General features: G+C 40.3%; 5 protein-coding genes and 2 long non-coding RNA genes across 12 annotated transcripts; 4 read left to right on the forward strand and 3 right to left on the reverse strand.

Annotated features, from left to right (window-relative positions):
* Positions 1–5,581: 5,581 nt before the first annotated feature.
* On the reverse strand, positions 5,582–100,499 carry celsr1a (cadherin EGF LAG seven-pass G-type receptor 1a). Of its 4 annotated transcripts, none has more exons than XM_044342720.1 (36): positions 96,719–100,499; positions 61,052–61,407; positions 60,674–60,962; positions 56,741–56,963; positions 54,592–54,707; positions 52,543–52,631; positions 34,228–34,385; positions 30,807–30,970; positions 30,270–30,395; positions 27,054–27,220; positions 26,676–26,861; positions 26,463–26,576; positions 26,068–26,242; positions 25,841–25,982; positions 24,326–24,446; positions 23,897–24,080; positions 22,232–22,333; positions 20,454–20,548; positions 19,710–19,919; positions 19,260–19,443; positions 19,009–19,152; positions 18,694–18,874; positions 17,741–17,908; positions 17,505–17,631; positions 17,219–17,419; positions 13,863–14,037; positions 13,013–13,125; positions 12,669–12,748; positions 12,353–12,479; positions 12,099–12,224; positions 11,691–11,827; positions 9,200–9,300; positions 8,906–9,049; positions 8,351–8,626; positions 7,893–8,271; positions 5,582–7,315 (listed from the first exon to the last, which is right to left on the reverse strand). In XM_044342720.1, exons 1-36 carry the CDS (start codon positions 100,278–100,280, stop codon positions 7,288–7,290), a joined length of 9,270 nt encoding a protein of 3,089 aa, XP_044198655.1. In that variant the 5' UTR covers positions 100,281–100,499; the 3' UTR covers positions 5,582–7,287. The 4 variants fall into 4 exon arrangements, with proteins under 4 accessions (XP_044198655.1, XP_044198658.1, XP_044198654.1 ...); XM_044342723.1 differs by having other exon boundaries at positions 11,733–11,827; positions 26,463–26,579; XM_044342719.1 differs by having other exon boundaries at positions 26,463–26,579.
* On the forward strand, positions 56,196–73,045 carry LOC122974786. Its single transcript, XR_006400441.1, has 6 exons — positions 56,196–56,302; positions 58,801–58,905; positions 58,982–59,084; positions 64,068–64,196; positions 71,618–71,687; positions 72,374–73,045. It is a non-coding gene; the product is annotated as an uncharacterized LOC122974786 (long non-coding RNA).
* LOC122974787 lies at positions 90,879–104,159 on the forward strand. The gene is made up of 3 exons (XR_006400442.1): positions 90,879–90,953; positions 91,267–91,319; positions 104,076–104,159. It is a non-coding gene; the product is annotated as an uncharacterized LOC122974787 (long non-coding RNA).
* On the reverse strand, positions 103,038–106,801 carry trmu (tRNA 5-methylaminomethyl-2-thiouridylate methyltransferase). The gene is made up of 11 exons (XM_044342724.1): positions 106,607–106,801; positions 106,242–106,407; positions 106,043–106,149; positions 105,575–105,697; positions 105,289–105,461; positions 105,053–105,106; positions 104,832–104,898; positions 104,484–104,584; positions 104,100–104,244; positions 103,933–104,015; positions 103,038–103,788 (listed from the first exon to the last, which is right to left on the reverse strand). The coding sequence occupies exons 1-11, from the start codon at positions 106,686–106,688 to the stop codon at positions 103,639–103,641; spliced, it is 1,251 nt and encodes a 416-aa protein (XP_044198659.1). The 5' UTR covers positions 106,689–106,801; the 3' UTR covers positions 103,038–103,638.
* Positions 106,802–106,859: 58 nt separating this feature from the next.
* Positions 106,860–109,951, forward strand: srr (serine racemase). Of its 3 annotated transcripts, none has more exons than XM_044342725.1 (8): positions 106,860–106,957; positions 107,146–107,176; positions 107,326–107,505; positions 107,601–107,782; positions 108,288–108,418; positions 108,535–108,683; positions 108,768–108,857; positions 109,370–109,951. In XM_044342725.1, exons 3-8 carry the CDS (start codon positions 107,328–107,330, stop codon positions 109,609–109,611), a joined length of 972 nt encoding a protein of 323 aa, XP_044198660.1. In that variant the 5' UTR covers positions 106,860–106,957; positions 107,146–107,176; positions 107,326–107,327; the 3' UTR covers positions 109,612–109,951. The 3 variants fall into 3 exon arrangements, with proteins under 3 accessions (XP_044198660.1, XP_044198662.1, XP_044198661.1); XM_044342727.1 differs by having other exon boundaries at positions 107,146–107,170; positions 107,328–107,505; XM_044342726.1 differs by lacking the exon at positions 107,146–107,176 and having other exon boundaries at positions 106,866–106,957; positions 107,328–107,505.
* Positions 109,952–110,532: 581 nt separating this feature from the next.
* Positions 110,533–112,224, reverse strand: tprkb (Tp53rk binding protein). The gene is made up of 4 exons (XM_044343861.1): positions 111,981–112,224; positions 111,680–111,802; positions 111,145–111,321; positions 110,533–110,783 (listed from the first exon to the last, which is right to left on the reverse strand). The coding sequence occupies exons 1-4, from the start codon at positions 112,119–112,121 to the stop codon at positions 110,697–110,699; spliced, it is 528 nt and encodes a 175-aa protein (XP_044199796.1). The 5' UTR covers positions 112,122–112,224; the 3' UTR covers positions 110,533–110,696.
* Positions 112,225–112,301: 77 nt separating this feature from the next.
* Positions 112,302–116,317, forward strand: alg10 (ALG10 alpha-1,2-mannosyltransferase). The gene is made up of 3 exons (XM_044343860.1): positions 112,302–112,784; positions 113,678–113,875; positions 113,963–116,317. The coding sequence occupies exons 1-3, from the start codon at positions 112,620–112,622 to the stop codon at positions 115,022–115,024; spliced, it is 1,425 nt and encodes a 474-aa protein (XP_044199795.1). The 5' UTR covers positions 112,302–112,619; the 3' UTR covers positions 115,025–116,317.
* The last annotated feature ends 21,154 nt before the right edge of the window (positions 116,318–137,471 follow it).

The following is a 137,471-nucleotide window of genomic DNA, read 5'->3' on the forward strand; positions in this document are numbered from 1 at the left end:
AGTACTGCTCACAGAATGTTTATGCTGCCCTCAAGTGGCCAAAAAATGTTTTTGAAGGTGTACGGCTCAGTTAGTTCAGAGTCAGGACATTGGGATTTAGCAATTTTTATTAGATACGTGTACAATTATATGCAAGTTATTACAATAGTCATGCAATAAGCTTATATTCCATTTTTGCTGATATAGTGTCATTGAGTTGTTGATTCAACTCCACAGTACTTTTTCAGACCATACATAGTCATGATGTTGTAGTGAACTGCATAATGTTGAATGGTGTCTCTAATCTTTAGCATACTGTACACAAGGAATATAGGAATAATATTATAAAATATTTGAAATATCTCTCAAATTCAGTGATGGCAATTGTCATGCTATCATGGGTGTGTGTACGAGGCAACAGGTGGAAGACCCAAATGCAGACACAGAGGACAGGCTTACAAATCCAGAGGGGAGAAGCAGGCAGGCTGGTCATAAACACATTAAGCAGATCATCAAGAACAGTGGAGCAGGTTCAGGTACACATTAACAGGATGGCTGGACCACAAAGGCACATGGCAACATAGACAGAGCACCTGTATATAAGCCACTGGGGTTGATGAGGTAATGAGCAGCAGGTGAGGATAATTGGAGAGTGGCTACAGGTGAGCAGGTGGGTGTGGGAACCAGGCACGAAGGTCCAGGGGCATCTGGTGGACAAGTAGAGAATGGTAAAACCAAGAGAAGAGAGGGCAGAATGGGAAAAGGAAACTAAATAAACAGGAGCAAGGCAGGAATCATGACATATGCATAAATCTTAGTCTGTTTACACAAACAATGCAAATATTGCCAACAAAATACCTGTTGACACTGGGTGATTGACCACAATAAGCAGAATATTGTGTTCCTCCTGCTAATGCTAATAAAAAAAATACAGATTCTTCAAGGATGTAAGTTCATGTTGCTGAGTTTTGATCAATTTCTCATGAAAATATCTGATCCAGTGGGGAATCAATGAGGGATTTCTTATTAATCTCAATTACATAATCAGTCTGGAGGTAAAAATCTACAAACAAAATTGAAATACGCAGGTTATTTCAACAGCAGGTGCTGAAAACGTGATGTGTAATGCAGTATGCTCCAGCAGGATACCACTCAGGGTGTGTTAAGTCATTAGAGATTGTGCAGCAAACAAGGGGACTAATGCTCAGGATACCCCTTAGTCATGCTTAATGCATACACACATTTACATTATGCACACACACACAATGGGTTTCTGGCCTGTGATCCTCTTCGGATGTCTTCTAGTAAAAGTACTGCTGTTGAGATTTCCCAAATCCTCCCTCTGCGCCCATTTAGAAACCCTGTAATAAACCTCTTAATCCCAAACCAGCATTTTCTAGAGGGTTGCACAACCACGCGTGTCTTATGCAACTGGCAGAGCATTCAGAGTCAATTATAGAACAGTTGGGAGGAAGGGGCGGATGGATGACGAGGTTGGTGATGCAAAACACATTCAGATGAGATGGTTGGTTTACATGTCTGCATTTCGGTTTCATTTCGAACAAATGATACAATGTGTTCTCAGTGTCTAAACATTTTAATTAAAATACAGTAACCCTAACTATCTGTATTATGATGATTAGATGAAGCTTATTTTTGTCATCTTGAGACATTCCATCAATCCCTAATTTCATTTTTAACCTAAATTCAAACCTTTACACTCTCTGGGTCATTACAATATATATGAAGTACTGAAGTCAGTGCTGCCTGTTCCTTAAAGTTAATTGTAAGTATAACTTTAACCCCAATCTAAACCTCCATAAAGGTTTGCCTTTATCCTTACCAAAACCCAAGGCAAATTGTAATCTTAAAAGATGCACACCCATCATTTGTTTTTAATAATTTGAGGTGCCAATAGTGTTCTTATGCAGGTGATACTTTGCAAGTCAAAATACCTGCCTCAGCATCACTGACTGAGGTGCAACCAGATGTAAAACACTGCTGTCCACCCTTAAAAAAAGCAGTCAGTGAGCTAGTTCAAGCAAATTTAAAAAAAAAAAAGATTTATATCATATAAATAAGTGCTTTTTTACCACACAAAACAACATTTGCAACCATTTTTAGAGCTACAAAAAGCAGTATTTTGCACTGATATTTCCATTTAAACTTAATTTCTGACCCTAAAGTAGCTTCTAAACAAACAGCTAATGGATAAATAAAGGAGTTATTTTAAAGCAATACTATGTAACTTTTGATGAACAGTGTCACTGACAATTGCAAGATAATGGTGAATGCTAAATGTACTGTTATAGTAGCACAAGAAAAGAGTCAGTAAATGCACCCAGTAATGTCAATCACAACAATGTCTACCTAAAGTTAGCTAACATTACCAGAAGCTAAGGCTGTAGCAGCAAGACCCTGAGGTGTATTGAATTAAGTTAAGTTGATTTGTATTGCTTTTGAATTACTATTTGTCGACAATTATTTGTTTATAAGAAGAAGAATGTTGTCTTTCTGCCTTTAAAAGTTTAAGGGATTTCTCACATCCCTTAATTCTTTCTATAACTGTCCTCAGGAGTACATAAGTCTAAGATCACACACTAGCACACACTTTATGTCTACATGTGGTTTTCCTTTTTTCCACCAGTAGATGGCACACCTGCATCAGTCATCCTCCCTCCTCCTGCTTTGTCCTGTTGTGCACAGTAGTTAATTCAGGATGCCAACTGTGCCTCCCAGGAGTCTGAATTATTTAGTTTGCCTGGCTGTGATGGAACAGAGATAAAGTAGAGGGCAAAGGGTCACTCTAATAGAGGTACATGTGCCTCTCGGCTCCTCGAGTTTCCAGTTGTTTTTTTCCAAACTAAAAATCAGCCACCTGACGAACTGATACTTGAAGAGTTGTTACTAGCATGGAAGTTGATGTAAAACTAAAAACATGGGTGACTGTTAAAGTTGCAAATCAGTATGGTTGTGTTTAAGATGATATAATAACTTTTATCTCGGATATACTGGTTGATTCATCTGATAAACTAGTTTAGATTCTCTCTATATCAACATTAGTTTGAATAGTGGTGAGAAAGGGAGGGAATAGAGAAGATGTTCATATTTTTAAATGCGACTTCTGTTTCTTAATTCGTCGTTATGTCACCTGAGGGGAGGACTGGCGTCAGTTGCCACAACAACTAACCTCCCAATAGGCTTGTGAAACCTGACTCTGCCATCTAACCTTTCACTCGCCCTGCTCACAGTCATTTACTTGGCAATACCCAGTGGCAGCAGGCTGTATGTGTACATTTTTGTGTGATGGACTTGGCACAGTTGCAATCTCTGACATGGCATACCCATCCAAAGAACTCCACCTACCTTATCTATACCAACACATGGAGACATCAGAGAGAGATTCCATGCCTTGTGATGATATTATTCACTTACATTTACCCCAGTTTGAGCAAGCTCAGCTCTTTGATCCTTACATATGGTTCAAGACAAATTCTTAGAGACAATCATTAAAGTGAGGGGCTGTGAACACTGTAGCCGGCTTACCTTGGAATGCTAGAGCAAAGTGCCGGGTCTTAAAGTGGACTGAGCTGTGGAAAAAATGTAAATCATGCAGGGGCTTTGCAGTGAACAGTCAATTAAGAACAAAGTAGCTATGGAAGATTTGTGTAGCACAATGTGGAAATTATATTCATTTAATGCTTCTTTTTGTAATAGTACATTAGTTCAAGCAAATTTAGGTTCCTTCAGTAATTATTTGAGATTTTTTCCTATGCAACATTAAAGCAGCAGTTTTACATTTTGGGAAATATATTCATATCTTGCCGAGAGCTAGATGAGAGATTGATATTACTTTTATTTATAAGCTTATACTAAGCTAAGCTAACTACAGTCAGTTTGCTTAGCTTAGTATAGTATAAAGACTGGAAACAGTTAGCTTGGCCATGATAACTAAATCTGCCTACCAGAACTTCTAAAGCTTAACACGTCATATCTTGTGTGTGTACAAAAAACAAAGTGTAAAAATGACAATTTGTCATGTTCTGGGGGTTCATATGTGATATTTTTTGACCAGGAGCAATAACTTCCTGGAGTCTCCACTGGTTTCCCACTTTTTCTGTCTTAATGCTAAGCTAAGCTAAGCTAGGGGCTGCTGGCTGTAGCTAAATTCTTACTGTACAAATATGAGAGTGGTATTGCTCCTCTCGTCTAACTCAAAATTCCCCAAATGGCCAACTATTAAGTTAAAAATTAATGTCAGAAAACGTAATATATTTTCATTTTTATGGGAATATCTTTACAGTTGAGTTAATATTGAATTGTCAAATTTTCTACGTGAAGAGGTAGTCATGGTTTGATTTAAATGGTCTTTACATATAACATAGTTATACAAATACACACATAGTATACTTCATGAAATAAATGACTGTGAAATTAAATCTAATCTCATATTGCTTTGGAGCTAAGGGCAACTGGCTGTGCACAAAACCAACTTTGAGAATAATAGATAGTATGACCTAGCTTCCTTTAGTGAATAATTTTGTTAGTAGAGGAGTTCAATCTTGTGCTTAACAAAAATGAAACCTTCATTTTATGTGATCCTCAACTATTGCGTGTAAATGTGTGCTTGTGATCCCAGCAACACTTCAAAGTGAGGTGACTAATTAAGACTGACAGCCAGCATTGTTCTATGAGCATTACCAGTCACTCAGACAGATACACCCATACCTCAAACCACCTATCCACGATGATATTTACATACAGATTTCTTCTATGTTTTAGTTTCAACCCCATCACAAGGCAGTCAACCTTTCCTGTCACATACCAACAATATACTGACATTTACTGCGGGGTTATACTCAATGGTCTAATCTGCCCCACACCGATAGTCATTCAACCATCGCTGGTCACAACAGATTGAGACAGTAAGACTGCCCTCCTCATACATTACCTTGTATGGACAACACTTCCATACCATACACAGCCCTTCAGAGGGTACCCTTTTTGAAATCAGTCGTCTGTGTTGGATTCATTCCAGTCTTCTGTCTATTTATTTACCCCTGCACCCGTCTTTCTTATCACCAGTATTATTCTTTCCCTTCTGTAAAAATACAATTACTTTATCTTGTAAAATATACAATATTAGACTGTTTTTTTTTTCATTAAAATGACTGTTCTACATTACATTTTCTTCATGTTCATAAGGATGACAAAGTCCTAATTTCTGTGCATTTTTATAAATCCAAACTTTTTAAAAAGTACTTAAAGTGACTGTATTAGAAGTGGAGCAGGCGATAAATCCTTCCAGTCAGGTCAATTGGAGCATTTAGATTGGAAAGCTGGTATCTTTGGCCAATAAGGATACAGCATTTTGACTGATTCTCAATAAAAAGGAAAGAGCAGAAATTTATGTTGATGTTAACTGGAAAGCATTGGGTCGCAAGCATTTTAAAAGTCAAAAATACATAAAAAATAATAACATATTTAGAATATATCTTAGATCGCTGGTGTGTGGTCTATTGAGGTTGTATAATCAGGACAGTTTCCATTCAACTAGCCATACTTCCTTCCAACCAACAGAAAAATAGGCTGCACAAGACAGTTAAAAATTCATCATGTCATCTTTAATTTTACAGTCACAATCATCTTTTCTTTCCAGTGTCTGAAAACCATAAAAAATAAATATACATTATGTTACAAAACATTTCCAGTGTCTCAGATCATAAAAAAACAAGGACATTTATCAACAGCATTGATTACATGAAGGCAAAAACACTGGGGATGTAGAGTATGTATGGTACAACGGCATTCAGTGACTGGTAAACGTGACTTTAAGTTGCCTTATAGTAGCTGCAAAATGCATTAGAGTTGGCATCATTTTCACTTTGAACTCAGATGATTCAGAAATTCAGCAATGGAGACTTTTTACTCATACTAAAGGGTTAATCTATACAAAGTTTGGATTAAAAAAATGATAAAATATGAAACCCATCAGTGAATATTTGAAAAGCATGCATTATGCTACCAAAGAGGTTTTTTCTCAAACTATTTTGGACTAAAACTAAGTTAAAAGTGAATTGACTCCAACCCTAATCTGCACATTTATTTCATGACTTTGGTAACCACGTGTTGCACTGGACAAACAGGCAGGTTGGACACTGGAAAAGAAGGCTTCAGGTTCATAGTGCTCTAACAGACTGAGTTGAGTTCAACAGAGGGGGAATTCCTCTCCATTTCACATAATTAATGTTCATTTCGGCCCACTGTGTGCATGCGCTCGGGACAATGCAGCAGTGTTGGTATTTGTGTGCGCGCGTTTGTGTGTGTTTGTAAGGCCTCGATCCAGGATGAAGGCACACGTTAGCTCACAGAATTGTTCTCAGTCGATTAAACCAGCATGTCAAGGGATTTTCACAATTGGAAAGCGCTCCCAACTTAACACGGGCAAATGATTTTTTAGTTTAGAAACTTGTCCTCGCTACAGCTGAAATACAAAATAGATCATTTCTTCTTCACCTTTAACAATATCTACACATTAATTACACTCTAAATGCACTGCATTGAGAGGCTGTGAGAGCCTTTCTCTGAGTTAAAGAAAAAAGAAAAATAGAAAAGAGCACTTGGTGTGTGATAGCGCCGTCCAGTATCGACGATGTGTCCCAAAGTCAGTGAGAACAGGTTTGTGGATTTTTTCCTTCCACAGACTTGTCAATGCTTTGAGGGACTTGTAGTCCTTGAAATCCTTTTGGACTACAAATGAGACTGTACCAGCATGTATGGGTTCATGCACAGTGATTATATGTCTGCCTTCCTCCGCGAGAAAGAAACTGTCTGAAATTATTAGTCAAGCTTTTGTTACCCCTCGATAGGGGAAGTAACATAATGACCCTCACAGACCCCACCATAGAGGAACATCATTTTGGGGGCTCGCAATGCATTCTGGGAGAATTGTTCATCCTCTGACCCTCCGTACTCCGTTTCCTTTAGTGGTTTTGGCACACATGGCTCCATTTCATCTTCTCTTGCTACAGTCCAACACAGCATTCCCTTTATCATTTCTCACATCTTTTCATTTTTCTTTGCTCATTTTCTTTTTCTCATCTTAAAAGTCTGCGATTAATACTGCTCTCCAGAGAGAGGGAACAACACAGGAGGGATGCATGGACAGATCAGGCGCGGAGAACACTCTTTTCTCCCCGTCACCTAATCTTAAGCACCCCTCAATCTTCACTTTTCTTTCATCTTATTCCCCTCCTCTTGGCTCTCATTTTCTCCTCTCCTCCCCCAGCGGGTTCTTCGCTCCTCCTCTCACAAGGGCAGGCTGGTTTGAGTTTTCCTAACAGGTCAGATCGAAGTCTCGTTACTGCCACTGTTAACGGGGAGAAAGGGGAAGGAGGGAAAGAGGAGGGACAAGGGAGATGCAGGGGGTGAGGGTGCAAAGAGTAGTAGAGGATAAAAGGAAGACAAGAACATGCGGGGTAAAAATGAATGCAGGGATGCAGGATGTCATCATGCAGCATTTAAGCAGGATGGTAATACTACTTATACTATAGTGAAAGGAATAGTTTGACATTTTGGGAAAATTGCTTTCTTTTTGAGAGTTAGACGAGAAGACTGATACAACTCTCCTACAAATGTGTGGAATCAATCTTCTCGGCTAACTCATCAAGATAGGGAAAAAGCAAACTGTCGAACTATTCCCTCAATTATGATGATACATGCACTGTGGCATCAGTTGACATTATGGTCAACTAATGCCTGTTATTTAGCTCTGTGATTACTAAAATCACTGTCCAGATTAATTTTGTATCTGTGATTCAGATTACAGGATTAAATAATAAGGCATTCATTTGTTTGTTCTATACATTTAATGTTTGTAATTACATGCCAAAGCTCTCTAGAAGCCTACTCACTCTGAGTCAGACTCGTTGCCTCCGTTGACCGTGCCTGACTTCAAGTGCATCGCCACTCCTCCATTGGTCTCCCGGTAGATGCCTGCTGGCGGTGGTCCGGCAGGAATCTGCGGCCGCGGGGCAATGGGCGGCTTGATGAGGGAGCTGCTGTCATGGTTCCCGGGACGACCTCCATCGTTGGAGGCCAGCGAAGGCGGCCGGGACGAAGGGGTCATGATGTTGACGGAGGAAGGAGGCGGGGAGGTGGCGGTGTTGTTGTTGTTGGGAGGAGGGGAGGTGATGGTGGGGGGGTTGTAGTCGCTCAGCTTCTCCCTCAGACGGTTCTTCATGTTCTTGTCGGTTAGCGGGGGCGGGTAGCTGATCTTGTTCTTTAGGATACCTGAGACAGACAGGAAGTTAATTTCAGTGCTGTTCAGATAAGATCAATTCATTAACTCATTCATTAACTATTCTCTTACCTTTTCTCTGCTCTGGCTGGTGGTTGCTGTTGGTGTTGCTGTTGGGTTGACCGGAGGGTGTTGCGTCTTTAGCGTTACTGGGTGTTTGTTTGTCTCTCTCCAGAGGTGAATCCCTGTCTCTTTCACCAATATGGTTGAGCTTATTCTCTGGGTGCAGCTCTACGTTCACCTTGGTCTCCACCCTCAGCCTTTCCGCCCCGCCGGGATCCTCGCTGTCACTGGCTGTGGTGGCCTCCGTTGGCCAGTAAGGCTTCACATGATTGGACACTGAATCCACTGGTAGTTGGTAAAGAGACAAAGTGGAATTGGCAACATTAAAACAAAATTCCACTCAGATTTCTTTCACAATTTTTTTACAAAATTTTCCCTAAACTGCCTGACCAAGTATGTTTTAGTTGCAGATTTCCTCATTTCCTTGACACACTTAAACATCTTTATTTTACAATTGTGTATATGTGACATTTGGTGGACATTTTATTGGGACCTGAACCTCTAAACCTGGTAAAGTCTGTGCTTTACACCTTCTGTTTAGGCTCGATAGGCCCACACATTTACCTTTAGGTGTGCTGTGAATGGGCTGCCTCTCGTTATTCCACTTTGGCTTGACATCAATGTCATCGTCCTCGCTGTCAGAGGAGTGGGAGGAGGCGTAGGAGGAACTGTGTTCATCCACTGACAGCTCACTGTCTGAATCAGAGTCTGATAGGGACAGGGAGAAAATGACGGGGACATAGATAGATGAACCTTTATTAATAAAAAAACACAGCGATATGCATTTGTGTGTGCCTGCAAGCGGTCGAGGGGCCTTTATTTAATTCTTTAACTAAACAGTGATGTATGAAAACTCACCGTCTCCCTTGGTGCCGTTTCTATGAAACAGAGGCCCGTCAAGATCAGTGTGTCCTTTAGCTGTTCCTGAAGAGACACTGGGCTTCTGACCCGACTCCTCCCTATATATTGATAAGGCCAGATGGAGAAGGAAGGAAGGGGAAAGGGCAGGAAACGTGGTAAGTGGGGAAGAATGGGAGAGATGGGAGTGAAAAAGTAGGGGTAGAGATTAAGAGGAGACAGAAAGGGGAAGTACAGCGTTGCTAAAGTTTAATTCAAGTCCAAACTTGTGGTTTGAGACAACTAACGTACAACCATAGTGTACAACAGCTGAAACACTAGACATCTTTCATTACACAGCCTCTGTTGATAGCTTCAACCAAGACTTACCGTATACAAATAATACAGTGTGGTTAGGTGCGCTTTCATCAGGTTTAAGTCAATAAACCTGTGCGTTAAATGGAAAATTGAGGGTAATTCAAGACTTATTGTTAATCCAAGCACAATTACCCATTTTAATCTATTCATGGTATAATTTTCTTCAGCAACTACAAACCTTTGAGCTTCAATCCAACATATAAAAAGCTACTAGCAAGCAAATTTTGCAATTTAAATTCAGCTCTCATTCCCTCCTTTCCTCTCCTCTCCACCTGTAGCCGTTTATTCCAAGTCGGATTGAGACATTGGCTGGAAGGCAAGAACGCTACTGGAGACTCTGTGTGATGGCTGATCTAAGAGAAACTTCTGGGAGCAGCTGAAGACGTGCCAACAGCTGCGGGGAAGAGGCATGTGTGTCTGTAATATATTCCCACTTCAACAGGTATGGTCCCATCTCTCTTCTTTCCTACATGGCCCTCCTCCCTTCTCGTCCTGTTTCTATCCTTTTCTCCTACCTTACCTTTCCCTCTTCGTTCAGACAGCACGCCACATCTCTTCCCCTCCTGGCGTTTTTACTCTCATTAACCCTAGTGTCAGCTCCTATTACTCAGATGACAGCTTTATGAGCAGAGGCGTACAGTCAGACCTAACCTTGATTCTGTAAAACTCTTTAAAACACCAGATATATGTAACACAACTCCACGGCGATGAAAACATGTCTGTGATACACATAAAAACACAGTTGTACATGACACAGGTGAGATGTAAAAAAAAAAAAAAAAAAAAGTTTATGAACCATGCAAAAGTAAAAAAGCAAGATAGACATGTACAGTAGATTTACAAATGCTAAAAAACCATGTCTAACATCATAACATACACACATAACATCATATTTCCTTACAAACTATTCCAAACAGTACTAGAAACACAAGCTATACCATATTTCATGATAAACTATATAAATTTTGTATGTAGCACTGTCACATTCAGCTGCATAACATTTAATATTTTGTCATATTGTATAACTGCTATGTTTTCTAATATCTGAGGTATTGCTAGTCACGCACATGGTGTATGCTGAAGAGCTAGCATGGAGCAGTGGACACATAAAAGATGTTAGCGCCCATCGTATGTTACCTTAACCTCGTAAACTCTGATAATCCTCTTAAATGTCCCTATAATTTATTAAAAAGTTATAAAAAACATTTTTTCATCACTGCAAGACAGATAAATTCACTCAGTTGCCAGTTTATTAGGTGCAATTGGCTAAAACTGCATTAGCTAAAACAACGCTTAGCTTAAACTACACCTAGCAAAAACTAATTCTGTTTAATACAACTGCTCTACAATAAATCCTACCTTCATGAAAGCTATAATGTTCAGTTTTCTATAGAAATTGTTTAGTGTATCTGTCTGTTCCAGTGCTTTGTTGCTTATCACATAAAAATGTACATTATTAAAATTCATGAAACATTTTTCATTGGGCTCTTAAAGTTTGATGTAATGCTGTTTTAACATTTTACCATTCTTGTGCATTTTTTCCCACCCTCATATCTTTAAACCTCTAAAATTTTACATAAACAAAGTTAGTAATTCAACTTGTCAATACATACAACACAGAACAATACAACAGTATGGATGGATAATGTGGATGGATCTACAGTCAGTGGTGTGTTCTTTTGCCTTGGTGGGTATCTGTGAGATTATGTGTTTCCGTGTAGCTCAGCGAAGAATTTTGCAACAAGGCTGTGCGCCATGCAATGGCAAATTTCTGCGCGGTCATGCGAGCAATTACTGTACAATGCATGTGCCATTCTGTGGCAGCATGCATGTGTGGAAGAAAAGAAAGAAAACACCCTCCAAATGTAGAGAAACTCAGCAACTAAACATATCCTCGTTCGGATAAGGCAGAAGATACGGGCAGGATGACAAGGTGTGTGTATACCAACTGGGGGCTTGCAGTGTGTTAGTAGGTGTGAGAAGTTTGATGCACAAGCAGACATGCAGGGGGGATGACAAAAAAAAAGAAAATAAGAAAAAGTCCAAAGAAACTGAAGTGGACAAACAGACACACATATACACGTCATGCAGCAGTGTAGTAGAAGCAGCCATGCAGTCAGTGAGCGTGTTGTACCTGAGTGTGTAAGCCAGGTAGCTGCTGCGGCTCTTGGCTGACCTGAGCGTGCTGTCCAGGGAGACGGTGGACTCGCCGATGCCTGAGCGGTACAGAGGGCCGTCTTCTGTGTACGTGTTGTTACAGTTGAGGGAGCGCTAAAGATAGAGGAAGGGCAACAAAAGACAAGAGTGTAAGGAAGGACAGAAAACAAAAAAAAAAAATGTGACTTTGTTTTCTCTGAATCTTCAAGGCGTTTCCAACAATCAGTGACACTAAAAATGCAATGACAATGAAAGGTTACACATTCAATTTTACATTAAAAACAACTTCAGTATCTTATATCTTAAAAAATGCAACAAACAAATAAAACACCATTGTGTAATATGATGAAATAATGCAGAAATGTCAGTGTGTGTGTCCACTCACTGTAAGCAAAGAGGCCCTTGTGGTGCTGGACTCGTCTGGTACGCTCTTCTTTCCTGTGAAGACGTTCTTGAGGTTTTTGCGCACCTCTTTGTTGAAGACCACATGGAAGAAGAAGATGAAGACTCCCTTTGAAGAAAGCAAAAGAGATGATTTCAATAACTGTTGATGATGATTACCAAATAAACCTTATCGGAGAAGTCTTTAGGGTCTGAGGATTATCTATTGAAAGGTTTCAAGCATGAACGCCGTGTTACCTGCAAACAGCTGAAGACAGCAAACAGGTAGTGGAAGGTCATTACGTTGCTGTTGACCGCCATCAGACCGAGTAGCCAGGTGGCGCTGATGAGTAGCAGGAGGAGGAAGGCCATGCGTAGTGCGGGACTGGGGAGGGAAACATGCACACATAGATGATCAGATTCCCTTGGTGCCTTGAGATACACTTAATATATCAATACCAATTTATATGTAACATTTTATTGTTCTTTTCAATGGAAACGGAAATACCAAAGTTATATTAACGTTTGGATGAGTAATGAGTTGTGAAATAGTTAAAATGAAAGAGAAACTTACATAGCTCCGGACTTCTCAACAGCCTTCTGCCTGCGACCACAGGAAGCCTTCGCAGCCAATATAAAGATCACTATGTTCACCTTTAGAGAAATGGAGACAAAGGGAGGAAGATTACATCATTTTAGCTACTTGTGATTAGATATTTCACAAAATGTTTGTATGAGTAACCCTACATGACATGTGGTTGAATCAACAACAGTTTATGCAGTTTGTTTTAGTGTGTTTTAGCTGCAAATGTCTGCTTGTAGGGTTAACCTACAACTCATATGAATGGTGTGAATTCATTAAACGTTGAAATAGACAGAAAAAAACTCTCTTTGGACTAATTTAATGTACAAACATACCAGGACAACTACAAAGATGGGTCCTGCGAAGCTCCAGATGAGCGTGTCGTGGACGGACAGCCAACAGAAATCAGGGTTCCCATAACCCTGAGGATCAAGGCCCACTGCTAAGCCTACACACAAACACACACAAGAAAAAAAAAGACACACAATGAAAATATATGTAAACAGTATTACTTTTTTTTTAACCTTTCTTTCTCCATCTCCTCCTTCGTTCTGCTTTTCTTGTTCGCATCACTTCATCCTCCTTTACAGTTTTTGAGGGAGTGCTCTTTCTCAAACTACTGTCTCAATCCAGATTCCAATCAATAAGCTTTGCAGGAGTCCATTACTGCCAAAGCATGTCAGTACATAGCAAAACATTTAATACATTACATATATCATAAGCTTATAAAAGTGAAAAAAGCAGTAAATGACTAATGCTAATGCTAATTGGAGATATTAGATAATTGAACTTTTACAGGTATCTAGAGAAGCTATAGAAAGGTTCAAATAAAACAAATAAATAAACTAATTATTTATAAATTTATGGTATGTCAAGACACTCTTCTCCACCAGAACTGGATTTTTTTTTTTTTAAATATAAAATGTATGCGTCTGTTGTCTTATTTTGACACATTGTGGACATCCAAATGAACCCTGGATGTTTCTTTCTCGTATTTCTGTGTGATTTCCCCCATCTGTCTTCAGTTCAATAACTCTCCCACGAGGATCACATCCTCTTCAGAAAAGACGAGTTACAGCATGAATGCACCCTGACAATCTGCCATCTTCCACTGCTCTGTTTCTGTGTGTGTGTGTGTGTGTGTGTGTGTGTGTGTGTGTGTGTGTGTGTGTGTGTGTGTCTCACCAGTGATAATAGCCGGTATGCCCCAGCCCATGGCGTAGTAGAACCTCATGTGGCCATGGTTGATGTTGCGCAGCTCAGTCAGCATGCGGTAGATGTGCAGCCCCTCCACGAACATCCAGGCAAAGGTGCACATGTAGAAGTAGTGGAGGAGGATGGCTATCACTGTGCATACAAACTGGGAGGAAGTAAGAGGAAGGGAAATGGAAGAGTAAGAGATAAGAGAAGAGTGGAAAAAGGGAGAGTGATCTGTAAGTATGGGTTGACATTTTGTTTTTCCACTACTTTTGTCTTTTTTTGTCAACCCTGCTTTCACTCTGCTGTGCTTTTCTCTTTCTATAATATTGATAATCTGCTGGTTCCAAGTCTCTCAAATGTTAAGATTTGTTGCTTTTCTCATTTTAAACTGAATATCTTTGATATTATAATGTTAGTCAGACAAAACAAACAATTTGAAGACACACTTTGGGCTGTGGGAAATTGTGATGAACATTTTTCACAACATTCTGGCGTTTTACAGACTAAAAAATTCATCAATTTGTCAAAAAAGTAACCGACGAATTAATCAGCATGAAAAATAATAGTTATTTCCAGCTCTTATGTTAATATACTTCAACAACTTTCATGACAAACTTCAATCTATGTAATGTGGTAATAATTCAACCTATCCCCACATTCCTTCATCTCCTTCCCCCTCTCTTTCCATCTCTCTCTCTCTGCTGCTGCTGCTCTAATAGAGGAATGCAGTGTGTCAGGGAACATCCCAGCAGTTGAGATACTATATTTTACTAATGTTGTGTATTGCTGTGGAGATCAGAGAGAAAGAGAGGCTACTTTGACAGGGTTATAAATCATCCTGCAGATGGCCCTGGGCACACACTGACAGCATTCCACAGTTCTAACACACACACACACACACAACTAAACACTAGATAGAGGACATGCACGCACACATAGATGCATTGATGAAGCCAGAGAAATGAAAAAATAAACACAGAAAAGCAACCTGAAGACAGATCCAACGCTATCGCTTTCTTTCTAAAATCACCATGCACACTTGGCTTCTACCCTCAACTGAGATTCATACATGCTCAGATAACGCAGCTTGCGGTTAGTCATTGCACGAGTCCCCCACATCCCAGTCAAAACACTGTGAGTCAGAACATTTCTTAAAGAAAAGTAGTCAAGAATTCCACAATTTATCTGGAGCCTGAGCTTCTAATCTCTATCATTTTCACTTATCTTTATGACTGGTAGAGCTGACTCAACAATTAATGGTGAATTCCAAAACTCAAGCTGATTCTGATCGGTACAGTACCGGTGAAAATCTGTTGCTGTAGTGGCCTGTAAAGCCCACTGAGCTGATGTATGTGAAATAGAGCTGTACAAAAAGCTTGAAACTTGAATCACTGACAGGGAACTTTCCAAATCAATGGTCACAGCCAAAATGTACATCTTGTTGGCGGCTGGGGGTTGATAGTCAAGAATTGAAGTTCTTATGATGTCCTTGTGTAGATATCCAGTTTAGACTAGTCAGAGCTGAGACATTCACTTTCAACCTGTATTAACAGATTTTTTGGCCACTTGTGGCCAGCAGAAACTAGTTGTAAATTCAACACTGACCTAATGTAACCTTTGAAGTTGATATGGCAAATCTGTTGTTCATTTACACATCCAGGAGTTAACATTATCATTCATTTGGAGTCATGTTTCTGTACACCTGGTAAATGTAAGTCCAATATTCACTCTCTTTTAGCTCTGTTTTTGGTCTCACCCAACTCCTGAGGGAAATATCTGGCTCTTTAGCAGCTAAATGTTCCACTATGTTCACCAGCGTTGAAAGTGACCCAAAACAGCAAAGTTGCAGTCGCACAGCTAAACAATTAACTGAAACTCGAGGAGAGTCAGGTGATATTTCTCTGTAGGTTCATCACTATAAGCGACAACTGTGACAGTACACGTTTTCATTTGATACATTGTTACTATCAAAAATAATGATTATAGCTGCTTTAAACATTTCATGTTGAAGACTTGAACCTGGACAAATATCTACGGAAGGCTAATGGCTATAATTTTTTGTTTTATAAGCTAATGTAGCATCCACACATCACTATCAGTTTCGTTTTTACACTTCACCTTTTGTACGTATTAAACAAGATATGATGTGTTAGTTAGTGAGCTTTAAAGGTGCTGGTAGGTAGATTTTGATACCTTTGGACAGAGCCAGGAAAGCTCTGTTTTCCTTGTTTCCAGTCTTTATGCTAAGCTAAGCTTATTAGCTGCTGACTCCGACTACATATTTACTTTACAGATGTGATAGTGGCATTGATCTTCTCATCTAACTCTTTGCAAGAAAGCAAGCAAGTGTATTTCTGTAAAATGGGAACTATCCCTTTAAATCTGTCCTCATGCCTCCCCCTGATCTACCAAGTGTCTCAGCTTTCCAAACTTCACTTTTTCTTTAAAACAGGATTATCTGACAATTAACAGATTAATAATGTTTTCTGTACCACAGACATGCAAAGGTTTATCAAGTGAAAACTAAGAAGCTGTTTTGGGAAACCTTTGCCAGGGCTTACCACCCTGAGGCCTGCTTCTGGAGACAGGTACCAGTCACAGCACGTCTCCACTACTGGCCCAGGGATGTGTGTGTGTGTGTGCGTGTGTGTGCATGTGTGTATGTGTGTGTGTGTGTGTGAGTCCGAATGTCTGTGTCAGCAGACTTCAAAGAATTCCCCCACCTTTTTGATCCTACTGTATGACTATGTGTGTGCACATGTGTGTTTCTGGCGGTTACTGTGACCGACCCAACTCCAAATCAGATTATGAACTTAACATAATTAGCTCATTCGATTTCTGACTTCAGACTCTACACTATCTCAGCCTATATCCTACACCTTTTTAATTGTAGAGGTTAACAGTAACAAAGTTACATCCAGCCAGTCAGTAAAATCAACTTATAGAAGCTATATTTGGAGAGGGCTTTGGCAACCCGCACATTCCTAACTATTAGAGTCATTAGCCAAGCATCAAAACACATAATCTGTCAAATAAAGACAGACTCTCAGGTAGGCCTTGGCGCATTAAGCCTGGTAAAGCCCCTGTCAACACAGTGTTAGATGACTTCCTGCGGCCAAATAAATATGCCTGGCAGTTTCTAATACAGTAAACACTGGAGCGAGGCGTCTTTATCCGGCATCAAGTTCTATCACGTCACAAGTGTTTCTGTATCATATGCATGTGCAGCCAAGCTTGATAAGACTAATACCTTTGACTTCTGTAAACCCCCCTAAGAGATACTGTTGCAAATGATGAACTACTGTGTACTGTATGTTCAGTGGACTCGCTCAATCTCTCACCGGGTTATCAGTCTGATTGATGCCGAGCAGGAAGACGAGTTCAGAGAAGAACAACGCCGCTACCAGGTTCCTGTGGATCGCGTGGAGGTTGGAGCGGAGCCGGCGCAAGAGGCATAACAGGATGAAGGTGAGGAGGAGGAGGAACAAGGAGACGGACACGGTGGTGTAGGTGACGATCTTCAGGGGCAGGACGTCACCGTGCTGCGGAGAGAGATTAGGACATCGAGTCAGAACAGATAAATACAGGAAATAGCGAGCTTAAATGAAAAAAATGTTTCAGCAGTACCTCTCTCTTGGAGATATCCATGAGCACGGCATAACTGGTCATGTGGTTACACTGACAGCTAATGTGGCTGTTGTTCCTGTTGAGCACCTCGCAGCCTTTAGAGGACCAGCCGCCTGTCCCTCCGATCCTAAACACACCATACGCACACATATAAACACATACAAGACAGCGGTGAAGCAGAAATTCACAGCAGAACACTAACAAAATATTATTGAATGTATTTTTATCCGACTCACGCAATGGAGTGGTTCCAGAAGACGCAGACAGGCTTGGTCCTCTCCTCCGTTTCCAGCAGGGTGTACTCCACAGTGATCGGGGGGTCGAGGATGTGAGGGAGAGGCGGACCCTCGCTGTGCACCGTGGCGCTCACTATGGCTGTGTTGATCACCGGACGGTTGGGGAGCCTGGAAACATGTGCAAAGCTTCAACATGAGTATTTCCAAAAATGCTGTTAGTGTTTTAAGTCGCCAGTTGCCCTTTATGAGTCAAACTGCAGACTCCTACTGAAGTAAAAAAGACACACACACACATTTTTTATCATCATGTGCAGTAGACCAAACTATAACAGACACAAAGGATGTTTATATTTGGTCACAATCCTTTTCATCCTTCTGTAAAACCTTAATCTTATCTTGGAAACATTTTTTTAAGAAGAATACTGTACACTCCTTGACTCTATGCTCAGTTTTTCCGAATAACTAAATAGAATAATATAAGCCTATGCAGGCACTGATAAGGTGTTTTCTTTTTTCACCAAACACACCTATAATAAATATTATGACATGTATTAACATTAAAGAATAAATAATTCCACGTAACGTAGGGTTTCTTCAAAAGTTTACAGAATATATTGAATTATATACACACTGGTAAGTACAGCGGAGAGTTTTTAGAGTTCAGATAGAGTGCACACTCCCTTTTTTCCCACTGTTATCATCATTCTTCATTCTTTAAGGCCGTGCTTGCAACTGTTTGACTGGATTACACTTCATAATTTAATCCTAGCAAAGTACGTGAGAAAGTTGGTCAGCACTCCCCTGTTCTCAATGTCAGAGAAAAGCATGTAGGTCTATAATAAATTCACTTTTTTTTCCTTTCTACGCCTGAAATTAAGGATAGTTACGTTAGATCACTTTGTATCAGTGGTTTCAGTGTTTTTCTTTTTTACAGCTGTCAATAGTCTTCGTACCTCAGACTTCTGCGGTCAGGGTCGTATCTTTCTGGGAGTAGCTTCCCCAGTGATTTGTACACTATCACCACAGCGACTGGCAGAGGGACAGCTGGCTCGAGGTGGCGGCGTCTCCTATCAGACACTGTGTGCTCCTCCTCAAGGGGTGGATCCGTCTGAGCTGCAGGAGCGGGAGTGGGCTCTGAAAAGAAGATGGTGAAGTAAATATGGAGAGAAACAGAACAGCAGTAGATAAAGTACATTTACTGACTAAGAGCGTGATTTTAACAAAGATTAAGAAGAGCCGGTATGGTCTGATTCTACCGGTGTTCTTACCTCTGTGGCCCTGAGTGCGGGTGTTGAACTGGGGGAAGTGGACGGAGGAACCAAGCTCTTTGGGATAGTCCTCTTGGATGTCCTGGAACCGAGGAAGCGTCGCCCTCTCTGGGTCCAACACATCCAGGTAGTCCACGGTTAAAACTGGAGAGGAGGAGGAGGATGAAACAGAGGCAAAGAGGAAAAGGATGAGGTCATGTGTGATCATGTGTACAGGCTACACACAATGAAATTACAGCTGCTTCACTTACTCATGTTATCTGTGACGATGGTGAAGGGTTTCAGGTAGGTTTTCCTGACGTTCTGTGCCAGCGTGTTGGCATAGTCCTCGAAATTGCGGAGCAGGTGCGCCGTGCCGCCCTCTGTCCTCTGGATCTGCTCCCAGTGCTCCTTAGTGTCAGGATCCAGAATGGCGCTGCCCGCTCGTACCAAGTTCTAAAATATCCAAAATTAATTGATTTAATGGGATATTACTGTAAATTACTGAGTATGTTCATCACATAATTGTCAAAGAGACTAGATGACATGGTAGAAGCCTTAGATAACTAGAGTAATAAATCCCAACAAGGATCAACCAGTGGATGGCAGTGTTCCACCAGTGCTCCCAGTGTTACAGAATGGGTTTCACTGAAGAATAGCTTTAAGATCTTTTACAATCATTTATTTAAGTTGTAATGTAGGTTGCTGCTTTTCTTGTCTACCTCATTGAACTCTGCATCCCTCATGGCGGTGAGGTCGAATCCCGCCTGCCGGCTCTCGTACTGCAGCACATGATTCAGAAGCTGGGCGGCCGTCTTCACGTCGTTGCCAAAGTAATGCGGAGTGTTGTTGGTGGCACTGTGAAGCATACGCACGATGGTCTTGGATCGCTCGCTGTCCATCCTTGAACCGTTGCGGCGCAGGTCCTCGTTCTGAAAGGATGAGGGGAGGAAAAGAGCAGGAGTAGGTCAAGGTTAAAGAAAGCTGCGTGGGTGTGATGAATGGAAATTGGTCAATACCAGGATTAGTGGGACTTTGAGAAGTTCAAGCTTCAGGTATAAGGTTCAGGTTCAAACACAATAGGGGAAACACTTTGTGTAAATCTCCCATAGACTGCCTATCAAATTACGCTTACTCCTTACAATGTATTATGACTAGCTGTAGTTAATATGGATAATATTTAAAAAGAACCAATGTGGAATTCTTTGAATTACAGAGGCAACTCTGGTGGGATGAAAAAGTGTTACTAGTTGGAAATTTAAAAAAAAAAAAAGTTTGTTTTTGTAAATGAAAACTTGTGAGAAAAAGTGGTTTTGGAAGTGTTTCACCGATTGCACAAGCCTCTCAACACACAAAAGACCATGTAGTCCTTCAATTTAGGTTACTCCATTAAAACTGTCAAGAATTCGTGGGAGATGTTCAGCTGAAAATCACAGTATAAATGTAATATTGTGTCTCATAATCACCAGTTTCTTCAGATGGGTGAAGGTGACGGTGGTGCAGTTAAAGAGCTCAGGCAACAACCAGCCTTTCTCATCACTACAGTGACGGATGGCGGTACCTAAAATACACAAAACACACAGGAAAGGGAAATCACATCAATTTGCATGCAAATATTTCATGTAAAATGATATCAAGGCACATTAAAACAACATATGAACACAACTTTGTAAACTGTTTTGAACTGGTATCAGAGAGATATTTAGGTCTTGATTTGATGTTTTTAGCAACTTCAATTCTTGGTCAAAAAGTTTGTTGTGTTTGTCAGACGTTAGTAAAGCAGCTGAGCTTAGTTTGAGCCTGTTATGCTTTTCCTAATTGCTATGTGTGAACATCAACCTGCCTCTGAGAATACCATCATTCTTATCATTCCGGAGCAAAGGGGATACTAAAAATTTGCCTCAGTAGCAGGGTATTGTCTCCATTTTTGAGGTAGAGTCTTCTATAGAAAGGAAACGTGTTGCATAGTGGTAATTACGGTGGTTTAAATACATGAAACCACACAGAGCTGTTCCAGTCTGATTCAGTTTCAGAAAACACTTCATCCAAATGCAAAGTCTCTTCAAATGCTTTTGTTACAAAGGAATGAATGGCTGAACTTGCCAGTTGGAGCTAAAAAAAAAAAAAAAAAGGGCGACGAGCAATGTTAGCAAATAAATTCCCTAACGGGTCTGGAGAGACAACAAAGAGGTCGCCATGGTGACGGCAGTTACTAAGGGGTAACCAGGAAAGTGACAGTACTGTGAACAGGTCAGAGAGTTTTGAGCTTACCTCGGCTCTCTCTCGCTAACACACACACACACACACACAGCTGGAGGAGTGAGGAGGAGGGGTATTACTGTCAGCTCTTAATGTACCTGGTATTTTTCCAAGAGTCTCTACAGATTAAACCTCTACGCGATTGGCTGATGCGAAATCTCTGTTGGATTAACGGGCCAATCAGAAACTCCTACTACTGTGCTTTCTTTAAGTCTGTTTATATGCCTTACAATACACTGACTCGCAAAAACACAGCCACCCATGCAGCTTAATCCAACTGCTGCTACACCATAATGTAAATATTTTAACATAGAGATTGCCGTGTTCTCTTTTTAAAGCAAGACTATGTGACGTTTGAAAGAAGAAATAACACAATCTTCGTCTTTGAAATGAAAAGTTGAATACACTCAGGAGATTTGCTGCTACAGCGTTACTGGTCTGGTATGACCTGTACATTATGGTTGCTAATGTGAGCAAACTTTAGATATATATTGCTAGGTCACTACTGAGTCACTTAACTGACTTTATGAATCTTTTCTAGAGCTGAATGTAACAAAATCCATGTAAGTGCACCTCTAAGTCTCATTAATTAACACAGCATATGTTGTTAATTTCATCTGTACCAAAACCGCAGTGTAAAATATGATAATTTGCTGTTTTATGGGGGGTGAGGGGGGAGGGATGAGGGGGGGCGACAGGAGCAGTTGCCAGGCAACCAGCAGGGAATTCAAAAGAGTTACTGGCAGTCTAATTCGTAGCTTCCTCTTTAACAGGCAGATATGAGAGTGGTATTGAACTTCTTATCTTATTCTCTCGACATCAAAGCAAATTTTACATGAATTTCCCTGGAATGGTAAAACTACCTCCTGACCATGATATAAACTTCCCTATCAGTGGCCTGTAACTGTTCTTACAGTTTGGACTCCATCCAGAGCTAAATAATTACTCTACATGTCAGAGGTCAGAGGAATTGAACGGTACTCACCAATGGATCCTTTGGGACAGTTCGTGGCAGCCGGACGTCCAAATTTGGTCTTGGGCCACCAAATGCCTGCATCAAACGCCTTGGGGCAGCCCTCATACACCACTGTGGAGGAGAAGGCAAAGACAACATAGAAGGTTTAGCTCCTCACTTATAGCTTCTACCACCCAGATTTATCAGAGAGATGCTGAAAGCTAAGTACTGGTTTTAGAGCGTTACAACATACTTAAATGTGTCTTAAAAGAAGTGCTTCATAAACTTTTACCACATAATAAATATCGTAAGGTAAATGCTTGCTCTGGTTATACCTCAGGATGCTACCGAGCCAATCCGCTCCATATTATGAAACAGCCTGGCAGACCAGCAGCACAGTGACATTCAACCAAATTAATCCTGCAGGGCTATTTCACAAGCTGTGATACATAATTCATTTCAGTATATTTGGGTTAATAAATCTCAACGACAAGCCAGGTTGGGACCTGCAGACTTGTTCCTCTGAGTTGCACAGTCATGTGTTACAAGACCTGTAAAGCCACTGTTTCATTAACTCTTTGGAGCTACATCACTACTGCTTTGACATGTAACTTCTCCTTCCTGAGATGATTTGGTGTCCTACTGTAACAACACAGAAACAAACCTGCAAAACTTTCACTTTCAATAAAATAAACAATTAATTTTACTTTTCCTTTTTCAGATCATGCAAAGTAGAAGCATGTTCCGGAAAATGGAAAAGTGAAAATAATTTGAGGTTTATTACTACAAAACCATAAGATGTATGATCCCATAAATAAAAAAAAAAGTGAATGAACAAGCAAGATTTTGGGCATCTGAACCATACTACACTGAGGAAATTTCAAGATTTACATCCATTGAAAGTCTGAGCACGTTCTGAGGAGCTTCATATCGGGTCAAACAGTAACACATTGACATTCATTTTCTGTTGGGGACTTTGTGGTTTTGTCTTCTATTCATGGCTACTGTATTGTGCTTGCACAGTCCCACTGCCAAGTTAGGCCACTAGCCAGACTCGCCTCTTCTGCTTGACTGGATGGCAACAAAGACGTGAAGTTAGCTCAAGTGCAGCACCAGCAGATGTGAGCGACACCATTTGTCTCCTTTTGACACTTCATCGATTCATCCGGGCCCACTTTGTGAACCGGAACATTTAAAGGAATAATACATCCAATTTTGCAAATGATTTTTTTATTACTGTCCTTGTTAAGAATGCCTAAAATCCTTTATTCATTTAGACAAAAGTATACAAACTTCATGGATTTCACTTTTCATTAACAGTACATTATCATTGTGCTTTGACACCATTTTGGAATAGCTATGCATGTTGTATGTATGTTTTACTTTAATGTATGTATGTTTTACATTATTTTCAATTAAAATAGGTGAATCACTGTTAGCAGTTTATTTCTTCAAATGTGGGTGAATTAACCTATTTCATACAGGGTGAAAAGAAGAAATTAGCTTATTTACAGGACTGATTGGTACATTTGTCAATATTGTTTACTGTTTACTGTTTTAATCATCCAGTTTATGGTTTAGGGCTAATTAATTTTATTTTACAAAATTTTACCTTAAGTTTGTGGTCTATAATTGATTTAAAAGATGTTCAAATTACATGCAATTGCATATCTAATTGCAGATGAATTCACATACCTTCACATCCACTGGCAGTGACTTCAGCGAAGGGGTTGTCACAGCGGTTACACTGACGACCTATGACTCCTCCCTTGCAGGGGCACTGCCCGGTGATGGGGTCGCAAGTTCGAGACTCAGAGCCAGTAGAGAAGCACTCACAAGGGTAGCAAGTGTCCTCTCCTTCTGGACGATAATGGTTTTCCTGCAGGGGAAGCGAGGAAACGGATGACTGATATAATATATTTAGTTCATCAAAAGCGAGCTAAGAGGAAATTTAGATATTTGGGGATGGTATCAGATCCTAACAAAAATGTTGGTAAGTGTGTCTTTGAAGTTTGCGCAGAAAACAATAGTTATTTTTTAAGTGTTCTCCTGTCCTGAAAAACATAAACACAAATAATCTGGTGAATCACAAAAAGAGACACTTCAAGTTGTGTATGTTTTTACCTTGCAGCGGCACTCTCCAGTGGTCTTGTTGCAGTCTTTATGAAATCCTCTACCAGTGTCACAGTTGCAGGGTCCACACATGGGAGTGCCCCACCAACCCTGAGGACACGGCTTCTCAACTCTGTCAATCAAAGACGGCACAATACATTTAATGGGATTAAGCACACCCACGTTGTAAAATAAACATTTTAAAATGTACTTTTTCACAATGTAAGTGAAAAAAACGGCTGACCTGCAATTTTCAAAAGACCAAATACGAGCACATAACTGAATTTAGGCACAAAAATATTTTTCTTCAAATTTTTCTTCAAATTACAAAAAACACTGAGTTGTTTAACTAGCAGAAACATTTTTTCTTCTCCATATCATCTCGCAGCTCTCTTGAAACTGTTACAACAAATAAGAAGGTAACAGTCTTTAGTATTCTATAGTGCACCAGTTGTAATTCCACTCATTTTTGATAAAATAAAATAAAAACGTCACACAAAGCAAGGTGATGGTTGATCAGCTTTGACATGTTACTGACTCCATATCAGCTTCAACTAATCTGATAGTTGACTATCTGTTATGTTTATCTCCAGTTAAACGCTCCCTGTCGCACTGAATCTAAAATAAACTTCCTCAACTCTTTTTAAGTGAGTGAATCAAGTGTGACTCATTCATGCAAACACATACAGACTTTCTTTCTCTCAAGAGATCCCTAACTATGAGATGTGATCTGATAAGGAAAGAGCGGCTGTATGTGGGCAGCAGAGACGAAACACCTATGGAAGATCAGTCAGGCTTGGAGGGGGAATCCCACGTCCTGCCTCAGATAGGAAGTGATGCATATCATGGGGGTCAGGGTTCAAGGGGGAAATGATCAGGGCTGGCTAATTCATGTGCGCTCTTAGACAATGCTGACTGCGCAAACCTACACACTGCTTTCTGCTCGTATAGATGAATTCCTCAGTTTCACCTGATAGTTTATTTCTTTTGGATCTTTCCCCTCTCTCTCTCTCTCCTGCACACACACAGGCAAACAAACACTATCGAGCTCAGATTACTGACTAATAAAGCTGCTCTGAAGGACTCAGAACATTGGCAACATTACAAAAAGAGCAAGAGCCTAACATAACTAAAGAAGATTAATGTGCTTTGTCTCTGTGGGAGACAAAGTCCATTTTAAGTCTGCTTCATTTTTAACATCTGGATATAAAGGACTGTCTGCAAGCAAGTCAAATCCTACTATCATTCTTCTAATATTCAGACTCTAAGCAAGAATGTTTGACTATAAAAGCTAAAAATAAAGTTTTGCTTCAAATTTCCAATATTTGAGGGATAGCTCTACTTGCAAGATGATTGACAGCATGAAAAAACAAACCAACAATTGATTTAGGTGACTGTCCAAGTGTAAGAAAACCAACGTGAAGCATAGTAAGCATAGTCAAGTGCAAAAATATTGTAAAAGGAGTATACTGAGTACTACTAATAAAAAAACTTGCTCTCAAACACACACAAAGGAAGGGATCTTACTTGTTTTCACAGTACTGGCCATAGTAGTTCTGTCCGCATTCACAAGTGTAGCCGTGGGAGGAACTTGGTTTGCGAACGCAGGTGGAAACGTGTTCACAAGGGTTGAGCTGACAAGCGTCCACACACTCCTTACCAAAATAACCTGAAAGTCAGAGAAAAAAGGGATGAAAAACTATACCCAAACCTAACAGAGCAATATTTAGCGTTTAGAAGGGCACTTGGGGTACCTGGGTCACAGACACAAGTGTGAGTGCTCCAGTCGTCGCTGCAGTGGCTGTTCTCAGGGCAGATGTTGGAGTCGCATGGGTCGGCCAGGTCGCAGCCCTCCTCCACGCGGATCTTCAGGCCCTGAGCCATGTTCACATTGGCCACGTTGGTGGATGTCTCGCCCATACGCACACCCTGATGGAGAACACACATTGATGGTGAAGAAGCAGAAGAGACAGGACAGGAAGAAAGGGAAGAAAAAGCAGGAGAAAAAAAAGTCAGAGAGAATGTGAGGAAGTGGGAGAAGAAAGGGGAAAACTTCAGTTATGTTTCCTTTTTAAGTTTTCTGTGCCATAGTTTCAGAGACAGTGTTTTGGCAGACAAATGAAACACACTCACACACACATGCACTGACCTGTATGCAGCCAACAAATCCTTTGTTGACATGGTTGCCCTTGCCAGGCAAACCTCCTACATGGAAAGTTTGCAGCTTCAAACCCGGGAGGTCGTTACCGATCTCTACTGACTTCTGCTTAAAAACACAGAATTCAAAATGAGAACACTTTTTCCAAGAAAACTTGAATATTATGTCCTACTTTTACTACTTATGAAGTAATTTTCCCTGTACCTTGTACATGCCGTAGTCCAGGGACACAGCAGCCATGTATTTGATGTCCTTGCCATCTTTAACGCTTCTCAGTTCTACCAGCAAGTGGTGCCATTCCCCGTCGTTGACCCGAACTTGGGGGAAGCCCAGCGACGCCACCAGCTGCTGTCTCAGCAATACCTCCATACGGACCTGTTGCTCACTCACCTGGGCAGATGGAGAAATGTAATGACAGTTTTAACATTCTTTAACTTTACTTTCCTATGTTGGCTGCAAAGAAATTAAATCTAAAATGCTAATTGCCTTGTGATGATCTGTATCTGACTACTCGGCAGTAAAAAAGTTAGCACCATATGCTGATGATGATGACACTTATGTCGACAATGTACTGTATCTCACCATGAGGTTGATGGTGGAAGAGGGACCGGCATTGGCCTGCATCAGGGTGCCAGCAGGCTGCCGGGTGCGGAACATGAGGCCCATGTACCAGGGAACACCAACGGTGACGTCCGGCTCGCTCCAGGAAACCAACGCCTGGCCATCAAAGAACTGAGGAGACGGCATTACTGGACAGAGACGAGACAGGAGGAAGAATAAGAATTAGGTTGTGGACATTGAGAATGTTTAAAGGTGCAGTGAGAAGCATTTTTTATGATAATTTTTGGCTTTATTTGATTGTTGAAATATAGAGACAGGAAACATGGTTAGAGAGATGGGTATGACTGAACTGAATCGTGTACGTTGCAGTTATGTGGCATGTGTCTTAACTTGTAGGCTACTAAAGCGCCCCATGACTAGCTTTATCAGTGCCATATTTATACTGAAACATATTGAAACAACAGAGTGTAATTCCAATAAAATATCAAAATATTCATGGGAAATTTGCTGGATTCCTGTACGGCACAACAGTAAGCAAAAGCTTTTAGAGTTTCAGGTGTTAGCTAACAGCCAATTGAACACAGTTAAATGATGAGGAAAGACAACAAGTAGCAACCATGGCTCTTGTGATATGAAACAAGAAGGTTCATTGGAAATGTAGTCTTCATTTCTAGGAACACAAGCAGTAGGAAACCCACTTTTATGAGACAGAGGCTACCAGTTTTCTACACCATTGTCTGATTTCTTTACAACAATTATACAAAAGCATCACAGATAACAAATACTGCTTTCAAATAAAAGCAGTAGAACTTCAAGGTATTGAATTGCTTCTATATATGTGCTGAAATGGTAAGATCCTTCAGTCGCAGTTTGAATGTTTTGTCTTCATGTGATATAATTACTACTTTATGTCTACAGATTTCTACAAAGTAATTCTCAGGCACACATCCAATATCTAGATACATTCTGAAAATCCACAGAATTACACACAATGTAAGCTCCTGTACATGTTGAGAGAGAGATCAAGAGACACACATGCGAGGGTCAATCTTTCAGCACAACATACAGTTAGTGTTTCCTCTTGTATAATCTATAACATAAACTCTGTGCGTTCTTGGGTCCCCAGGGCACACATTTCAACTGAAGCGTTCACAAACACATACACACACACACACACACACACACACACACACACACACACACACACACACACTGTAATTATCACACAAAACACATATTTGTTCCTGGTAGTAGTTAGCTACGGTGGTTTTAGTCTGGCTTCTTTGCTGAAGCTTAATCTGCCGTAAAACCTGTCACTCTTCAGCTCATCAGCAGCAAGCTAAAATTTGGGAAAAAACACAGGGCTATGACTTGGTAAGAGTATGCCAATTCCTTATTTAGCTATTCTAAATCTCATGTCTTTTTTGTTCTTAATGTCTATATTCAGACACTGAGCAAGAATCTGGTAAACAGTGATATGTTTTTCTTCTTTCATACCTTAACAACTTTCTCATTTTCTTTTGTGAACATCCCTCAAAAATGTTAACTTATTATCCAGGTATGTTGATTATAAACACATCCTTAGCTTGTTTGACACCAGTCCAGAGATTCAAACTTGAGATTGACTTATAATGACCAGCTACAGCCACACATGAGCATGTAGGAGTGTTTTGCATGCTTACAATTAGCCTACCCACTTCATAGGGTGAAAAAACTCAATCCATGTCTTTAAAAATAGTCTATACCACTGGAATGAAAAACAAAACAGTTGACCAGGTGGGATGGATTTCAAAGATGACTTTGGCAGCATAAAAGACACAATAACAAATCTGTTTCTCGTGTTGCATCTAGGTGTGTAAAGCCTCAAACCAAACGTGTCAACAAGCGGCCAAAACCTCTTCCCAGCTTGCTGTGATCCCGGGCCCAGCTTAGATACTGGATCTGGGGCCTGGCGCTTGCTAGGCGGCTACCTCATAGATAAGAGGGCGAGGAGAGGTATTCACACCTTCACACATTGTTTGAAAGATCGCCCTGCAGGAGGAAATCAAAGTTCTCTGCTTACCATAGGAGAACATGAGATGGATTATGCTCAGAGTGGAGTATAAATAACACAGATAGATTTAAACATAGATTTAAACGTGCATGTAGGGAATGATTATTTGAGCCAAATGAAAGAAAGATTTAGAAATGTATTTGGGTGTATTTATGTAGGTATGTGTGTAAATATGTGTGTGCGTACGATATGTATGTAAGTATGTGTGTGCATACGGTATGTATGTAGGTATGTATGCTCGAAGGACACTTGGGTGTCTGTGTATATGTATATACGTATATGGATGTAAATAGGTGTGAATGTGTGTAGGTATGTATATAATGATGCACGTATGTATAAGGTTATGTATAAGGATTTATTGTTTTTATTGTAGCCTATGTGATGGTACAGGGTACCTTAGTCATCTGTGACTTGTTTTGCCAACTTTGTCGGCCTCGAAATGAGGACCACAATGGATCTTTTAACTATATCTCGACATCTTAAATGAATATGTATTTGTCACAGTGTATGACATTTTATATATCATTTTTTGATATGGCAAATAAATAAAATCAAATCAAAGAATAGTTGATGTGGAGGCGCTTTAATGTACCTTTGCTAACAAAGAAACACTGACAAATGTATAACCCCCCACTATCTGTCCGTATGTCTGTAGGTACTGTATGTACTGTACAATAGGTCTGCACTTCAGTAACATGAGATGTGTGTCACGTGTGTGAGGTGTGAGGTGAGACACTCAGGTAGCTATGGGGTCAGTACAGTGTGTATATGTCTTTTGTTTCATCCTTTGATTCTGAGTCAGTCAGAGTTTGGTTGCCGTCCTAAAACTCCAAACCTGAGGCCATGTTCTGCTTCTCTGCAGCAGCAAGCAGAGGCTTCACTGTGACTTTCCATTGTGACTGCTGAATGAGTCATACTGAGTCAGGGGAGGTGCTCCTTATCCTATTTGATCTCCCAAACACACACTGTTTCCTGGAAGTCCTCAAGACACACACACACTTACACACACACTTACTGTAGGTAAACACACACAGACACATGCGCACACAGACGAACAAGCAGATGCATGCACGATTGGCCAGAGACGCACCTGAATGCACTTATAAAAACACAAACGTTTTGACTGTCTTGGAAGATAATTCAGTTTCATTTCGAGAAATTAAAGTCACACACACACGTCTCACCTTGTTCACAGTTCTTGCCACCGTAACCAGTTGGGCAGTCGCAGCTGTAGGTGTTCCACTTGCTGACACACACTCCTCCGTTCTGACACACGTCGTTGCTGCAAAAGTTTTTCTTTGCTGGACAACCTGAACATTAAACACATTTAGATTCATTTAAATGGGAAAAATGCTGGCTAATACAATATGTATATGTGCTATGTATTTGTGGGCTGCAGAAACACAGAAAAATGACAAATTAGTCAACATATTTACAGCAGTACCATACAGAATTGCTAGCTGCTCGTAGTATGCATTTAAAAAAAAAAAACAAGTCACACTTTTCCTCTTTGAAATCCTGTTTTTTTAAGAGACAGGTTGTTTCATGGCCTTTGGATGCTTAAAAACCCTGATAAGTTATTGGATAACCTTAGAAAACACTCATTCTGTCTGTTTCTCCTGACAATTGAAATTCCCAAGCGATGTAGTAATGAGTGATATCTCAGCCCCCCTACAGTTTAAGCCTATTGGATTGAGCATAACTTCGGTTGAATGTCTAACCTGCTGTGGTGCCGTTGTTGGCGATGTAACTGGCCATGTCGATGGGTCTGCTGTCGATGCTCAGGTTTCTCATGCAGCCCACAAAGTCTCTGTTCCTGACGGGGAAATCCTCTGGCAGGTTGGGAACACCGCCAAGCAACAGTGGTCCTGTCAAATCTAGTGACCTGAAGATGATACAAACAAAAAAACAAAAAACAGATCAGGATAAGACCCTAAAATAGAAACATAAAATACTTAATTTGCCTAAGACTGCAGTGAGAGAAACCTCAAAGTTAACTGTCAGATATGGACAAGGAACAAACCTCTAGTTTGACTATATAATACACAAAATGTAAGGGATTGATTATATTATGGACTATACTGTAACCAAAATAAGAAAATTATATTTAAAACTGTTTTTTTACCACTGCATACCTGTCAATGCCCTGAGTTGACCCCAGAAAGGGCCTCTGACTCACTAACACTTACCACGAGAGACTTTTCTGAAACGCTGTTATTGTGTCCCAGGTTTTAAGCTGTCACAAGGATAACTGCTAGCATCACCATGAGTCAGAGTCAGATTCCACATACTGGGTCATACAGGAAGCTGCTTACACCCCGAGCCCCTAAAAACTCAACATCAAACGCCAAAGGGCTTTGAGAGACTTAATGTGATGCAATGCTGCACAAAAACAACCTAAACCCCTGAATGTATGAGTTGTATGCATACACAGTAGGAACAGCATTGCTTGGCCTGGGAGCATGTGGAGCTTATTCAAAGAGTGTTTAAGAAATTCAATGAGGGAAATCCTGAAATAAATCAAATGCAGCTGCATCTTGGAACCAATTTTAGAGCCGTAAATTGCAACGGATTTTCATGGCAAGGCAAGGCAAGTTTAAAGCATTATGACAAAGTGCAAAAGAAACACATTATATAAGGGCATTTAAATACAATTAAAATACTTATAAAGAGCTAAGAGAACAGACAATGAAAATAAGCTAAAACAGACTAAGACAGATAAAGTGCAAGAATAAAATTACAGTGCAGTGCAAGAAATGAATCAAACGCCTCAAATTTGGTTTAATCAAAGGCAGCAGCAAACAGAAAAGTCTTCAGCATTGATTTAAAAGAACTAAGAGTTGCAGCAGACCTGCAGTTTTCTGGGAGTTTGATCCAAATATGTGGAGCATAAAAACTGAACGCTGCCTCTCCATATTGAGTTTTTACTCTGGGGACAGAAAGCAGACCTGTCCCAGATGACCTGAGAGGTCTGGATGGTTCGTAGCAGCAGATCAGATATGTGTTTTGGCCCTAAACCATTCAGTGCTTTATAAACCAACAGTAGTATTTTAAAATCAAGTCTTTGATAGACAGGAAGCCAGTGTAAAGATCTGAGAACTGGAGTGATATGATCCACTTTCTTGGTCTTAGTGAGGACTTGTGCAACAGCGTTCTGAATCAGCTGCGGCTGTCTGATTGATTTCTAAGGGAGACATGTAAAGACACCGTCGAGTTTTTCCAAATCCCGCTGAAACATAACTTCTTTAATCCTTGATCTATTCTTAAGGTGATAGTAGGCTGACTTTGTAATTAATTCTTAAGGTGGCTGTCGAAATTCAGGTCTGAATCCATGACTACACCAAGATTTATGGTTTGGTTTGTGGTTTTTAACATTACTGATTAAAGCTGAGCGCTGACTTTTAATCATCATCAGACATACAGCGGTATATCTTTATTTAGTCAATACACACAGATACTTCTGTATTGCTTCAGGATAATGATTCATCATGGATTAGCATGTATGCTTATTAATAATCCAACCTGATGGATGAATACTACTAACACTGAGCTCTGGAAGTTTTAGGTTGAAGCCTTCAACTTCCAGTTATCAATTTATGAAAGAGAAAGCTCAGTTTCTGCAGAGAGAAGTATAGAATTTAAGTGAAACTATAAATTTGGAAAATTATAAAAAAAAACTCCGTAGCTGGTTTATGAATGGTTTGTCACCATAAGACTATCTGGGGACACAATACATTCAGAAATACAATGTTATTAGGAACTAATCCTGAACTAAATCAATATTCTGTTTACTTTCCAAATGCAATATTTACAGCAATGTGTCATTAGGACATTTGTACAAACACACAGTGCAGTATGTTGCCTCCAGAGTTATAATGTAAAGATACAGTGTAAACGTACAGTGCAATTGTGCTTGGGATATCTGATACAATAAAGGAATAGTTTGATATTTTGGCTTTTTGGTGGAGAGTTAGATGAGAAAACTGATACCGCTATCACATCTGTCCGCTAAATATAAGTCTGCAGCCAGCAGCTGGTTAGCTTAGCTTAGCATAAAGACTGGAAACAAGGGGAAAACAGCTAGCCTGGCTCTGTCCAAAGGTAACAAATCCACAAAATCCAACAAAATCCGTGGGGTTATGTACCGCAATAATTTCTTGGCTGGGACCAGTAACTTCCTGGAGTCTCCACTGGTTGGCTGGTAGCTTCTCCGAGATGGATTAAACAAACGACATAAAACCTGCTAATTGGTGAGCTTTAGAGGTGCTGGTGTATTTTGCAAAATGTCAAACTATTCCTTTAAACTGATTTCATGCTTAAAACAGTTCTTACAGACTTGTAAGCAACTTGCAGTACCTAATGTTTGGACAAGTGGCTGGTACAATAATGTGCATGCAGGCTTATAACACAGAGTTTTTCTTGTAATGTTTTTTTAAAAAAAAAAAAAAAAAAAGCTTAAAATAAAGTCACTGCCAAACTTAAAGCCAGGTAGTTCCCATTCTGTGACTCTGGATCATGTCATGACATTTCCCAAAGCCAAACTAAACAGACATTTGCTTGTTTGCACTACTTCCCACACCAGTGTAATGTATACATGTATATTCATCTTTGTATATCGCACTGTTAAAGTAAATGCCTCTCAGCTTCCGTGAGCTGCGCAACAAGTTCCTGAAGCAATGTAACTTCTTTAACTCCTTTTTGAAGCTCCCTCTCTCTTTGTCCCCCCACCTTCTGCACACTAAATGTGTCTCAGCATGCTGGCTCTCCAACAGACTCATGAAAAGTAAACACTTGTTATAAAAATAAAAATTAATTGGTCTGTGGTAAATGCACGGTAAGTCGGTTAAAGCCTTGTTGAGATGAGCTTTTGCTTGTCTAAGACCTGGTCTGACAGTAGAAAGGCCACGAGGATGAACTCAGATTAAAAGACAAAAAGTAGATGAGGTCGGCAGAATGAGAATTGTGTAATCTGTTGTAATGAAGGCAATTTTAAGCCCCCAAGGTACAACTTATGAGTCTGACTAGTCTGTGTGTGGTGTGTGTGTGTGTGTGGGTGGATGGATTGAAGTGAATGAGTGTAAAGACCCAAAGAGAGAAAAGAGAAAGATGAGTAAGAGAAGAAGAGAGAGATTTCATTATTACTTCTTCTGTCCGGTCTGGGTGCCCTGAGCGGCGCAGGAGTAGTTGCCGATCTGCTTCCCAAAACGGATCGCCATGGAGATGTCACAGTCGTCCACGGCAACCACAGCCACCTTTTCTCCAGAGGGTCCATGGGGGGTACCAAGACGCCCAATGTTAGGCTGAAAAGTAGAATAAAATAAAGGTTAAATCTCAGTTATTCATCAAAATTTACACAAATAATAGAGTAAAAATTGCAAAGGATCTGAGGATGCTCTATGTTAGAAAGAAGAAATTAAACCACAAAGTGAGTCACATGTATTGTGTCCTTTTGCTTGCCTGAGTACTACAGTAATATTTTTTGCAGCGTATTGTTATGGTAAATTAACTCAACTGATTGAATTTAATTAAAATATTTCATGCTTGATTTCTTTCTTTGTTTCTTTTCATCCAATCTGAGAAGCTTGGCTGGGGCAGCACTTGATTGGTGTGGGTCAGCGCTACGCAACAATGTCGAGCTGACTTTACCATACTCGGAGTAGAAGTACACAGGCCTTCTCTTGGCTTAAGATGACAAATAGCCCATTGTGCGTGAGCTCGCACCTAATGATTACAAAGTAGGCTAATTCCTCCATAAAGGCTTGTGGTCGGCAAATGTTGATCTGAGAAAATGTGGATCAGCTTAGAAATCAGGCCACCAAATCGCTTCAGTTTTCTTTTTGTAATATCTAACCTGAGACCGAAGTTCAATGGAGCGTTTCCTTAACAATAGTGGCCGTGGAACAGGAAGCAGACAGAATTTAATTAAAAAAGAAAATGTTCCCACCACCATTGCTGGCATGAAAGTAAAGGATTTTGTTAAAGATATGAAGCCATTTTAATGCAATATTTTCCAATAGACACGTGCTAACATTTTAAAATTACAACATAGCATTTACATCTCCTTGCAGTGAGGGGCTTACAATAGATCAAAAAGATTAGTTACTTTTCTCTGCTATCTCTCTAGGGAGAGTGATAAATTTCTTGACTACAAAAACACTCAACAATGGGACTACAGATCCCAGATCTGATCACAGTACAGTGTTTACATAAGGCACCTACGCCGTTAAAATGTTGACAGTTTGAGCGATAGCCAGAGAGACTTTCAAACCACCGAGGTTGTGAATGCAAGAATGAACTGTTGAATGAACTGTTTACGACAGCTATATTTGGACAGTTTGTTGCATTGTCTTGTCTCATATGAATTTAAGAAAAAAAAGAGACAAAAGCATGACAGAGGCGGAGAGAGAGAAAAAGACACGGACAGAGAAGACACAATGTGTGTGCATGTGTTTGTCTCCTGCATAAATAGGATTAGAGTAATGAGATACTGGTGGGGCACAGACACAGCAAACAAAGGAAGAGGGAAAAAAAAGAGGGCAAAAAATAGAAAAGAAGGACAAATATAGGGAGGTGGACTGACCAGAAATGAGAGACTGAAAGAGAAAGACAAAAGAGAAGCTGGCAGACAAACACAACGTGAGCGACAGAATTGCAGCGTCTTCTATTTTGGCTCAGGTGGGGTCTGGTCCGGGCATAGTTTCCAATCCACAGGGGGTTGTATTGTAGCTTATCGCTGCCCCTCCCTTCATCATGCCCTCTTTCCACTGCTTCCTCTGAAAACAATTTCACACTTTCCACAAAGACAAACAGAAAGGCCAGCTGTACAGTGCTGTTTTCTTTCTCTTTCACTCCTAATCTCATTCTGTCTTTTTGTCTCTCTTTTTTTTTTTTTCCTCACAAGCTAATTCTTGTCATACACAATCATGCACACACACACATCGACAGGTGATGGAGAGAGAAAGTATTCCTCTTTCCTTGAGGAAGTGGGACAATAGACTGCACGGCCTGCATAAGTGACATGAGGCATTGTTGAGGAGCAAGGCATCATGGGTTAACTGTATCATGTTTCCTATAAACATAGAACATAGCATCTGTGGTCTGTGATCTGAGAAACAGCAATAAAAATGCATCTCTGGAAGGCGTACAATTAATGTAATCCAAGATGCAGCCATGTCGTCATTTTACACAATGTAGGCTACTGGGTTTTTGTTTTTTTTTAACTCAGGACTTCAAAATAATAACTGGTAAAATTATACATTTATAAAAATAAGAAATTATATATATTTTTAAATATTTTTGTTTCTTTAACTATGATAAATTCCATTATACATTAATCATTAATCAAAATAGTTGCCAGATAATCTATGAATGGACTAATTGCTGCAGCGTTGGTTATTTCAACTCCTACTTTTAAAAGTTTGATTAAATAGGGTTCATTGTGTTTGGGTACATGCTTCTCTGTATTATCTAAATGTCATATTTAGCCTTTCGCAGACTGTACTGCATGTATCTTTGTGTGTTAGTAACCTGCAATCATCTTGTATGTGGAGCATGTATAGCAATCATATTGGCAGGAAACCACACCCCTTGTCCCTGGCAACCAGCCAATTAGCCCTCTGTACAGGTACCTGCAGGTGCCAGCGTGTGTTAAACCCACCCAGCCGCCCCCACCTTCTTACATCTGCATAGGAACTGCAGAGATCCGTCTTTCCAGTCAGCCCATGCATGAATCACTAAACTCTTAAAGGACCAGTGTGTTGCCACCAGCTGAATACCCTTCCACTCACCCTCCACTTCCAAGTATGTAGGAGAACCTATGGTGGCGGCGAAACTCAAAAAATCGCAAAAGGTCCTCTCTAGAGCCAGAGTTTGGTTTGTCTGTTCTGGGCTACTGTAGAAACATGGCGGTGCAACATGGCTCCCTCTGCAGATATAAAGGGCTCATTCTAAGGTAACGAAAACACAACAATTCTTATTTTCAGGTGATTATACACTAATTAAAATATACTTATGAATATTCTATTTCTGCTAAGTCCTTTCCTCAAGATGCCACTAAGTTCTACACGCGGCACCATAATTCAAATCAGAAACAGAGGATGGGCCCTCACTGAAAATATTTGAGTGACATAATTTAACTACTGCTTCCTGCGCTGACATGACAGCCCCCCGTGGCGAGATGCTGCATTTAAGAAAATGTGTGTCACACTACTGTAGCTGTAGCAGGTAAGGCAGTGCACCAGAGCAGAGTTACAACACACACCTTGTGCATTTCACTGGGTTTTGTTCAGAAAGCAGCAAAGCCTGTGGCCTAAAGAAGTACAAAATATTGGCACCATTCAGCCTGCAGCAGGAGAAAAATGAAGACCTCCAACATAAACAACCTGAATGTTCGAATAAGTGGTAAAAGAAAGTAAACTAGAGGAGCTACATTTCAAGCAGAAAGATAAAAGTTAAAAATTCATAGTGGTGCAATTTGCTTATGCTATGAATTACATCGTAGTTGATTAAAAGTTCTCCCAGGATGGAAAAAATTCCTCTAAAAATGTCATTTATGGGTAAAAAAAAGTTGTTGAATGTTGAAATCAAAACAATAATAAAAAAAAAAAAACTTTTCAAACCAGCGGTACAAAGAAAATGAGAGGGAGAGTGTGATAAATGTGAAAAGATTTTCAAAAAAAGCCACAAAAGATAATTTGTCTGACAAAGGAAACCACTGAGTGAGTACAGTCTGCTAACAGAGAAATCTGTAGTCACGCTGATTAGGATCTTATCAGCCCTTTCGAGTTCAGTCGAGCGAGGAAGGGTTGAGATAAAGACGGAGGAAGACAGGAAGCAAAACATCGGGGAGACACCCAGATGCCGCACATAATGGACCCGCAACTCAGCATCACGGGTGGGGGGGGGTGGGGGGGTGCAGCTGTTATATTATATGTGTTGATAATTCATAGACTGACAAGAACACGCATACTCCATCTAGGGTATGTGTGTAATGTGTATGTAATATGTAGGGGATATAGGAGCATTAACGCAGCTGTTAGTTTATAAGTGTTCCCACGCAAGAGGACTTTCGCACACACACATTCACATACCCTCACTGTATGTATGAACCAAACACCTCCTGTATTTATTGACAAAGAGTAGAATGTCACTGAGAGTGAAGAGGAAAACTAAATATAGATTCATTCCATACTACAGACTGAATGTAAACAGGTTTTGAGTATGTTGTCTAGTTCATATTGGAAAAGTGATGAAATTTTGCCCCAGAAAGTAAAAAAATTAATAACAAAAGATTGGAAAAACATTTTTAATGTCTATTTGTTGAGTTTAATTGGCTGTGACATGTTCAACAGTCACAGTTTTTTCTTTAACAAACTGCTTCTCTTATTAGAATAAAATGGTTAAGTGCAAAAACAGTATACTGAGATAATTAGTATTCTGTATTTCTTTCTTTCTTTCTTTCTTTTTACTTTTTGCCTCCGATTGCATTAATTCCACTCAAACTCATATGAAAAACAAACTGGTGACTGACTGGGTTATAACGGGATGCGTGTCTGAAATGTGTGAAATGTGGACAAAATGAGGAAAACATTTGCTGAGCCTCTCTTGGTAGAGCTTTAAAAACTTTTTGATTGTTTTGTGAATAAAAAAACAAAACAAAACAAACAAACAAAACAAAAAACTGACCATCTCAGCATTTTTGAAAACCTTCGTTGGACAAACATGGAAACAGATATTATGATGATTTAAAAAATTATACTGGATACTGGATTTCCAAAATTATAAATGCACATCATTTTCACATAATGCTTTTCTATCCACTTGATTTATTTCAACATGATCTTTGCTTTTCATTTTGTCTACTCAGAGTACAGTCCTGCACAGTAACATCCTGCTTTATTGTAAGTCTCCCAAGTGAGAATCAGAATGCTACTGGCATTATAATGTTTCTTAAATACTTGGGGATTTGTTTTTAAGCTTACAAAACAGAGAGAGCATTTATACTTATATCCTCCAGCTACAGGTCACTTAAAACAAACTTAAACTCAAAAATCAAAAGGGACATTTAAGAAAAAAACTTACAAGAAAACAATAAATTCACATGTACAGGACTTTTGGCAATGGATTGCGTGTCCTAAATTGAGCATTTGGTGTTCAGTTAGCTGTGTGTGTGTGTGCATGTGTGTGTGTGTGTTTGTTAGGTGTGTAACTGCGGCCGGTAGAACTGTATATAGTTTCAGGCTTCTTTCTGACCCTTGGTTTTAAAGTGCACTTGGCCCTCATTTTGAGGGGCCCCATGAGAGTCTCTTATTTACCCTCTACCCGACTCCGGGCTGTTGAAGATTCCCTCTCTCTAAGGTGTCGTCTCCAGGGGCGATAGGCTTGTTGCAGCCATGGCAACGCACTTGATCCCCACAGCTAGCCACAAAGACAAGGAGGGCATGAGGACACGAGCGGACTGAATGGACACACACAGATGGGCGCACCGAAGCTTCAGCGTACACCAAAACACGGCGAAAACTGCCACATACAATCAAAACACACACACACTCTCTCCCTCCCACAGACACACATACACACACATACCATCGGGCGGCCTGTCAAAGCTGACATGCTAACTCAACCAGCCCTGCAGCTGGGATAAAGAACCTTGCTGCACTGATTGAGTTACATGCACAACAAAGTTTGACAGCTTAGTCGAAAAAACACCTTAAACACTGTCAGAATGAGCGACAAATGACCAGGAAATGTGTGTGTGGTGTGTGTGTGTGTGTGTGTGTGTGTGTGTGTGTGTGTATGAGAGAGAGTGTGTGTGTGGTGGGTGGGATAGTGGGAATACTTGTTGGTGATTATGTGTATGTGTGTGTGTTTGGGGAGTACGGGAAGGATGTCTGCAGAATGTGTTTGAGCGTGTGTTGAGGGACTGAGTGAACAAGTGTGTGTGTGTGTGTGTGTGTGTGAGGCAGGAAGCAGCGAGCGGAGTTACAGACGGCTGCGCGGTTCATTTTGATAATAAAGGAAAGAGGCCGCACAGTCTTTTATTTTATCTGGGCTAGACTGAGGAAATTCCATTGTTTCTCTGACTCTTGGATGAAAATTACACTTGATGGATATTCTCCTGATGCTACAATGTGTTTGTGTGCATCTGTGTGTGTGTGTGTGCATATGTATGTGCGCGTGCGTGTGTTTTCCAAAGCTAAATTAAAGTAACCACAAGAAAAGACCAAACATATTTTTATTATCATAAAGTATCCATAAAAGAACTGTTTCAGTGCTGCAACTCAAACTGGAGCCAAAATCAAGATGGGCACTGAATCAAAACCAATATCTCTTTTAGACACCGCAGTCATCAGCACACAATAACTGTGTGTGTGTGTGTATGTGTGTGCGTGCATGTAAAGTTGGTTTTTTGGCCCTGTCATGCATAGGCTAGTGTGTCCCATCCTCCCTTTGGCAGCAACAGACTCTGTCATGTCCACATTACCTCACCTGCCCTCTGGCTATGTAAACCTAGAAGTGTGAATTATTCAAATACACACACACAAACACACACACACAGACACACACACAGAGGCTTTACAAAAGGCTACAATGTCCCATGTTCAAGCCTATATGTTACTACTGTCTTCATCGGCTCATCACACCTCTATCAGTGTAACAGATGGACAGTGTCCATTGTTGGCTTGAAGCTTTCAAGCAGTAAAACAAATGTGTGGACGGCACAAAACCTGAGGTAAGAGTAACTGTATCCTGTTTGGAACAGCCTTCTACAACTCTACAAACATGGCCATCTGCCTGTAGACTGACATCAGTGCGATAACTATCTGATTGATGTTCTTAAACAACTTCTTAAAGGATATTTTACAAGCAGCTTTTGTGTCTTTTACCAATTTTGCATGATTAATTCTTAGCTGCTTTTCCTGCCTTTTAGATGAGGCACCATAGATAGTTTAGTCTGGAGAAAATCTGTTGTTGCATGTTTGTTGCATTTTAAACAAGATTTTTGACAATGCTGGTAATCAGACAGAATTTTGCTACCATTTTTTTTAAACATAGTATGGGAGGTGAATCACAGGAATCATGGTAGAATCATGACTTTCTTCAGACTTTATTTAAAAGGTGATTAGACAGTTTGACACTGCTTTGTTGCACCACAATTTGTTGTAAATGCTCATATCCTGGAATACAGTTGTAATGACATACTTCAGTGTCATTATGAAAAAAATGCAAAAAGGACAAAAAATAGATTTTTTTCTTGCAAAATTCATAAATAGTGAAAGTTTCTTCACTTTCTTTCTTGCTGCAAGTTAGATGAGAAAAACGATACCACTGCCATTTTTGTCCATTAAATATGAAGCTAAACCCAGCTGCCAGTTAATTTAGCGTAGCATAAAGACTGGTGAAAACAGCTAGCTTTGTCCAAAGGTAAAACAAGCTTTGCCTCTAAAGCTCACTAAGTAACATGTTACATCTCATTTCATTTAATCTGTACAAAAATCAAGTGTAAAAACGACACATTGCGGTTTTACTTCCAGTCCTTGTGCTAAGCTAAGCTAAGCTAAGCTAACTGGCTACACCTTCATATTTAGCGTACATGAGAGTGGTATCAATCTTCTTATCTAACTCTCAGCAAGAAAAATAATGAGCTTATTTCCCCAAATGTCAAACTATTCCTTTAACACAGCAAGCAATAATATTTTTTAAAAAAAAGTTATTATGAATTATGGACCTGACAGTCCAAAAAAAAAATCCTTGGAGAAAAATCTTACACATCTAACCATTATCCCAACAGCCTTTTAGAGAGCATACAGTAACATAAAACAATTAAAGATAAGGACTGCATCTAATGCTTGGCTGTAAAAGTGGTGGCACAATAAAACCAGACTTGCTAGGGATCATATAAGAGATAAGAGATAAGTGGAAAGAAGTAGGAGAGAAAGAATTGGAGACGAGAGACGAAGAGGAGGGAATCGCATTAGCACATTTCGGTTTAACTCACTGAGTCTGCCAACTTCATTTCTCCACTTCCACAGCATTTTTATCCTTCATCTTCTCTTCCTCCCAAATTCCACTGTCTGTCTCTCTTAATGTTAATAAGAGGTTTAGGTCATGCTAGGTGAGGTGTGTGAAATCTCCTCCTTTCAGTGACACACACACACACACATACCCTCCCTCACATCACAGGAGAGCGAGGAAAGAATGCAAAAAAAGAGAGAAAAGGTGAAGAGAAGTAGACGGATGTGAGAGAGAGGTGTAGTGAAGTAGGCAGTCATGTATGAAGGCGGACTGAAGTGACAGCTTTATCAGATTTATCTTCATTCCTCGGTGACACAATACTGTACACATCTGCTTCCTACTGACTGACAACTCACTCATCTAAGCACACACACACACACAAATGTCTGCATGTAAAAGTACAACCGACGTGAGTGTTTTAAGACTCATAACTTCCATAGGGCTTGTTTCACTATCTCACAATAGGATACGTCCCTTCCCGTATTCACAGAAGCACTTATTCTATTGTGCCCATCTTGAGTTTCTGGACGTTGTAACATCTGGCTCAAGACCCTCCGCCTCTTTAGATCCGGGAATCCAGGTTGTAGGTGGAAGTAGAGAAGCCACTATTACTATGTTGGCACATGTAAACCTGAATACCATAATGTATGTAAAAAGGATCTAACTATTACAGTGCTTTTGCCAAAAATCTGTACAGAGGATCCCATAAAAGTGGTTATATGTTGAAAATATAGTCATCATATACAATAAAAAATGAATGTTATAGTCTAAAAACAAAATTTGGTCCCATTTTAACAGAGCTAGATGTCTTTTCTGGTTGCTCCAGCAGAAATTAAAAGCCACAAGCTCCATGAAATATTTTTAAATTTCGTAAATCTCCATTAAATGCTAATGTTTCCATTGCATCCTTAACTGCATGTCGACCAGGAAGCACTAAAGACCGAGCGATCTGCCTACAGATAGTGAAACGCCATCCTGCGTATCTGTTGCTGGCTTGATACTATGAAATTCCACTTTTACACTATCATGTGTTTCTGATTTGATTTTAAATGATGCGTTTCTTCTGATTACAATGCAAGAAATCATTTAGTTTGATGATTTTAAATCAAAAGCTGGAAAGTAATTCCTGCTCAGCAGTTCCTGCGTCAGCCATATATAAAGGCGGGGTCTCCATGCAGACATCTTGACAGCCAGCGCTCGGGGCCGGCTTAATGGAGTTAGTGCTTCTGTGAAGACACGAGGGAGATAACTATCTCATGCTACTCACATTTTGTGGCACACATAACTTGCCAAACATTGAAAGGCGATCAGAGTGGCTTTAAAGTTTATGCTTATAGAAAAAGGTGGTCAAAAGTCAAAAGTGCAGCAGCCTAAATCTGCATGTAGACATTTGCTTTATTAAATCATTAACCCACTTTCATTTAGTTAATACCCCAACAAGTGCCTGACATGTATTGATCTTAGATGGATCTTAGTATAACAAGAGAAGATTACAGATACAGTCTAAAATTAAATCTCATCAAACTAAATTACAGTCTAAACAGAAGCATGTGATCCGAGAGACACATGCTGTCCATACTCATTACAAGAGCCATCTCCGACGATTTCTGAGCATCGTTAATCCTCCCTGACAGAATAGGTGCTATGGCCTGACACTCTTCTGCCAAGGAAAACACAGTCAATGCTCGTCGGGTGTCTACCTACCTGTCTGCCTGCCTGCCTGCCAGCCTAAGCTCAGACATGTTTATTTCACCTGAACAAACCTCAATGGAGGAAATCAATGAGAGCTGACAGCTGAGCAGAAAAGTTTTTACTGTGTCATTTTGGCTTTACAGCACTTGTCCATTTTTGTATATGAGCCGTTTCTCCAGCGAGATAAAGAAGAAGAAGAGAAGAATGATATATACATCTATATATATATATGTATATATAGATGAAAAGAATGTATGCGTACATGCACTACTAAATGAGAGCTAGAAAGAAGCGGCAGTGATGGAATGAAGCTATTCCTCAATGAAAGAGAGCTGCTCTGCAACTGGAAGAGCACTCGTTACTGTCCCCATCTGCTTCACAAGTACAGAATGTGACCTCTGACCCCTCGACAGCTCAAGCTTGGATATGTTAAAGGGGCCATATTATGCACATGTCCAGGTCTATATTTATATCATGGGGCTCTACTGGAGTATCTTTGCATGATTTACATTTCAAAAAACTCTATTCATCTTATACTGAGCCTTTATTCAGCCCCTCAGTTCAGCCTCTGTCTGAAACAGGCCGTTTTAGCTCCTGTCTCTTTAAGGCTAACCACCCGAAGAGCCCACTCTGCTCTGATTGGTTAGCTTCCTGAAGCTGCGTCATGGTTGACTTCTGGCTGATCGGGAGGCTTCATCAACAAACTATGAAACAAACTATAGTAGTAAGATATTAGAGCCAAAATCCGATCCAAAACATGAGAGTGGACAATGCAAACAACACATGGAAAACCTTAGCAACAACCTTAGCAACCTAGCACAACCATAAAAAAACGTTGCAATTGAAGCATTCAGAGCATGTTGAAGCCCTGGCTTTTACTTGCAGGTAGAATTTCTATATACATTAACCTCAAGTTTTGGAACTTTGAACATGTTAAGCATAAATATCCGACATTATATATATATAACAGAAATTCACAAAAAGCATAATATGGTCCCTTAAGTTGAGAGTTGTCATGAAAAAAACGTGACAGGGCCAGTATTATCTCAAACTGCAGGGCACCAGCAACAAAAACCTTTATTCACACACACTAGAGATTTGTATGTGTGAAAAACCAAAGTCCTTGAATTCAAAACTTTCACTTTAGCCACTGTTTGTGCCAAAAGCAAAAAGTGAGAGTATCTGAACATGCAACACCAGGCTGAGGCAGAATGAGAAAGTCCAGCTTTTGTGAATGTATTATCTAGTGAAACATTCATGATGTGCTGTGAAGCTTTTGGGGACCAAGGTGAAAAGTGGCACATTGCATCCAAACTTCACCACAAAGTCAAAAACAGGATAGACAGAAGAAAGCCAGTTGACATCATACTAATAATACAAAGTCAACACACCAGCTTCGGCAAAAACCAAAACCAGAAAACCACACCAAAAACTACAACAGCCTCTTCTATAGTCCAGACCAGACCAGAGCCAAAGAGGCCATGTTACCTCTGTACATCTGATGTAAGCACATAGAGTCACTCCAGCAGACTGTACTAGAAGCAGAGCAGGGACTAAGAGACACTGAGAGAAAAAAAGACCACCAGTGGGGACTAGGCTAGAGGTCAGAGGTTACCTCTTTCTGATTGAGCTCCAGCCAGGCAGTATAGAGCGGGAGCCGCAGAGCCCCACTGGAGTCCACCAGACTCCCCCCGTCCTGGGAGAGAGATACCGTGAGAGAGAGACACACACACACACACACCGCGTTAGACCTGCAGCCCACAACCAAGCCAAGAAAGTCTCATCACAGACTCATGTTTTCGCTTCATTTGCCTTCAGAAAATGTTCTAAAACTAAATGTACAACCTGCTCTAATTAAACACGTAAAATGTATTTATTTACAGTATGTCCTTAAGTGTACATAAGGGTGCTTTGTGTGTTATTTGCAGCCGTTACTTTACAACAAAAGAAGTATTACTTCAAATATTGTTGCCCGCATGTACGGTATGTGTATACAGAAGCATGCATGCTGCAAGTGTCTGAGGCTGAATTTGCTACCAGCCAATTTGCCAACAATAACGACATTCAAAGCACAACATAATTCCTCTGTGGCCACTTCAAAAACACCTCTCCCACCACCTCACACAATAGGCTACAACTCATGCACTGCCGCCTTTGGACAAAGGTGTTTCTGGCAGATTTATATCATGCTGCGAAATGCTATGCTATGTGAGGAGAAGGTGAAATTTACAGCAGGAAAAACAGAGAATATTCACTTTGGCTCAAGCCTGTGAAAGCCCCGAAACCAGCATCCACATGTCAAGAAAGAGTTGTGACACAAAACAAGGGTTTAGGAGCGTGTTTTCATGCAGCAGTATTAGATTATAGTGTGTTACAATAATGTCTGAGTGATTAAAAGCACTGAAGAATCTATGTATTTTGTTCTAATAGCCACCTTTACAATGCACCCCTAATTAGGACTAAATGTGTGTGTGTGTTTGTGTGTGTGTGTGATGATAACCTTAACTGTTTGAGGTCTGGGGAAACTTACGTCAAGAAGAACGAAGGATAACATGGCCTCTTCCTCTCAAAACACACCCTGCTGGGGAATGCACAGACTGGGGCTTCACCTCAAAAGTAACTACTTAACCTTTCTTAAAAGCACTTAGCAGACAAAATACACAAACCCAAATCTGTGTAGAAACACAAATACACACACTTGGTTGAGGGGTACGATGTTCCTGTACCTCATCATAAGCTGAAAAAGTGTGTGTGCGTGTGTCACCAATGACACAGTCCAACACCTAATAAGGTATGCGTCTGTCTGTCCAGTCATTACAGCCACCCAGGAAACCACATGTGGCCCCGACTAGTAGCTATAAAACTACAACACAGAGATGGATGACAACTCAAAACCACTTAGTGGCTCTCAGCAGTGTATTTTAAGTGCGCTTGTACACTCTGGGCATGTGTTTAAGACTGTGTGTTTGTGTGTGTGTGTGTGTGTATTTGTTGCGTATGAGCTTGTCCTGGAAACTCAATAAATCCTGAACCATCAACAAAGAGACAGAGAGAGAAAAGGAGACAGAGAGAAATACAAAGAGGAGGGTGGCAGGTATTTACTGTATACACACTGAGAAAACTGTTCAAAGCAATTCTCCTGATGAAGAACAGTGATAAAAAAACAGAAAAAATGTGGAGTATATTGATTTTCATGAGAGATAAAAGCATTTAATGTTTATAATAAGTGTCAATTTTTTGAACTGGTTTGGTTTTGACTGGATTTTACTGTATATTTACAAAGACTTTATACAGACGGGTCCACTCTGGCTCAGTTGTTAGCTTTTACCTGCTGCTCAATCCACAACAAATGCCATTTAATATTATTTAGATATTATATAATGACTCCTTTTTAACATTTTACCAACAATTGTTCAGCCTATGTGATACTAGCGCTATGTGAACTTTCAGGGACTTCTAGTCATGTGTAAAGTTCAGTGTAAGATATGTATTTCCGCATTATACTCTTCTTTTTGGTTATGTTCAAAAAGAACGCTCTACGTCAAAATGATCCAGGGACAAAGCACGTCAGAGTATGAAAGTGAAACCTCGGCATCTTAGTTTCAAAGTCAGTGACATCAGGTCTATGTCAGTCCTGCAGAAGTGGAATGCAAAAATATACACACACAGTATATTTAAAGTACTTAGTACTATGCTGTGAAGTAATTTGCACATATGTTCTGATGATTAAAGCCCTGCCATGTAAACAGCACCAGAGTGAGATCGAGGCAAGAACAGCAGAAGCAGAAAGACTGAACTTTTGGTACTCGTCGGTGATAAGAGCCAGCTAAGCCTGTCTGGGAATGCTGCCTACACACCCTTGCTGTAAATATCACAGCGCACATTAGCCAGTGTAACACTATTAACGTGTGTAACATCACGCCTGCATGCAGCGCAAAGTGACATTACAAAAATACTGCAAACACACAGGCATGTCACTTCTCAGTCATGCTCTGCTTCGCTGAAGTTGAAACCATGTGGATGGATCACATGGAAGTTAATTAGTGTTTATTCATAGCTGTGGGTTACAGTTAATTGGCGTTTCACTCATAAGCATTTTTCCATACTTTATTCTTGTTAAAAGTTAGCTGGTGAAACGTGGGCGCAAATATGATTAAGATTCCTGCAGATTCCTTCTTGTTTATCATTTTCATGCTTTCCATGTGAAATCACACTGACTGATAATATCTAGAAAATTCTGCCTTGAACTGCAGGCTTACTGGAATGGATCATATGGGTGGTAGTCACATTTTCCGTCACCACCCTGAACAAAACTAAATTAAAGTCACTCATTCAGTCACTCATTCAGCTATAAGTCCACAAGGAAAAGTAATTAAAACATATATGATGGACAGATGGCTGGCATGATGGATTAGCACTCACAGAGACCATCAAATCACTGAAAATGAAAAGATTTAGAGCTGCACCAGAGACAGTATAATCACTGTATGCGGGTCAGGATTACAGTGTATGCTAAATATTGAAAATGAGGTATTAGTACACTTATTTGGAGTTTCACAGTGTCTACTTACTAGCTTTTTCCTGAGCTTTAGTCTCATCAGTGGATGGAGTTTGTTGTTTGTTTGAAGGCTCAAGAATAAGATAATAAGTGAGAACTGAATTGATTTTTTTTTTTTGGAAAACTACTATTTCCAAAGTTAAGACTGAACTTTCACTTTAATTTATAGGCTTTCTTCTAAGGCATACCTCCCTTATGTAATAATCAATTTTGAAATTGATCTATAATGTAAGATTATGGTTACAGTTATGGTAAAATTAGGTAACTCAAGCATTCCTGGTCTATTCAGCACCTATTTTATCTTGATGTAATCCACACAGGTGGTCTGGCAGATATAATCATGATACAACTTACATCCTGCCTGGTGTCCAGCTAAATAACATCATTTCCTGCAACAAGTGACATCATTTCCTGTAGTGACTAAACATCAAAACCTAAGACAAAACCTCCTGCTGACCCAAGAATACCCGTTTACTTGCTCTATGTGTGTTTGTGTGTTTCCTGTTTAGATCTGCCTTGCTCACGTAGTCAACTGTCCTTGAGACTTGGAATTTCAAAAATGTCTTTATCCTGCCACCTCTTTTGTGCAACATTTCTAATAGCAGTATGGACACACACATACACACTCGCAGTAGCTCTCTATTTGTCTGCCCCCCACAGATGCAAACACACACACGCACACAGTTCTCCAACTGACCCAGATCATTGCAACAATGGCAAGTCCATGTCTGCTGCCATGCCAACCCTCCCCCCGACCTCTGACCTGTGTTTTTTAGCAGGGGCACCCTGGTTCTTCTGAGGAGAGCAGCAGTGGATTTAAAAAGGGGGCACCCACACACCCCTGCACAGTCTCAACTGCCTCATCTTCTGACCCAGTAAATCACCTTCTGTGCGTGTGTGTATTGCGTGACTGTGCCGTTAGGACCGTTAAATGTGATTGGGAACAACAACTCTCGACTGGGTTACACCAGCTTTTAGTAAATCTATTTGTAAGTTTGTGTGTTAAGCTTTTTCCTAATTTCTTAGTGCCTACTAGTTAACAAGTGATTTATAAAATAAACAATGAAATTAACCTTATTTAATAGAATAAATTAGGTTGCACCATTAAAACTTAGGAAATGACTTAGCCAGTAAAAACTAGTGCCCTCATAACAAAGTGGGAAATATCCCATTATGCTAACGACACTATTCAGTCATTTAGGCTAACGTTATTTGCATTTGTATGTGATTTTAGGTATATTTTCTTTGTTTTTGTTAAATGCAATTGAAAATCTTCTTGTTTACATCATTATTAAAGAGAATTTTGATCAAGTCAAATATGTTGACCATGTTCCATATCATCTCTTTTACTCTTCAGTCTAAACGGACACATGTATATTAGCAAGCTAATGTTAGTTTTGTTAGTTAATACAGTTAGCTATACAATGGTTCCACATGGTGGTTACTGGGTGTAAATTTTAAGTAACAACTAGTCTCGACATAAGAAGTAGTTTTTGTGGTGCAACCTGTTTTCATTTAGAGATTGGTAAATCTTCATTTAGTAAACACTTTCTTTATAACTTAGCTACATATTAACTTACAAGGAGCTGGTGCATCCTTTGATCTCTAAACAATATATCAATCACCAGTAGCCATCTTGACCAAAATCTCTCCATTTATGGTAGCTAAAACCCTTAAAAGCTCCCACAAAGATAACATATGGACAGAGTAAGAATGTTATTTATGTGTGTGTGTTTGCATGACATGAATCTGGATTACATCATATCTTGAGAATTGGGCTCAGATCTTCTCTCGACTCCTCAAGCTATGCAAGCAATGCTAGGTACAGACAAGTGTGCGTGTGTGTGTGTGTGTGAATCTAAGAGTGAGTACTCCTTCATGCACGTTAAAAACGAGTGTGCCTTCATTCACATCCATACATTCACATGTCAACATGTCTAATCTATTGTGAGAACATTACTTCTTTCTGCCATATACATTTCCTCTAATCCCTCCGGCAACTGATCTAGGATTAAATTACCATCAGTCAGTCTGACTTCTGATCATTCAACACATGAAGAAAAGCTGACCCTGTGTCAGTGCTACAGTCAGCTTCGGGCTAATTTAACGGAATGTGTCACCAGCTCTACAAATCATTGGTCTGTATTAAGACTGACACTGGTGGAACGCACCCACCCCCTGCACTACACGCTAATCATACTGGTGTAATACTGGTGTATGTGCATGGGAATGTGTCTGAGTGCATTTTGTATGATGTATCTTGTTGTCCAGTTGGTAATTTTTGAACCTCAGGTTGTTGAATCAGCTACGACAGTATCTATGGGTGTGTTTGTGCATACTTGTGTCTACATGTCACAGCAGCAAAAAAGAAGCCTATAGGATCAGTAACGCTAAATAAAAAAAGAAAAGTAAATGCCTCAGAACAGAAAAGTAGAACGGAAATCTGTTAGGACATGGAAATTAATCTCCTGTTTCCATGGCGACATCTCTACAAATACTTGACAACCTCATAGACAAACAAAACAAAGCATGTCTTCAGTGCCAACAGATTGTACCCTGCAAATAATACCTGTGGTAGTCAGGGGCCTCGCAGCAACATTAACAAAGCACTACAAGGTTTATGCCATTGTCTCTGGCATCATTATCCCACAAGAGGGGGACATGCAGCCTAAATACACCTCAAACAATAGGTACATATGTGACCCTGTGGCTAACACGGAACACTATGGTAGCCTGATTCATCACATGTGATGAATGCATCCCTGTCAAGGCCACCAAGTAAGCTATGAGCTCTAAAGGCAGAAGGCACAAGCAAGAGGCGAACAACCTGTGAAATGTGAGAGGGTTTACATTGTAGGCTAGTGTTAGGGCCAAGAAACACGGTACTCTCTTTAACAAGTTATGAAACACAGGTGGCTGCTGAAATATGATGCTAGATGCCTTGGATCCAGCACCTGATGCTACAGCATTCAGCTTCAGATACATGGCAGCAAAGCTAGACATAAATGAGGGGAGACAAGTGAAAGAAAGTGGATAAAAACAGGGATCGATGTCTCTTGTGAGAGCACTGCGTACCAGTTAGCATATTAGCTTTGAAAGGCTATGAGCTAGCACATGGTGTCTCACATATCCACAAGGCTTGAATTGATTGGTTTTATTTAGGGGAACAAGGCTAATTAACTGGTATATCAACTTTATCGGGACAAATTTACCGAAATCTAACACAAAATGATTACCGTTGATCTCAATGCAGGTAAGAATGACAGTAACTGTCCTAGCAATGCCAGGATAATTCAGATGTCACATATAATATTGCCATTTTCATTACTGTAGACCACTGACTAGCACGTTTTACAATTCATTCAGGCAGTAAATCCCACATGGAGCTGACAGACCTACAATTTTAAGCTCCATTTAATTATATGATTATACACAACCAGATAACCAACTAAAGCATGTACACGTTCAGACGGCCAGTGTTATCTTATTTCCTGTCTTGTTTAATGTCATCAGAACAATGCCTGTAGGCTCTGGAAGTTTGCTGGAAAATAACACCAGCAATTGACTGCAATGTAAGCCCTTCTAATATAATATTACAACTGAAGTGGATATATGAGCTTGGTTTTGAAATAATTGCTGTCTCTTTTCTGAGATTGGACTCAGTAAAGAGGCAAGAAAACCGTCGTGGGAACGTCTCGAAAACTAATTTAAACACTATGATTAAGGTTAGATTCATTACCATCATGAAAGTAACCTTTGGGTCCATATATAGACAATTAGCCTGTCCACAAGAAAGGGGTTGGACAACATCCAACTCCTAAACTCAGAGACAAAAATGAACTTTTCTGATAAACTGATGAACTTTTGACCACTGAAGCTGAAGCCAGACTGCTTTGCCTCTTTCAGAAAAAGTATACCATTAGTCAGTGCTGACGCCAAAAGCAGAGGAGTGAACCTGTGTCAGAGTTAACGTCACTACCAAAACCTGCACTGTGAAGATAATCCCCCAAATCAGCAGTCAAGGTTGAGTGCTTTGGTAGCCTCAAAGAAAATCACTTTTCGTACATTTCACTCCCACAGTATAAATCCTGAACTTGCTAACCCTCAACACTGGCTGTGTGTTGAAAAAGACAACTCAAAAAAGTTTAATGCAGGAGGACAGCAGCGGCCGGTTGGTTGATTAAGTTCCTTACCTTGTTGTAGTAATGGAGCTGGACAGAGTGCCACTGGCCGTCACTGACCCCGCCTGGGAGGAAGGGAGACACGGTGGTCTTCGTCTCACCTGGATGACAAGGGAAGAAGAGAAGAAAGAAGAGGAGGGATGTGAGGTCGGACATCGGGATGGTAGGAAGAGGCAAAGGAATAAAAAGAGGAAGGATGAAGCAGTAGAAGAGAGGAAGTGAAGAGGGGAAGGAGAAGACAAAGCAGGGGAAAAGATGAGGTCGATGGAGGTGAATGGACAGTGAGAGAAAAGAGGAAGAGAGAAAAGAAGAAAGTGATTTATGAGCATAATGTGATTTAAATGGTTAAGTACAGCTGCTGTTTACGTTTGCGGCATAGTTTCAAATGCCAATTGTTAAGGCAATAACATCTTGACATTATTGATTTAGAGACAGACTATGTAACTTTTTCTGAACAGCGGCCATTGTTGTGAGTGGAAGCAGGAAACAACGAACATGTTTCCCAGTGAGGTACTAATGTTTATTTATGGTTTTCAACCATTGAAATGTTTAGCTGTGACATTAAATATGGTGTAAAATGTAGGTAGGGCAAGTTCTTTAACAACTGAATGAGAGGAGGAATACTTACAGGACCTTTTACTCCACACACACACACACACACACACACACACATCATGATCATAAATCAACTGTTGGGAAAGCCCGCGTTAGCCTGCAGTATCATTGGCTCTCAGTGAGAAGACTGTGGAGCACAATGGCACCAGATTTACTGAGGGTTTACTCTGTTTGTCAAAGGCAGGAGCAGCCTAGGCAAGAATCCACTGCTCCGCTAATCAGCAAACAGCAACATTGACAAGAAATGTGTGTTAATTTGTATGCGAGTGTGTGTGTGAGAGTTAATAAGTGATGTGTGTTTTTAAGCTGTGTGCACATTAGAGACAGAAAGAGGGCGTAAGTAGGTGATTGTGTGTTTTAATTCACCTGTGTATTTACAATATGTGCCTGCATAAAAGAAGACAAGCGGTGAAAGAGAAACAGCACAAACAAATCAAAGACTTTCTTCCCGCTCCTCTCATTAACCATGAGTCATAATTGTGAGTATTTAATTTGATGATTCACGCACTCAACATTCAGTCATATTTCAGGTTTGAAGTAGGGCACAAGAACTTGGCTTTGCTCCCAAACGGGCTTCACCCAGCATAATCATATTGAACTGGATTCCTCCCTGCATGGTACCATGGGAAAGTAGACTGACTCTGGAAACAGCAGTCACCAGTCCAATTGTTATGTGTTTGATCTGTGATCCAACAGTTAACAGTTTTAACAATGACTGTGGGTGTGTGCTGTACGTGTGTGAGTGTGTGCATATCTAGCTAGAACTGCCCCGAGTCGTACCTCATTTTGTCAGTCGAATCATTGAATTTCTGGCGCTAACTTCTGGTTTAGCCCTCCGCTAACCTGAATAGGGTTAAAATAATTCAATCGTGTGGCTCTTCTAGACTTTCCAAACGTTATTGGACCGAAAGGATCAAATTCTGATGGAAGTCTGTGAAACGAGTCATTTCGCGGGGGTTGTGAGGCTCAAAAAAATGTATCTGCTGATTTACAGATGTCTCTTTCACAATGTAAGTCTATGGGAAAATGCCTTTTTTTGCCGGTATGCGTCACGTGACAGACACGGAAGTCGCAATTACACAGTTTGGCCACTATGTCAAATTGACTTCAAAGCCAGGCCCTGTTCCTAGGGGCTTGGGCAGCTCTCTTTCTGAGGAAGCAGCTGCTTTCGAAGTGTCAAACACACCCATACTTCTTACCTTCACACACACACACAATAGTGCAAACTGTGGTACATTTGGATACATGCATGCACTAACAAAAACACACCCTTGTCAAAAGAGTTGATAAAACTATTTAGCAGGCTCTTTGTGAAAGTCACTTTAGATAAAGAGCACTTTCACACTAGTGTTAATCTACTTAAAATGGAGCTGATATTGACATGAATTACTTTAGTGGTCACCACACAAACACTGGTATTTACGCAAACAAAGCATGACGCCTCACCTCCAGAAAAGGTGAGTTGAATCTGCTCGTCTATGATCTCCAGAGCGATGAAGTCGTGTTTCTCGTTGAATCTGCCATTGTAGAGAAGCAGAGCGTTCCTTTCTCTGGTAGCAAACCTGCAGAAAAAGAAAGGCTTTTAAAAGTTTGTTAAAGATTAGTATTTTGTGTTTTGATGGTTGGAATAAGTGGAGGTGATGTGACAAATGTCCTAGGACCCAGGACAGTTAATTTTAAGGAACAATGGTGACATTTAAAATTGGACATGGTCATTTGTCTCACAGAGGCAGTTGAGTGAATTCCAACTGTTTTTCTCTGCTTTAGCTTATGTTTCCTGTCACATTTCTCAGCACCTATCCAACTCAAACAAACCAGGACTGAGCGGTTGAAGGCCGTGCAGATAGCTTTATGATGAAAGGACCGAGAAGCTCTTGAGGAAAAGTCATGGAAAGGAGAGGCAGGATGTGTATAAAGCCGGTGGGCCACACAGAGGAAACAGTTCCCCTGCCTTTAGACGATGCAAGAATGCGTCCATGATAGAGGGAGAAAGACCTGGTTAATGAGCCAGCGCGTACTCATGTATGTGCGTTCTACGAGAGTACAAAGTTGACATGTGTGGCTGTTTGTGTGTGTGTCAGGAGTGTAAGGTGAGGGCAGAGGAGTCAGCCGACAGATGCCAGTGAGGCCAGCAGGGCAGGAAATCAGGACGGCTGTAGCCAAACACTGATAAGGGAAACTCATCACAAAGCCTTTCCTGTTTTCAGCGCACTGCAAACCTTTCTCACCGTCATGGTGCATATCGCCTCGCATCATATCGCTCAAACTCATCTCACCTATGACTGGTAAGCACACAAGCCACAAAAGTTCCTTTTCTACATAATATTTGTCACAAACTTGCTGAGCTACGGTTGTTTTCCTGAAGCAGTTTTTAGAGTGTGAGAACTTAAACACATCTCACAAAGTTGTACATTCAGGTGGAGTGTGTGTCTTCTTTACCCTTACTCCTATATATACTGTATGTGTGTGTATGTGTGTGTGTGTGTGCACATGCTTATCGAAAGGAGGGAACTGAGACACAATGGAAAAGTATCTTCATGTCTCAGCATGCCCCAGTTGACACACTTTAGCTGACTGAACTCAACTGTGTTTATTTGTGCAGCTCCTCACACTCCCTAAATTACAGTTTACTACACACACTGATACAAGCATCACAGACATGTAGTGCTGTTGTTGCCTACAGTGAAAAGGTGCGTGGTGCAGCAATCCCAGGTGGGAGAGTGAAAAAAAATGTGAAATTTTATCCAGAGAGTGCGATTTTATAAATCCACAATTTGGTACATCTTTAAAACACTCCTCAAAAGTAAACATGTCACATGAATTTGGTGGTAGATGCCACACACTTTGCATAAGTAATACATTTTTTTAACAAATACACAGTATTTAAAGACTTTGGAGACTGTTGTTTTTTTTCTTTACCATTTATAAAACCAAAAACACAAAACAGAACAAAAGTGTTAGGAACGTAAGCTGCAAATGTTAGCATGTCTGGCTAACTAGCTTACTATCTACAGTAGTAAACAAGCATTACTTCCAATGCCAACATGCACATCACTAGGTTGTGTTTGGGTTACAGGTTATGTAAAAAAAAAAAAAGGCGAAGCTCCAACTAAACTAGCATCTAGTCAGCCTTCACATCTACACTTTGTTGAAGCTGGTAAGCTAAGCAGCCAAAGTGTTCCATATCATACTTATAAAACTAGGACTAACTAGCTTAGCCTACTTAGCCTAGTTTATTTCCATGTCTTCATTACGTTACCAAAGTTTGCAAGCTATAGCTTATAGAATCTGCCACTGACAGTAGTCAGTACAGCCTGAAAACTGACAGTCGATGGCTATATGAGGAACTCGCTTTTGTCTACCTGTGTCTGAAATCAAGGACATATTGTTTCAAAATGTAGCCTATTGACAATTTCAACTGGTAAATCTGCTCTCTATTTGAGTTTAATAGGCATAGCGACAGTAACTAACAACTTTTATCTTGAACTGAATTTCATCCACATACAGTCATAGAGGTAGTGGTAATTGCCTAGTGGTAATTAGTAAAGAAAGAAGTAGGGAAGAAATGATCATAGGGAGGAAAGAAAGTACTCACGTGAAGGAGACAGTGAAGTGGAACCTTTGCCGCAGGCCTCTGAAGGTGATGAAGGACTGTCCAGGGAAGCTGCGGGTGGTCATCTCACAGTAGGGCTTCTCGTACTCCCCTGGTGGACACTGGCACATGAAACCGCCAGCGAGCCTGTTGACACACTCACCGCCATTCTTACACACACCAGGTACACACCGGCCTGATGATGCATTCAGCTCACAGTGATCACCTACAAGAAAGAAAAGAGAAATTTGGTTTTACACATGTTCTATTTGTACTATACAGTTGTTTTATTCATCTATTCATTTCTTTTTCACTGATTGGTCTGGGTCCAGGTCTTTTACTAATGCCTTTTTAAAACCCTGTCAGTATATTATAACTGTGTTCATAACAAAATGAATGATGAATTACCTGTCGTTATATCATCTCATCAATTTACTATCATCATTTTATCTTTTCTGTGAAGCATGTTGTCTAGCGTTGATACAGACTTCATATTTGAATGGAATCCAGTTATTTTAGCAAAACGCCTTTGATTATCAGTCATGCACATGCATACAACCAACTTCTCCTATTGAGTCTGCAGGTTAAACACAGCGTCCTGACTAGGCAAAACATTACGGGCCAGATTTACTAAGAAAATGGTGTTGTGCAAATGTTCACTGAGGTTTTATTGAGTTTGTGGTCGCAATCTGTATGTATTCTGCATCTGATTTACTAAGACAGCAGATTAGAGAGTCAGCTAGTGTTGATATGGAGCCATACACAATTTAATGTCTTAACAAAAGAAAGAACATTTTAGTTGATTGTGTGCTTAGATCCCCTCTATAACATCAGTTCAAGTAAAGCTCCATCTAAACATTAGCAAAAATGACAAAGCCCTCTTTATAGGCCTTTTCTGAGAAGCTCAGGTCTTAGCCACAAGCTAATATGGCCATATTTGGAGAGACAAAAGAGGATGGGAGATAAAGAGGGGTTAGAGGGGAAGAGAGGGACAGACAAAGGCAAAGACTTAATGGAGAGTTAGAAAGACAAAGCTGTATGAACAGCTTAGTGGTTAAGGTGATGTCAAGGAAGATACCTCCAACATTCCTCTATTTAATCCAGGCCATGGCTGAACTCGTGGTGATACTTTTAGACCATATAAAGATCAGATAATAACCGACCGTTTAAGTTCTTTTAAGGATCACTCCGGCTCCAATACTGCATTCCTAAAATGATTTTAGATTGAATGTTGGATTTGCTTTTTAGTTCAACCATGTTCTCTCAACCTGCCTTTTCCACACCCACTTCAGTTAGTTTTGGCAGTTGGTTTTGTATAGGCCTGCCCCAGGAACTTTAAAATACAGGATATACTGTACTCGTACAAAGGTCAGAGCTCAGGGCTCAAAGCTCGTACAGTGCGTTGGTTTTTGTTTCTGAATATTCTCAAGAACCATGAATATTAGGCAAATTAGACTGATACCAGATTAAAAAGGTCTGAGACGACACTGTTATGTGACTGCCGTGCTTGAGCTGATTTTGGAAAGATGTTCGGAGGACAGAAGGAAACATCAGATCGTCTATGCCTGGCCAATTATCTACAGTATGAAAAATCAATCCAATGACTGACCAGTAATGTCCGTTCCCATAAGTTTGTCCTCTGGCGTTCAACATGGACCCACCATCTTGGCTCTAAACCAGTCTATCTGTTGTTTTCCCTGGCTTTCTTTTGGGAGTTGGTCTAGGCATCAACTAAGCCAACCAGGAGTCTTTAGATTGGCTCATTATCTTCAAGGTCTTCTATCCGTGCAGCTGATTTCAAGATGGACTGGGTGTCGCCAAAAGCCCGTCGTCCACTCCCTGACTTAGAGGTTGCACGTTAATATCAAATTCATTATATCATATAATCTGATTCGCTTTCCTTACAGCAGTGGGTCTCGGCTTGGGAAATTCCTCCTAAATTACCATGAAACTCTTTGTCCAGAGTCAACAAGTTGAGCCCAGTTTCCTGGCTCTCCTTGTAGAAATTCCTCCACTAATTCACCAGCCGCCCTTCTTTCTGACTCTAATATTATTTGTGATAGGTGCCTCAGTGTCCCCTTGCAGTGCTATGCATCAACTTGCTGTCCAGACAAGATCTCTCCACCCAGGACACACACGGACGCCCCAACACCACAGCCTGGAACCAGGTAATGGCCCTTCTCTCCTCAGCATAATCCTTTTTTCCGAGGGGGAATTATAAGGATCTGTTTCCCTGTAATGTAGGAAACCCAAGAGGATGCTGTCATCAGCCCCATTATGGCCCCTGATGGGCCCTGACTATCTGGAGTTGAACTGTGACCTTCAAAGAGGGGACACAGAGATGGAGGTAAGTAAAATATGATGGGTGAGTGGAGAAGATGGACATGGGGAGCAGGAGAGGAAGGCGAGAGTAGGCCAGTGAGTGACAAAGGTAGGTATAATCAGGTAATTACATCAGATAAGATAAAGGAAGAGAAGGAGAGGAAAGGTTGCGTGTTGGGAGAGACAGACGGAGAGGAGGGGTGAAGGCTGTCAGAGGCCCTCTAGGCTCTATTAGGGAGAGACAGAGAAGCAGAGACAGTCAGACAGGTATCAGATGTACGAGGGGGAAGTATGAGAGGAAGATCACTGACACTGGGAAATATTTCGGAAAGCGATTACAATGGGAATGATGAAAGCTTCCGAGGCTTCGCATAGCTAATCTATCATCTGAATGCTGTGAAGAATGACTGTAACTTACAGTTTCCAGGCAGAGATTATGGTTCTTTGTACTTTTCTCTCAATCAGAACAAAAGCTAAGGTTAAAGATACTCTGTGGAGTAGTCATGTAATCAAACAATTATTATGTTTACATTGAGTGTTTCTCGACAAAACAATTTGAGTGTATCCTAAAAATGTGATAAATGTATTACCTTCCTCATAAAATATGAGCAAAAATGATTTTGGATATCTTTTAAACTTTTGTTTACATTTGTGTTTGCTAGCTAGGTGTCTTCTTCTCTATGTGCTATATGACAATGACTGTCAAACCTTCAGCAGGAATGTGTCAAAGACGCTAAATAGCTCCGTAGAAATGAGCAAAACTGTAGAATCAAGTGATAATTATCTGTCGGTTCTTCACTATGAGAGATCACTATCATATTGTACATATTCAAATGATCCATTATTAATATAAAATATTGATTGAAGCAATTTTAAGTTTTAGTCTTTGATTTGGTGAGTCCAAAAAAGGTGTCTCCACTTTGTCTCACTTATTTATGAGAATAAGTACTATGACAATTTGTTTACTTATAATAATCTTGGATCCCAAAAACCTATTATCTATATTTTTCTAATTATAGAGGGACAACATTTTTAAGCAATAGACAGTACTATTTATTACTGCCGAGTAGCACAGGAACTATGTGGATTACAAGTGGCAAAACTGTCATGATTGGTTATAGTTGAGAGTTATAACTGCCACTTTGTGTAGCCTTATTATGGTGCACATTTCACAAGGTTAAAGACTGACCGCAAAAAAAAAGCTTTTTATGTTAACATTTTGATTCATAGCTTGAGTGATACTCAAGACAGATCTGGTTTGGCCAGTACAGTCAGCATTCCACACACTTTTGCTGTATACAGCTACTATATGCTTAAGTGTGTGTGTGTGTGTGTGTGTGTGTGTGTGTGCAGCTGCCTATACACTATTACACAGTGTATTTTTCTCTGTGCACTGTGGTCGACCTCAAGATTCAACAATAGGTTTTAAAACCTGTCTGTGCGGTTTGGTTGTTTTGTACAACTCAATTAAGCTATTGTCAGAAACAATACGAGAGCTCTCACATACTTATAATAGACTTTCAAAGCTTGCGTCAATACACAAAGACTAATGTATGTTATATATTCAGCACAATATAGAGTTATTCATTTTTTTTTACCATGTAGCCAACTCACCAGTGAAGTCTTCCAGGCACTCGCAGGTGTACCCTCCCTCTCGGCTGCGGCACCTCCCGTTGTTCTTGCATGGTCCCGAGTAACAGAGATCAATCTCTGTCTCGCAGTAGTCTCCAGTAAAACCGACCGGACAGCGGCAACGCAGCCCGTTGATGGGGTGGATGGGCCGAAACAGAACCGTTTCAGAGGCGATAAAGGGAGGGGAGCTGTCGAACTTCAGCACTGACACACACTTCATGTAGTTCTCACAGGGCTCCCGCAGACAGATGTTGTCGTCAAACGGCAAAACCTTGACAGGAGAAGATTTAAAAGGGGAATTTCAGTCCGACTGCTTTCTGATTTTTATTATTTTGTATGAATGTGCAGACTGTGTGTTACCTCCTGAGATGATATCAGCCTGAGCAGAGTCCTGTTGAGGTAGATCTGCTCCTGCAGCTCCTCAGATGGAAAGAACGTCCCTTTGCCCGGGGCGCCACCGGGCTGCATTGCTGAAAAGGTTACGTTTAGGATGGAGCCTTGCACGTCTGTGTCGTTTTGGATGTTGAACACGAACACCGCTTCCCGCTTGGTGGAGAGCACAGCGGCAACGCCTTCCAAGAAGAGGCTGAGCAGGGGAGAGAGGAAGCGCTCCTGGGACATGTTCTCCAGTCGCACCGTGATGCTGTTGGTCAGCATGTCATCGGTGATGATGGTGACACGCAGTGTGCACAGCGCCACAATGCGATGGATACCATCTATAAAAAAAACAGAGAGTAGACATTTGATTGTTTATTTACACATTGGCACCTCTAAATGTCAGTAAAGGGTAACAAAGGAACAGGTTGGGAGAGAAAAAAATGAAGAAATCACACCCAGGTTGAGTGGCAAAGAGGCAAACAATTTATGATTCATACAAACGTGCTAAGACAAATTTGCTGATTAAGATAAAGGCCCCAGGACTTGCGTCTAGAAGCTGATGTCCTTAGACATGTGGCCAAGTTTACTTCAAGTGAGTGCTTTCTGTGATATAATGCATGTCAATAAAGCAGGAAGGTCACAACAACACACACTTGAAAGCCAAAAGTGGTTCTAAGGTTTCCAAAGAGGTAAAAACAAAAAAGCAGCAAACCTCTTTATGCAAACAATAAATTGTAGGCCTGAACTATGATACAGCAGTGAGAACTGTCTTCCTGTAAAGGTGTGCATATACTTCTTCCACCTATTTCCTGACTAACATCATGTTAACAAACACGTGTAGAGATTTGAGAGATGTCTCCCGCCAAAATGCTCCCTCTTTACATCTCTAGACACCCGCCTCAGTCTCCTGCACTCTTGTTGTCTTTCTCCTGTGCTATTTCCTCTCTGGATCACCTACTTTTATTATATATCTATTATTATCTAAACTCAACTGAAAAGACTTTGCTTTCAGTGTCTCACAGTGGTCTAAATACTGCTTCAGGAAGATATCCGTCATGCAGTTTATACAGAAACTGAATATACAGTGTGTTCTATATGTTTTCTTTCTTGTTGTATCTCTTCTGTAGCTTAACAGCTTGACTTGTTTACTGTGTAACACTTTTGCCACTAGATTGAATTAAGTGGTTGCCAGTCGGTGTAGATTCAGTCTGATTCGATCCCTGGCTGGGAGTAATTGGATCAGTCTAGGATTTCTGCCCCTGGGGAAATCTGGGTCTGGTCTCATACCTACTTCTGGCACAACTGTAATTCCTGGTGCCTATGGAGGGAAACAGAAGGCTATAGGCTGCAGAGGGCACGGGCTGGCTGAAATACAGCTAACAACAGGTGGTGAGGCCAGATGAAATTTGTAGGGGGAATAATACTGTTGAAGTGGCACGGGGAGATGGGTCGGATTGCACAGCTTTGCCGCACCATACTGAGGACTTGAGTGTGTGGTGTATCTGTGCGTTCGGGGGTGAAAGAGTCATGGTGAGGTTCGGCCACAGGCGCCCTGTCACTCTCAGACATAAAGGAGGTCATTTCTCAGGACCTCAAACTCTCCTCAGACACGCAGATGCACAGTCAATCAGAACAGAGTGTGGACAGGACGGCTCATCGGGCTAGCCTCAAGCTAACTGCTAACCAGAGTGGAGGTCAACAACAACCGTACTAGCACAAATAACTCACAATGGGAAGTGACACGAGGGTCAGTTAGTTTAGCGCGTCCGAGCTACCGCTGGTTCATGGCTGTAACGGGCATAAATCACGGAGCGTGGGTGGTAGCGGAGTGTCAAAAAGCACACTCGCAAATGCAGACACCTACTGTATACACACATGAACAAGTCACTCTGCAGGACAGTGACATTAAGCAGCAGCTGTGGATTACTGGGCTGCTGTAATGTGCTGGAATGGAGGTGCTCATTCAACACAGCGCTAACAGACAGTCAAACTATCTGTTGGCTACTGTGTGTTTATTTGTCTGCAGAGCTCCACACCTGTCTCTCTCTCTCTCTCTCTCTCTCTCTCTCTCTGAGTCTGTGTCAGGGGGATATGGTGTTATACCACATGCTGCCAGATATCCATCAGCTCAACGTTTACACACACACACACACACAGAAATGAATGTACTCAATGACAGGTTAGATACAATTTTTTACACACATACACGCAATGCCAAGTCCAAACATTACACCAGTTGTAAAAAGTCACATCAAATGACTGTGTAACCAAGTAGGTACTGACACAATCTGTTACCACTGGGCCCTCTGCAGCACACACACACACACATACTTCCCCCTTTCATCCACATTCATTCATTCCCATGCCAATCCTCACACCCAAACACACAAACTACATACTGAAAGCAATGCTCAGTGTGTGTGGCTTTTTCAGTCTGACTGACATGGGACTTCATCACCCATTCTACCACGCACAGACTATTTCACGACTAAGTAAACTGTAGCGGATTAAGGGAAGGACCTGCACCACTGGGACTCAGATTGACGCAGGACGGAGGGGGAAACACCGGTGTGAAAAATCAAGTAGAGCAATGACACCATTGAGAGCTGTAAGGAGCTGGATCCATAAACGACCGTGACGGAAAAGCTCACAGGCTCACGGAAAGATGTGAAGCAGAATTTATGAAGCAGAAAAAGACAAGGACGGTGCTGAGAACGTCCGATTGGAATTGCATTGGCTATGCAATCATGCGGCACCAATTATAAGCTAAGCAGTGTGACATGTCATCTTTTAAATACCGCCAGAGGAAGGCAATACCTCCTTTCATTTTGTTTGTAATGCATCTGTGTATACGAAGGTAAAGGAAGCCAGAAAGAAAACACAAGTCTCACAAAAAGACTTTCTGACCGACCCCAAACAATATAAGCATTATTCAGTTAATTCATTAATGCCTGGGACACTACTACAAGATAGTTGTTTGTTTCTTTTCTCTTTCCAGGGGCATCCCAACCCACTCTATTTATAGAGCCCACCAGCTGCTAGCATGGGATCACACACACATGCAGAGGATGGGCTGAACCATGGAAAGGGTGTATCACAGGCAGACGCCATGGAAAAAAATATATGCGTAAGCATGCCGCCGAACACACACACACACACACGCATAACATAGGTGTCCACCAGCAGACGCGCACAAACAGTCACACACATGCGGGTTTAACAGGACTTATTACTACTGAGAGTTTTTTAATAGATGACACTCCAAGTAAAAACAAGAGCTGATTACACGGTAGCTTTGATATTCAAAGCTGCCGTGTAATCTCCTCATTTTTGAAGTATCATGTGCAAATCATTTATTAACTTGACTTCTGTTAAAACTTGGGATAAATCTGCATTGTTGTTTTAACACATTTACAAGGACTCACTGGACAGCCCCAATAAAGATCACTGACATGTTTATGCCACATTATGATCTGATTATTGCACTTTTGCAGCCTAACAGCATTGATAAATGTATCTAAGTGAATCCATTTGCATGATTGAACACATTAAGTGAAGTCAGTTGGTTTAGTGAGTGTTGTATACAGTATTTGAATTTGTAGTTGGATTAATTATTGACGAAGGAGATACTGTATATCAACAGGCCACGTAGTTGGAGGCCTGCAGTGTTGGTGGTGAGAGCTACAGAGGTGATAAGAGCTGTTAATAAGCTGTGAAGTAAGCCGCACCAATGACACACTAGTGTTTGTGTATGAGGGCAAATGACCACACACACACATGCGTAGACATACAAAAAGCTAATAAATTTGTCTTTTAACTGTCAATGTGCTTCCTTAACCACATAGTTCTCTCACACTCACAGAGGTCTCTGTTTGTGGTTTGAGCTCATCCTAACAAACCCAAATTGTGGACACACACATTCCTAACAGCTGTCACTGTGAGTGACAAGCACACACAGCTCCAAACGACACACTGCATGTGCGTCCATGTTAACGTCTATGAGGTTTGGTGCTGATTAAACTCAGTCAAAAAGTTTATGGAGGATTTTCTTCTTTAAGAAATAACTTCCCTTCATAATTCTTCACAAATCAAGGCAACCAAGAGTAATATTTGACTCTATTACCATACATATATGAGATCCTTTTTGTGTTGGTATGCTCATGTGATACAGCAATACATTTAACTTCAACTCTGGTGGCCACCGCCTCCCAAAACCCAGCTGTGTAAAACCAACAGCAGTGTTTAGTCAGTTAGCGAGAGGGACGGTCAGTAAAACAACAGAAAACAAACAAGACATTTGTAGCACCGACAGGTTCCAGAGAGGTGACAAGCCCACCAGAGAGGCACACTTCACCCCTTTTCACAAGCAGAGAGAGAACATTTCAACTTCTCACTGCTTTCATTTTTCATCAAATCATCATATTTTCATTCTTTTCCAGTTTTTTACGGTTAAAGTCATCCACAAAAGTGTCGCTTATGTGAAAACCCCCGACATGGAACCCTTCCTTCCTTCATTAGCATACAGCCATGCTAAGCTTATAAAGTTATTCGCATCCTGTTGACATTTATCACGACTAAAGAGAACGGTTATTGAGAGCTTGAAATGTTACAACCAAAGGGGAGGCATGCTGTTATAAAAGCAGGAAGCTGTTGTAAAAAAGAAAAAAAAATTCACTGCCATTTTTTTTCACCCCACAAAACTTTTTACTGCACTGTTAAAGTTTTACAGTGGAACGGCCAATGAAAACTCCTGTCAAGTCAAGTCAAACTTTATTTATATAGCACATTTCATACACAGGGCAACACAATGGGCTTTGCATTAAGTGACAATACAATCGCAACACAATCGAGAATCAGTGCAGATCCATCAGCTGATTTTTGGAGGACAGTGAATAGACCATTATAGCAGTCTAGTCTACTTGTTATAAATGCATGGGTTAATTCTAATTTTGATAGAAAGCCCTTTAGTTTTGAAATGTTTTTTAGTTGGTAGAAGGCAGATCTTGTGAGATGATTGATATCTTCAGAGAACTGAGATCAGCTGCAGTTTTCTGTCTCTGAGCCTTTGCGCCAAAGATGAGTATTTCTGTTTTGTCAGGTACTTTTAAATCTCTCAGAGCAACAGATGAACTCTCTCCCCCTCCCCCCCTCTCTCTGACTCTCTCTCCCTGAGGTTTCAAATATTTGAATCCATACAAAGCCTGCAACCTGAGTGGCTCCCAGCCAATCGCTGAGCAGAAACTCAAATGTCAGCCCCTCCTTATTGGACACACCTAAACACCTCTGGCCTATCAGGAAAGGCAAACAAACACTCTTTGAACGGTACAATCTGGCAGCATTTCTCCTTCTCTTTCCATTCTTTTCTTCTCTCTTTCCAATAGCCATTAAAACATCTCAGTGATTGAAAACGCTGCCCAAAACAATAACTTTCCACTGCTTGGAGCTGGGGTTCAATAAAATACATTCTTCATCATCTTTTTGCTTGTCCTCTCATCTCTTTTATGTCCATATCCCATTAGAACTTTTTAACTTTTCATCAAAGGAATAATTGCCCCTGACAGTAACTCGCAACCGTTCTGTTCGGACTCCAGCGAGTTGTCAAACCTCATCTCCTTTTTCTTCCTTTCTGTCTCTCTCATGGCAACCAGTGCCAACATCGGATCACATATCAGCAGCCCGCAGACACACTGACAGACATCCTGTATGCTGAAACAGAGGGAAATCACCCCGTACATATATATACACAAACACAAAAAAAAAATCACAGTGATGATTTGAAGTCAATCAAAGCTAGCTCTGCAGAAATAAAAGATGAACAGGAAAAAAAGAGTTTCATGAGAGCAGGAAATGAGGGAGAGATGTCTGAGGGAGAGCTGGAGAGCAGATTGTAATAGAGAATGGTTGAAGAGTGACTCTCAGCAAAGGTATCCTTCTTGGCGCCAAGCTAAAACAACTAACTAAATAAAAATCATCAACTTTTGCACAGAAATGACGCAAAATAGAGTAAAAACTGTAAGGTTAAAGCATAGATGAGGTGACCTATTTTCCTCATTATCCTTCCCTTAAAAATTGGCAAGCAAAACTAACACTCAAGGCAGCCTGAACTGATTTCCTGGCTGCCTTCCGTTTATGGCAGGTGGTGCCATCACACCTACTTACACGCTGTCACATGGGTCACATTTACTTAAAGAGATTTTCCGAAAGTGTGCTCCATTTCCCGTCTTTATACAGATCATTATGTCAAGTCTACAGAGACACGCAAAGAGCACAGAATCCTTTGAGACATCATGGAGGCAGTGTGATGTAGCCAGGAGGATGGTATGACGGCAAGCTGTTTGCCCCTCATTCTGAACACTTCTGCCTTTAGATGACTTCTTTTGTTTCAGATATACTGAACCCTTAAGCATCATCAATGCTCTATAAAGCATGAAACGACTAGTCTAATAGATAATCTAGCATTATTGTATTCTTCAAACCATTGTAGGTTCTCAACGATATGCCTGAATGGATTGCTAAAGCAAAACTTGAGTCTGTCACTGAAATGAAAGGATAGGTTCACAATTTTTCAATTTTGTCTTAAAATAAAAGTCATGTCCCAGTATGGACATAGAAACAGGTTTTAGTTGCTGTAATCATTCTTCCTGTTCATACTAGGCATCGATCAGGAGGTTCAACAGGTTAGAAGATCCCTTTCAAATGCACTTTCAATCCAAAATCCACAAAATCATTTAAACGTTTATCTGAAGCTTATATGAGAATTCTCTCATCCAAATTAGTCAAATTAATATCTTCTAGCTGCAGTGCAAGGATTGTAACAAAAAAGGGAAATTTGTACTAAAAAAGCTGCAACTTTGTATTATTTTTATTTTTGCAAAGAACAAGAACTGTACCCTATTACTTATAAGGAATACATTTGGAAGGGGTCTTTTGGAAGCATTCTGTATAACACTGTTTCACATATTCTCATCATCTGTTATATGTTGGGAGCTTTAACACATGACCCAGTGGTGATTTTAAATGCAAACCTGTGCTAACCAAGGGTAGATAATCAACCACAGGAATGCAAGGGGGCAGCAGGTTAACAGATATAGAGAGAAAGAGAGATTTATGGATTCCAAAAAATCTATAACAGCAGACTCCTGCTGTGTTTTATTCCATGACAGCTAAAAGCAACATTTTTCACATCAAACAGGAACAATTCATGTACAGTATTAATATGATTTCTAGAGCAATAACATAGCTATAATATAATCACAGCTATAAACACATCACTATCACTGTAATCTTAGAACTGACAGAGCCACGATTCTATTACACAACATGAACTCAGCACTGGAGAGCTTCTATCTGCTGTCACTCATCTGCTGATGCGTGTGCATCCACTCCTATCTGGAAGCACTCAGCGAAAGCCCCTCTCATCTCCTTCCACGAGCTGTCGGCTGTATTTTACTCTCAGGTATGCCCGTCTGCCCGTCTGATCAAAGTGTCAGACAGATGCGAGGACGGAAGGGCTTAAGCTTTGAACACTCACATGGACACAAGCAGATAAAGTTGACGGGCGCGTGGGCTGCTGGGCAGTCAGAGAGGGGTGAAGCCTTGGAAAAGGGAGGCAGGGGCGGATGAGGAGACGGCGAGAGGAAGGGATAGGATGGGAATGATTTACTGTGCGTTATTTCATATGCAGTATGATGGGGGGGAATGAAAACAGCAATAAAGAACTGCAGGGGCGAGTGTGTTTGAGAAAGTGTGTGTTTCACTTCTGTCTTGTAATGCAAGAGGCTGATTTACTGTAGTGGCAAATTGTGCAAATTGTGAGCGCATGTGTGACTATATATCATCACGCCTACACACATTCACGCGCACACAGCTGTTACAGTCTAATTTCTCCACAACACCTGCAGCTCTTCAGGGAGGCCAAACAAGCCAAAAACAACCCCTCCTTCTTCTTCTTCGTCTTCTCTTCATCCTCCTCTCTCTGTACTATAGTGACCACACTAGTGGGATTAGCTCTCTCTTGCTCGTTCTCTCTTCCAGCGTTCATAGTGGGAAAAGTGGCAGCAGAGGCACACAAAAGACTCCTTTCACCCCTCAGGAGTGAGTAGTGAGAAGAGGAGGGGAGCAGCGTGGGTGAGGTCTGGGTGATGGGTGTGCGGTGGGGTTGTCAGAGGGATAACATCCTGACTAAAGCCTGAGAACAGGTGGGATTACACACAGATGCGCCGAATGAACGAGGATCAGTGACTGAACCAATCAAACAGCCTATAGAACAGGTGGAGCAGCAGCACGGTGAAGAGATTGAGTCCACTGGGTGACTTAAAAAAAAATCAAAAACCTCAAATGAAGTTATTTTTTAATGTTTCAACCAAAGACATTTGTGTAAAACAAAATGCTACACAATTCACTTGCATCTGACATCAAAAAACAGCTCTCCTTGAATTTTGTGAGTCTTGTTTATGGGTGAACCAAACAGTTCTTCATCTATTCCTGTGATGTTTTGTGCTAATTTCCTGCTGTTATGCCTGACAAAAATGCAATAAGCTTTTTCATGAAACTGGTATTAAATCAAGCCACTGACAGTGATTTTTTTTTCACTCAGGCATCAACATGAACTGATTCACCGGACTGGATGAACAACCATTTGCATAATCTTTCCTTTTGCGTCAAATTTCTCTACATCATTCACAGAAATAAGTTTTTAATTAGATGAGAAATAAAGCATGCAGTTGCCAAAACTTTCTTCATTTGGTAAGATCCTAAAGTCTTCATAAAGTTTGGAAGTTTGGAAGAGGAATCATGTCATCATAGAGGTTTGAAGTAATGACATCATGACATGGACAGCATTATCATTAAATAAGCATTTTAGATGAATCCCGTTGTTATGATTAGCCCTTGCTGGACTGGACTCCATCTTGGATTCTGCCATAATTGCCTTGTGTTAAAAAAAAAGGTTTATGCTCGACACAGTGTCCCCAGCAAAAGGGTGTGACGCCAGGGTGACGTCATTGCGTCATTGCGTCACTGCGTCTTTCATGTATCTGTTCCATCATAACAACACATGGCTGAAAACACCCTGGTAGTCATGTATCTGCTGTGATGCAACAATTCGAAACCTTTCGCTTGGCATGCGACGGAGTTCAGAAGCCTGCCCCCGCTGTATCAACTTCTCCTCCACCTTCACCTTTAAGCTGAATGGACTTTCACAAGCCCTCTGCAAGTGCCCTTAGTGGCCGTACTTAAGCAGAGCACTCAGGGGCATCGAGTGCCAGGCCAAGAACTGACCCGGCTAGAATATCTATGTCCCATTTAGGATCCCTGGGAGAGCGAGGCGAAAAGAATAGAAGCACTGTTCCTGCCCAGACAATACTAAACGAACCCGGATGAAGAGGCCAGACAATGCAAAACGAACCCAAATGAGCGGCTGGCTTGTTTGACTGCCTGAGGGCTGACTGGTATTAGTGCACTTGTTAGCTCATCGCCTGTGAGACGATTGCCAAAGAAGGTAATTAATCACAGAGATACTTGGAGGGCCTTCATCAGTGAGCTGCAGATGTGAGATATAAAACAGAGGTGGAGGGGAGAAAAGGCATCGGGGCTTGTTGTTGTGACATGGATTCTGATGACGGAATCAGCACCTGGTACTGAATATCACATTCTGCTGTTAACAAGCTTAAGAAGACGCCCTCGGGGGCAGTGAAAAGTAGGAAGACAGGGAGAGCAGCAGGGAAACGTTGTGGGAAACTGGATGAACCCATCCAACCTGTGTGAATCAATGAGAAATAAATTCTTTGTCCACAAATTAAGGCGAGTGTCACGCGATACTTACTTTGCTCGGCTCACACAAACTCAATTATAACATTTCAGAGCATAACACCAGTTGTGCCGCACAATGTCAGGCCTCAACACGAGAAAGCACAGGGCTAGCAGCGCACTATCGAGCACCGTTAGCTCCCTTAAATGTGCAGGCAATCAAAGGCACTATCATGTCTCTCTCATTGCAGCGCTGCTTTCATAATTGATTTTAAAACGCCGTTAAATCCACTTAGCTGTTCCACACAAGCACTCAGGGATCTCAGTCTTTCAGCTCTCTCTCTCTCCCTCCGTCCCCGTGTGTCTGTCCGCCGACAAATCAGGTTAAAGCCCTCCACTTCCTCTTGTTAAAGGTTCAAAGGTCACAGCTTCCAGGTGTCATCTGGCTCTGTTCTCACCAGATGATGTGATGGCAAAAAAAAATAAAGAAGCCCTCTAGGCTAAAGATGTATAGGCCAAGTTTTACCTCACGCTGTCTGAAGTTAAATTATCGAGACAGAAAAATCATCCAGGAGGTGCTTTTTCTGTCTCGGTCTGACACCTGAGAGACAGTTTAATTGAGGACTTATAATTTAACCGTCACTTTTAATTAATCATCCAGCGTCTCTCAGTGATCTAGTGGTAAAGGTATTATCCTTTTTTCCGCCAAACATCTGCAACAGATACCATCATGTGATGTCTTTGCTGTCTGTCATTTCATAACTATAGGTATCTTTTTTCTTTTTTTTTCCATAAATTAAGGTCGACGTCAAGTCTCTTCAACTTGAAATAAGGGCAGGGCAGGTTGAGGAAAGGATCAAACGGACAAAAGGTATGAGTGAGGGAGGAGTTCACCAGACACGTTTGAAGACAAGGACAAAGTAGGTGGGAGATGAAACGCTGAGACGGAGGAAGAGAGAGCACAAAACAAAACAAGACTAAGTCAAAAACTAGTATATGGCTGGACTGTGTATGGTCAATGTGCAAATTCTTGGATATTAAATGTTCACCTGCAACTTTCTGTAGTGGTTCCAGTAGTAGAATAGTTCATGCCGATTCATTTTGAAAGAGCAACGGCCAATGGGGAAACTCCAACACTGGGCTGACCAATGGTGTAACTTCATCACTCAGTCAGTGACAGACATTCAGGGTTTTAAGGCTGGTCTATGTCCAGTCCAGCCAAAAAAAGACCAAAAGATCAATTGAGCCAAAGAGACCGAATCAAAACAAGACACACAAATGCACATTACTCCAGTACAAGTCCACACCTGCAGACTACTGTTCATCACCTCAAGCAGGTAGCCATTAACCTCTGACATCATGTAAAAGCTATAATAAACATCTCCATGACCTGTCAGAGTTAGGAGATGAAAAGGAACACAAAGCAACACATGAAATCATGATGAGAAGAAACAGTAGCTGCATATCACAACTATTCAGGATTTTTAGACAAAAGCACATAAATACAAACACCCAAACATGAGATGGAATCTAATAAGCTTTTTTTTCCCTTTCCAGTGGAAACAATGTAGACACGCTGTGTGCAAGCTCCATCGGGTGATCCTACAATTTCGTTAAAAGTAGACAAAATATATATGTGATCCATTTCACATTTCAACGGCATCAGAGTTTATATAATCAGGTTAAAGCCTAAGTGGAACAGATTTGAAGAAACATGCCTTCTACTACCAGAGCCAAAGGCCGAGGCTTTATTCCTTTGTCTGATGGGGCCGAAGCCGGGCGTTCACAAGAAGATGACAGATTCACACCTGATCTGCTCACCAAAGCTCTGGACTCCCAAAAAATTGACATCTGTGGAATCTAATAATAAAACATTGTTTATTTAGGCTGACTGTGATTTTTTTTTTTTGGCAGTATACTGAGGGATCTGTAAAATGCCAAATTCTGAATATATTCTATACTCATAGCATCCAGTGTTTTTACTCTGCCTACCATTTATTTATTTATACACTGTAAATTCCAGATCTGTAGAAGTGTATAGTTACTTTTATCTGTGGTACAGATAACATGTTATTCTACATGTGTTATTCTGCACAAAAGACAAATAAAGTTGAACTTGATATTTGATGATGATGATGGATACATCCCAGCCGATCATGATTTACAGATAGATGTGATTAATTCATAATGATGAATAATAATAATATTATAGGACTAGAAATAGCCACAGCCATGCATAACGGTTGTATGTAATTACAGCTGAAATTGTGCTAATTCCTTTGCATTTCTTGTTATTGAAAGACTGGTGGAGCAGGCAGCACTATTGATATGCAATCATTTATGGCTAACTTTGGGAGTGGAAATTGTGCTCATCTAGTTCACCTTGTTCCACAATGATTAAAACTTATAAAACAAGCGCATGTACATGCATTAATTTATAAATCTGACGAAAAGAATGCATATGCATATTTTTCTATGCATCTGACTTCTGTCCACTGATGTATCACTATAGTGAGAGGAGGTACTTTCCATGTATGCGTGTATGTGTGTGTGTGTGTGTGTGTGTGTGTTTGTGTGTGTGGTCGGCTGATTAGTATTAGCAGTATTAGATCTTTTAAAAGTCTGTACTGAAGAGATCACAGAAAGGTGAAGAGTCAAATGGTTCTTTCTCTGTTGCGCAGGAGGGAATCACTCAACTATAACCAAGAATGCTCACACACACACACACACACACACACACACACACACACACACACACACACACACACACACACACACACACACACTATCTAAAGCCAGCCCAGCCAAATCAACAGTTTGTCACGCTCTGCTGCTCCATGCACACACACAATATCCTCACACACAAACACACGTGTTCTGCCCGTACAGCTAAATATACTGTATATGTACACACGCTCATAATGCATTTAAGCACACAAACCATATCTGAACGTATGCACACATCGCTCCTCCCAGCCTGCATTAACTCCCTCTCTCTAGCATCGATCCCATATGATAAGCCAACAGTGGACAAATAGTTGGTTTGGCGGGGGAGCGCACTGATCAAAAGCCTCCTCACAGGTCGACCTGCCCTGCTCTCTTAAGAGCTACCCAGCCATGAATGGCCTAATAGGACCCAAGTATCCATTACACTGACACTAGATCCTGTCTTTCTCTCTGCCTCTGTTGCTAGTTGCCCCCTTCCCTCACTCATCCTGCATGGCTCTTTTTCACAAGTTAGTATTTTTCTGTTTCAGCTCACATTTTATCTGTGGCAAAATGTTCAGATTTTAACGCCAAAGCAGTTTAGGAAAGCTAAGAATTGAATTTAAATGCTTACAAAGATGAAAAACAAACATAAAATGGTAAAAGTAATATTTCAAACATCAATTGAATTTGACAGTTTATCTTTTTCTTGTCTTCTCTCATTCCTGACTTTCTGTTTCTCTCTCCAGCCTTTCTTTTCTCCGTCTCATTCCAACTCTCTCTCTCTACTTTTCTCAGTCTTTCTCTCTGAGGAGGTGTCGGATTACAGTTATTGTTGGTGCTGGTTACTGATAAATAGGGTGCCTAGTTACCAGACGACGCACGATTGGTTCTTTTCAACAAAGCAGGGTAAAAAATGGAGAGGGGGTGAAGGGGGGTTGGAAAGGGGTCGCCCAGGGAAACCATGAGACTTGTGTCAATTTAAATAGAGACTCGGGCAAATTGTTGAGACATTTGTGTGTGTGGGTGTGTGTGTGTGTGTGTTCAAGTGTGGCAATGTGTTGTTTTCGTGGTCGCCGCAAGGACAAAGCTCGGGAGACACTGACCCCTCCGACACCCCTGAATACCCCACCGACGCCTGCTGAATGCCCGCTGAATACCCGCTGAATACCCCCGCCCTGCCTCCACCCCTGCTGGCAGTAATGTGGCATTTTGCCAAACTCCACCCCCTAAGAAAGACATGGGCCGCCCACATACAGGGACAGTTATAATAGTCTCATGCTGAAGACTCTTAAGCTGTTCTGCTTTATGTTGTCTTCTAAACAGTATCTGTATGTTTTCCATTTGCAGTTTAGAACTTAAAAACTTAAATAAATAACATGAAACCAACTGTAAGAAATGCGTACATGTGTACTATAATTTAAGCAAGATACTGACAACACTCAAATATTTTTCAGCAAATGTTAAATATTAATGTGACAATATTTGGGAAAGTATTACTGGTGTAAATAAACTGTTAATACATTGACTGAATGCTCTCTTTTATTTCATGTTAGAACTTAATTTCCTTGACTCACTTATGTTATGGCAACGCTATTATAATTCATTCATATATTTTCATTCACTTTGATGCCAGAGCACTGACACTACATACATCTCTATCAGTTTTATATCTTGCACTTAATAAAAGTGGACGTGATGAAATATGGGTCAAACTGGTGAAAGATAATAAATATAAGAGAGAAAAATGTACATGTAGAGTTTGTTCGTTCATCTTTTTCTGTTTTCTTTTGTTATTTCACCTCAATGCAAATTGCATATGACAAATCTTATTTGGTTTTTTTTCTTGTGCCGTGATGAGAAGTACACATATTAGCATTAGAAGGAATAAATAGGGGTCTTAAAAGTAATTTCCTATTAAGGGAATTACTGGGCTTATTAAATAGAAAGAAATTCTTTGATCATTTTTTTCTAGAGTATTAAAAGATTCACAAAATGTCAAGCAATCATTAGTAATGTGGATATTTTTTCGATTAGTTTTAACTAAGGGCTGTGCTTTTTGTTATTTTCATTATTACTATTACCTGTTGTTGTTGTTATTGTATGTTATTAGCAACATAGTTACATGAATTATTATCATTATTACTATCATTATTGATTTGTATACTCTACATATAGAGATATATTTCTCGCTCTCTCCTCCTCCTCCTCTTCACTGTTATTTTTACTTATGTGTTTAATTTATTTATTAACTCATTTATTTATTTATTTATTTAATATTTATTTTATTTGTTTACTTTTACCTTGGGGTTGTGGAGTGGCACCTTTGGACCACTCAGCAGTCTCCGCAAAACAAACCACAAAACACTTCCTACTCTGTCCTGACAGAGCTGGCTCATGCTGGACGGTTTGGGAGGATTATTTTTACTTCCCTCTTATTCCCCTATCTTAACTGATTTTTAATTGAATAACCTCATTCCTTAATCTTCCTTCTGTTTTTTTTTCTTTTTTACTGTAGATGCGCGCACACACACACACACACACACACACACACACACACAAACAAAAACACATGTGCCCTGAAAAACTGATTCTAGCAGCAGTAACTAGCTGACATAATTATAATATTATCAAAATTATTAGTATGGTGATTTTGTACTATTTTTATTTGTTTTGCTTGTATTTTTATGTTTATGCACTCTCCACCAACAAAAAAAATGTGGAGATGATAGAGGCTTTAATTGTTCAATTTACTCAGTGTGTAATAAGTGAAGAGTGAAGTTTTAATTTATATTTTCACATATTCGTTTAGGTTTTCCACTTCTCCATTATTCAGTACTGATGTTACTATTCTGAGGGAAATCAGACATATCCTCCACTTTTTTGTTTAACTAACCCTCCAGCAAGAGGCAGGTCTGCTAGTTACAAGGTTAACCACTGGATGAAAAGAATCACTGCTATTCCAAACTTTATGTCTGCTGTCAAGCCACCCAGGGGGAAAAAAAAATCAAACATCAAGGAATACAGTGACTTTTTACAAAAACAGCAAAAGCTATAATTGTAGTTTTCATTCCTAATTAGCCAAGTTAAAACTCCCCAACTACCTCACCCTCTATTCTCCTGTTGAGTATTCAAGGCCTGGAGGCTTTCTTTCAGACCTGCTGTCAACTTCAGGAAGTCTAGAGAAACCCTATAAATTGCTTATGTAGTAGCCGGATGTTTCAGACTGTCAGAGGAAGAGTGAAGGCTAACAATTATCAGAAGATGGCACGTAAAATGCTGAGCAGCCATTGGGGATTGTCCCAGTCTGATAGCAAGTTTTTTTCACTGTGGTGCCCTTTAACAAAGTAGAGCTTACTTTGTTTAATGAGACTACACAGTTTATCAAAAAAAATGACACCAGTATATTACTGTTTCTGTGTTTACATGTTTTTAATTTTTTTATCATATGAAATTTACCTCTTCACCTCTAAATTGAGCCTGGAGATAAGGGTCTGTACAGCCAAGCTAGTGGCTCTGTGAGACTAACATGCTGATGTTTAGCAGGTATGGTATTTGCTATGATCACAATTGTAGTTTGTTGTGTTAGCATGCTAATATTTGCTAATTAGCACTAAACACAAAGTACAGTTAAAGCTAATGGGGATGTCAGTAATTGTGGGTATTTGGACATAAACTGATGTACTGGACAAATAGAACTTTTGACCTGATGATGGGACTAGGAGAAATGTTAAAAGATTCATCCTATGGAGAAAATGAGTATCTGTGCCAAATGTCATGGCATATAATAGTTCCTGAGATATTTCCCTTGAAAGCACAAAAGTGAACCTCATTGTGGCACTATAGGTGAAGTCAGGGGATCACCAAAGTCGGTAGGATTCATCCTCTGAGGACCACGGGTGTCTCTACAAAATTCCAAGCCAAATCATTGAATATTTGTTGAGATATTTCAATATACAGCCATGCTGCTAGCATAGCAAAAAGTACTCTCATTAAGCTCAGGAACATTAATGGATAGTACCAGTCAAAACTTTGGACACACCTTCTTAGTCACTTGAATGGGAAAGTCTTTCCAAAGGTTTGTTGGTACTGTATCCACATCATTAGAGTGTGTTTCATTTTTTAGGAGGCTAAGAATGCATTCCAAATGTTTGGCCGATTGCCCTGTCTGACACACAGTATTAAAACATCTATATATATGTCAGCTGTCTGGATGTAGTCGGCCAGTTGGTCTCTCAGGCAAACATTTGTTCAATCAATGAGTCATTCATGAATCTATTCAGTCATTAGTCAGCTGGGCGGCCAGTCAGGCAGTCAGATTCATGGATTCATTCATGCATTCAGTTAGTCAGCAAGCAAGCCAGCAGATTGAAACAGCGTTGATGCAGACGCAGATGTCTGAGCGCTGGCTGGACTCAGCCAGGCTCCGCAGCCCACCTGGAGTTGCTGTCTGCCAGCTGACCTCTTGATGTTTCTATCCTCCCCTGGCCATGTGCCGTCCCTGTCTCAGCCCAGATCAAGATTGTGGATGATAGTTGGCTCAGGTGCTTTTCACATCGACACACACAACAGAATCTGGGCTCCACATGTGTTTTTTGTGTCTGGGTATTTTATAGGCCCTTACTGAGTTTAACTGGTTAGGGTCTTCATCATGTTAATCTCCATGGATCCCAGTAATGCCCTAACATATGTATGTGTCTGCGAGACAGAAACCAAGTGCAAAAGTGAAATAGGGAGTATTTCATAACCAGAAAGAATTAGTGGCCAGCACACAAAGTGGAATTCATACCTTCAATGCATCATCTATAATGGCACCACTAAAAGCTTTTGAACAGTGCCCGTAAGATCCCCTTTACAAGACTATTCTCTTTGGAAGCAATAAGTAAATGTGAGTTGTGGTGGGGGTTGAGGAGGTAAAGCAGTGGGGAGAAAACAAAGCGGTACGGTTGAGTGGAGGGGAATAATTCCTTCTCACCGGGAGATTCTTTGAAGTCAGAAAAAGAGGGAATGTGAGGGTAAAAAAAAGACACCCCCACCTCTTCCCTTCCTTCCTTTCTTCCCTCCTCCCTATCTCTCACTTTACCTCACTTTACTCCCTTCCTCTCACGATTCATCTATCTCCCTTGTTTCAGCTCTTATCATATCCAGTATTTCCATCCCTTCAACCTGTATCTTTCTCCTCCTCCTCCTCCCCCTCCTCCTCCTCCTCTTGTGTTGACTTCTTTCCTTCTCTCTGTCTCCCCTCCTCCTCCTCTCCTCCAAAGGGTCAGTTAAATGTCATTGTATTGTGCTTGGTGACATGGCTGACAAGAATGGTGTGTGATAATGAGTCAGCTTCAGGAAAGGAGAGGAGGGAGGCAGTGAGACGGATCAGTTTCTGTCAACTTACCAGTTTCTCTCTAGTGAATTTCCCTACCTCTCTGTTTGTCAGTTTCTACAGAAGGTCCTGTAGCTTCCTTAATGAAAAGAAACACTTTCATATTATTATTTCTGTTTTAGTGGAGTTTGCTAGAATTGCCAACGATAAACAAGACAGATTAACCCCTACTTTGCATTCTAAATTGTTACTGACTGAAACGTGGCACATTTACAAGAACTTTGTAGATATCCTATATGAGTTGTGATACTACCATGCTTGAACAAAGAAAATATAAACTTCATCTACAGCAAATCGGAGATAAGTCATAGTGGTCACTAGAGATTACATGGCAGTGAAATTTTCTCCCAAAGAGTTTTCTCCTTGCTAATCCCACCTCGTCCAGATCCTATCCCTTTCACTTCCAATCCTGTTTTCGTCCAGAGTTACTGCTTTCATTGCAAGTATATCGGTTTGGACAGGCCATTAAAGAGCTGAGCACATGTTCATTTTGGTACATCAAACACAGGGTTTGTGTGGGAACCAATTACTCAGTGATTTCTCCAAGCTATACACTGCAGAAACACTATAGTAGTGAGCGATCCAAAAAAAAGTCATGTTGGAAAGCCATATTTTTAAAAAAAACATAACTTTCCATCACAATGTGACAGAAATATGTCACCACTAACAGTACATTACCACATTGTGTTTTGCTTGGGTGGTCCCACTAGTCCACTTCAACTTTGACAAATGAAAGCATTCCTCACTGAAATCAAGGTAGCAATTACTGTCAACAGAATAGCAGAATAGCTAATAACATCTCTAGCTTATTATTGCAACGAAGCAGCATGATTTAAAGCAGCTTTGGTCATCTTTACATATAAAACCAAACAATTAACTTAACATATTTAATACATATTAACTAGTTTTCTAGTTTAAGTTTCTGTCTCTTTAGTACATAATTTGTCTGTTCTTTCATCTGTTCTGGGGGTTATCAGACACCTAGATGAACATATTTAGTCAGTGTGTTCCAGCATCTTCAAAACTACAGATTACACAAGCTGCATGGTTTGTAGGAACCAGCGCAATTCTTGTCACCTTAAATTACTTTCTCTTTCTCTTATCCTGCTACTCCATCCCTCCTCTCGATAAAGGGGGATTTATGATGGTGGGGAAACGGTAAATTATGACTTCAGTTCAACTTGCAGGTACACGCCCTGACATCATACAGTTATTCAGTCGACCCCCAGAGAGACAAATTTTAATAGACCCATGAATTACTGTCTGAGCCCTTCACCTCAATCAATCACAAACACAGAATATATCTACTCTTCAGAAAAAAATGAAGGTTATTGAAGTTTGGGGTCGTGTTATGACATGTTTTGATGCTTTGGAAGAGGAGAGGGGAATGGATTGCAAGAAAAAGAGATAACGCGTGGGATAATTATGGTAAGACTTTGGACCACAAGCTCCACGACAGGCTCTGTATGTGTGTGTATGTGTATGCAAGTATGTGAAAACTGTTTACAGGATGAGGAGGATTGGATTCTTGCATTAGGCACCTCAGTTATTTTTATGAGGCAATTTTCACACTTGTATGTATGCGTTTCTGTGTGTATTTTAAGATCTTTCGCCAAATGCTCAACACACACCATATGCATGTACACAAGCATGATTGCACACGCACACACTTACAGGCAGCTTTCATGTGAATTAAAAAGATGTTTCTTGGTTTTGCTTGCAGGTGAAGTCATTCCTGTGGTGGAGGCTGGAATGCGGGGACTATTATGTAGTCTGTGAAAGACATCCAAAGCATGACTTCTAGTAAAGCATAAATGAGTGTGTGTGAGTGTATGTGAGAGAGAGAGTGTGTGTGTGTTCACTATTGATCCTGCACCTCTACCAGTTAACCAGATGTGGTTTAATCCAGGTGGGAGGTCTATAGCTTTCCAGACAAAAGGTGGGTACTGCATTTTGTAGAAAAGTGTGTGTGGTTTTGTGTGTGTGTAGATTCAGCAAGTATGGGTGTGTATGTCAATGAGCAAATGTTTGTGCTCTGCTATCATCCACAATATTTACAACAGAGCTGTTATGTACTGTTTGCACAGTACTGCCCCATCACTGCCTTTAGCTTTAAAAGATGAAGCTATACCTGCAATCTGCTCATATGTCACATATTTAGCTTGTATTATAAAGTTTATACTGTCGATATCTAACTATGGTAAATACTTCTAAGATTTATTTTTTGGCTTCTCAGCTAAATTATTATTAAGCTGAACAATTTAAGCATCATTGTGAAGCATCACAGAATTCAATCCAAAAGTTACTAAGATAACAGTCTGCACCAAAGTTGTAGGCCAACCAACTGACTGACATTGCCATCCCTAGACCTAGTCCGCTAATAATCAACATAAAAAATATGCAGATTTACTTTTTACAAAGTTATATAGGAATCAGATTTGTGTATAAATGAATATGCAGGTCTTCCTCTCTGTTGATTTACAGTATTTCTCTCAAACTATTTTCAGATTGTTACAAGTAAGAAGTAGAATAAGGACTTTTCTTTAAAGAGAAAAGGTGTTTCTAATAAATGTATTTTGTGACTATGTGGAAAGTGAGTCATTACGGCACCAAGAGAAAACAGAGATGAATAAGAATCTACAGTCAATACAGTCCCATAGATGGGAACAGAAAGAGAAATACCAATGGAGGATAAAAAGTGTAAAAAAAGAGTAATAGCGTGCAATAGAAGACAACTCCGCTTACGCAATGCCAGAGGTATGCCTGTGTTTGATGCCTGCCCACGGCTGCTGTCATCGCTTTAGTAATAATAGGCCACTTCCATTTTATCAGCCCTGTAGACTTGTGGACCCAAGAGACTGAGTGACTACAGAGAGCAGGTACAGATGGATGGGAATACAAGGCTGACTGTGTTTAAGTATATGTGGATGTGTGTGTGGTATGATCATCCCAGCTGTAAACTAAGTTCCCCCTGAAGCCAAACCACAACAACCACAGCTCACCTCTCTTATTTTATGGATACTGTATTACAAGACTGACAGACCTTGACTCATATCAGTGTGTCCTCGGTGCATTCAGTATTCAGCATGTAGAGGAAAGACACATCATAAACATATAGATGGTCCTTGTGTGTGTAGAATATGTGTGGAAGGGTGTACAAGGGGAAACTGGAAAGGGGAGGAGATGCTAAAGTCTAAGTTTGTTTCAAGATGCCCTCCCTCACCTTGAGACACACCTTGGAGAGTAAATACAAGCGTAAAATATGGTCACACTACAGTACAAGCAACACAAATACAAGTCACAGGAAATCTATTCATTTAAAGAGCTGGGGAGCCTTGGCCTAATTGTGTGAACGCTCAGCATGCTGTCCAATGGAGAAAACAACATGTTTACAGTCATGTAACTTGACAAAATGAAAGATGAATAACTTGGTTACAGCTACCAAGCTCTACATGTCTACTGAAATACAATGGGAACGTTCTGGATAAAAACTTCCTTGCCAAGAGTTAGAAGAGAAGATGCCACTCTCATGTCTGGACGCCAAATATGAAGCAACAGCCAGACAGTTAGCTTAGCATAAAGACTGGAAGCAGGGAGGAACAGTTAACCTCCTGTAAAACCAGAATTTGTAATTTTTACACTTGAGTTGTTGTACAGATTTAACAAAACAAACCAGATAAAACATGTTAATAAGTAAGTTTTGGGCTCTAGGCTGACTTTGTTACTTTCAGACAGAGCCAGGCTAGCTGTTTCCCCCTCCTTAGCTAAGTTAAGTAGCTGTAGCTTCATATTTATCGTTTAGCGAGTGGTGTAACAATCTCATTTCGGCAAGAAAGGGAGTAAATGTATCTCCTAAAATGTTATTCCTTTAAAAGCAGTTGCAGGTGAAGGGTTAGCTCAGATTTTTTTTTTTTTACCTACAAGCCTGAAATGAAATACACGAAAAATAAAAGCTTTTTCTTCAAAATCCTGCTCTCAGAAGTGTCTTCAGAAATAAACAGATATCTCCTTATTCTTCATTTAAGACAAAACAGAAAACATGAATAGATTTCTAAAAAATATCTTGAGCATGCCTATGGAGTGTCCATGTACAATGTAAGTTAATGTTTATTTAGTGTATGAATATAATGTACAGTAGGCCAGATGCTCATCTTTGTATATACATATTACAAGTTGCAGTCCTGTTCACATTCATGGAAAAGTAAAAGCAATCAAATACATTTTTCACATAGCCAGAATTTGTCCTCTGTATTTAACCTGCCTTAACTATTAGGAGCAGTGGCCAGCTATTCTCCAGCACCCTAGGAATGCATACATGTAGGTGTGTGTGTATGTGTAGTGCATAGTGATTAATGTGCTCGAGCACAGCAGTGAGCAGCAATATGCCAGGCATGGAGAGCCAGCTGTCGGCCCAGACCCTCAGTAAGGAAACTGTAAGCACTGGACTCTGGAGCTGAACCAACTCATTCCTCACATCACACACATGGTTGAACTCGAAGGGGCTTCTGTTGGGGCCCGGAGTAGCGCAGCTTTACCCCCTACCAGTCCATAGCCCATATGTGGTGTCAGATGTATGGCTGAGGACTAAATACCGTCCCAAACACCAACCACCTGAGAACCCAGCCCCGTGCAAACATGAGGCACTCAGGATAAATGTCACATTCATGACTGGGGGTCTCATGCTCTCAAAAACCCTCCAAAGATGGAAGACTCCTGATCTTGAAAACCTCAGCACCAACAGCTCACACCACTATGTCACAGACTTCACTGAAGGCTCGTGTATGACCCAACAAGACCAGCAAACAAGCTGAAAGAGGTGAAAAAATTACTACAGCAAGAGATCTGTGATAATCCTGGAACTATTACACTTAATTCATTTTCAATACCAGTTATTATAAGATTACGTTATCTCACTAAACACACAAAATATATGAGGGAATGTCTATGGGTTATCAGTGTCACAAACCACTTGTGTCTCAAAGAAATGTGCTTAAAAGTACTCAACCAGAGCACTCAAAAAGAGGTTTCCATTGAAACTCTTAGGTCCCTATTGAAATGCCTTGTCCTGTGAGCCCATTATAACCTATGTGACTCTTGACAGGTTGAGACAATCACTTCACACCTCGAACACAAAGCTACTGGCTGGGGTAAGGTCTGGCTGTAGAAGGGCCATCAGCATTTAAAGACACACACTTAACATGTTAAAACTAAAGCTCCCTTTTCATGTTAAAGCAGCTAATGGTACTTCGGTAAGGATACTGTATGCCAACACACAGATAGATGAAAAGAGAATGCGAACAGGATTGTGGGCAGGAAGATGAAATGCAAACAAAGGCCTGAATCTTGAATGTTGGCTGTGAAGTTTTGTTTGTCTGAACGTTGGGCGTGGTCACTTCAGACTGGAACATGAAGTCTCCACCTGCCTTGGCTTCTCTACCTGTATCTGCTAGACAATTACTAAGAGAAAAAACATCCATGGACCTGAATTTCCTCATTCACTGGGACATAAGCCTGTAAATAATTATTCTGATGTGTAAATGATTAAGTTGGTCTAACCAATAATTGTTTTAGTAAGGTTAGAATTTAAGTCTATATTTCAAGCACATAGCAATTACATCACATGCAATGATGAATGATAAAAACTATTTTTCTATTACTTCATGCTCTTGTTTTGTATGAGGTAACAGTAAACAATCAATAAGTAGAAATATCACACAGCTAATGAGTCAATTGTGGCTACATAGTGATAATAACAGCACTGTTTGCACAGGCAAATAAACACACACACAAACACACACACATGCACACACAAACGGAAGAGTTTTACTGAAGACCAGTAATAATTGAAGAGTTGTACTACATACTGACTCCTTCAAATATCTTTATTGTCTCTCAGTTTTTAGATGAATCTTTGGATTCAGTTAAGTTTCTGTCAACCATCTGCCTCTTCTTATTGAACAGGCTTACATTTCTCTCCATGTTTCTCAAGAAAGACTGACACTATCTGTGACACGCAGATGTTTAGACAGAGTGACAAACCAGATGACCCTTCGGTAAGACGAGATTCACTCAGATATGGTCTGTGTTTACTGTAGGTCAAAGGTCAACTGACCATAATCAGAGGTCATGACTTCTGTACCTGCACTGCCTCACCAGGCAATTTTGGACCTGACAGGAAACAGACATCAAACTGATACTATACTTGCCTAACTTTTTTTTCTTTTTAAATGTCATTTTTGTCTATATTGTGACAGCTAAAAAACTGACAAAAAATACTAAACCTGCCCACAGCTACTGTATCAACTACACACTCACGATTAATTTGGCCTAACCACTTTATTGCACTAAGTGGTGGAAGCAGTTCATCTACAAGCATTCAAGCCTTTTAATGAGTCTATTAAGAACTGATGGCTACATTATCGGCTCAGCTAAATCAAAGAGGGAATCAATTCGAGCAGTGTTTTAGAGGATCTTGTGTGGTGGTTCAGTAAAGAGGAATGCTCAGAAGCCTGCCAGTGTGCTATCAGGAGTGTCTGTGGACAGACAGTAAGAGCCATCAGTCTCTAACAGCTATTGGGGAGGGTTAGGAACTGGCATATGGCCTAGACCAACGTACGTACATGTAGAAGTACTGCTGGCCAACATCCCACTTTATTGTAGTACATCAGTTTTGATACTTTGCATAGAAGGAACACAAGGGAAGTCAGTGGAGGTCACCGAGTTTGCTCAATGGCACAGTGACATCTTCAGCTTAAGCTTTATTTTTATGTTTTTCCTTCTGGTCATAAAGTTTTCTCATTTCACATTTTATCACTGAGGAGACATCAAGGATGAGTAGGAGCTTATTCTTGGCATAAACCAGACACAAGGGCATTTTTTTGATAAACTTAGGTGCGTGCGCACACACACACACACACACACACACACACACACAGAGAGAGAGACAAACAGCTCTTCACAGTAACCCAGGAGGTAATTTGATAAAGGGCTGCTGAAGGTAGACAGCAGCACGTATGTCATTTTCAAATATCACATGGGGTGAACGGAGACATAGAGAGGCATTGTGGCTCCTGGTTCTGCTCCATAAAAAAGGTGTCAGGAGAAATGCTAAACATCTAATATAAGATAAATATAAGGAAGGCATCACTTCCACTTTTTCTTTCTCAATAACAACATACTCACTAACTTAATAACTATTAAAAAATAACATTAATTTGCAGGATCATTACCGACTCTGTTTCAGAGCTATGAGAGCAGTGATATGACTGGCTACGAGATATTTATTAATCACCACACCTGTTGATCTATGTTCACCTTCACTCTGCCCTTTTGCACGTGGCGCTGCTGCACATACTTGAACCAAAATAGCAGGTAAGCATGAAGATGTCAACGCAGTCCGTGCACCTAAGACTTACCACCTTGCGCTTGTCGATGCACTTGCGCGGTTAATAGGGCCTTAAGTATCTAAACACAGTTATGAAATGATCCGTCATGACAGCATCCAATTTCATATCAATGAGACAACACAACCAAACAAACTGGACACTTTAAACTGCGTTTTTAAGTTAGGTAAAAGCTGTTCCTGAAGGATAAAGTAGCCTCTACTTTGATACACGTGTAACTGAAGACATTTCGGGAGGGTGAGGCACTTTTTGTGTGCCGTATAAAAGGTGGAAGGGATCTTTGTGTGAAACTTGGCCTTAACACTCCAGGGGAAGAGGTCCGCAGCTGCTGTGTGATGTGAATAATGAGTGACAGAGAGCGAGTGAAAATGCATGCTTCTGTACAGTTACAAATGTGTTTTGCTGTGCATTTGTGCGAGTCACCCTATCCGAAATGTAAAAAGAAGAAGTCTCAGTTCAAAGGAGCATCTTGACACCCCCTATCAAAAGGCAGAGCAAACCCAATACACCTCGGAGCTCCCTTTATCTATAACTGTGTCTCTTGCTCTCTGTTAAAAGATGAGGCCTGGAGGGTTGGAGAAAACATACAAAGCTTCAATCCGCACGTCTTAGTCTGCTCCTTTGAAATGCTTACGGAGGCCTAAGCCGCTCCGCCTGTAGGAGCCAAGTGTGACCCAGGGTGTGGTGTACGCTTTGCCTGCTAATACTGTGATGCTGATCAACTACGTATGGGGTGATGGGCAAGCAGGAAGCGTAAGGTTTGCATGTTTTCACAAATAAATGTTTGATATAAATGTGTGAGCATGCATATCTGCAATTTTCGCATGTATTTTACCATTGAAACTTGACAAGAGAAAGGTGCTGTCAGAGCAGGACAGAAGCTGTTAGAAGGTTGTAAGGTGACACTCATGATGATAGCGGTTGTCAGTGACTGACACGCCAGGGAAAAAAGGAGGGTAAATCGTCTAAATCAGTTTTTCCTCTCAGCTAAGGTTCAAAACATCACATGAGAGTAAACATCCAGGCCAAAGTGAAGTGCCTGTGAGCAAGATATTAAATCCAGTGGTGCTTGCCCCTTCCCGAGGGGAAAAAGATATCCTTTCAGGGATCAACAGAGTTACAGAAGTGCATTAATATTCAATAATATATTATGGTAGCATGTGTGAGGAGTCTATTTTGGTCTACAAAAATAAACTAAAATTACCCTCAACCAAGAAAATCACCTGTAACTTCTGCAAAATAGCGAGTTAAACGAAAGATAACATTTCGGGAAAGTCAAGTGCCGTCTGACAGCCATTAAGACAAAAAAAAAGGGGGTGACGTTTTGAGAGCCAAGCGTGAATCAACAAGTTCCCACACAAGCTATTAACTGTCAAGATTACACCTGTCACCAGCTCCTTCTCTGGCTAAGGGGGAAATGACTAAAGCTGACACCTCTGTGAACACAATCTTGCACAAAGTCTTTCTGTGGAGTCCAACATCAACACTCAGAGGATCAGTATTAACGCCCTAATCAAGGGGTTTTTAAGGAAGGGCAATTACAGGAAGGTGTCAGTTTTCGGAAAAGTGGTGGTAGAAATGTTTTCATTGAACTTTGAAAGGTTTTCTACTCAACGTGTGTTTATACTTTTATTACTACACTTTTTCTCACTGTCATATAGTGTCTTTCCTTACATTAAGAGCAATAGTATGTTGGACAATTTTAGAACACCTATATGGATAGGATTTCTGCAGAAGGGCAGATTTTTTGTTTAGCTCTGGATTAAGCAACAGGACTTTAGCGTCAAGCAGATATTGGTCTATTCGTGCCAGTGAACTCAATCCATTTAAGCCGTTTGAGATTTCATCCTAATACCTGCATTGTCAGTATCAATGCCAAGTCTTAATAGCTGTTAGGATTATAGCCCAATGCATTACATATGGGGGTGTTACACAGGGAGCAAGGGTCGCCCTTTAGAAATGGCTAAGATATAAAGTTTCAGTGGGTGGCAGAAGGTACAGTGGATGCACATGCACACACAACCAGGAAAGTCTATGAACTTTCAAAATGTAGGTAGGGTTCAAATGAGCTTGAGTTTTATTTGTCGTCATTAACCCCCACCTTTTCTTTTCCAAACAGAATGTATCACTCCCTCTCATTTTTTCTACTCTTAAATCATAAAAAACTATAATTAGAAAGCCAATTTGTAGCTTATGATAGCCTTTGTAAAAAAAAAAAACAACAGCCATTAGCAGCCAATAACAAATCATAAGAGAAATTATACAAATGATAAATACAGACAAATAATTAAACAGTAAATAATTGCTGTGCTTCCAGGTCTTTGTTCTTGTCTAATTTGTGGCTTTTAAGAAGAGTTTTAAAAGGTTCAGTAGCCTCAGCTCCTCAGGCAGATTGTTTCTCAGAGTTAAGGGTCCTAATGGAGAAAATTGGGCTTCCTCTGGTTTTCAGTCTAGACTGATGAACATTCTGGTAACCTCAGGGTAAAGTCTGGTTTCTAAGAGTTAAAAGGTCAATAATGTAACTGTCACCCTGAATTCTTGATACAGTACAGGATTCTAAAACTAGTGGCAATTTTTTTTTTTACACTGCAGCCGATAAAAGTCCAAATTTTTATTTTTCCCTTGCGTGTAATCTGATGTTTTGTAATTGTTGTAAACGAGCTAAAGTTAAAGAGAGTCACAATCTAACAGCTCCCATCTGCACCTAAGTGGACACATCTGTATAAAATCTGACCTCACAGCATGCAACCAACACATGTATTTAAGTGGTCAAATCTAAATTTGTAACAAGTAAATCTCATGTCATTCGCCAGCAACAATGGAGAGAAAAGCAAAAGCAGAGAAACAGATGTGTTTGAACTTAGAAGATGCATGAAGCCCTGCGGTGTAAACGTTGCCAACCAAAAGAAGAAGGCGGCTCTGACACTTGTCATTCACTCTGGCTACATACTGTGCATCTACACCCTCAGCAACCACCCACCATCCACCACCCCCACTTAACATTCCTCCAGCTGGTCATTGCGCAGCCTGACGCATGTAATGTCACACTTGTGGGCCGTTGGCGAGCCACGATGCTTCACCCTGCCTCCTCAGTGAGAGAGACAAAGAAGAGTATTGTGTCGTCTGAGTGAGAGATAATGAAATAGAAAGAGAGACTGAGAGAGGTGTGTCAGGTTACGATCACATACGACCCCTCCACCCCACCCCCAAAAAACCTGTTGGAGTTTGAGTGGTGAAATCACTGTCCTGCAGCATGTAAACGAGAGATAACCCCGCCTCTGTACGTATGTGTGTGTGTTTGAAAGAGAGGCGTGTCATCTATGTGTCGAAGTAGATGGAGGCTTTCCTCACTAAACAGCACTTACACACACAGACACAGTATATGTATATATATATATATATATATACATACACATTAAAAGAAACACAATTAGACACACAAATTTGAAAAAAAAAGAGTCCCAGATAAGATCTCCCCCCCAAATCCCCCCCCCCCCCCCCGCATCTTTAACAACCTGAGCCCAAGGCATTGGTGTTTGCAAACAAACAACTTCTCTTTACAATCCCCACAGCAAACACACTTGCACGATGAGAAGACACCCCACTTTCTAGCTCAAAGTCCAGCCTGCAACAGAAACCACCGGGATGCTTAGAGAGAGATTTCCTGCTGGAATCAAAACACTCCTCTTAAGATAGCAGCACATGGATTAAGCACGTGGGAGGAAACATGCCTCCAGTAGCAAAAGGTGAACAGATTTGGCGGATTTAGACAACACCAAACAAACTGAGATAAAATTCATGCCAAGGAGGCTGCTCTTTCAACCAGTTAAGCGCAACAACTAGCATCCTGGGTTTAAAGAATCAAAAATGGGACCTCTCGTCTAGTATCTTTCAAGTCATTTTTTACTCATATTTCGGTAAAGGGAGCTGTTTGCCTTGGGAGAAACGGAAACAGCACCCAACCTATCCCGGGTCCAAACTAGTCACTGTCTGGCCGTATTGCTTCTCGCAGGCAATAACAGCCTCAGATCCTTAGACCCTCCTCTCTCTAACCTGTAATTGAGCGTTCAGACATCAGTGGAGTCGAAAAGTGACCAGTCTTGATCCCCTGGTATTTACACTTCAAACTCCCAACTATAGCCTAGAGGGCAAACACAACACACACACACACACACACAGACCTGACATGCACGCATTAAAGCCTATGTTGGATATGCAAGATTAAGCATGAATGCAATTCCTTTCTCGCTCATTAGACACACAAACAGAGACATGAACACTGTTATTACACCTGCATGTGCTCTCTGCTGACTCTAACTCCCTGCCTCAGGACAACGGAGCATCATGTCATTCAATTGAGTTTTCAGTGCTGTCAGTGTATGGTTTACGCTTTGATTAACAGATTTTGTAAAAATGTATTAACAATTAACAACCATTTAACAATTCCATATCTTAGAAGTGTGCCGGCCTTTATTTTTTTTTATCAAAAAAATAGTTTAGCATGTTTGGAAATCTGCCTACTGGCTTTCTTGCTGACAGTTAGATATAAAGATTGATACCTGTCATGTTTGTATATGAAGCTATAGCCAGCAGACAGTTAGCTTAGCGCAGACTGGAAACAGGGACATAGCTAGCGTGGCTGTGCCCGAAGGTAACAAATTCCACCTAATAAACAAACAAGATATAACTTGTTAATTAGTGAGCTTTAGAAGTGCTGGTAGGTGTTTGTTTTTGTTGGTCTTTGGACACAACCAGGCTAGCCCTGTTTACAGTCTTTCTGCTAAGCTAAGCTAATCGACTGCTAGCTGTAGCGTCATATACAGACACGTGAGTGGTATCAATATTATAATCAAACTTTCTGCTAGAAAACAAATAAGCGTATTTTCCAAAATGTTCAACTACACTTTTACATTTACTTTAAAATATAAATTAAAAGTTATTTTATGGATTCATTTTTTTGCTAGGACGACTGAAGAAAGATAAACTGGACACACATGGTGGGATAGTGCCCAGCCAGGTATGCGCACACAAACACATTCACAAACATGCAAACTGACAAGAGCGGCACACAGATACAGACAGGCATGCAGACAGAGAAAGCGAGAAGAAGACAGTAATCTAATAAGTTTCTGTAACCGCTCAGGATGGTTTTAGCCTCAACAACCACGTGGCAGGAGAGAAACACTCCAAATGGTCAAGCAATGGGTGCATTCTTCAGGAAAGCACGGAGAAAGAGAAAGAAAGGAAGATTGTCAAAGGAGAGGAATAACAACGAGTCAAAGAATGAGAAGAAAGAACAGTGAGATAGGATGAAGAGGGAGGAGACAGAGGGCAATGTGGTGAGGGGCAACGTTTAGCCTAAATCCAGCAGGGTGTGTGATATCTCAGGAATGAATGGGATCTCCCAATATCAGTTACTGAGAGTGCCAAGCCTGAGAATGGCTGCATATCTCACACACTGCAGAGAAACATATGAGCTGCTGTAGACAAGGCTTAAGAACACAGGCACCATCAAATATAGCAACCATACATGGTTTTACATACACACTGTGATGAAACTTATACCACTCTTTCTTCTGCTGATTGTTATTTAAAATTCCTTGGTAGTTTGGTTACTGAGCTGATACCAAGTTTTTTTTTTGAAAAAGTACAACCTAAGACTTCACAAATATATAAAAAATGTGTTAAATAAAGATATAAAGCAGTCATTCTGCAAGTGAAAAACAAGGAAATTCATTAAAGTAATTTCTGGCAGGTAAAAAGTAGCTTCAGTTGAAGTTTCTATGGGAAGAAATCTCAGATATCAAACTCCATTTTCCTGGGACCTTCCCCCCTTTTTTGTCCCCATCCATCAGTTTGAGGTCAGAAGTCATGTGTAAGAAGGTTCAGGGTCATTTCTCACCACTGAGTGTGTGTGTAAAACCCCATGTCCTGCTTTGATCTCACAGGTGAGAGGTCCTGTGTAAGCACTGTCTGTGTATGTGCATCGCTCCCACACCTGAGCTCCGGTGAGGAGTCACATATCTCTCGTCAGAACATCAGACCTGGGAAAAAGGATCGGGACAGGGGAAAGGCAATTTGTCCCTTGACTCACACAGGAGTAGTTTCTCAATATGTGTTCTTGTGACGCAATATTTTTGAGGCCAAATTATGATTCCAAACCAAAAGAATGCCAAGGACAAGGGCTGCATCAGATGATGATGTGGTTCAGGAGAGTTAATCAAGTCACATTATTCATACAGGGAGCAATGCATCATGCCCAAACAGCCTACAGTCTGTATTGCACAAGTTTAATTGTCCCTCATATTACACTTTTTTTCTTTCCTTTTAAATGATAAGGCAGCAGTTTTCAAAGGAATGTTTTTAAGTGGAAGTTCAGCGAGTCCATCAGCAGAGCATATTTTATCTTGGCCTGGGTTTTAAAATAAGCACAAAGCTAAAGCTCTTGTGTCACAGTAGAAATCTAATTATGTATGTAGAGAGAGGAGGAGCGAGAGAAAGCAAAGAAAGAGCGAAAGTGTGTGTAATGGGGGGGTGGACTAGAACAGAAATGTTAAAAAGCTGAGCTATGCAGCTCCTTGAATGGAATTAAGAACCAAACCAAAAGGCATGGACGCTCAGCAAAAGCCCCATGGGGGAAAAGAGGGCAAGCACAGGGAGGAGGGGGGAGGTTGGAGGCGGGTGTGTGTATGAGTGCGTGTAGCTGCATGCCATCCCGCTCACCGAGGATAAGGAAAACGATCAGAGCTAGGAGTGGAAAAAGACGATTTAGCATCAATCATTCTTAATCGTTTAAGTAACAATCTGCTGTCCTGCATCACTGAATGATATAACACAACTCCACCTAGAGCCAGTTAATGCGAGCTTTAACGTTTGCTGTTGTAAACCCCACCTATCAGGTAGATATTTCCTGAGGAAAAAATCTCCAGTGCACATTAGGTGATTCCTTTTGCATATCAGGAAGCAGATCTACAGCAATTTGCTTGGTGCAAAAAGAAGAATGTGGAGGCTATCAGGGCCACGACACACATGTTTGTGTCTTTCTCTCTGAACATCATGTCTAAACTAACTAATGAAACAATCTTCCCTGTGTCACATGTAGTCCACTGTTCCTTTTTTTTGCTCCCAAATCATCACTTTGACAATGAACGCTTGTCAAGTAGCCATGAACTGCATCAGATCTGATTGGTTTCTTGAGATCAATTGAGATTTCTGTCAAGACAAAATTTCCCAAAGGTCAAAAGTCCATTCAGGTACAATTAAAATCAAGCCTTTCTTTTCATCACCACTTTAGGAAATCGCTAATTATCTAGATTGCTGGCAACAGACTCTTATTAGCAACACATGCCAAGCGCTAGTAAATTTTGGCTTCAGATGGTGGGTCTGACTGTGAGCTCTGCTAACAACTCTGGCCATCAACCAGCTGGTATTATGAAGTAACTACGGTAACAAATTGGTGGAATTATCATTGATGTGTATCCTCTGTACAACTACAGGCTTGCTTTGATCAGGCACCGACTGGATGGGGCATAGTGATGTAGGAAAAGTTAATTACACCTGTCGAAGTAGGTTAGATATGAAAATATGGTTTTCAAGAATGAAGGAGGCAAGTGCATTAACTTCAAGTCCTTCTCTGTTTTGTGACACTTGAAGCAGTCAGAATAAATTGACAGATACTCATCTTTCAGAAAACACAATGAAAACCCCGAGGGTTTTAAGTGAAATTTGACGAGCTAAGATAAAAGCTCTTACAATGAGAACACATAACCCCTAGCTTTCAAACCACTGAGTTACTGTGAGTCACACACACACACACACACATACAAGGCAAGCACAGGGGGAGAGAGAATGAGGACAGATAGAACAGTGTTGTGGCTAGCAGAGTGTGTTAAACGAGTGTATCTCGGGAGAGATATTGGAGCATACTCATGTTTCAGCAGAGGGCTTGACAAACATTCCCAGGCCTTCTGTTCGCCAAAATAAAAAGCACCTGTGCAAGAGTGTTTTCAAAGAAGAGTCTTGATTAGGAGGATATAGAAAGTAAAATGTGTCATTCTTTGTGACAGATGGCAATCTCTTCATCTCTATTTCCCTGTCAGTCATCTCCAACCAACACAAATCAATGCTCGCTTTGATAGATAAACAGCCATTTGTTCTATTGATCAGGCATAGTGATTGGGGTTAAGGGGGCAAGACGGAACTAATGCACTCTGATCAGTCTCATCACTCATAGAAAGAGGATGTCAATGTTGATGTAAGCTGATGAAGATGATGTCGGCCTAGAAACCCAAACTGAACTGACTGGTATGTGCATAAGGCAGAGACGGAGAAAAGGTCAAAACATTAGCCTCACAGTAAGACTAAATACTGCTTAAGAGAACATGGGAGACCACTAGACCCAGAGAGTGATTAAATTATAGAGACAGCAACACAATCACAGTCTTGTTTCTTGGTGCTTCTTAAGATGCCGTTAGCTCATCAGTCCCCTCAGGCCTTCCTCTCCCAAGAGCCTGGGGTTGAAAGGTCAAGACATAAGTGGTAATGGTTACCTAACACTTGACATCAGGGTGAGCCACCAAAAAAAGGGGGGTTGGGGCAGTTTTTCAGAGTGTGTGCATCTGTTTAATTTTGCAAGAACACATGCTTAGATATATTTGTATGTGTGTGCCCTAATGAAGAGGTCCAGCCCCCATTGGGACCATCATGAGGTCACTGTTGTCAGGGATACTGCAAGAGCTGTCAACTGTTATTGACAACCAAGAGTGCAGAGGCAGTGAATGAGGGCTATAAGTCTTGTAACTATTGTGGTCAGTTGCTGCTTCCTCAGATGCTCTGTGGGTCTTCTATAACACCCATAAAGCACTTAGAGGGCAGTCTGTCTTTTGTTCATGAGAAAAGATGGCGCAAGTCCTTAAGCAAAAACACTGTTAGGGAAAAAAGGAGAGACTAGCGACTGATGAACCAGCAGTTGTTGCATTAACCTGTTCTGATGCAGTTGTATGAGCACCAAAGATCTGCTGAATTATTTCATCAGTGTTTCTGTCGCCGCCCAAGAATTTGTGAAATTTCTAGCTGTCATAATGATCCATTGCCTAGAGTTAAAATAACCACAAACGTGATTAGACTGATGAACTGAGGATATGGGTTTGCCCTGGTGCAGCCTGGTCCATCACAGTTGATTTGTATTCATGCAGTATGTGTGATATGCTGGCTTTGAGAAGAGCTAGATGATAGGGTGACACAGAAGGAAGGAGAATTGAAAAGATCTAGCTGTGTTGGGCTGTCTGCCCATTTCAGGGCTTAATGTGCTTTGAAAGATCAGCCAACAGAGAGAGAGGAGGAAGAAGAAAAGAATGGTTAAGAATAAGACAGAGAAAGAAAGACAGAGAGGAGGTTGAGCAACCAGCTGTCAATAGGTGACAGGGTAGTTATCCTGCCTGTCCAACTGCCTGATTAATGCCACAGTGCTTTCTTGCAAAGTGTGTGTGTGTGTGTGTGTGTGTGTGTGTGTGTGTGTGTGTGTTGTGTGTGTTGTGTGTGTGTGAGTTTGCTTGTACTGTAGCCGTGACCCTGCCAGTTTAGGTGTGAATGTCCAAGTGTTTGCATTGGTCTAATCTTTAACTTTAAAGAACAAAGTCTGCTTCTGTAGTGGAAAAAGGGAAACTTATGCGCAAATTCTTTCTGTGTGACCTTGTAGCATGAACGCACAAGCCTTCAGATCCAAACCTGTTACAAAAACCTTTCCAAAAAAAATCTAGATTTGAAAGTTATCTTTCATTCAAAATTGAAGCAGTTCCAAGAATAAACTTTTCAAGCTAGAAACGTTACTCTGGTGAAATCTTAGGAGACATCTTGCCACAAGATGTTAATCAACCTTTCTGCAGCCAAAAACCTTCAGCCTCTGCACTTCAAAGAGTACAGACTATGTATATGCTCCAAAGGAGGGAAATCATGTGTGTGCATATTCTTGCACTATATGGATGTGTGTGTACCTACTTCCTACAGAAACCCACATATCTGCAACAACAAAGCGGCTTGGTTATGAGGGTGCCCTGCTAATAGCACCTTTTCATTATCCCAACCAAACCACTTGCACACAATACATTTATCACCCAAACAGCACAAAAGCGGCACAACCGGATCCTGCATAGAGCCTGCAGCAAACAATTACTGAACATACAGTCAACACTACAGCCGAAACCTGCCCTTGGTCTCTGTTCAACAGAAAACTCTATATTGACTCTGCAGTTTGATGATTTATCACATGTGGTGACTCAGATTTCCAACATGAAAAACATTTATCACCTTGTTTGCCTGAACTGACACATGTAACTGACATGAAAATCAACAATTTCTTCATAGAAAAAGATAGAACAGAATGATAGAAGGAAAGATTTTTTTGAAATGTTATTTTACCTGAGACGGAAATGGTCATTGGTGCTTCCAGGGGCCTGTCATTGTCCAGGTCCCTGCTCAACCTCAGATCCCCGGTGTCCTCATTCAACAGCAGCAGTCTGAGCTCATTTCCAGATTCAAACTTGAACCGTAGCTTATCCGACACGTCAGGGTCATGAGCTGGTACCTTCCCAATTATTCCTGATGGAAAACTGTTGGACTTGTTGGTGACATAGTTGTTGAAAATTATCTCAAAGTTCTGCAGCACTGGCTCATTGTCGTTCATGTCTACCAGACGGATGTGCACAGTGGCCCGGCTCACTAGTGGTGCTGAGGTGGCCTGGACCACTATGACATACTCTGTTTTGGTCTCATAATCCAGGTCTGTGAGTGCAGTGAGGTCGCCATTGAAAATATCCAGCTGGAAAACTTCTGGGATATTCCCTTCTACGATCTGGTACATAATCTGAGCATTAGTGCCCTCATCAGGGTCTGTGGCAGTGATTCGGGCCACGACGGACCCCACTGGGCTGTTCTCCTCCACATCAATGAAAAGCTCGTCCTTCTCAAACACTGGAGCATTGTCATTTATGTCTTGAACTACAATATGAATGGGAACAGCTGCTTTTAGAGGAGGAACCCCCCTATCCACAGCAAAGGCCCTCAGGTTGTAAACAGGAACATTCTCCCGGTCCAGTTTGCGAGCAGTTCTGATGATACCAGAGTAAGGCTCTATGAAGAAATCCCCCTCCCCATCATCACCACCCTGAAATGTATAGCTCAACCTGCCATTTGAGCCAGAATCTCTGTCTGAAGCAGAGATCTGGAGAACGCTGGTGTAGACAGGTGCATCTTCAAATACAGTCCCCTGGTACATATCCCTGAGGAACTGGGGAGCATTATCATTAGCATCAAGGATGATAATCTCTACATAGGTGGTATCAGATTTCTGAGGGATGCCGTTGTCTCTAGCAATAATGGCTAATGTGTAGGACGCCTGGTCTTCATAGTCAATCTCCATTTGTGTTGTGATGGCACCAGTGTCTGGGTCAATTTTAAACTGAGGAACATTGTCCTCCATAACGTATGTTATGCGAGCGTTTTCCCCTGTGTCCTCATCCGTCGCACTGATCACCACCACAGTGGAGCCCACAGGTCGTTCTTCACTGAGCATCACCTGGTAGTTGGCACTTTGGAAGACCGGCCTATGTGTGTTGGCGTCTGTCACATTGATGAACACCTGAGCAGTGTCGTAACGCGTTCCATCACTGGCAGTAACTGTCAAGACATATTGGCGTTCTTGCTTGTAGTCTAAGGGGAGGGCTAAAGTGATGAGCCCACCGCCGCTCTGGCTAGTGATGGCAAAGCGGTTCCTGGTGTTGCCACTGGAGATCTGATAAGTCACCACACTGTTCACATCCCTATCCACGGCCGTCACTGTCAGCACACTGGTTCCCACCACAGCATCTTCATTGATCTTCAACGAGTAGATTTTCTCTGTAAATGTGGGTACGTTGTCATTCACATCAAGCACCGTGATGCTGACGCTGGCTGAGGATGACATCACGGGTATCCCATTATCCCTTGCCTCCACGCCAAAGGTGTAGAACTCAGTGGTCTCTCTGTCAAGCTCTTCACTTACTGTAATCCAGCCTGTGCTGTTATTGATGGTGAACGGAAAACCAGGGGTGGTATCAGTTAGCCGGTATTCCAGACGGGCATTTTCTCCTGAATCACCATCAATTGCTTGAATGTGGATCACGGAGTAACCGATGGCCACATTTTCCAACACAGTAGCCTGGAAAGGTGTACTGACAAACATGGGAGCATTGTCATTCACGTCAACCACTTGCACCACCACCATACCTGTGCCATTAATCAGCGGAGGTCTGCCACCGTCCTGAGCTTTAATTCTCAGATTATACTCCCGAATCATCTCATAGTCCAGAGGATTGATGACATCAATCACACCAGTGGGGGAGTGAATGTAAAACTGTCCTTTAACATTACCGCTGATGATGCTGTAGTGAACTTTGGCGTTGTTCCCCTCATCTTTGTCTGTGGCCTCCACCTGGATGACTTTTGTGTTGACTGCCACATTTTCTGGGACCTGCACAACATACCTCTTTTCACTAAACTGTGGGTAGTTGTCATTCTCATCCTCCACAGAGATGTGGACAGTGGCAGTGGCACTGCGGGGACCTGGGTCTTTGCCCTGGTCATTGGCTTCAACAATCAGCTGGTATTGGGCCCTGGTCTCCCTGTCGGGCCGCTCTCTGATCCTCACCAGACCATTCCGTGGGTCGATTTCAAATACAGAATTAACTCCTTCGCCATTCACAATTTTATAAATCATGTTGGCGTTGGAGGGAGCATCTCCATCAGTGGCCCGGATTGTCATCACTTCAAAGCCCACCTCTACATTCTCCCGGATACTAACACGGTATTCAGTTTGCTCAAACACCGGGCCATGGTCATTAGTGTCACTCACAGTGACAGTGAGGTAAGAAGTGGCTGACCTTTTGGGGGTGCCATTGTCAGTCACAGTGACTTTAAAAACATGGGTGTCTTTGACTTCTCTGTCTAGTGCCTGGACGGTTGTTATGCTCCCTGTCTGAGAATCGATGGTAAAAAAGTCATTGGACCTGCTGTCAAATAAGGCTTCCATGCCGTACTCCAGCCTCCCTGCCTCTCCATCATCCGGGTCAGTGGCTTTCAGGGTGATAACCCGCGTACCCGCAGGCTCATTTTCGGGCACGGACACCTGATAGTTGGGGAGCTGGAACTGGGGAGACGTGTTTACTTGTCGCTTCCCTCTTCGGATCAATTTGCCCGACTTTCTCTGGACGGTTTCTGATAAGGATCCATGTTGTTCAGGCACTTTTGTGAGCGTCAAACTCAGCTGCACAGAGAGCCGACCGCCTGGAGAGCTGTGCAACGGGCAGTGCAAATTCACCTCGGGCTGTCCTCTGTGCTCAAGACATAAGTCATTGACCAGGAACAAATTCCCATGATTGAACACCGCAACTAAGCCTTTTCCAACACACACAGAGTCCAAAAGGGCGATGTTCCGCGTAAAGGCAGGCAAAAGCTCTGTTACATTCAAAAGCAATTTACCTGCGGATAAGCAGGAAGTTGCTTCCAGATTTGAAAGGTGTTTAATGTCAATATCTGGCTTACCTGACGCTTTCTTTCTCTTGTATTTGATAAAACAGTCCTGGCCATGAACGAACACATTAAAACGTGTGAGAATAACATCTCCAGATGTCAAGGAACCTGTTCGGAAATAAACAGGCGCAGGGTTCCTCAGTGTGTGCGCACACTTCACTCTCTGGGACAGACGGATAACTCCGTCGTGCCTCCCAACTTGGAAAAAGTTCTGAATAAATTTAGGGGATAAAGTCCTGTCAAGTTTATAAGTCCTCCCTGGGCCAAGCGACAGGTTTGCCAAATGCGTCCCGGGCTGTAAAGTCTCCGAAAGGTGTAGCTCCAAACATCCCACAATAAGCGGCACGTTGAACAAGACACAAACCCAAATCCAATACATCGGTAACTCCATGCTTTTAAACCTTCCAAATCCCATTCACCTTCACCGAAACTCCTCCGCAAAAGCATTAACTCTCCCTCTCCCAACACCGCGTCTTACTTTTATCCCTCATTGTGAAGTTTTAACGCGGAAAAAGACGCTCGTTATCCATAGTATCAGTGTATCCACGGCGCGCAGCGGCTGCGTTAACCCACACTGAGTTTAAAATGAGTACAAAATGGCTCCGTGGCTCTCCTCCTCCTCCTCCTCCTCCTCAAGCTTATTACCATAAACCTGCTGTGTTCCCCCTCCGGGACGCTTTCACGGGGGGGACTTTTTTTTTCTCATGGAGATTTAGGAAGTGGCCCTGACCGGGTGACCAATGCGCGCAAGTGCATTGTTATTACAATAGGGTGAGAGTTGGTTTAAATTCCTAATGCGTGTTTGAGTGTCGCTCCCTCTTCAACTTTTTTATGTTGAAGTAGTTGTAAGCAGTGACGGTACATGAAGAAGACATAAAAAGAAGTTGAACTAAAGCCTAAAGTCCATAATTTTAGAAAATGATGTCACATCTTGAATCAACTGGTAAACGGCTGTGATTACAATAAACGGAGGAGAGTTTACATTGATTCATATCATTTGGATCTATCAAACTCTTTTCAGCAAACCTGATGAATGTTAAATGTAAAGCAGATGTTTGCAAAGTGATATATGATTGCGTTGTGCACTGTGGGAATTATGTTCATTACACTGTAATTGTTCTGGGATAAAATGTTCTCAGAATTTAAAATCGGTTCTGTCTAAGGTTGGAAAAACTCATTTTATGGTTTTATTATGCTCCTAATACTCTTTTTTTCTTTTTGTCTTGTTTTCTGAACTTTTATCACTTTTGTCACTTTACAGCTTTGCAAAGTGGTATATCAACAAAACCTTTCATTTTATTGTTTTGTTTTTCTTTATGTTCTCTGTATTCCGATCACATTTATTGTCCCCCCCCCCCAAGAAAACCAGTTTTAGGCTGACAGATGATTTACAGCGGTGCTTCTCAACCTGGGGTACAGGGACCCCTGGGCCCCCCTTGAGAGGGTTCCAGGGGGTCCCCAGAAAAATGGGGAATATTTTAATTTCACTATTATTTCATTAACTAGAAGTTAGCCTGATGAGAGAATGCATAAAAATGATTACTATGTTCATAGGTTTCACACTCTTCTCTGTTTATCTGCCAATCTACAGAAAAGACAGTTATGAAATGTCATCAGGTGGGGATCCCTGACACTACATCTTATCAAATACGGGTCCGCAGCCTGATGTGTATCAATTTAGGGGTCCTTGACACCAAAAAGGTTGAGAACCACTGACTTACAGGACAATTTAACAGAAATTACCACACATTCAATCTATTTTGGGAAATAATACAAGGTTATGAAACTAAACTTCTATAATTAGGCGGTGGCGTGACTGTCCAGGATGTTGCTGTGCTTAACAATACTGACTGGAGACAACAGGTCCACCCTGGAGGTTTATCTTGTATAATAGTGCCCCGCTGTGGACCAATAACAGTACAACAACCAAAGTACTCTCACTAAGTATTGGACTTTCATGACTCCGAACAGAATTTTTAAATATACAGATGAAAACAACTCAACATATCACTTATCAGGTTTATTCACTCACTTTTAAAATTTCAGGTATTTACAGTTTGTACACAATGCCAACCAAAGAGAAAAGGCACTTAAAATTTTCTTGTAGGTTTTTTCAACAACAAAGAATTAAAATATGTATAGGGCTGAGCGATATGACCAAAGTCACATGACATATATTGTCATATCACACAGCCCTAAATATGTATATTTTAAAATAAACATGGCATCAAAATGCAGCAGTATAAAACAGTTGAGTAATAACAAGTAAAAACTGTTTCTATTCTTTGTTTCAAATTTCAAAGAGAGCTCAAACAACAAATACCAGCATATTTACTCTTTTCTTTTTGTATTCAGTTGCAATCATTTGTTAACTCTGCAAATTTTTAGTCAATAATTTCTACTGACTTTTGAACACGATATCTTCTTTAAAAAGGAGAAAACGTCCAAACAACAAACACTTGCAGAGAAACTCTACTCTGTACTTGGTTTTTACTTTACTAACTTGATTTCCTTTAAAGAAAAGAAAAACTAGCTTATTTTGTGACAATGACTCAAATAACTAGAGTCACGGATTCATATTGATCACCAAGGAACTGTCAACATCAAATACTAAAACTGGAAGCAGCTGGTGTTTAAATGTTGCAACACATATAAAAAATGGAGTTTTTGTTAGCCTTACAGGTCTGCAGTTGGCCCAGAGTTAGGGTAAACATGAGTGACAGTCTATGAGGAAAAAGGTGAAGGAGCAGAGAGAATCACTGAGAACACGAGTAGCCTCGGAAATGCCAAGAAAAGCTAAATGTCAAGTTTTCAGTACAGTGAATAAAAAAAGAGTGTAACAGAGCCACGTTCATTCCCAGATGAGTCTGAGTGCCCGCAAGAACCTACTATGCCTCCTTCCCCTGGATCACTAGTAGGTTTTATATTATTACAGTAAAGAAAACAACAATAACTGGCTCAGACCACACACTGTCAGCATTTTCTCTCCCACTGCAAACCAAAACACTGAGAACTGTGTGATGAAAAAACATCTCCAAATAAAAGTTTAAGTCTGTGGATCATTTTTCATCAATAGAATATTCAAAAGCTGAATATTTTTCAAAAAGGTGAGCTTGATGTTGGTGTCTGACATGGCAACTTCACATGTCTTAAATTGATTTTTTTTAAAAAAAAAAAAAAACACTTTTAGCACTGAGTGTATTCTTCTTGAATACAGTACATAAACCAGTACCAAGTACATGATTATCCAACAGTCTTGTTTGCCTAAATAAAACTTATTTCAAGGTGTTATTCCTTGTAACGCATATTCATCAGTAACAGCACAACTAGTGCCATCATGAAGGTGCAATAGAGAATTATCTTGGCATAAATTATGACACAAGCAGAAACAGACATACTGTACCTGGAAATGTTTGCTGAGGTGTTGAAGTAGATCCATTTAGTGATGTTAGAAGTACGTAAGTGAACGTTTGTAACGCTTGATTTCCTTTTAAAGCGAGGTTACTGTTGCTTAGTAAACCATATTATTACCGTGTAGTGTTAACTCCAAAACACTTGCCGACTGGAGATGATTTTAGCTGAACAAAAACTTCGGTCAGTTAACAGACAAGCTCACAGTATGTAACCGTTTTGTCCTTGTGTCATCGATACTGTTGAGCTCACCTGGAGCAGCGTGTCATAAAGCCCTAAGAAACTGTTTATTTTCCAAAATCAGTGTGCTCTAATGTACCAGACAGAGTGCATTTCCACCACGGCTGGGCTGCGGGGTCGTCTCAGCTGACTGGTTCAGGGGTCTGCTTCTCCTTGAGCCGCGCGGCTGCTAACAAACGTTCTCGGCCCTGCTGGAGCGTGTATTCACTGGGCCCAAGCTGGATGATCTTCCCGCTACCCAGACACTCGTCTCCTTTGTAGAGTACAGCAAACTGGGGGAGAAATGAAAAGGAGGACTTAAAAAACTAAGAGGAAGTGTGTTGTTGTTTTTTTGAGTCTTTTAGGCTGGCATTGAAGCTGGTGTAACAGCATAGTCCTGAGCAACTACACTGAATTCTAAGAAATAGCTGCGTTACCTGTCCAGGCGTCAGAGCTCTAACTGGCTGGGAGAGTGAGATCCACACAGAGCCGTCCATGTTCAGAGTCACAGTGCAGGGAGCTGGAAAGCGTAAAAAAAAGATTTTTACATCACGATTACACTTCTCGTTTATCAATACAGCTGCCCTGATAATGAAAAACTCACTGAGCGGCATCTGGTGGATGAAGCGGAAGTGACACTCCATCATCTGGGTCCTGGCTAGTGCGGGAGGCGGGTCATCTGCTATCCAGTGGAAGCGGTCCGTCCGCATCGTGTCACGGAACAGAGACGAGTGATTGGTAGCTGGAGCCTGAGCCACGAGAGATTTAAGGACGGAAGTAACAGCAAAAATTGGACAAGTTTTCAAACAGTTTTGGTTGATGTTGCATGGATGACAAAAGCATATAAAAGTGAGCAAAATCTATGAGAATCCGAAGAGTTATTGATAACTTTTCTCTCTCTCAGCAACTCAGAAAGTCTAAAAGGAGGCTTCATGATTCAAGAGGAAACAGAAATCAAAGATGTTTCAACAGAAACTGATTAACTCACGACAAACACATCTCCAGTCGTGATGTCTTTGTCCACGACAAACCAGGCATCTTTCTGCCCTCCTATCCTCGCCCTCTGGCCCAGAGTCAGAGTGAACCAGCCTGGATGGATGGAGACACAGAGGAACATGTGGAGAAAGGGACATGATATGCTCTATGAGTTTGGAACATAAGGTAAAGTACAAACAGCTTTATCACCTAAAGGGATTTTAACGTTTTTTTTGTTGGCCTAAAATGTAATATTTTAGGAGTTATTACCTTCTCTCTGTGTGATTATGTAATAGTGACACACTAGTTCTTTGTTGCAAGAAACATTCAAACTTTGAGAACCTGTGAACTACAAACATACCTTTGTGTTTTCCCATTATGGTCCCATCCTCAATGGAGACAAAGTTCCCTGGTTTAGATTCTAGATACTGGAAAGAGTAACAAAAATGTAAATTTACATGTATCTCTTAATAAATTATGGTATTTAAACTCATCACAGACAGAGGACAACAAACACTGAAAAAAGGAAAAGAAAAATCAAAGAAGACAAAAATTGTTTTTAATCAAAGCTTAATTTCTCACCTCCAAAATAAAGTTTTCAAAGTTTCTCTCTCCAATGAAGCAGATACCCATGCTCTGAAAGAAATAACAGTCACATGTTGCAGTTGACAATACAGACAAGAAAGTGCTTTTTGTTCATTGGTCAGAAACTCAAAATGACATTTCTTAGTGCAGATTATAAAAATCTTTTTTATCAGCATGAATTCGATTTAAATTGTCTTTCTTTAAATGTCTGTTTTATGTAAATTTTTTTCTACCTCTTTCTTCTTCAGCACATGGTGGAACCCGGCTTCAGCAGCAATCTTTTTCACAAAATCTTTGGTGAGTCCAGCAAGTGGGAACATGGTTTGTCGCAAGGCGTCTTGTGAGATCTGGCTGAGGAAGAAAGTTTGGTCTTTGACGAGATCTGCTCCCTTGTGCAGCCTCACCGCTGGTAAAGAAAGGATAAGAGGGATAAGTGTAAAACAGACCGGTTGCAAATTTCGGCTTAAAACAGGAGAAGTAAAAAAAAAAAAAAAAAAAAGTGGAGGGGTGAAGTCTTACGATTTCTGATCTCAAAACGATCTCTGAAGAGCGTGGTGGGCGGGGCTGTGTGTGTCTGTTGAAAAACCTCTGCGTCTTCCTGGGACGTCCTAGCGTAGTGGCCCGTTGCCATGGCATCAGCACCTATGTCAACAACAACAACAGCCCAATACTTATTATACACAATCTGCCTGAGGTTCTGAGAGCAGCTGGAAGTGTTTATATCTTTAAACGTAAACTTAAAACCTACCTCTTTAGTCTGGATGAGGAACGATTTATAGACATTATTAACTTTATTTATTTACCCTCTAATAGATCATCTTTGTTTTTTATCTAACTTTTGTTTCTCTATTATTTATTTTTTTCAGGCCCAGTTTAACACAATAATCAAAACCCTAGCCTTCCAGCCAAAAAGCACACAAGTGAAACTAATATTAAGCACCTTAGAACATGTTTATGTCAGCACACGTCTATAATATAACTACGTACCCAGAGTGTTGATGGCATATTTGTGGAAATGGTTGAATTTGATGTGCTTGTTGCAGAGTATATCTGGGTTTGGAGTCCTGCCCTTCTCATACTCCTTTAACAGATTACTGAACAGGGGGAAAGAGACAGATATGAAATTCATATTAGAGAATTAGGATATTAAAAACTGCTGTGATTTGTGAATGACAGACTCAAATACCTGAAAACTTCATGCCAGTACTCTTTGACATAAGACACTTGGTGGAAGGGGATATCCAGAGTCTTGCACACTCTGTAGGCGTCCTCACAGTCTTTCTCTGTGGTGCAAAGTCCGCTTTCATCCAGAGAGTCCCAGTTCTTCATAAACACTCCTGTCACACTGTAACCTAACAAAAAAAGCACATTTGTCAACAAAAACAGAAAATACACTGCCTTTAACGGCTTGGAGAAAAATACAGATAACTTTCCTTGTAGTCTCATTCAGGTAAAGCTGAACGGGATAACAAACGCTCAACTAACCAACTTTAATGAGTCAGATCAATTATTTTCTGTTTCATGAGGCTTCAGACTTGGAAGGTTTCTCACCTCTTCTCTTCAGTAACAACGCCGCCACGGAGCTGTCGACGCCGCCAGACATGGCGCACACGACGTGCCTTATAAAACCCATGTTTTCAAATTACAGTCCGTCTCTTTTGTTGATTTGTTTTCCTTATGTAACTAAGAAAAGTTAGCTAACTGCTGTCCTTTCACCACCTGAAGGAACTGCCATGTTTGCGGCCCGTCTGATAAGAACGTCCGACTAGAAACACGATTCAAACGGGAACCTTTTGTGTCGGCGGGGGGCCGCAAAAGTTGTAACACTGTAAACATTACGGAGCTTCACTTGTAAAAACAAACAAAAAAAAAAAACATAGGAAAGTCTAAATTAATAATAAGGTTAGTAGAGGATAAGTACGATACAACAAAAAAACATAGCTTTTTCGTTCATTTTAAGTCTCTTGTAAAAACTTGGATATTGGTTTTGTGATTTAACGTTCATATATGTGCATGGACTCCTCAGCATAGACCAACTAATATCTTTAAATAATACCTCCTATTAACATTATTTTTCTTATTCTGTACAGGAGCTGAATTACAGTTAGAGCAGAGGTGAAAATATATATAATATATATGACAACCATTGTAGTAACTGAAAAATGATAGTACATCCTATGATATACAATATTAATATATGTAATTTGTATTAAAATGGTGACTTAGCTACTCAAATATCTTTGTGATTCTATGTTGTGTGTTTCTGATACAGATGGGCGAGATGTCTGCAGACGGCGTTACCCTGGATCTGCTGAGAGAAGCCAGGGAGACGGTAAGGAGCAGCCCCCTGGGTGTCATCAACACTCCCATGATCCCCTGGTGTCAGACCACCCTGCCTCTAAACGTGGACTGCAACATCCACATCAAACTGGAGAACATGCAGAGGACCGGTCAGAGGAAACCACTTTAATTCAGTATTGACAGTCTCACACATTCATGTCTTTCAATTCTGCGTTGATTTTTGGTGACATGTTTTGATCGACAGGGTCTTTTAAGATCAGAGGAGTGGCCAATCAGTTTGCCAGGAGACCGAAGGGTGGTCATTTTGTGACCATGTCTGCCGGGAACTACGGGAAGTCTTTTGCGTACGCCTCAAAACACTACGGGTCAAAGGGCAAAGTGGTGATGCCCGAAACTGCTCCAGTGTCCAGATCCATCCTCATACAGGTCAGACGTCATCTGCTTGACCAGCAAGGTTAAAGACAGAAAGTCTGGAATTAAATCATCTTTTACATGCAAAACACAAATTACCAGCAGTAACATGTTACGACAAGAACTCAGATATTACATTAACATATCAGTTTGATCAGTAATCAGAGTTTGACCCTAATCCCTCTGAAAAGAATCAGGCCTCGTTTAAAAGAAATAATTTAATCTGTACATTTTTTAAATAGTATTACTGACAAAAGTGGAAATATTCAGATTACTACTTGCACAGTATCTCAATTGAGAGCCATACTTAGACTTAAATGTCACTGGTTAAAGGTATTGATTATTCCTAATCATCTACAACAACCCATACAGAAAATATCACATTCTCACTCTTTCTCGCTGCAGGCATCTCTCCATGCCAAAAATTGGCATCACGACTACTAAATTCACTTTAAATACCAAATGTTCAGATGAATAATTGCACTTTTTATGTGTATTACATGGTATATTGTGTCCTCAGAGTTTCGGGGTTGAGGTGGAGCGAGTTCCCACCTCCTGTCTGATGAACGTGGTGAATCAATGCGTTCAGGTGGACAACATGACTTTCCTGCACTCCTATGATGACCTGGATCTGATCGCAGGACATGCCAGGTACAGTCAGGGCTGATGGTGGGTTTTGGATCACTTAGGTAGAAACCACATAATACATCCCTGACTAGGTTTAATTCAGTGTGTCATGAATTGGGTGTACGTGTGTGTGTGTCCAGTCTAGGTATGGAGGTGCTGGAGGTGATGCCCGAGCCCGATGTGGTGGTGGTGTGCTGTGGTGGAGGGGGGCTGCTAGCAGGAGTAGCTGCTGCTATCAAACTGTCAGGCTGTGATAAAACCAGGATCTACGGTGTGGAACCAGAAGGAGGTAAAAACTCACCGACGGATGATACAGTGTCAAGATCTGCAACATCAGTGTAGACATGTGCTTTGTGTTTGTGTTGAACTCCAGCCTGCACCATGTACAAAAGCTTCATTGAGAAGAAGCCAGTGGGCATGGACGCCAAGAGCATCGCTTCAGGACTTGCACCACCTTTTGCAGGTACGAGCAGATTAGGATTTTGTTGAGCCTGTTTTCAAACTACTACACTGAGATGGTGTATTTTTTGTGATTTTTGCTCGTCAGAACACATTTCTTTTCTCTTGATCACTCCCCCCACATTTGTCCTAGATTTAAAGGTGCAACTGTTATTTTTTCTACTTTATTTTGACCCCCTTTTAGCGTGGAATACTGGTCAGCAACACTTTTAAATGTTTTTATGTACTCTTTAATATTCTTTTGCTTTTTGGCAGTACAAACTTGATATAAAACTAATCATTTTTGGGGGACGAGAATGAGAATTCCTTCATTGGTGTCAGCTATCACACATATCTAAAACTGAAAAAAAGGCAAGGAACAAAGAATAGTTTGGTGTTAATATTCTGCCTTAAATCAAGTCCACAGGAGAATATTAAAGGTAATTGAATTAAAGACAGTAACCATTTAGCAGTTTCTGATTATAAGTGTCGACTTCAGTGATAATTTGCTTCTCTCTCCTTTGCGTTGCATCACAGGCACGCTGCCCTATGAGCTGTGCCAGCGTTACGTGGAGGGCATCGTCCTGGTGAGCGATGAGGAGATCAAGGCGGCGGTGTCCACTCTCTACAGGTCTGGACTCGTGGTGGAGCCGTCGGGCTCCGCTGCCTTCGCTGCCATCGTTAATAACAAGATACCTGAGCTTGAGGGGAAGAATGTGGTGTGCATCCTCAGCGGAGGGAACGTCGGCAAAGACGAGCTTGCTAACTTCCCAGACTGATAAAACTTACACTACTTTATGTGACTAATTCTGACAAATCTGTGCCAATTTGTGGCCACCGAGCTGAACGTTGTGTCTCTTTATAGTCTAACACACTGTAAAGTTGAAATACTATTCACTATTCATTTTAGAGCCAGTCTGTCTATATGTATTGAGTCTAACTGTATGAGGTTTCTGTTTCTGTTGTTGACATAATATTTGTCTGGATGTGAGATTAATCATGATGAAATCGGTTGATATATAATAAGACCATATTCATTCAATAACTAATTTAAGTGTCTGTGAATAAACATTTTTAACAGTGTATGCACAGCTAGTTTTAATTAACACCTCAATCTCATCTCATTCTGAGTATGTAAATAATGTTATGCCCTTTAGAAAAAAAAAGTCTGCGACATTTTAAATTTCCAAAAGTTAAAGAATTTCTTTATCCACAAACTTGGTCGTTCAAGGTTATTTAAAAGAATAAAGCTGTTCTGAATATCTTTCTGTAAAAGCTGCATCCAAATGTTTTAGACAGCCCGTACATTTAATATTCCTGTCTTCTTAGGCTGACAGAGTTTGACTGAAATTTGACTTGAATTTTTCACGTCAGAGCTGTGAATGTGGTTATATATTTTTTAATCCTCCTGAGATATACTTGATATTTGGCCCAGAGCACTTTTGATTCATTATTCACCACTGCTGGCATGAGTCCTGCTTTAATCATCGTCCCCAACTGTCAAAAACTCAGGGCCCACCTTCAGCTTTCAGAGACAAAAATAACTGTAGCCCGAAAAGCTTCAAAGGAAAGAGAAATGTGAAAAGTTGAGGTGGGAACTCTGCTAACTTCCCTCTCCGTCTTGCCAACTTTTTCAACATCTGTTACTGTCTAACCTGGATAGACACAACTGAAGTAGGAGTAATGACAGGACACATATATGAAAAATAAGATATATTTCTCACATGTACATAAAGTGTGAAACAGAATTTTGGGACTTAATGTGGTGGAACAACATTAACAGCAGAAAACTCATTACTATTAATCCACATCTCACTTTTAACAATTCTTTAAAAAAAAGTTGTGTTCTTATTTTCTGTTGTAACTACATGACATCCTTAGTGGCCATTCTGCATACAACTGCATCCAGCAGAGTCCCACACTTCTCCTCCTGAGGAGTGACTTTATACAACTGAAATGGAGACAAAAACAGGGTTAGATTATAAAAAAAAATGCTTCAAAAATTCATTAAGTAACTTCAAGGTGAAGACAAGTAGGTCTACACATACATCACTTAATTTTAATTTGTTTTGCCCGACCAACAGGCCAAAATCCAAAGATATTCAGTTTACTATAATGTTATACAAAGAAAAGCAGCAAATCCTCACATCTGAGAAGTTGGAACCAGAGAAATATTGGCATTTTTGTTTGGAAAATGACTCCAGCAACACTTAAAGGTTTCAGGATGTGGCCTCAACTCCTCAGACACAAACAGATGCATCTGTAAGGCTAGACTATATAGAAAGAATCACATAAAAGCAGAGGTGGAAAACCTTTTTGATCTTTGCAAGGTCCGACAGTGAGGAAACATCTTCCACTGGAACCTGCCGTCCGTTCACCTTGGCTGTGATGTCTGACAGAAGCTGCGACTCATCTTTGTTGTGAACCAGGACCACCAGGACAGAGTCATCACCGTCTGAGATCCCAAACTTTTTGAAGGCCTCTGAGATCTGTATTATTAGTGAAGGCACACATAGAATTTTTCAGTCTTTACATGTACATTTTAACTGATGGTTCCCATTCAGAGCAGATTAGACTTGTGCACAACAACAAAATAAGTTTTTATTTCCAGATAACTAACAATTAAAGTTTTCATTAGATAAAAAAACATGGATTTAAACAATGACAGGTATTCTCTACCCCTAAACTGATTATGGCTCGATACTGTTTTAAATATAAATGAGCATTTTCATAAAAATATATGGACAACAATATGAAGAAAGGGATGTTTTCCCAGCTGAAATAGGACATAATATTTCTTGTGTATGCACTATGCATTAAATAAATGTATCAATGTATTTTACTTACATTATTAGTAGGTGACAGGTTGAAGATTATTTCAGAGAATAGACTTCTTGTCTTCATTTTTCCAATTTTCTGTAAGTGAACAGCCTTATTGGCAGCTACCAGTACTTGAAAAGGATTCAGCAGCTGTAAATAAAAAAGAAAAACAGTGAAAGACATAATTTCCCTGATATTTACTTTTCGTCTTGAATAACAGACAAGAGAAGTTGTACAAACAGGCTCAGTGTTGTTTATCGTTCTGTAATGAAAGTACTGAAATTGAGTATTAAGAGTGTGATTAAAAAAACGTTGCTAAAAATCTCACCATGGTCGGGTTGATCAAGGCACCATTTATTTTACCCTCCACGGCTTTTTGTCTCAACTCGGCGGCATTTTTCAGCTCTTTGAAAAGCATTTGAGTCACGCTGTGGTCGGGGTAAAGCTCTAGCTCCCGTGTTAACTGCATGTTGAACAATATTTGACAAAATATGAGAAAACTACGAGATACGTTCAGTGCCACCACGCTTCACATGAAAGTGTGTACACAAGGGGAACCATAACACGGTGACACCGGTTGAGCGGAAACGTCCTCTTTAGGAAGGGAAACAGTTCCACAAAGGAAAGAAAACCACAGTTGAAACATTACATTTTAAAATTAATCATATGTATAATTATGTTAATTATTTTGGAGATTTGTGTTAGAAAAGTATGATGGGGAACTATTTAACATAACGCCGGAACACAAAGTTTCCATGACGAGCGTGTTTGCTAGGCGGACCGCCAGCTGTCAAACATAAAACTCTTCCGTTTATCAGTACTGGGATAGATTTCACGCAGTTTCCCTCTGAATTGAGGCCGTGCAGTGATTTTTAACACACGTATCGAGTCGTTATGCGTTATACACGCTGTTATAACAGCTAGCTTCGGGTTGCGTTCACTTTTGCGTCGGATTTCGTTGTCAAACATGGAGAAATTTGAAGGCTACATCTTCACTGCTCTCTGCAGCACCAACTTCTTGATATCCTGCCTGCTGTTCTCCAGAGTCACTCGGGAGCAAAGGGAGCCGTACATGGACGAGATATTTCATATCCCGCAAGCTCAGAAATACTGCCATGGAAAATTCAATGAGGTAAAGTGGCTTTCTAATAAAATGACGCCATGAAAGCGAGTCTCATTGTTGTTGAGCGGATTAGCTGACAGCGGAGCTTTTGTCATTTAAAATGATGTGGCAGCTTGTAGAGCCTTTAATCTCCATCTCAGATGTATAGAAACACATTAGCAGGGGTTATGTGCTCAGATGTATTGTTCTCGTACTTAACATGTAGGCAAGCTTTAGCCAGGATACGTCAAATGTTCAGAAGTCGGCGTTTTATTCACGTTTAAAGCTCTTTTTCAAACATACTGACATGCTAATGACCATATTTCTAACAGTTGAGTTTGTGGAGGATAAAATAACAGATTCTATTACTGTATTCAACTTGTATTATGTCAGGAAGTCAAGTTAAATAAAGGATAATTTTTTTCTTGTAACACAGTTACGTCACGAATACTAAATATTGACAAACCTAACAAAAAGTACTTTCAAATAACTTTCATTAAGTTGGGGGGCTTGTGAAAGGCTGTTTAAAAAAAAAAAAAAAGGGATGATCGAAAAAGAAACCGCACATGCAGAGATATCTTTTTTAATCCCCAAGCTCAAAAATCACTGGATCCTACATCTCCCATAATGCTACCTGATAGTGTCTTTCATTAGAGCCTCCCTGCATGGTAAACATCCATGTCTTTCAAACTACGCACTCACATTTGGTGAGTCAGGCTCCACGTCCAAGCCAAAATAACTGTTATGACACCTAACCCTGGTGACATCACTATGACATCATCAGAGTTATTTTGTCAGACTTGAAAAAATCTCTAAATTTTTCAAGAAGACATCCAATTATTTTCACAAACTGAGTAGCACTTACCAAGTCATGTTGAATTCTCTTCATGTGTGAAATGAACATGGTTTCGATCCTTGTGCAGTGGGACCCAATGATCACCACCCTCCCAGGCCTTTACCTCGTCACCGTGGGCGTCATCAAGCCCGTGGTGTGGCTCGCCGACCTGACAGGAGCGGTGGTATGTTCCACGGCCATGCTACGCTTCATCAACCTGCTCTTCAACTGCGGCAACCTTTACCTGCTCTATCTGCTCATCTGTAAACTGCACCTCAGGGAGAAGGTACGACTAGATGACAGAGAGAGTTATACATGAGCGGAGGGTAGCGGATATAATGTTTGTCCTCTAATTTTGTTTCTTCTCTTCCAGACACGAACAACCTCACGGCGAGTCCTGTCAGCGCTGTCTCTCTCCACCTTCCCCGTGCTCTACTTCTTCAACTTCCTCTACTACACCGACGCTGGATCTACTTTCTTCATCCTCTTCACCTACCTCATGACGCTGTACGGCTGCCACAAGGCCTCGGCGCTCCTGGGCATCTGCTCCATTCTCTTCCGCCAGACCAACATCATCTGGGTGGCGTTCTGCGCAGGCACCCTGGTGGCCGCCAAGATGGATGAGGCCTGGAGGGTGGAGCATACGAAAAAGAGGGATGAGAAGTCTCCTCCCTCCCAGGTTCCTTTGTCATTTAGCGGAGCAAAGAAAGTGATGCTTTTCTCACTGGAGTTCCTCACCTCTCCCAGTCATGTGAAGGCGGTGCTGCTGGTGGCCTGGCCTTACGCAGCAGTCGCCGTGGGTTTCCTTTTGTTCGTGGTGCTGAATGATGGGATCGTGGTGGGAGACAGGACGAGCCACGAAGCCTGCCTCAACTTTCCTCAACTCTTTTATTTCTTCTCCTTCTCTCTCTTCTTTTCCCTTCCCGTCTCGCTTTGTTACCACCGCGTCCTTCGCTTCCTGCAGGCTCTGAAGAAACAGCCTTTTTTCTTCATCCTCATCACCGGTCTCTGCTTCCTCCTGGTGTGGAAGTTCACCTTCGTCCACAAGTACCTCCTGGCAGATAACCGCCACTTCCCCTTTTACGTGTGGAAAAGGATTTTCCAGAGGCACGAGCTGGTGCGCTTCCTCCTCGTCCCAGCGTACGTGTTCGCCGGGTGGAACTTTCTGGACTCCTTCAAGTCACGCTCGCTCTTCTGGAGCTTAGCGTTCCTGGCGTGCCTCCTGGCCGCCACAGTCCCCCAGAAGCTCCTGGAGTTCAGGTACTTCATCGTTCCATACCTGATGTACCGTCTCCACATGCCCCTGCCATCTCTTCCCAGACTCATTCTGGAGTTCCTCCTGTACACGACGATCAATGCTGCCACAATTTACATCTTCATCACCAAGACCTTCCACTGGCCGGACAACACGGCCACACAGAGGTTCATGTGGTGAACCAAAGAGATGGAGGAAGAACTGGTTCTGGTATCAGAATGACTCAAACAGGGTGCTGGTATCAAAGAATTCCCACAGTACTACTTTATAGAAAGCTCTTTCTCTGTAAGAGCCATTTTTGTAACCAGACTGTGTTCAGGATAATGTCAGATAGTAATGACAGATGGGGGTGAAAATCAAAAACCCTGGAACCCTGAATCTGTTCACAACTACATGAAAATTACAACAACAAAGGGTATTCATTTTTTTATTTAAAAAAAAAATAATTCAATTTTTGATTAAGACAGTATGTATTGTAAAATCATTGGTACCGGTCTGAATTATAATGTTTTGATATGAACTTCCTGTATATAAAAGTTGTTTCTACTTTATGTAAATAATTTGTGATTGAAATCCTCTACAAGTTGAAATAAATGATGATGTAATTTTGAGATTTTCTGTAGGAGTCTGGGAATTGACAGGATGGGTTATGATGCAACGTTTTCTTATGACAAACTGTTTTGTACTATAAATGTAAATATGCTGCTCTATAATTCACCCTTTGGAGAAATAACTGTTGACATGAGCTGTAAATACAATTAAAGAGACCAAATATGATGCAGCCATATTGTAAAACATCTTTTCAACAGTTTTTATTGTATGGGATGTATTTTGTAGTGACAGACTTTTGCTTTTTGCCAGTTTCACCTGATCCACAGACAACTTTATAAGTGAAGATATGATAAAAAAAAATCTTGACCAAGCCATAATTTATTTTATTGTTTTGTACTTTGTGGTTTAATTGTGATTGATAATGTCAGCTATTTTTGTTGTGCCTGATTTGTGTGTGTGCGTGTGTGTGTGAAGGATGAACTGCTTTTTCTATGTAAATACACAAGATCTACTATAAACATGAAGTTGATTTCAAACCGAACATGACCTGATTGTTCTCAGGATTGGGCTGGGATTCAAACATGTGATTTGATTGTGCAGTTTATCATTATATCAGTTTATCACAGTTTTGTCATATTTGGTCCTCTGGTTTTGTTCAGGTCAGGTTTGAGACTTTTCAGGTTCGAACGAGGCCACGAAATTCCATGTGACTGATAAACAGTGTAAATGGTCATTTCAGATTTTCTTCCATCACAAAGTCCCTTTCCTCTTTTCTATCTGAGTCTGTTACTTGTGTCTGTGTTTATTCATCTGTCTAGTACTTCTGTTCCACACTAACTGTATATACTGTCCATTTAGCTGTATGCTGCTCTCATGTTGATGCAATCTTGTGTAGAATTTCGATTAAAATGATTAATGCAGCATCAAGTCTCAAGTTGAGTTTATTTACAGAGCACCTTTGACAAATATATGTACCACAAAACATCTTCACAGAATTCAGAAGACAACGCATAGGTATAAAGAAGGTAAAAAACATTTTTTAAAAATGTTTATGCTTCTTACTGTATTCAGACCCTCTCAGTTTCAAAATAAGTGTTCAAATAGGTGCATGGAGATTAAGGAGATTAATAAAGCATCATAAAATATTCTTACAGAAGAGTCTTCCATCCTCAAGTGTTTTCAGGCTGATTTAAACAGATTCAGTCACTAGGAGGAGCTATAAGACAAAGCTAGATGTGCCTATGACCATAACATGCAATCTAATATTAAGTCAATCAAACTGGCTATAATTTCAGCACTGTGCTCCTCACCTATAAGATCATATAGCTGAGATATGCTGAAAAACTAGCTTTATGCCTGTGTGAAACCAAACATAAAAAATTTTTTTGTTTGTTTGTGTGTTTTTTTATAGAGCCAGCCTTGAAGACAGTTTTGTTTCTGTTCAAATGATCAGGCACTTTCAACTCTTAAACACCAGTGCTTTCAAAATGAAATGAAATTACAACGAAACAAAGACAGACAAAGAAGAAAAACAGGCAGCCAAATCTGATTAGCAGAATCTGACATTCTACAGCGTATACTGTAATGATGACAGTTAAACCTATCAATCACTTTGCTGCTCATAGTAATTTTGGAGTAGTCATTACTTTGTAAGTGAAAGCCCAACTGGGAAAAAAGAAAACAAGTGCCATGATGCTTACTCTCCATCTACAGCAACCCATATCATTTCTAGATTCTAATTACATCAAGCAGTATGGGGCCAGCTCCCAGGAGAGACTTTAATAAAGTCTAACTGAGATGATTACACAAATGTTGATTTCACTATTCAGCCACTCTGAACTCGTGTGAAGGAGATACAATATGTGCTATTTGCTTTGTAAGAGAGCATTCAGTGTGGGAATAGCTTGAATATACAGTATGTTATTTTTTTGCACTCTGGCTTTTACTCAACCTCCCCGACTCTCTTTTTGCCTTTTCACTGCCTCATTCATTTTTTCTCAGGGGAATGATGGAAGTACAGATTACTCTGTCTCACCATTGTGTTCTGGCATTTTGAAAATTACAGTCCAAGAGGGTGGCACATCCGTCATTCATGGACTTTTTTTATTTCAGTATGTAGTAGCAGTTTGTCACTGTATTATGCAGAATATCTGATTAATTGCTGATTGGATGTTGAGGAAACCTGGTGAAATGATGCATCTATCCCACTGATTTGAAAGTTGCAAAATTACACTGATTGGACCGTAATATACGGAAGTTCTTTAATGACAATACTTACACAATTTAAAAGTTTAAGTCGAACTGAAATCCCAGTTAGCTTTTGCAGACAAAAATAATCTTAAAGTGATTAATTGTTAAAGAAAGAAAACAGGGTCTTTCAGAAATGTTCCTTTTTCCCAAGGAGAGGGATCACACCAGCATCTAAATGGACAATTGCAGGTAGATTTTTATCCTGTATGTTATCTAGCCTGAAAGCTGATGTTAGGAGTGCACTTCTCCCTGGTGGTTGTTTGGTAAATCGTACAGGAGAAGACATGCTAGATAATATAAGAAGACATTACACATACGTTTGTCAGTGTGTATGGTCTGTGTGTACAGTCCATACAATCGTAACTTTTGGGCTGCATGTGGACAATCCACACAGACCCTCAAGGACATGAGCAGATGAAAACATTTTTACGTTTCGTAGAACCTTGTGGCCACACAGATGCAGAAATCATAAATTAGGCTTTATGTGGGTTGTTTTTCAGAGTCCAGCTGCTGTCTGTAGGGTGGGCAGATTGATACTTAAAGTATCAATACAACTGATACTAAGTCTTGTTTTGAGTATTGATACTAGTGTAGATAGGGTCAATACAAAAAATATGGACCCGTCTAATATTAGATTACCTGTCTTCCAGTATCTCTAAAGCTCACTAATGAGCACTTTATATTTTGTTTGTCTAAAACATTTTACGGGGGCTTTATGTGCAGGATTTCTTGGCTCATAGCAGTTGCTAGGGCAACCAGTTGAGACACCAATAAGTTACCGATGATGACCAAGAATTAGTCTGATACATAACCATCTGTAAAATGGTCAAATTGATGTTTTTACACATTGTTTTTTGTATGGATTAAACAAATTAGACACGTATTAATTAGTGCACTTTAGCAAAGCTGGTAGGTGGATTTTATTACTATTTGCTAAACCTAGCTAACCAGCTGCTGGCTGTAGCTTTATATTTAATTGAGAGATGTAAGAGTGGTACTTCATCTTACTCTTACAGTGCCCAAAATGTATTTTGCACTTTCTGACTTGCAGGTTATAGCTTGGATGTGTTATGTGCATACTTGATAGTTTTGTCAATAATGAACTTCCATACAGGAGGTACTGCACTAATTACAGTTCAAAATAGGTGCATTTGTCACTGATTTGTTCAGAATAGAACTGCGTCACTTGTTATGGAGACATGTTTTCTGCTTCCTTGTCCTTTCTCTCTCTCTTTGTACGTATCATCACACACACACACACATACACAGTACTGCATAACACCAAAACACCTTTTTGTATTTCCTCTCTTTTCTTTAGACTTTTACTTGAGGCAGTGTTTGAGGCTCTGAGTAATTAATTAGGAGTGGAGCCTCAAGAATGAGCCATTTATTTTCCCAAGGCTAAAGATGACGAACAGGACAACACAGTAAGACACTGAGATAGATTTGTTTTTTTAAAAAAAAAATGTAATCAGTGTTCTTTAAATCACTTGCTTAGGTTACATAGAAGTTGCAAGGGCAGAAAATAATTAGGATGGGAAAGAATGAAGAGGGAGGAGAGGAAGAGGAGGTGGGAGTTTAAAAAAACATAGATTTACAGGTATAATATGACAAGACTGCTGGATTATTATTACAAAATAGGCAACTATAATTACTGCTGTTGCAGCTCAGATTTAAATAAAAAACAGAATGACTTCACTGTGTTAGTTATACAGTTTTGTCACTCAGAAGATATCTGTGTGTGCATGCTACTTGTGTTACATACTTTTGTTCTGTCATACTAGTACATTAATTACATCCACATATGCACTTACTACAAATAGCAGAAAGTAAAGAAAAATTCATTTTAAGATGTATTATTTAGAAATATGTATTTGAGAGAATGATACAGAGATTGTCTTGTCCAATAAAAGATGATTAACTGGTAAAACAGATATAACCAGCATGAATATGGACAACCTTGGCACCATTTTATATTTACTTTTGCTAAAACTGAACTAATTTTAACAGTAATTTGCATGCAGAGGTACTTGATTCTGTTCACCTCTGATCTGAAGTTTATTTGCTAATTTTCCTCTTTTGCTAAAAAGCAGTGCACAAGATTCAATACAAAATATCTGAAAAGCCATTGTTTTACAATTGTATTGTCTAACACCTGATGCTTCTCCTTTGCATCTTCAGCTTATATTCCTCCAACAAAGCATCAGAACAAACCATCTTTTTTCCTGAGCATCACTATTATCACTCAACCCTCATCACATCTTTCTTTGTTAAAATGTAAATGAGATCTATAGATGACGGAGATTTTAAGGAAATATGCGACATGATTGCACAAAAATGGTGCAACCCACCATTACCAGGTCATTGAATACCTCAAAATACAATATGTACACTGCAGCTTTATAGAACAAATTTTTATCAGAGTTGCTGGCTGGAGAAGCAATATGCCGCCTCTAACTGTCAGTGGCATTTTTTCAAGCCAAGGCGCATGCCATTCCTGATAATTATTATCACCCTACAGTGGGTGGTTACAACAGAGACCTTTTCATTTTCCACTCTGCCTCCTCTGCTGGGAGCACGGGGTTCCTCGGAATAAATGTTTCTTTTATAAGAAGTCATGATCATCTCAAGGCATTTTTATAGTATTTGCTCATTTTAAACACAGCTCTTTAAACCCAGAACGTTATTTGATTGATGCAATGAAATTCGAAAAAAAAAAAATCCCCCTCTTCAAAAAAGCAAACTCTTGTGTAATGTGGAGAAATTAAACCTGATGGTGAGGAGCTTCACCAGGAAACAAGGTTAATGAGAGCCATGAGACTGAATCAAAGAGTAAAGCTGTGGGCCAGAAAACCAAAAAGTAGTGAACTGAAAGATGCTGAAATGCTCCACAGATTTGAAGGGAACTGCAGAGCTGGGTGATAAATATCTGTGGGTTCATCTATATGAGCTACACCTTTCACGTTATACATTTCAATTAATTAAAAACAACCAGAGTTGACCAAAGTGCTGTACAGCAAAATAACATAAATAAAATAAAATAACATAACATGGTAATAGCAAAAGAGCAGTAGAGATAACATAACAATACTATCCCAAAAGCATACACAAGTAAATAAGTAAAAGAACAGTTGGAAAACACAGAAGAGAAAAAGTGAAACATAAAAAGTGAAACATAAAAGCTTAAGGATGCTCAAAATGGTGAATGGCTTTGGCTACTGCTAACACACAATTGCCCTTACCCCCTTTTATCCTCATCTGAGGGTCAGCCAGGAGCAGCTGGTCTGAGGATCTGAGAGATCTGGAGTTGAAAAGGGGTTAGAGAGAGTAATGGGGTGCCATGTAAAGCTTTAAAAACAAGAAATAGAACCTTAAACTCAGTCCTGACCAATGCAGGGATGCCAGTACAGGTGTGATGTTCTCTCTCTTCCTGGTACCAGTTAGTAGTCTAGCAGCAGTTGTTTCAAGAATCTTTGAGAACCAAAATGCCATTTTACTCAATACTAGTGCACTAATCTGAAAACATAGATTAAATGTCTAAGAAAAATTAGGACCAGTTACCTTGAAATAAGTAATATAATCATCTAATGCAAATACTGATTGACAGCAATAGAAGAATTAAGAAAAAAAGGAGACATTGACCTTTGTGAACTGTCCTTTTTGCAGTGGTTGCTGTGACTGGCTAAACTATTTCTGTAAATGCTTCTTTTTAAAATTTCCTCCTACATATAATTTCAACTTTCCATAGACTAAACGTTCCCTCTAATCTATTAACAAACAATGTCAGTCTCTTCCCTCAAGTCAAAGAGGAACAACATATACCGAGCACAAGAACTTGTGTGTGTGTATGTGGAGTCAGCAGAGCAATAGTGATGTCATCGCTGTCTGATGATTCTCTAACTCCTCCGACACCCCAGACCCTGTCGCTGCACATCAATCAGCTTCCTACACACACGTGACGTCCACATGTCAACACACATACATGCATTCACATTCACATGGAAGGGGAGACACACTCACAGACACCTTCATGCGTGGCCGGAGAGACCGAAAACACTGCAACCAACATTCTGCCTTCACATCAGAAATTCAGCAGATTCCCCAATGAACTCTTGCCTTCTCTTTCTAACACACACACACACACACACACCAAAAACTTGCGAGGCAATAAGGCTCCTGGCACCCCATGCATCTGCCTCCTGTCTCACTGCATAATACGTTGCTTGCCGAGGTGTAAACACACACTCAACATGCGCACACTTACAGACAATAAGAGCTACACAGAAACACTTAGCTGTGATGCAAAATATATCAAGCCAGGTTAGAGAGAACAAGTGGCCTCATATGTACTGCTAATTGAGACAAAGGCAAGGTTTCTGTGTGTGTGTGTGAGAGAGAGAGAGAGAGTGTGTGTGCTTTACTGATTAAACACAGCAAGCACAATAAACAACATTAGTCAAATGAGTGGCCAAGATGGCATTTTGTCTCACTTAGTCCTGTTGTTGTTGTTGTTATTTGTGGACTAATGAAGAAGCACGGTTAGTGTTATGGCTCTTTTTCTTTGCATTTAATTTGATTCATTTCAAGATAAGCAGAAATGGAAAGAGAGCCGATGCATTTTCCAACATCTCTTAGTGAGAACTCTTGCGGTACTTCCGTTTCACTCCCCCTTTATCTTGAGATTAATTATCCCATTATCTTGAGATATTAGGCTTTGTTTTCTCATGATCAGGTCTTAATGATCTCATTCTGTAATTATGATTTAAAAGCAGATTATATATACACTGTGACAGTAAATTGTTTTCTTGAGATCATGGCTTAATTAGGCGAGTGAACAGTAGAAGGAAATATTTGAATAATTTGAGAGTATTTTTGAAAGTGAAAAAACACGTATAGATAACAAAACTAACCAGTTTTGATATCAATACTCATCATTATTATGAAAGGTTGCTAAAGTACTACCATGTAGGATGCGTCATGTTTTGTGTCATTAATGAGGTGAATGCATCATAACAGGTTCTAGTTGAATTCTGACATTTTTATGACCACTAAGTGATTTTGCAAACATTTATCATTTCCTTCTACTGTTATACAATATCTTTATTTACATTCATAAAGAACAAATGTGTTTATTGTGGGAATTCCCTGAACTACACACAACAGTACAGAAACCCTTTTTTGTTATCAATCTTAGCAACAGTACTCAAAACAAGACTTAGTATCAGTGGTATTGATACTTTAGTGATCGATTTGCCCACCCCTACTGTACAACATCACCCTGCAGTACTTTTATGAGTACTCAGAATTTGTGTGTTCTGTTTGGTTGGGGGCTTTGAGACGTTCCCCCGATGGACAGGCCTGTAGCTCACTGAACAATATTGATGTTGTACACTTTTTTTTTTCTAGAGAGCACAGGCTTTAGATGTCTTGCTTTGTACATTATTTAATGTCTAAACATCACAAAACAACATTTGTTGAGCACCTTTCAAACATAGAGGCAGTATAAAATGCTAAATACAAGAGCCAGAAGTGCATTAGAACAACATTTAAAGGGGCACTCCACTGATTTTACACATAAAGATAAGGTTACTCTCCAAGTTTGAAAAGAAAATACTGAGGATTTTTAACAGAATATCTGTCTGACAAATCAAAGGCACTAGGTTGCATTATGGGAAAGAACCCAGAGTTTTTGGAGCTTGACACATATTATTGGGCTAAAAATTGGGATAACTGTGTCTCTGCTGCATTGATTTTGAACATTATTGCATGAAGAAGAAAATAAAATCAATTAAAGTAGAATAAACACCACACTGAAGAGGAAAATAAAATAGATCATTAATTGCTCGTCAACAGAAATTTAATTAAGATATAACATTGTATGTTAAGGAAAATATTGATTTTATAATACAAATTCCTCATTAAATCTTAAATAATGGACACAGAATACATGAACCTGAACACACCAACTACGTGCCGTCTCTTAGCACCATTAAAGAAACAATTACAGCACATGAGAAAGTGTTCTATTTATATAAGAATGGTGGGAGTTCAGTGGGCACAGTGGCCAAAACATGTGTTTTGTATTATTAACGGCACACAGTAATTATGCAACCTGCCCACATTGTTTTTGCCGTTTCTGGTTTGCTGTCTGTAAAAGTTTGACTGCATTGAGGGGGATGTGTGTGAAAGAATCTGTTGATTGATACACAAAGTCCTGATGTCACCTTCAGATTAAGAAGACAACTCTGCATTCAGGGACAAACCACCTGAGTTTTCTTTTCTTTTCTCCTTTTCTTTCTTTTTTTTTTTAATTTCTGGGGAATATTCAAATGAATTCCAACTTTAGCGCTGTCTCTGTGGCAGGTTGCTAAGCTACAGACTATGTCAGGAAGTGACAGGCGAACATAATTACGACCCTGGTTGACAGACATAGACCAGTGTTCATTAGACTTACTCAAGCATTAAGACTTCAAGTCTTTTTAAAGGACAAAACCCTCACACGACCTTTTGTCTCAGCTAATTACCACATAGTCATTTGGTGAATAAGTATTTAAACAATTAAGGAGCAGAGGAATCATTTCTTGTTTCAGTACAGTATGGGTGGTGTGATGTAATGGCTGAAAATTGTGCTCCTTTTCTTGCATTTTGAGCACTTTTTTGGGCATAGTGGCATGACACATTCCACATTCATATTATTATGACTAACGGGCACACAAATAAATAAAAATAGGATCATTAAATAATGATTAAATTTGCCCTCCATGCTGCTCATTTTCTCCAGGAAGCTTGCTTTGAATTCATAGCCTTGATGTACTGCTCTATTGCTGTTAATGAGCAGTCTTATTCCTCTGTGGAATGTGTGTGTGTGTGTGTGTGTGTGTGTGTGTGTGTGTGTTTGTGCATGTATCTTGTGTTTATGTCCTCGCAGTGTTAGTCACAGTTTGTTACGATAGTCTCTCTCTTTCCCTCTCTGCTGGCATTGCATTAGATGTTGATTGACAGTGATATTAGCACCTTTCTCTCACTCTGCCTCTCTTCGCCCCTCAATCAATCCACCCATCTCCTCCCTTGGCCTCAAGGGACGCTGGGAAAATAAAGCTATTTATAGCCACCTGAGGCATGCACGAGGCTCTCCCGTTTGTGCAGAGAGAGAGAGAGAGAGAGAAAAAAAGACACAAATCACCTTCACATTACAAACACACAATGTATAGAATATGGCAAACTGTTCATGTGGCTGTCCCCCATCTTTTAAATCTCACAATTATATGTTTAGCAAACATTAGCTTAAGATGCTACAGCTAGTATTATAATCCATCAGGGTCAGTTTTTAAACTGTCATATGTAACTTTGATAAAAAAGGGACAGATTATGTGTTAAATCTCAGTACAGTGATTTATGTGCCAATGTCCAAATCTTTTGCCCTAAAATTGGTTAGTTCCCTTTGGAGTTTTGCTGTAGTAGCAGCCAGCAAAGAGCTCATGCCAACTGTAAAGGTTGAGCTAATGGCCACGATGCAGAAAAATAACACCAAAAACACCAAATGCTACAAAGCAGCAATTTAGCATGTTACTCCTATAATATTGTTGCATTCACAACTAGGGCTGCAACTGATGATTATTTTCATTATCGATTGATAGGTTAATTGTTTGGTCTATAAAATGCCAGAAAATTGTGAAAAATCTCCATCACTGTTTCACAAAGCCCAAGATGCAACTTAAAATGTTTTGTCCCAACCAACAATCCACAGTGCAAAGAGATTCAGTTTGCTGTCATAGAGGGCTCATAAAAGCAGCAAATATTCACGTGAGAAGCTGGAATCAGAGAATTTTGACATATCTTTCTTAAAAATGACTTAAAACGATTGATCGAGGCTAGAATGTTTGACAACACCTCCACATCATTGTGCATAGTAACTAATTTCCTATCTCTCTACTAAAGGAAGGCATCTCTGTATGTATGTCCTCTGCGTATCTCTTGCTTCTGCAGCCACGGCGGTCACATCCACACTGGCAGGCCCAACTCTAGACAACAGGGGACCCTAAGCAAGATTATCTTTGGGGGCACCTCTTTAAGCTGATATTATACGTGCGCGTCCGCAAGTATGAAAGGGTCCACGAGGGTCCGCATGACATAAATTTCCTCATCAGAGGGTGTATGCATAGGCTCTGTGCGGACATCTGCGTACGTCTACTGTGCATATGTGGAACGCGGAATCCATAAAGTCGTATCAACAGAACTACTACGTGTCAGTGGTCTCTGCAGCTGATAGATAGATAGATAGATAGATAGATAGATAGCACTGAGTCTCCCCATCTAGATAGATAGATGGGGAGGCTGTCAGTGTGAGGCAGCTGTGGCTCAGGAGGTAGAGCGGTTCATCCACTAATTGGAAGATCAGCGGTTGATTCTGGGCTCCGCATGTTGATGTGTCCTTGGGCAAGACACTTAATCCCAAATTGCTCCTGATGGCTGTGCCATCAGTGTGTGAATGTTTGTGAATGATTAGATTTCCTCTGTTGGGCAGGTTGGGACCTTGCATGGTAGCCCCTGTACCATTCAGCGTATGAATGTGTGTGAATGGGTGAATGTGATTCGTAGTGTAAAAGCGCCTTGAGTGGTTGGAAGACTAGAAAGGCTTTATACAAGTACAATACATTTACCATGTAGTTATATATGTATATATATATATTGGCAAAGATCCGGCCCACATCCAACACTTTCGGCCATTTCGTCTGGCCCACATACTGCGTGGAATGATGGCACTTGGGCAATTTACTCCCGTTTCCCAGATCTGGGCCACAAGCAAGCCGTATGTCAACCAAGAACAAACTAGATAAACCAGAACTGGCCCAAATACACATACCTGTGAGCACCACATCTTTACCAAAAAAAGCCCACATTTGATTAGGGATATTTGAGCCATATTTGCTATTTTACATGTGGGCCATTTAAGGCTCACATCCATTTTGTGCGGGCCATCATTGCCTGAAGCGGCCCACTATTGTATGCTATCTGGGAAGTGAGTGTGAGGTAAGAGGGTTAAGGAATTCTTTTCTTTGATGTCTGGATGTGGCAGTTTTGGAAATGTTATGACTTTATATTAATGCACTTATATTTTTGCTCTTGTAGATAACAGAGGAGAAGGTGGAGACACTGGTGAGGAACTTAATCAACAGGGTGTGTGTCAGGAGGTGCAAACCAACATCAGGAAATCCTATCAAGACATAGGAATAAGGAAAGAGGGGAAGGGTCAAGGGTTGAGTATTTTAAAACAGCAGATATTGTTCTTAAATGTAAGGGAACAACAGGGGAAGTGGGGGGAAATGGAGGTTGACATGCTTGGACCTTGTATAATAACTGACCTGCACTTCCAAGACGTCTGCAAACATTGATCATTTGACTCATTTCATTGATCCAGAGGAGAGCTAAGCTCAGAAGAATTGAAGGGCCCTCTCCTCTGGCTTCATACCACAGCACAACAGCCACTGAAAGGATTCCCTCTAGCCCATCAGCAACCCACCAACAAAATCAACCTGATTCTGTCAGCAACCCTCCAATCATCTTCTCTCCAGCTTCCTGAGCCACACTGTCCTGTACCAGCAACCTTCCCATTACACACTCTCCCATCTCTCCAGTGACAGCAAGTGATGTCTAATGTCACACACTCTGTCCAAAGCAATGGTATTTATATGTAAAACTGTAAGAAATTTAACATAATTATTGTATTCCATTTATCAATCTGCTCTCTGTAACTTTTAAATACTCACTTATTATCCTTACCAGTGACTGACATCTGGGATCAGAGATAGGAGGAGATATTGTGGGCAAAGGTTGGACCCTACAAGCTCTTTACCTCAGATCTCCAGAGCCTTGCTTCTGGAGAGGAAATGGAGAGCAAGGTATGAATTCACATATGTGTTCAGTTTTAAGTAGTTTTTAGTAGCTGGGTGCTGCACAATGTGACACTCATTGCGGCAGTTTGCAAGGACAGACACTGAACTCTGGTAGTAAGTGCTCTTTTGTCCAAAGCTATATGCCCATCTTTAGCACACATATAAAAAGTTAAATAAAATGTTCCTGCACATTTAGGAGCCCAACTGTGAATTTTTAACAGGCTATGTACCCCAAGGAATGAAGGGCCCTTTTTGTGGACCATTTGGAGCTACCATTGCCCAGCTGCAGCAATGCAAGGAAATAACAAGGTAAGCAAATCTTGGATGATCCCTCTTAAGTGCACTTATTTTATCTCTGGTGTGGTAAATAGACTATTTCATGTAGCCACAAAAGCAGCATCTCATACTCTGATCCCTCTATCTTCATGATGTAGAGCTTTAATCAGGAGGAGGAATGAGTCGAGGTGGTCACGCTCACCCCCAGCAGCAAGCAATCACATTATGTGGGGTGCTGGTCTGTGAAGTAAGTTTTCCAGTTTGTCAGTTAATCCATCTCTTTCAAAGAGAGAACTTACTCCAATCAGTATTCAAGGTGGCAGAGCAAGTGCTTTAAGGACAAAAGCCTGACTTTACAGTTGACCTGGAGGGCGTCAACAGAATGAGGCTGGAAATGGCCCAAACATTGATTGATGAGTCTGGTATGAATATGATGGTCTTGCATAGATCCTTAAGTAAGTATACAGAAGGTTCAGTATTTGTAACAGATTCCCTGTTGGATCTCTGCCATTTCTGTGAGGAGAAAAATACAGGAACCACTGGACAGACCCATGTTGACTGGATGAGAAAACATAGCCGTGCTCCATAAAAAGAAAACTTTATTTTCACTTTGTGAGCCTCAAGTGTATTTTATGTTTTTCAGATTAAATGCACAGCATGTGGCCGCTGGTACCACTGGATCTGTGTGGGGCGACTTGCCATGGACAAAGAATATTTTTGCCCCATAATTCCTGCATAATTCTCTTTGTGAATAAATAACTATGCATTAAACCACTAAATGAAAAACCTCCCAGCAAATATTTATAATGGGAATGGGCAACATTATGCATCTCAAGAGTTTTAATTATGCAACTTTGATTTTGACTTCACCAAAAGTATGTCATCAGAAAGAGGACACAGTCCAAACATTACACGATTTATTAGTTATTTTCCCCCAAAACTTAAGCAGACATTATAATCTCTGCTCTTCGAAAAATGTTAAACTTCAGAGGCGCAACTAAGTGGACTTGTGTGGCTGCTATCATTGCAATGACAGTGGTAACTGTCATTGCAAGTGGTAACTGTCAAGTAACCAGTCAACAGGAAAACCAGTTGAGGTCGTTGAAATAGTTGGTTTGATTTCAGTTTGTTTCTAAAGTGAGTGGCAAAGCATTGTGGGCCAGTGGGCCGGCAGAAATTATGTTGAAGCAAGAGTTGGAGAGCAATATTAAAAATGAAAATGAGGACGTAAGAGGGATTGAAAATAGAAGAGGTAGAAGAATAGTTGAAGTCACTCAAGTGATTCCAGTCAGAAATCAAGAAAAGAGGAGATGTATCTCATTGGGATGAGAGACGTGACAAAAACAGAGGGTATTTTCAAGCATCAATATGTGGTCGGAACGAAAAGTTTGTAAGGGAGAAATTTGAAGTTGAGCAATCAATTGATAACTAGAAGTGGGATTGTTATCGTAGATTGTGATAGAGATAGAGATAGAGCCATTATGATTTAGTGCATTTGAAGATGGTAGCAGTTTGGATTGTTTCCCACTTAGATAAGTGGCGTGCCACCGTCAGTAGAGGCTGAGTCATTTTGAGATGTTGCAGGTGTGTGTGCGGCAAGAAGAATTACTAGATTCTGAAAAGGAGGACAGTAATTCTGTTTGTTTGAGTTTCGAAGGGAAATTGCTAGAAAGGGTGCACCTTGATTATGTGTGTTACAGGGTGAAGTCATATGAGAGAGCTCCTCTCAGATGTTTTCGTTGTCAACAATATAGACGTGTTGCTGCAGTATGTAGAGGAGTCAGGAGATGTAGAAAGGACAACTGCAATGTGGAGATGCACATAGTTGATAAAGCAAAGTGTCTGCACTGTGAGGGAAATCATGATACAGGATCAGCAGTGTCCAAAAAGAATTAAAGAAGGGAAAGTGAATAAGATCAGAGCAGAAAAGGGATTGTCAAACCTCAAAGCAAAGCAAAAGCAAAGCAAAGAGAATGGAGAGTAACAAAGAGATGGTGGCAGTGCAAAAAGAAATGGAGCTGATCAGAATATCAGCATCTAAAAGAAAAGATTTTTGGCATTCATTGCCATGCTCATGAATTGCGCTGCTGAAATACAGGGGAAGTTGGAAAGAATCAAGACGGTGCGAGACACTGCCAGAAGATACTTGAACGTTGTGGACGTATCTGGAGAAGATCTAGATGTTACACTGTGGGAAGAATTTGCATCAACTCGGGCAATTAGGTCTGGGTTATAGAATGGAAAATGTCGTGAATGAGATCACTTTGGGTGGACAGTGTAAATAGTAAGTTTTGTGAAGTTGTTACATTCTAACAGATGGCAGTAATGCACATTCATGCCAACCACAGTAAAGCAAAACAGAAGAAGAAAACCAGTTGATCTGTAACACCTGCTCGGAGAAGAACAAAGGGGGAGACCACATGTGAGTTTGTAACTAAAAGGTTTAGTTTAATCCAACAAAGACAGAAAAGAAACAGACAGAACAAAATAGGAATATGTGAGGATGCTGTCTGCAACATTATGGCTGAAACCACAGACTGAGTCACTGCCACTGTCTTAAGTAAAGAAGCTGGCAGTCAGACCAGGTGAGCTGCAGTTCCCTGACCACTTACCTCCACCCACAAGGCTCCTGCATCTTTTAACAGTCAATCAATAAATCAAGTTGTAATAATATAAGGTACAATCACAGTGAAATGTAATCCTGCCAGTTCCTTCAATTGTGCATTAAGAAGAGTTTAAATAGAATAGGAATAGTAATAAATATACAGTATATGTATGATTTGACCCTTTTTAAAGGTTGAGGATTAGAAGTAAGAGCCTCTCTGATATATTTATTTATGCATTTTCTTGTCTCTAAAGTCAAATTCCTTTATATACAAAGACGGTATTGTCAGAACAGTCATCGAATAAGACAACATTCCTTTTATCATACACACCAGTGCTAAAGGAATTGCCCTAATTACAGCAGAATATTGTTTTACAGAACATGTCAAATTACATTTACTAACAAAATCTTACTAAGGATATTTCCAAACTGCGTTCATAGTCACACCCCACATGAAATCTGGAGTAGAACATTTAGTAAAACATGTTACATGTTGCTCCATTTCTCCACAATGATCCATACATCTTTTATTAAGTGGCTCTTTTTTCTCATCGTAAGTATCTACAATACAGTAGTACAGCAATACAATAATATATACACAATGAGAATTAAATATCAGATATTAAAACTTTATGTGGTTCAGAATTAATATGATGATATCATATTTGTCACAGAGGATGAAGACAGGCATTAATGAGTAAGTATCATTGTTTTACCAAGTAAATATATTTGCTTTCAAACGTTTTACCAGCAAAAACAGAATTCAAAAATACTCTGTTTGAGGGACATTTACATCAAGACAAAATAAATCTAGTTTGGACGGGATATGGACACAATATTACCACACACACACACACACACACACACACACACACACACACACACACACACACACACACACACTCACTCTCCATCATCCTCCCTGTCAAACAGATCCCTGTCTGTAAATAAATAAATAAACAGTGATTTAATTTTTGCTCATATGAAGCCCTTCCCTCGCTGTCCTATCACACACATGCCTGTTAAAACTTCATTTGAGCTTTAATTTCTCTTCACTTCAGCCAAGCAATCCATAATTTCAGACTTGATTTTTTTGTAGCGGGGGCCAAATGTGAAGCCGACTGAGTGAATTTGTTTTGCAAATATATGCAAATATGGATCTGTAGTAAGGCAAACTCATCAGCCAATTTTGTCCGCTCTCTAAATTTATGAGCACGTTTATGAAGGGAAGAAATTGATGGAGACTACACCTGACATCTATCTAATATACACAAGAGGGTTGATGGTGATTGATTGGGGCCTCTGTAGACAGCAGGACGCTGGGCGCATACTTGATTGCATCTTCCCCTGTCACAATCAGCCGTTTTGACTACAAACATAATGTGGACATATTTACAGTGGATGCCTTACTTTAATTTGCCTGAGACAAGCCATCAATTCCTGTAATGTCAAAGATATGCTCAAATCCATAACTGAGAGATTTCCTACATGTACCTGAATGCACCAAAAACAACTGCTCTAAAATCTTGCAGCATTTGCTTGCAAAATGGTCAGCACCCATATGTATTGAACATGTAATCAAAGTGTTTAAAACAGGAAAAATACCAGTCTGGTCTATTGATTTGTTAATTCATAATCACAGTAGCACACATGCATTTTCTACAAGAAAGTCCACTTTGAAGTTTCCCTGTTGACACCATCCGTGTTGTTCCACAAGGAGATAATTGGCAACAAATCCATATGTTGTTGACTTGTCATCTTCCCCTATGGAACACGCTGTTTACCACGGTGACATCCTGATGGTGACAGCAAATCAACACACAGCATGCGAAGTGGCATCTTGTGTTTGTTATCAAGCTAGAAACAGATGCACGGTGTGTGGGAGTTTGCAGGAATGGCGCTAATTGCGGCTTTCAGACATAAGGGGATTAGTGATTGAAAGTGAATGTACGTGATATATAATGAGGCGGAAGCGGACTGTAGGAAGTTTGTTATCAGAAAGGCTGAATGAAAAGTCAGTGGAAGGTGAAGCAGCCATGTGGTGTTTTGCTATGATAGCGAGTGTGTTCAGTAGCAAAAGGCCAATAAAGTTGTAGTAATAGACACGAGTACTTTTATGTGACTGGCAGCTGATTGTTCAACTTATTATTTTTAATGCAAGTGGCAACAAAAACAGCAATATGAACTGAAGAACAAATACCTAACTCCCTCCATCACAACAACCAAATGTCAAGGCCCCCTAGAATAGTGGTTTTCAAATGCTTTGGTTGTGAATACGTACTCGAAGAGGTGAAATTATCAGTAATGCAGCAGAAAAGATAGATCACAAAACAACTCTAAAAAGTAAACCAGGTTTTTCATGGATAAAATCACTTTTTCATTCAACTTTGGAAGACAAGCAAGGAAACTGAGGTCATTTGCACACAAAATGAATCGACTTGTCTGTTGGTTGTTGTATGGTGACATAAACAGGAAATTTGTACTTTAATTAATTAAATTATCAGTTGTTATAGTTTCCATTCTTCTAAGGGAATAAACATTACTAAAAATCAAAATTTAAAGTAAAAAGATGTAGAAAGATTCAAATACTGAATACTGATTTTATCAATGATTTTTATTACAGACTTGCATGCTCTGCATTTAAAGGAACAGTTTGACATTTTGGCTCATTCGCTTTCTTGCCAAGAGTTAGTTCAGATAAGAAGATCGATACCACTCTCTGAGAGTGGTATCAATGTTCTCATCTAACTCTCAGCAAGAAAGTGAATAAGCATATTTCTCAAAATGTCAAACTATACCTTTAAAGTTTTAAGTAACCAATGACCTTAATTAACCTCTCTCAGTGAGCAGTAGGAGGATGTATATTTGTGCAGCACAACTATGTAACTCTACTGTCAGTCTGAGTGGCAGGAGTGAGACAGAATATCTCAAGTTCTGATAGTTTTCATTTGAAAACAGAAAACAAGCTAGTGTCAGATCATGACTGTAGAAAATCAGGAATCTCAGCACTTGTGAAACAGCTTGCTGAGTTATTGAAAGCTGATGAAAAGCCCTATCATCCCCCAGCAGATAAACACCACGTATTTTGGTATTTTTGTGTCACGACGCATTGACATTCTTACTAATTGCCTCTTGAAACAGGTGCCAATTAATTGCAGAGATAAAAACAGAGAAATAAAGAAACAGTTGCCACCTTAGCAAGTAGAGAACAGAGTCAGTTTACACCAGGACTGGGTGGTAAATCAGACTGGTTCTAAGGAAACAGATACCTTTGAGATGAATAAATGTGACATGTTCTTTATGTTTTTGCAGTAGCATTTAGTGCTTTGCTCAATGCCATTGGTCCTGTGTCCGTGTTGTTTTGTGTCTTTTTGGAATGGGAAGACTTTCTTGTATTATAATTATCATATCAGAGGGAGCAAACCAGATGTAAGTCTTAATAAGCTATGAATGGAGAGAGGGGAGGAGAGAAAAGACAAACATGGAGCAGAAAATGCAAACACTAAAGGAAGGGGGAAAAGATGTAGAGAAAATACAAGCTCCAAAAAGAAAAAACACTCTAGCTCCAGCAAATGTTGTGTTTAATATGAATATTTATTTAAAAATCCATAGTTCGATACAGAAATAGTCATCTATTATATGTATTATCAGACAATCAGTACTTCAGCCATGCTTTCTCTGATTAATCACGGTTTCAAAAAAGTACAAGATCATTTTTTTTTCCATAATTGAACTTGTGCAAAGAAAAATACACTAGAAAGCAATAGAAACACTGACACAAAATAGATAACGATTAGTTCCTTAAACAATTCATTTTTCTGAAGAAGGCATCGCACAATTCCAAGAAAATCATTGAGAGATTTAAGGCCATTTTGTACAGTTAATTTTCATATAGATTTTTATATTTCAAAACACTCAGTTTTTAACAAAAGGAACTGGTGCATCCTTTGTAAAACTGTACATGCAAACATAGTGCACATTGTTAAGAAGATATGACGAGCATACAATATATTATTTGGATAGCTTTAGTAAACAAAGATCTTATGTGTGTTAACGCCTCACATAGTCTATTAAAACACTCTTATAAAAGGCGCCTCAGAGGCAATCATACACACTCGCACACACACATACAAAGTAGACCTATATCAAACACATGCATGCACAGACGCACGTGCACACACACACTCGCGGTTTCATGGAGCTTGACAAAGTTAGTGAGCTGTTGCACTATGATTAACAAGTAAATAATAATCATAATTATCCACCTGCAGCACACCAGCACAAAACAACTGGCAGCAATGACTACGGCAATAAATGCGTGTATGTCTGCGTGTATGGAAGCAAAGAAAGGCCAAAGAAAATTTACATTTTTATAGGCGACTGAATACATACTGAAACTAAAGATATGATGAAAATTAAATATCACTGATATTATAGCACTGAAATATTTTACTTGACAAATCCATCTATTTGAATTAAAATGGTTGGAAATTTCCAGAAGATAGAAGATGTCTAATTGATTCCATTCAGGCTTGATAGCTCACCTTGGTAGCCCAGATATTCAAGTTTGAATTTTTTAATCTTGAATTTTAGTGTCTGAATTTCACTAATCCAATTTCTGCAAATTGATTTTTTTGGCCTGACTTTTTGATCTGAAAATGACCAATTAAATTTGAGCAGCTTGAATACATTATTCGAATAGGCAATATCATTTTGTAGATCTGAATTTGTGAACTTGTAAAAACAAAAACATAAAAAATAAAAAAGCAAAACAGGGGGAAAAACACTGCAAAAGTTGAAATTACCTTCATGAAATTTCACATGAACCATTTACATTCAGATAGATGGTTTCCATAGTAAAATATTATAAATTCAAAAAAGAAAAAAAAAAAAATCCTTACAGCGTCTTTTTGCTTCCATACAGTGTCTTGCCCTGGCTGACAAGCCTTGTCATGTCAATTTAATAGTAAGTAAGAGATGCATTTTTAGACCCTGAAAGGATTCGCTGAAGAACACACAACTAGAAACAGGAGGTAGTTTGCCATTCAGTTAGCATGAAAGGGGCATCCTGTAGGCTGTTTATGTAATATCTCCACAAGGTAACAGCAGAATCCTGGGTTATAATCTGGTCAACCAATTATCAAGAACAAAGATTTCAAGAAAACATTTTTTGCTGCAATTACTTGGAGCAACATGGAAGTTGGTAGAAAGGTGAACATATTTACTTACACCTCTCTCCCTGTGTCAAATTGTTTCAAGTGGGTTGTGTTTGAATTTTTTAAGTCTGACAATGTATCTTTTGAGAAAAGAAAGAACATATTCTTCTTTTTAGAAATTAAAACTTAAATTCATGAGCAATAAAATGCAGTCTTGCTCAAGTCAATAAACTCTCTATTTGACCACTAGCTTAAGGTGGTTAATGTTTGCTAACGTTAGCAAACTTTGGATAGATATTGCTTTATAACTTAGTCAGTTTGCTGGCTTCATTACTCTTTGTGTCTACTTGTGCTAATTTTAAACCATTATCTTAGCATTTAAAAGAAAAATAAAATAGTAAGAGACATTAGTTTTCCTTTAACGTAATTCCGTAATTGTCTCTTGTGCCCACAGTGGCTGCTGCTCAGAAAAAGATACATAAGCTTGCTTTAAATGTTTTCTGTTTTACCCATGAACAAAATCTTAACTGAAGTTTTTCAACCTGCCACAATATAACAAAGTAATCTTCACATACAGTAATTTGTGTCCACCAAAGGGGATTTGTGCTGAATTGTAAGAACTAACATCAAAAATTTAGCTGGCTCCAAGCAGATAATCCCACACCCCCCTTAAAAGCACTTCCCTGCCCTTCCAATCAGTAACAGCTCTAATAAACCCAATTCTGACCCCTGCATTGCGGGATCTCTCACAGTTTGGAGACTGTGAGTTTTACAGTATATCTTCTGAGGCAGTAATGAGCTCCTTATTTTGACCTGCAGTCCTAATGATGTGTCCAGCTACGCTTTGAACACAGTGGGTGGCTGCAGGAGTGTGACTGTACCTACAGTACTAAGCAAACACACACACACACACACACACACACACACACACACACACACACACACACACACACACACACACACACACATGCACACACACACACACACACACACACACATACCACTTAGTCCAACCATATTGGCACTCTGCTACAGTGGAAATACATGGGGAGGTTGTGTGGAAAGAAAGATGAACTTGGGAATGTCAAGTTTTACCTATTTCTAAACTAGACAAGGCAGCAAGATATTCAAAACAAATTCTTCTGAGTTGAAGCTGAGCAACAAGCAAACGTTTCACTGTTGGAAATTCACAGAGCGTAGAAAACATTAGTCTGAAACAAACCAACCAGGTGAATACAGTTTAAAATTATGATCCATTGCTAATTTACCATAGCTGTACATTTCTTTTCTGTCACACTGTACAATGGAAAAAAAATGTAAAATTGTGAAAACTGTGTGATTGGTTAACTTTGAGGCTTAAACCCTGATAGCGGGGCCATATTAACCTGCTAGAGGGTCATAGGGCAAAAATTAGCTGTGTCCCTCCCAAACAAAACGATCAACAGTACAACATTAAACAGAATATACTGCTTGTTATTTTAAAATTGCAGAGTATTGTGCAGAACACAATATTCAGGTAATGTATAGTTTCAAAGTTGTATTTATAACACATTATAAGTACATTGTTTATGTATTAAACAGATTAATGAGCATTATAGTGCTTTTTGGGTAATCACTTTGATACTCTCTGGTTTTCTGTGGTAACTGGATGTGTAAAAATGGCGTGTAACACCTGGAAACATCTGCTCAACGATAAAGAAATGCTTGTACCATTAGGTTTGGTCACATGAAGCATACCTGGAGCTAAATCATAGCTTTAAGAGTATTTCAGAGTGTTGATACAACAAAAACAAATGTAAGCTTTAACATCACTGCATCACATTTTTGGTGCTTACTATCCAATGTTAAAATGTTCCCACTTTTTTTTAAGACTTTTTAAACATTCTATGTAATGT

The sequence above is a fragment of the Thunnus albacares genome, chromosome 23, assembly GCF_914725855.1.
Source record: "Thunnus albacares chromosome 23, fThuAlb1.1, whole genome shotgun sequence".
Classification (NCBI taxonomy): Eukaryota; Metazoa; Chordata; class Actinopteri; order Scombriformes; family Scombridae; genus Thunnus; species Thunnus albacares.

Coding starts and splice junctions, on each gene's coding strand:
- celsr1a (XM_044342719.1), bottom strand. CDS start 100,280: ATGGGATTTGGAAGGTTTAAAAGCATGGAGTTACCGATGTATTGGATT. Junction 13,126..13,862: donor CATACCGGCTATTATCACTG/GTGAGACACACA, acceptor GTTTGTGTGTAG/GCTTAGCAGTGGGCCTTGAT. Junction 8,627..8,905: donor CATTCACAGCACACCTAAAG/GTAAATGTGTGG, acceptor ACCAACTACCAG/TGGATTCAGTGTCCAATCAT.
- trmu (XM_044342724.1), bottom strand. CDS start 106,688: ATGGGTTTTATAAGGCACGTCGTGTGCGCCATGTCTGGCGGCGTCGAC. Junction 106,408..106,606: donor GTTGTTACTGAAGAGAAGAG/GTGAGAAACCTT, acceptor TTTTTTTGTTAG/GTTACAGTGTGACAGGAGTG. Junction 104,245..104,483: donor CGACTGGAGATGTGTTTGTC/GTGAGTTAATCA, acceptor CTCGTGGCTCAG/GCTCCAGCTACCAATCACTC.
- srr (XM_044342725.1), top strand. CDS start 107,328: ATGGGCGAGATGTCTGCAGACGGCGTTACCCTGGATCTGCTGAGAGAA. Junction 107,783..108,287: donor CCAGATCCATCCTCATACAG/GTCAGACGTCAT, acceptor TTGTGTCCTCAG/AGTTTCGGGGTTGAGGTGGA. Junction 108,858..109,369: donor ACTTGCACCACCTTTTGCAG/GTACGAGCAGAT, acceptor GTTGCATCACAG/GCACGCTGCCCTATGAGCTG.
- tprkb (XM_044343861.1), bottom strand. CDS start 112,121: ATGCAGTTAACACGGGAGCTAGAGCTTTACCCCGACCACAGCGTGACT. Junction 111,322..111,679: donor ACCTGTCACCTACTAATAAT/GTAAGTAAAATA, acceptor CTAATAATACAG/ATCTCAGAGGCCTTCAAAAA. Junction 110,784..111,144: donor ACCTTGCAAAGATCAAAAAG/GTTTTCCACCTC, acceptor TCTCCATTTCAG/TTGTATAAAGTCACTCCTCA.
- alg10 (XM_044343860.1), top strand. CDS start 112,620: ATGGAGAAATTTGAAGGCTACATCTTCACTGCTCTCTGCAGCACCAAC. Junction 112,785..113,677: donor GCCATGGAAAATTCAATGAG/GTAAAGTGGCTT, acceptor ATCCTTGTGCAG/TGGGACCCAATGATCACCAC. Junction 113,876..113,962: donor AACTGCACCTCAGGGAGAAG/GTACGACTAGAT, acceptor CTTCTCTTCCAG/ACACGAACAACCTCACGGCG.